Source organism: Mytilus edulis, chromosome 2 (genome assembly GCF_963676685.1).
Source record: "Mytilus edulis chromosome 2, xbMytEdul2.2, whole genome shotgun sequence".
Taxonomy (NCBI): domain Eukaryota; kingdom Metazoa; phylum Mollusca; class Bivalvia; order Mytilida; family Mytilidae; genus Mytilus; species Mytilus edulis.
In genome coordinates this window covers 862,191-983,010 of record NC_092345.1, presented here as the reverse complement: position 1 = coordinate 983,010, position 120,820 = coordinate 862,191, and the positions used below count along the sequence as shown (strand labels likewise).

The 120,820-nt window shown below is 32.0% G+C and overlaps 5 protein-coding genes and 1 long non-coding RNA gene across 6 annotated transcripts; 5 read left to right on the top strand and 1 right to left on the bottom strand.

Annotated features, from left to right (window-relative positions):
• Positions 1-1,456: 1,456 nt before the first annotated feature.
• On the top strand, positions 1,457-3,766 carry LOC139510392 (uncharacterized). The gene is made up of 5 exons (XM_071296974.1): positions 1,457-1,489; positions 1,995-2,111; positions 2,489-2,618; positions 3,067-3,152; positions 3,542-3,766. The coding sequence occupies exons 1-5, from the start codon at positions 1,457-1,459 to the stop codon at positions 3,686-3,688; spliced, it is 513 nt and encodes a 170-aa protein (XP_071153075.1). The 3' UTR covers positions 3,689-3,766.
• A 10,537-nt stretch (positions 3,767-14,303) lies between these two features.
• Positions 14,304-33,992, bottom strand: LOC139511194 (kinesin-associated protein 3-like). Its single transcript, XM_071297771.1, has 17 exons — positions 33,847-33,992; positions 31,524-31,655; positions 29,282-29,439; positions 27,997-28,197; positions 27,486-27,710; positions 26,771-26,869; positions 25,865-26,043; positions 24,946-25,108; positions 23,924-24,024; positions 23,321-23,539; positions 22,623-22,788; positions 21,815-21,940; positions 21,168-21,266; positions 20,170-20,255; positions 19,199-19,385; positions 16,108-16,255; positions 14,304-14,653 (listed from the first exon to the last, which is right to left on the bottom strand). Exons 1-17 carry the CDS (start codon positions 33,876-33,878, stop codon positions 14,452-14,454), a joined length of 2,523 nt encoding a protein of 840 aa, XP_071153872.1. The 5' UTR covers positions 33,879-33,992; the 3' UTR covers positions 14,304-14,451.
• Positions 33,993-34,207: 215 nt separating this feature from the next.
• On the top strand, positions 34,208-38,413 carry LOC139511203 (N-terminal Xaa-Pro-Lys N-methyltransferase 1-A-like). The gene is made up of 2 exons (XM_071297781.1): positions 34,208-34,399; positions 37,875-38,413. The coding sequence occupies exons 1-2, from the start codon at positions 34,250-34,252 to the stop codon at positions 38,382-38,384; spliced, it is 660 nt and encodes a 219-aa protein (XP_071153882.1). The 5' UTR covers positions 34,208-34,249; the 3' UTR covers positions 38,385-38,413.
• A 7,397-nt stretch (positions 38,414-45,810) lies between these two features.
• On the top strand, positions 45,811-61,555 carry LOC139511202 (serine protease inhibitor dipetalogastin-like). The gene is made up of 15 exons (XM_071297780.1): positions 45,811-45,951; positions 47,140-47,211; positions 49,500-49,605; positions 50,389-50,496; positions 51,202-51,315; positions 51,702-51,815; positions 52,739-52,852; positions 53,680-53,793; positions 55,074-55,187; positions 55,805-55,918; positions 57,751-57,864; positions 58,646-58,756; positions 59,747-59,848; positions 60,125-60,194; positions 61,372-61,555. The coding sequence occupies exons 2-14, from the start codon at positions 47,145-47,147 to the stop codon at positions 60,165-60,167; spliced, it is 1,335 nt and encodes a 444-aa protein (XP_071153881.1). The 5' UTR covers positions 45,811-45,951; positions 47,140-47,144; the 3' UTR covers positions 60,168-60,194; positions 61,372-61,555.
• Positions 61,556-67,709: 6,154 nt separating this feature from the next.
• LOC139510391 (serine protease inhibitor dipetalogastin-like) lies at positions 67,710-95,331 on the top strand. The gene is made up of 11 exons (XM_071296973.1): positions 67,710-68,014; positions 74,611-74,716; positions 77,781-77,888; positions 87,724-87,837; positions 89,031-89,144; positions 90,051-90,164; positions 91,229-91,342; positions 92,303-92,416; positions 92,852-92,965; positions 93,638-93,751; positions 95,172-95,331. The coding sequence occupies exons 1-11, from the start codon at positions 67,948-67,950 to the stop codon at positions 95,329-95,331; spliced, it is 1,239 nt and encodes a 412-aa protein (XP_071153074.1). The 5' UTR covers positions 67,710-67,947.
• An 883-nt stretch (positions 95,332-96,214) lies between these two features.
• LOC139511201 (uncharacterized) lies at positions 96,215-99,742 on the top strand. The gene is made up of 4 exons (XR_011661983.1): positions 96,215-96,320; positions 97,333-97,434; positions 97,770-97,839; positions 99,568-99,742. It is a non-coding gene; the product is annotated as an uncharacterized lncRNA (long non-coding RNA).
• Positions 99,743-120,820: the final 21,078 nt, after the last annotated feature.

Genomic DNA, 120,820 nt, shown 5'->3' with positions numbered 1-120,820 from the left:
CTTAGACATGGCATCATTATCATACAGTAAGAAAGCAAAAGGACCGTGTTGGACTTTTATTTCAGACGAAGATAACAATGTTTTTGTTTTTAGATTTGGCAAAAAAATGGAAGTGAACGGATATACTTTTCCGCGAGTGATTAGTCTTGAACTGGTAACGGAGGAGCAACTGCAGGAAACTTCACTGGAAATACCCATTAGTGACGCGATTTATGTAAGTTTTTACTCACATCTATTGCAAAAAAAAATTATAATTGCATGTAACAACTGTTAAAGGAAATTGATAAGAAATAATCATTTCAATTCAATATTTCAAGCCAGTCGACGGTGTTTCAGTTGTACGGTTTTTATCAAATATGCGTTTACTTTTTTGGATTAATTTTGACAGTGAAAAGGTTTTGAAACAGGCATTCTTTGTATTCCTTATCAAACAACATTTCTTCATAATAACATTAACTAGTTTAGTACGTAGAAATACTGTTCCAAGTTTGAAGTAATCAGTAATCATGAAATACTCTGAACATTGTTCAAATTTAGTAAGAGTTACTTCCCTTTTTTCATTTTATTAAACCATGTTCATGAATACACGGCTTAAAAAAAAGTGTAATGATCAAAGAAATTATTTTTCTAAAATAAAACAACAATGTTATCAATTGATAAGTTACTGTTTCTGCACTTACTTGGTCAAAATTTTGTAAAATGAAAGTGCATTCATACCAATGAAAGTAATGATACATGAAAATTGGCTATATATATAGATGATATCACAATTGGGCTATTATATATAATATATAACTGGAACCAAGTGTGGTTTTTTTTTTTTAATTTTATTAAATCTCCCAAACAAAGTTTGGAGACTTATTGTTTTTGCTCAGTTCTTCTTATTTTTATTATTATTATTTCAAATGACTATTACTTGTAAGTATAAGTGAAAGACACACTGCGTCTTCAGATGTGATCACAGGACAATAAAAAAAATATCACAAGAAATATGGTGCTCACTGAATACATTGTAACTCGTTTAGCAGGTTATTTAAAAAAGTGCACAAAAAATATGTTACTGTTATTTCTTGAATTCCATTCACATCAATACAATATGTCTATGAGCTGATTATTAAAGCACTGTCAGCCAATCAGAATACAAGCAACACCCATAAACATGATTAAATCCTTAAATTAGAAGAATTAGTTGTATACACAGTCAAGGTCTTCAAACACTTTCAGTTACTGAATGAAAATGCTATTTGTTTCTTGTTTTTTAGATAATGTTTGCAGACCAAAAACAAGTAATACTGAAAGTAAGCAACTTCAGGTCTACAAAAGGGGAATTTACAGAAGAATTCAAGAATGCAAAGACGAGCATTACATTCCTTAAAGTATTTTTAGATTTAACAACTACAAATTCACGTAAGATTTATCTCAGTATACTACAAATGTATTGTCATTCTAGGAAATTATGATTAAAGTCATTGCAAGTGTTATTATATATGTATATTGCAAAATTCATCTTTCATTTTTATGCCCCACCTACGATAGTAGAGGGGCATTATGTTTTCTGGTCTGTGCGTCCGTTCTTTCGTTCGTCCGTCTGTTCGTTTGTCCGTCTGTTACACTTCAGGTTAAAGTTTTTGGTCAAGGTAGTTTTTGATGAAGTTGAAGTCCAATCAACTTGAAACTTAGTGTACATGTTCCCTTTGATAAGATCATTCTAATTTTAATGCCAAATTAGAGAATTTATTCCAATTTCACGGTCCAGTAAACATAGAAAATGATAGTGCGAGTGGGGCATCCGTGTACTGTGGACACATTCTTGTTTAAGCATATATTTTGAATGTTTTTAAACAGGTATGATAATTCCAATACATCTTTTTATAAGGTCCAAGGAAATATTTTAATTAAATATTATAAGTAAAAAGCTACTCTCCTAATAGAATGCCACCATTTTAAATTATGATTTTAAAGACATTTTTTTATTTTATTGTCTTACTGAATAGAATTTATCTGTCTTTGTAGAGCTTATTCCAGATGCAAATGACTTAGATGATACTGGTATAAGTACATGTATGATGACAGAAGATTCTGAAGTGATTCCAGACACTCAGCATTGTGCAGTAAGTTTAAACTACCTCTTATGCACTATTCTTGGCTTTCTGTTGTTTTTTAAATATCCCTTGAATTTCTGAATTATTGTATATTCCTTGTATGTGCCTAAATGAAGACAAGAAACAAACAAACTAAAGCTAGTTGATTCAAAATATTTGAGTTATCTCCCATTTTATAACAATATAATAATGACAATGTGACCAATGGATAAACTCTTTACATGAATCCGAATGAAGTAGAAACTAATACATCGATGTATGTGCTTCAGCAATGAGCAAATCCCATAACACATACAGGCTAAGTCTGCTTAATTATTTTTCATACTCATTTTATTAACATGAAAAAACTATTATCATGAAATATCTCTTTCTATTATTTTTTTTAGAAGACACCACAGTCGACTAGGAAAATACATATACCACCAATTATGTCATTACCTGTTAGTGCCAACACTTCTGTAGATGTTCATGAAAACGAACAATCAATGAATGAAATTTGTAACAAGGTTTTTGAAGGTAATTTCAGAAATTAATATATTTTGCCTTTTACATTTTTTTTAATTATGTTTGTCAGTTTAAGATGATAAATTTTGGGAAATTGAAACTGCTTTCAAAAATCGCAAATAGACCTGTAAATACGTGCCAAACCAATGACAAATATAACATATCTTTTCTGAGATTATTTTTGTTTTATGTTAAAATGTGTAAAAAATATCAAGTTATCTGGTCATCAATAACAGAACAAAAAATTAAGAATAGGAACTATCATTTCAGACTTCATGAACTGCAATTAAACATTATATATTGAAAATGGTTAGATATTAACCTTTGTAGTATTGTAAATAATTGTCAAATCAATTAATGATATGGGCTGATATTGGTGTCTCGGGATGATACGACATATGATACAGATTTTGCCATGTATTATTCTCTATATATATTTCTATCTTATATTCACATGTAGGAACATACAGAGTGAAGTTATCCCAAATAAGTGACGCCCCTGATGAAATAAGGTTTCAGGATGTGGATGAAATGTTTGTTAAGGAGGTAATTCATTTTGTTAAGTATTATTCAATTATAACTAATTTATTAACAAAAGTGTGTTCAGCAACATGTCAGAGCAAATCATTGAGTTATCTCTCATTAAATGTGAAAGCATATTGTATTAACTGGTTGGTATCTAAATAACTCATGACTTTTTATTTGATAATATGAAGGTGATATGATCGAGAATTTACATTATTATATTTTAGGTTAAAATGCCATATTTGTGCTTTTGATTTAAAATTTAACAATGAGTAATCATGATTGAACATTCAGTAATAAATTTTACTCATTTGACAATGTACTCTTTGGTTAACAATTATACTCTAAAATCCTCTCAGCTACAATGTATGTGTTATTTATACATAAATCTATACGAATTAATATTTCAGATGAAAAATGATATAAAAGAATTTTCATCACCTCAACCATTGGCCTTGCTATTGGTCAACCAGTCAAATTTAGATGTTCATTCAGGAAATTTAACCAATGTCAATGATGAGAAATATGTGTGCATTGGTGGCAATCATTTACGGTAACAATGGAATGCATCTACTTGCATTCTTTAGTTTTCTTATATAAAATTATTTTATGATTGTGAACATATAAATCTTCTGTTACTTGTGCAACTCTTGTCATTTTGAATGCTCAACATTTTAAAACAATATATATAGAATAAACAAAGTGGATGATGTCTACATTTCATTTAAAAAACATAAAGTAAATCTGCAATTTTTATCATTAATTTTGCCATGTAAACAGCATGGTTTTAATTAAAAATTCAAAATTGATAAATATTATTCAATCATTTCAGGTTATCAAATGTGTTATATATGTACATTTTATAAACTCTGTTGATAAAAAAAATTTAAAAAGAAAATTCCATGCAATTGAAGAAGAGTAAAAATTGTATTGATTAAGGGTGTACGATACAGTTACAGGGGTGGTAATGAAATTGCTATTGTAAACTCTTATTTTTGCTCTGTCCAACTGTGACATATGGTGGAAAAATGTCGAAATCTTTGTCTGATTTTCGGAATACTATGATTTATCCATTTGAATGCCTTACAAAATTTTGTCCATTGAACCCCATTTTTCTTTTTATAAATCTTTTACATGTATAATAATACGCCATCTGTTAAAGTCTTATAAAATCCTTTTTATTTTTTTAAGAGGTTTTGAGCACTTATTCTTGTCAATGGTAAAGCTATGAAACATTTTATGGCCAAAATTTCAATGGGTAATATCTCAATTACAAGCACATTGGCCTGTGTTGATTTTTTGCTATTTTGGCTCCTTTAATGATTCGATCCCTATCAATAAATATTGTGAAAAGCTTGTTATCTTGAAACTGACCTGCGAACCTCCTTAATCAGATAAAATACAACCTATATGTAAATTATCATCTTAATTTAAATATGGGATAAAAACTGTATCGTATGCCCTTAATAGACCATTTCACAATAAGTTAAGGTAGATTGATGGTATACCGCCATCTTGGATTGTACAATTACAGTACAAAATCAGTCTAGTTATTTGCCTAACTCTGCAAATTTAGACACAGATTTGCAATTCAATAGTTTGACTGTTTTTTCTATTTGAAGAAAACTTGTTAATTAATCGTATTATACAAAATATTTTAACAAATATCATTTTTTTGGTTTTAAAATAAAAAAAAATCAAATAAGCCATTTAAGGGGAGATAACTCTTTTAGTACAAAATTTATACTGGGCTAATAGGGAAATTTTTTATTTTTACTTGTAGCAAGAAAATAAGTTCGGTGACACCATGTTTTCTTTTTATTTTCTTAAAACATCTTATAAAACCTTTCTTCTCACAATTTATTTCAAAATTCTATCTCATAGAATTTTTTTTATGCACACTAATGTGTTTTTATATGAACAAACTAACCAAATTTTGGCAATTTTCAACGACTCATAGCTTGAAAAATAGCACGGTGACCTATTCTTTTTACTTAATTTTTGAAAAGAGCATAGTAAAATATTTATTTTGGCAAATTATAAAAAAATTCTGTCTCAAAAAATATATACTTGTGATCTACCTTAACTTCTGATATTTTAACCAATAATACTCATTTTAATATAATGTTGAGGATGTTCTTATGTGATGTTTTTAAGTATGTGTCCAATGTTCAGAATCCATTTTTTTTCTTCATATTATATATTGTATAATAATTGTAATCATCAGAGGTCATTTTGCTGTGTCAACTATTTAATCACAATCCAAATTTAGAGCTGAATCCAGCTTGAATGTGGTGTCCATACTTGCCCCAAATGTTCAGGGTTCAACCTCTGCGGTCGTATGAAGCTGTGTCCTGCAGAGCATCTGGTTACATTTTAACTAAGTACCTCCTTAACCACATTGTGATGTTTTTTGAAAATCAGCTGAACTTTTTATTTATGTTGTACAGTTATGGAAATATTAATATAAAAAAGAGGATGTGGGATAATCCTTGATGTTGAACATTTAGTTAGTGTTTTTCAAACTGCTTTAATCCAATGAAAGATTTTTGCTGAAGATTGTGTTTCAAAAATTTTAAGAAAAATTTATTTATCTGCGAGAAGGTATAAGTTGGTTTTTATTTTTTTATGATGTTGTTGTCTGCGTTTTCGTCGGAAGACACATTTAGTTTCCGGACAATGACTTTAGTTTTAGTGAATGGATCTCTATAAATTTTAAACCGAAGGTTCAATACATTGTACCACTAAAGGAAGGTTGGGTCCCAATAGTTTAGGAATTAGGGGTCAAGAAAGGGCCCAACTAAGCATTTTTCTTGGTTTTCACACAACTTAAGTATAATTAAATAGAAATCTATGAAATTTAAACACAAGGTTAATGACCACAATAGGAAGGTTAGGATTGATTTTTGTAGTTTTTGTCCTAACAGTTAAAGAACAAGGGCCCAACTAAGCATTTTTCTTGGTATTTGCACAATAACTTCAGTATAAGTTAATAGAAATCTATAAAATTTGAACAAATGGTTTATGACCATAAAAGAGCGGTTTTGGGTGGGTTTTGGGGAGGTTTTTTTCAAACAGTTTAGGAATAAGGGGTTAAAAAGGGCCCAAATAAGCATTTTTATTGGTTTTCGCACCATAACTTTAGTATAAGTAAATAGAAATATATGACATTTAAACACAATGTTTATAATAACCACAAAAGAAAGGTTGGGATTGATTTTAGGAGTTTTGATTACAACAGTTTTGGACTTAGTGGCCAAGAGGGTCCTAATTAAACTATGTTTTTAGATTTCATCAAGAATTGAATTATTGGGGTTCCTTGATATGCGGAATCTATCCGTGTATTTAAAAACTTAATATTTGGTACCGTTTTCAAATTGGTCTACATTAAGGTCTCAAATTTAATTTGATTTTAACCAAAATTGAATTCTTGGGGTTCTTTGGTATGCTGAATATCATCATGTATACTTAGATTTTTTATTATGAGTGAGGTTTTCAAGTTAGTCCAAATCGAGGTAATTATCAGATTTCTTCAAAAATTGAATTCTTGAAGTTCTATGATATGCTGAATCTGACCATGTATTTTGATTTTGGATATTGGACCATAATAGGTAAATGTCCAATTTACAAGTTTTTAAGTTTAAGATCTTAGAACACATTCATTCTCTGTCAGAAACCTATATTGTTTCAATTATTTGATCACAATCCAAATTCAGAGCTGTATCAAGCTTGAATTTTGTGTCCATACTTGCCCCAACTGTTTAGGGTTCAACGTCTGCGGTCGTATAAAGCTGCGCCCTGGGGAGCACCTCGTTTTATAAAAATTCAACAAACCATATTAATTAAAGTCTTGTGGTATGGTAAAACCTTAACATGTTATCTGTTGAAGCTTTGAATCCATTAATTTGTAAAGACCATTTTACTGATATCAATTTATTTCCTAAAAATGTAAAATAAGACAGACCTGTATAAGGGAAAATAAGGGAATTTTTTTTTTAAATATACTGTTATCATCAATTGGTTTTAAGTAATATAAGGATGACAACTATACGAATATTTTAATGAAATACATTATGTTGTAAGGTTCCAATTGAGGCTGTTATCAGTGGTATTTAGCATATTGTTTTTGCTGAAGCTTTTTCTGTTCTTCAATTGCATTATATATGTGTTAACAAACTGTTTCCTTTGTAATATGTATATGGTTCTTTTTTATTGATACTAAACACTTTTTTTAAACATTTAAAAAAATGTTTTAATAACTTTCCTAACTAAGCTTAAAATGTGAATAAAACTGTAGTACAATTTTATGTATACAAGATTTATTTTTTACAAATAATATATTTTGTGGGACCACTAAGCTTAACTGCCTGCTTTCCACCAGCCTGTATAAGTGAATGCCTAGGATGGGAATCGAACCCACTAACACCAACTCTGCTGTCTATTTTATAAATGAACAAATATATGCATCCTGAAATCCTGCATTTTCTCAGATTAAAATATATATACATATATGTCATACTTGAAAAGTTGATTTTTGGTTATTAAAATGTATACTGGGATTGTAGTCTTGTGTGCTCATGTGTGCTCAGTTACAAGTGTAGGTTTAAATTTGCATAGGGAATTTTTTAGATTGTAAAGGAATGCACACTTTTAACAGCTTAACATATGGTAGATGCATATACATTTTTTTATAGTATTGTTCAAAGTATTGGTTGCACCATATGATAAAATATATATCAAATCCGCAACAAATTAAATGGTTACGTAAGTTTTAACAATAATGTTAAAAAGTACTAATTCTAAATGAAGCTGAACTTTTTGTATTATCTTGAAGTCAAATTAAGTTTTTATTGTAAACATGATATTTTTTTTTTAATTGATGTACTTTTAAAATTCTGATACAAATCATTATTTGGAATGATTCAACCATAATTTCAGACAAATTTTCAATAAATTATTTCTCATGGAATTTTAAAAAAACTCTAAACATTTAGAACATTTGAATAAATTTTTTTGGTGTGAAATTTTAACTTTTGCAGTTGAATTTGTAATATAAGATCCCAATCCCAAAATATCAGAAATGTTCTTGCTAGTGAGGTTGTTTTTGTGGTTTCAACAAAAATAGTCTTCGGCTGTTGTCTGCTCTATGGTCGGGTTGTTGTCGCTTTGACACATTCACCATTTCCTTTCTCAATTTTGATTAATGAAACACTGCAAAACTATACCAAAGATATGAATCTGTAAACTAGTTATCTTAGCAATATATGAATTTAGTTTTTTTATTTAGTCATATGTTTGAATGTACAGTAGCATTAATTTAAAGTATTTGTAGATATGAAAAAGATTGGAAATATAACCAGTTTATGAATGAAGCAAAAGGCACAATTTTATTTTATTTTATTTATAATTACACAAGAATGTAAGTGGTTACTTAATTATTTTTTTTTAAATGGTTACTATAAAATATTAACTGTTACTTTATGTTATTAATAGTGTATTTTTTATTTATGTATCATCTCTAGTGCTGTAGATAGCATTTCTTTTATAAAAAAAATGTATATCAAATAAGAAATTATAAACTGTAAAACAAAAAATGTCAGTGTAGTTATTGTACCAATAATGAAGTTTCACAATATTTTCTTTCAGTTATTTATGGATAATATAGATTAAAAAAAAGCTGTACTGTTTTCTGAGCATGTAAAACATTATATTATCTATGTGAAATAAAACACAGGATTAAAAAATACCATGCTAGTAAAAATTACTACAGTTTGTAACCCAATAAAATTTGGTATGTAGACAAACATATTTGTTTTATTCTGTCTAGCCTATATTCCTATTACACTTTAAATAACAAATCTACAGATTTCATTGAAGTGCTTAAGGCTTGATCAATTTCTTCGACCCTGATAGGCAAACAAAGTAAAATTATCATTGTTATTTATGACTTCGATTAATCAATTATCTCTGATTCTATAAAAATATGCATGTTAGACTGGAAAATTGTAATTTGTCACCATACATAAATGTGTAGTCTACAGACCACAATTCCCTGTATACATGTCTCACTTAATGGTAATCAAAGTAAGAAAAATAGCATTAGAATATGCCATTTATTGTAAAAGTTAGAACATTGACATAGTTTTATAATATCAAATTGTTGGCATTAGCTTTCAAATCAGAATCGGTATGTTGGTTAAGTATACAATTCACTCTGTGACCAATGATTTCTGATTCTCTAGAGGCATTCATCAGTAGTTTCTTACATTTCTTGGTTTACTGGTTTGTTTTCGTGTGCATTCAATATCTTAGGAAATGTAGTTGGTGCTATCTTGGTGGACTAATACTAAAAGACAGTTGATTATAAAACAGCATTTAAATGTGTAAGCCATCATGAAGAAAAGCTATGTTTGAATAGTTGTGAAATCAGAATCACAATATTTTGGAATGCTAGAATCTGGATATTTTTTAATGTTAGCATCTAGACATTTTGGGATGCCAGCATCCAGACATTTTTGGATTCCAGCATCCGGATATTTTGGGATGCCAGCATCCAGACATTTTGGGATGCCAGCATCCAGACATTCCGGGATGCCAGCATCCAGACATTTTGGGATGCCAGGATCCAGATATTTGGGGATGCCAGCATCCGGATATTTTGGGATGCCAGCATCCAGACATTTTGGGATGCCAGCATCCAGACATTCCGGGATGCCAGCATCCAGACATTTTGGGATGCCAGCATCCAGATATTTGGGGATGCCAGCATCCGGATATTTTGGGATGCCAGCATCCAGATATTTGGGGATGCCAGCATCAGGATATTTGGGGATGCCAGCATCCAGACATTTTGGGATGCCAGCATCTAGATATTTTGCGATGCAAGCATCCGGATATTTTGGGATGCCAGCATCCGGATATTTTGGGATGCCAGCATCCAGACTATATTGGGATGCCAGCATCCGGATATTTTGGGATGCCAGCATCCAGATATGTTGGGATGTCAGTTTCCGTATATATTGGGATGCCAGAATCTATAAATAATTGGAAGCCAGCATGCAGACGTTGAGGTATTCAATATGAAATTAAAAGAATTACATCAGCATCTATCAAAGGTGGAGATGCAATTTTAATCATTTTCTTTATTATCCGCATACACTTTTTTGAATTATGCTATGTACAGAAATAAGAAGTGCTTTTTATGCAAAAAAATTCACAACTACAAAAGTTATTAAATATAATCGAGAGAGCATCCATAATCTTTAAGACCCAATAAAATCCATTATGTAGCATCTACTATTCATAGAAATAAATGAATCAGTATGATTTTTGGTAAAATGAACATTTGTTGATACTTAAACAAATGCAATATAGTAGAAATATTCCGAATATGGAACATGACCGTAACATTTTCTCTGGACATTGAAAAATTTAGTAGAATACAACATAATTTTACCTTAAAAATTCAAAAATTGTCAAAAAGTTCTCTTTTAGCATATGAGAATTACAAATTTTAGTTGAGAACTCATTTACTGCAATAATCTAAAAATAATAACTGTTTCCAAGAAAAAATGGGTTGCTATGGTGATTAAATGAAAGAGAGGCCCATGCATTTTACTATTTGAATTGGTAAAGTATTATTCAACCTCAATAATCATAATGCTAACTATGCTGTACACATTTATAAACACAAGAAAATTTGATAATTTCACAAAAATCAACAATTCGAAAAAGTTGACAAATTTGGTTGACATACAATCTTAACAAAAATGAAGCTTTAACCAAAACATATCAATGATATATATGACAAGAGGCTGTCTGAGCAACAGCAAACCAGATTTATAAATATTTATTCGTGTCCTGGCATTTTTCAATATCACAAGAACCATAACTGATGAACGGTGAAAGTGAAAATATTCAATATGAGACTTGACCTCCATTTTGTCATTAGTAACAGTATATTAAAATTAGAAAAGGTTTGGTTGAATGGTTCATGAGTAAATTGTATATAAACCAACTTTGTAAACAAATTTATCAAAAAAATATCAAAGATGATCAAATAATTGTTAAAAACAAAATGTCAAGGTGGCTTGGCACTTAAATGGCTTCATGGTGCCAAGAAATCTTTCTTTTGCATGATTAAAATTAAATAAATCTTCATTTTTCAAGTTTAATGACACATTTCCTAAACTTTACTATGAATATATGTGTTGAAAAATATATATTTCAAGATATTTCTCTTATATATTCAAACAATTGTCAACAGATTATTTGACTTTTTGTCCACCAAATTTGTGACTTTATGTCCTGTGACTTTCTGTCCGTTTACCTATTGAACTTTCCTCCATTTTTTCATCCGTAACAACAAATTAAAATTTTAAAAGCTTTGGTTGAACAGTTTATGAGTAAACGCACAGACAGGACTGGAAACGTCATTTTATAATCCTACAAGAACAATAACTCCAGAAACATAAAAGTCGAAATCGTCATTATTCAACCTCTGTTTTGTTGTCAGTAACAACATATCAAAGTTTTAAAAGCTTGGGTTACATGGTTCATGATTTAATGCACAGACAAGACTGGAAACACCATTTTTCAATCTTTCAAGAACTATAACTACAGAACTGTAAAAGTCAAAATCGTCATTATTGAACTTGACCTCCATTTTGTTGTCAGTAACAACATATCAAAATTTTAAAAGCTTTGGTTGAACGCTCCATGATTAAATGTACAGACAACATTTGGCTGTCGCCCGCCCGGCCACCCAACCAACCACACGCCGTACATCCCAAAATAACCCATATTTTTGTCACAAAATCCGGTTAAAAATTAGTGAAAATGGTTTGATTGTATTCATAATCAGACTCTGAATTGTAGTGATTTAGCTGATTTTGAAAGATTTTACCAGGTTTAACTACCAAAAAAATAGTGTTCATTACCATGACAACCACTCATATTTTCCCACTTGAGCAGTATTCATTTATTGCTTCTTCCTGGCGATTTATAGAAAATATCTGGCACTCTGTCTGGTTATTACAAAGAGCTGTACTTAAGAACATCCTTAAGCCATCTTAATTAATAATTCAAAAAAAGAGGGACGAAAGATACCAAAGGGACAGTCAAACTCATAAATCCAAAACAAACTGACAACGCCATGGCCAAAAATGAAAAAGACAAACAGAAAAACAATAGTACACATGACACAACATAGAAAACTAAAGAATAAACAACATGAACCCCTCCAAAAACTAGGGGTGATCTCAGGTGCTCCGGAAGGGTAAGCAGATCCTGCTCCACATGTGGCACCCGTCGTGTTGCTTATGTGATTACAAATCCGGTAAATAGTCTAATTTGTCAAAGTGTCTTGCTGTGATGTTACACTTTTTTTTCAGAAAGGATGAAGGTTGAAACTTGTATACCCTCTGCATTTGTTTACACCTGTTCTAAGTCAGGGACCAGATGCGCAGTGGTTGTCATTTGTTGATGTGGTTCATAAGTGTTTTTCCTGGTTTTTTTTATAGATTAGACTGTTGGTTTTCCTGTTTCAATGGTTTTACACTTGTCATTTTGGAGACCTTTATAATTTGCTGTTTGGTGTGAGCCAAGGCTGTGTGTTTAAGGTTATACTTTGACATATATTGGTTAACTTTTACAAATCGTGACTTCGATTGAGAGTTGTCTCATTCGCACTCACACCACATCTTCTTATATCTATCAACCATCACTCTGGACAAAATCATCAAACAAGAACAAAATTTGAACTTGATTTGTAACTTGTCATGATGAAAGTATAAAATCAAATCAATATCAACAAAGATTTTTTTTTTTTAAAAACTGATTTGCCAGACTGATGGATGGACAGACAATAGACAGACAGACAAACTAACAGACAGATGAATGGACGGATTACAAATCTAAAGCCCACTTCTCCTTCATCTGTAGGGAACTAATAACAAACAATATACTAACTATGCTATTAACTGTACAAGATGCTGTTTGGGCCTTTTTAATGTTAATAATAAAAAAATGTTTTCTAGCTTTTATTAATTATTGATGTAAATTCAGTAAATAGATAAACAAATAAGTTAAAAAATAAAGAAAAATTACAGCAACTAAAAAGTGTTGGACGGAAACTATATAAATCACAGATTCTTTAACAAATATGACAAAAGACACAATGTATACCTAAACTGCTTTGAATCTAAAGAAGCCATGCACAATAGGCATGAGTAAAGAGCAAGATTTCTGTAACTATTCAATTATAGTTCCCTGGTTTTTAATACAACAGATCAGATTGTGAAAGGTTTTAACCTTCAGAAAGAGATAATCGTCATTGAAGTTTTTGACTGAATAAACCAGCAAATGTTTTAAAAAAATGTTTTTTCTATGATTGCTTGCTGTCAATTGTAATAAAAAATAACTGGTTTTACAAGACAAAATTACATAAAACAGTATGTAGTTTACAACATTTTACAGTAAAATCTACACTTTACAAGTAAAAATATGCAGATCAAAGTTCATAACATTGAGGAATGTCAAAAATGTGTACAGATACTACAAATATGATCAGTAAGAGAAATGTGATATTATCAATGAAACAACAACCTAACAATGCAATAAAACAATTATCATTTATACAATCAATGTTTAACTGTGAATTTCTAATGCATCATCTGAGGCAATGATTGGTTGAAAATAAATTACCTAGGTCTCAGAAAGAATCTGTACATGAAAATATATCATGTGCACAAGGTGTTGCTAAAACACTGATATCAGTTCCAAAAAAAATCATGTGTTCAATTAAAATTACATTATTATATGTGTGTGACTTAATGACAAAACTAGTACTTTCCAAATTGTCATTTTAAACTGGTTATAAATATAATGAGACACAACTTAAACATAGAGAATTTCTGAAAAATGAACATATGGGCAAAAAATTTGACAACTTAGCCAGGAAAATAACATTTACTAAATATTTGTACAAAGAAAGACCAGCCTAGTCAAAAAGACTAAACATTTACTAGGACTAAGATTTTATGATACTTTTCTAAAATTAGAAAGAAAAAAAGATAGAAACTAGGAATACTTTTATTCATCCTACCCAATACGGTTACAAATGATTATCAAATGGCTTACATTGGAAACTGGAAATTCTATCAAATGTTTTGTAACATCCAACATATTATTAGGTACTTGTTTATCTAATTCAAATCCCTGGTTTAATCCACATTTATAACAAATGCTCTGTCATGTGCACTTCTATGATCTTCATTTTGATCTTGGTTAAACTATAAATAAATTAAAACTTTTCCAAAGTTTATCGTGGATCATAACCGCCATAACCAAAGTCATATTCATCTTCTTCATCACCATGGCCATTTTGGTACATTCCATACTCCTGTTGTATTGGTCTTCCATATTGGTCTACGGTCCCACCATATCGCTCATCTATAAAACCCATATTGGACTCTGGTCTGGCATAAGGTTCATATCCATCCTGAATATCTATACCATCATATCTGTAACAAGATAATTGTTCATAAACTTTAGAACAAAATTAAAGGTACTGAGAGCAAACCCACAAAATAATAACCCTTCCCCAATATATGAATATACACAATGGCAAAAAATTGAAATTGCTTAAGCTGGGGTCACACATACACGATTTTTACTGCCGTCCTTGACAGGACTATTCCCGATTAAAATTTGTCAAAAGTCTGATCAAGATCCTGTGAATCGTGGATGGAAATTCAAACTTCAATTAAAATTTGTAAAACAAATAATTTAATCACGACAACAATCAGATATTGTTCAGGAAGCGTCGATATTCAACAGGTTTCCAAGCGAATTTATGCCAATAATCCCGTTCTCAATCCGCTTCTAATCCAATTTGTATATTTCGCATGGTAAAATTCGACTGAGTCTGTCATGACTGCGCTACCGACAGATATAAGACAGTGACCAGACAGTTAACCAACGCTGACGGAAGTTATCTGTTCCAAAACTGTAGGCAAACTTGGGATGATCAGGTACTGTCGGAATGTAATCCTATCACGGTCCGCTCTAACGCATTGCAAGCGGCTTTGTCTGGTCTCAGTTGTATTGTATTCTGTTATTGTCAGAACTCAGACGTGACTGTCATTGACGAATTTCATAATAATAACGGGACTGTTCCGGAACGGTTCGCAATCGACAAGATCTGGATGCAATCTGGACTCAATCGGCAGAAAAACGGCAATGAAAAATTTCTCCAGATCATTCCTGTTCCACAGGACACCGTCCAGAATACACAGAACATTGTTAGGATTTTGATCCGATACAGCAGAATCTGTCATGACATAGGCACGATTGTAATCTGACTAGACAAAATCGGCTGAGTTTCTGCGAATGTTACCGGACACACCTAACTGTCAGGGTGCTTCGCCGAACTATCTGGACCCTTCCCGACCCTTAGGAATCTGTTAAGAACTTAACCGAATGCGTTCAGACAATGATAGGACATTCCAGATAATTGAGGATAGTAATCCGACATTTTCACTTTTTGTGTCGTATCGCTGTCTGATCTCAAGCGGGAGTAATAATCGGCAATGTGTGAACCCCGCATTGCAGAAACCGCCTAAAAAAATGAATAAAAAAAAATGAAGTGCACATGCATTTTATGATTCAGATTAAGAGAAAGTTTCTTAACATTTTGTCAGGAGCAGTTGATGATACAAAAGTATGAGGTAGGGACAAACAGTTGAATGAGCCCACATAGACAGACCTATATCACTGCAGTGTTCTGGTTAGGGGACAATACAATAGTATGAGGTAGGGACAAACAGTTGAATGAGCCCACATAGACAGACCTATATGACTGCAGTGTTCTGGTTAGGGGACAATACAATAGTATGAGGTAGGGACAAACAGTTGAATGAGCCCACATAGACAGACCTATATCACTGCAGTGTTCTGGTTAGGGGACAATACTCACCCATATGGCATATATGGCTGTCCATGTGCATCATAAGGTTGGCCTTCATAGGGTTGACCGTCATACGGTTGACCATCATACATTCCATTCTCATCTATATATTCTGGTGTTAAATGACCATCCATAATGTATCCATTCTCATAGGCATCTAAAATATATCATTTATAACTCATTTTAGACAGAAATCTTAAAGATTAAAACAAGGATCTGAAATGTAAGTCTATGGACATCAATTTTGTTAGAATTTCAGAAGTACAAGACATTTTACTTTCAGTCAATATTCAATCATTCAAATTTTAAGCAATTCTGCTTTTAATGTTCATTATAATTTATAGGATATTATAACTAAATCAAGGTGAAGCCTATCTTATTGGGGTATAAAACAACAACAAAATATTAATAACAAACTTCTCTGAAGCAATGCAAGAAGGGACAAAAAATATTTAATTTTCACGACTTTTCCCAAATCCAGTTTATGTTGTGGTTTTCTCAATATTATAATTAGGATCAATTCTCAAAATTCTTGTTTCTAGCTCTCAATTGACATATTTTGTAAAGATACTTGATGGTAATATCTTCTCATTTTTATAAAAGCAATTTAATGTGAGAAACAAAACCAAATAATAGAATTTTCATTTAATATGCATGATAATTCTGATAATACTCTGTCAGAAAATAAAAATGGAAATTGCATTGACTTTAGTTTATATATATATGCTACATAACAAAATACATGAATTTCTTCACAGAACTATATTTGTCTCAGTTATCTCCCCTTTTAAAGTAGAATGTAATAAAAAACTTGAATTGGGTACTTAATTAGAAGGTGTTTCAATAGTTTCTTCCATTATTTTCATGGCTTCTTTAATTACGACAGGATTTTTGTAACACATCCTACACAACTTGGCTCTCACTAAACTTCATTTATTACTTGGAGACACAAAATTTTATCAAAAAACGAAATCAAATAATAGGGTTTGTTAAAGGGGCACTAGCTGTCAAATTCATTGTAACCGATTTGACTCAAATTCTCATATTTGGTTTATAACAATGTAAAACATTTATCCAAACTATCAAAAGTCTAAAATAAACAGTTTACAGAGCATGGGGTAGATAATATATAGGTTCGTTTCGTGTGTATTTTAGTCCAGACGCCATCTAATTAACTATCGATTTGACCTCAGATGACCATATAAGCGATGTAAACAAAAATAAAGATACGAATAGATTAAACCAACACGTGCAATTGCATTTTTATAGGTCTGTTTGATTTTATTTTATAGATTAAAAATAGATGTTTCTCATTGTTTTTAACCATATAAGAATTATTTTATGTGCATCGAATTAGTAATCAAATGATTTACCGTAGTTTCACTTTCATTGTTGACATTCTTTTTCTTTAAATAACCAGTACACGTACAATGCATGCGTTGTCAATCTCTAGCTAGGGGTTAACTTGAAGTTCACATGAATACCGGTTAGAATGATGATGACGTTTTCACTTGCAAGTGAATCAGTCAAAAATTATGTTTAATCGCTTATTTCAACAAAATTAAAGGAAATTGATTGCTAAAAGCAAATTATTATTTCATTATTCCAATTTGATTAATGATTGATCTAAAAAAAAATCATACTTTATTTTTTTATATATATCGTAGCTAGTGCCCCTTTAAGTCGGATTCTAAGTATGATAATTGGTCTCGAGAGTTATACGACCGTGACGCCATATATCTTCTTTTAATCATGTAAGATGGTACTTCAGTAGTATGTATGCTACATTTTGTAATAATTACCAGTACAACTACATGCTTTTAGTTTTAATAACCTCAAACATTCATCATGCTGAAAGGTATCTTATAATTACAATAAAAACACAAAATATCTAACCAACATCAAAAGCTGATTTCTGTTCAAAGCAAAAACAATACCAAATAATCTATATAATCCCTTTAAAAAAAAATTCTACATTTCTATAAAATTATATCTTTTTCAGTCATGCTACAATCCTTAGTTTTTCTTGTACTTTTCATTAACACTGGAATTAAGAACATGCTTGTTTTATTTGCATGTGGATCTTTTCTTCTAATGATTTTTTTACTCTGCATTTATTTTTATTTCTGAGTATCTGATACAAGGAGAAGTTCTGCCGAAAAACATATTAATATGAAAATTGAATTGGATGGACATTTTGGATTTTGTTACTAAACTCCAACCAATTCATTTATTTCCAAACCTTGTCCAAAAACTTAAGAAAACAAAATAAAATAAAATAACATAAAGATGGAAAAGCATCCAGTCAAGTATTCAACATTCCCAAAGAACTTGTTTATAAAATGCTGACCAAGCTTACCTTTGTTACCTGTGGTAAAAATTATACAGATCAGTACTCGTTACCTAAACAGTGTACACACAAAAATATATTTCATAGCTGGGCTTCTTATTATATATATGTTAATGTAAAAGTTCTGGTGTAAAATAGTGTTAATATTCATTTTTCCCCTAAAACAGAGATGAAACCTGACGGAAATGTAATTACTTTATATGTAAAAAAATTAAAAATACATTTGCTAACTTTCTGAGTTTTGGGACTTTTTAATTTTTTATTCAAATCAACTTATCATCTTTGGTAGAATCAAAATAATCATTAATTATCCTTATCTATTGTGGACTTTCATGTATAGTATCCTAAATAAATGGACATACTTTTTCTCATTCGCTATATACACAGTTGATATAAGACATTGAATAAGGTTAGCTTCATCTTGAAAATATTGACCTTAGATTTGGGAAGGGAGATAGCCAATGCAAAGGAATCATAATACAATGGTTGATATTAATATTGGTTCATCCATAACTTTGGATTGAAAGAGTAAAAACTTTGACCTTATATTAGGATTATAGTCAAAACTGTTACCTTGTATTGGAATAGAGTGAAAACTGTTACCTTGTACTGGAATAGAGTTAAAACTGTGACCTTGTAATTGAATAAAGAGATTACTATGACCTTGTATTGGAATAGAGTGAAAACTGTGACCTTGTATTGGAATAGCAAACCCCCCCCCCCCCCCCCCCCAAGGATTAATGTGATTACCTCCATAAAACAGGTCCGGTCTGTCCAGAATGTCTGTATCCTGTAGATAAGGATCATAGCCTTCGTCTCCATAATACTGGTCAGCCATTTCATCCATTTGTCTTGTCTCAATCATATCTAACCATTGAGAGTTATGCCAACGGAATTTCTCTAACTGTATACGTTTTGCCCATTCTGGATCAAATTCCTATAATTGATATATATATATATATATTTTTAATTTTTATTATTTATAACTTCCAATTTACAACATAATATACACAAATATAATAGCGATATATAATATATAAATCTATAGATATTATCTAATTAATACATCTTTTATTAGGAAGCAATTTTTTTTTTATATACAAATATAAGATAAAGAGTAAAGCAGTTTGAGCACCGGAGAGAGAGAGATAGAAAGAGATAGATAGTGAGAGAGAATAGTGTGGTGAGTTTTCAATATAATTCATCTAGAAATTGAATTCTATTTTAGTATAGTAAATACAGCATTTTCATTTATAACATGTATAATATCAAATGTAAAGTAAATTGAGAGTTATGCCAACGGAATTTCTCTAACTGTATACGTTTCGTCCATTCTGAATCAAATTCCTATAATTGATATATATTAGTACATCTTAGTTAATAAGTTTTAGTAAATGTAAACTATTTTATGCCTCGAGGGAAACTATTAGTATGGAAGGATATCACTTTATGAAGGGAGACAACTGAGTACTTTCAGATGTAAAGGGAGACTACTGCTGACTTACCGTTAGTACACCCTACAGCAGACTACGGCTGTCAGGGAAAATTTCTGAGTACTAACAGCTGTCAATGTAGACATATGAGTACTTTAAGCTATCAAGGGAGACTATATATAGCTACTGACTTCTTATAGTTGTCAAGGGAGATTATTGAGTACTCACCTCTATCAAGAGACTCATAGTCCCATTAAAAGCTATAAAGGGAGATTACTTAGTACTTACAGCTATGATGTCCAATGTGTTATCACAGACTTTGCGTATTTCAGCATTTTTATCATGCATCAGATCTATAAGGTAAGCAGGCGCCTCTGATTAAAAGTTAAGAAATATATAAAACATATAAAACAATCATTTGAAACATTCTTTTCTGTTATTCCAGCTTATTTTTGCATTAGATGAACAAAGTAGACTTATTACTACATTAACAAAATAGTTCCTGTTCACCTGTGATGTATGGAAAATTAGTGGGTTCTTTTTGTGTTGCTGGGTCGCTTTCTCATGGACATATAAACAATATCTCTACATCTTTTTTGCAATAAATCTTAAGTGTAAATAATATGACAACAATTAATATTTTAACCTCAAAGTCTCAAGTAATTTCCTGATTAGTGATGAATGAAAATATCTTAATGTTATGTTGGTTTTCATTTTATAAGATTTTCTGTAACAAGAATATATGTCCAAAAATCAACTTCTAACACTATCACATTAATTTAAATATGTTTCAAAAAGAAGACTTAATAATGAACAAGCCTTCTATTTTTTTGTAAAAACTTTATTGTGAACATCCTTAAGCCATAATCAAAACAAGAATGTGTCCCCAGTACACGAATGCCCCACTCGCACTATCATTTTCTATGTTCAGTGGACCGTGAAATTGGGGTAAACCCTCTAATTTGGCATTAAAATTAAAAAGATCATATCATAGGGAACATGTATACTAAGTTTGAAGTCAATTGGACTTCAACTTCATCAAAAACTACCTTGACCAAAAACTTTAACCTGAAGCGGGACAGACGGACGAACGGACTGACGGACGAACGGACGCATAGACCAGAAAACATAATGCCCCTCTACTATCGTACGTGGGGCATAAAAATATAGTACTATATCTTACTATCCTTTTTGTGCTAATGCGGCGTAAAGCAACCAACAATCAATCAATACTATCCTAGGAAAGGCATGGAAATAGAAATTTACAAATATAATAGAAAGGATACGAGTATCTTTGATGATAACTTCACGTGTAGATTCATGGAAAATCATCTGATAGAACACATAAACAATCTGACAAACCATCTCGTCATCTTCTTGCTTGGCTGAAAAACACATCATACAAATACTAAAATTAAACATTGTCTGCATTTGTTTTGAATATCATAACACTACAACAATCTGTGCAGCAAATATAGTATGAAACAATAATTCATTGTTCATAAGTAAAATCATTCTCTTAAAATACACATTTTGTAGCCAATAAACTGATGAATTTAAGAAATCAGAGTCCTTTTATTCTTCACTAATTTACAGGACTAAGTTCTTTTCTTAAGATTTAAGCTCTTTATATACTGTGGATTCATTTATTTTCGTTGGTATCAATTTTCGTGGATTGCTGTAAACTTTCATATTCGTGGCTATTTGATTTCGTGGTTTTGCCAATCTCTTTATACAAAGCCTATTGGAAATATGTTATTTGTTGAACATTTGATTCAATTCCATGAAACCCACGAAAATTGGTATCCAACGAATAATAATGAATCCAGAGTAAAAGAAATAACCATGTCATGAGATAAATTAAATATTTGTTTACTTTAATATATATTTGTATATTTGTATTGAAATGTGTCTATTCTATATAATGGCTTACCATTAAGTAATTCAATGAGACAGTGTATGATGTTAGACTCTGCTAACAGTTTGGCACAAGCATCATCATTGCACACAGTTCCCACTAATATAATAACATCTAAAACAATATCATCTTCAGCGCTTCCTAAAAAAATAAAATGCTATCAAATACAAGATAGTCTTTTGTGCATACCTACATTTCCTTTACCTGGGATATAACATTAAATCCAATTGTTCAATAAATAGGGAATGTGTCCATGGAAAAAGATAATGGCCTAGCTTGCATATAACATTATAAAGGGACATAACTCAAGAATGGTAAAGGTGATGCTACCCAAATTTATACTTGATCTGAGTTTTGTGGTAGTAAGCATTGTGTATAAGTTTCATTACATTTAGTTGAGGTATATATATATATATACAGTCAAACCTGCCTAATCAACAACATGAATTAAATTTAATCCTGATTATCATTCTCTCCAAATAAGCTAAAGTTTTTTTGGTTTTTTTATTCTTGATATAAAATGTGCATGATATTGTTGATAGTTTAATAGCTATAGATTACAAACTATAAAGATAAAATTAAAAAGGAACAGTCAACACTCCTAGCGCTATTTCAAAAATAATTATATGGGAGTAGGAAGCCACTCCTATTAAATTTGATAGGTGGTGGTTATTTGTTGAAACGGGAAATAATCAATTAAAATGTTATGCATCAAGTTAATAAACATGTTAGTTCAATAAAAAGGGCCTTCCAACCCCCAAACTCCCTCTCCCTCCACATAATATTTATTTCTGGAAGAGCCATTAAGTATTATATGACAAACCTGGTTCAAGTCTTCTCTTTATCCAGGGTATCAATTCATATTCCCTGATTATAAGTTCATAATCCAAGTCTGGTATGGTTAAGTTACCCAAAATCCCTAGTGCCTCTACACCAAAATCATCATTGTCTGCTTGTAACATGGCCTCTGCTAGATCACTAATGTAGTCCTGTAATAACAGACTTATGTTAAGAGGCAACATTTATGGGTGTCTTCCATAGCCACATACAGTAATGTACTGTAGATTCAGTTAACGTCCCACATATCAAGTTCATGGGTTGCCTAAAAATGTATTTTCCTGTTTATTTGATATATTCTTCATACAAAATCTATTGAATATTTGAATTGATAAAGAAAAAATAGAAAAGATAATTTTACACCTAGAACTAAAAAATCCTGGAAATTATAAATTATATGTTTGACTATAACAGAAAGGTTTTAGATTAAATGAAAAGGTAGACTTGATCCATAGGTGTAGTAGAGTTGATCATTTGGTTATCTGATAGTGGTCTGTTTAAATGAAGAAAAAAGTTACTTCTAGCTGTATATTATGTATATAGTGAGTCAACTTGTTGAGCCACCATATATCATTATGCAGGTCTTTGTATTTAATGCACTAAATGGATTTTTTCAATGTTTTTTGTGTTTGATGTGGTATTCACTAAATCTTCTTTTCTTAATAAATAAACGCATAAACTTACAACAAATAAATTTTTAGTTGGTCCGTCATGCTGTGAAATATTTCTGACCATTTTCATCAACAATGGGTCTCTAAATTTAAACGCTCTCTTCATTAACATTTTTAGTCCTTGACCTTCACAAATAATTTGAGCATTCCTTTTATTAGAGGCTAAGTTTATACACAACGATAACAGTTCAATGTCTGTCTTTTCTGGACTTTCTAATAACAATTTCATTGCCTGAAACAAACAAAAATCAATATAATAATTATGTATTTATTACACTAGGGTATCATGGGGTATGAGTGTATGTTCATTAGTAAATAATATTGTAAATGCTAGAAGAAAACTTATATACATGTACAAAAAGCTTTTACTGTTTTGTTCATGCTCTTTTTTTTCTGTTAAAAGTTACCGTTTTATGTAAAAGCATTTATTATAGTTGTTATATATAGTGAAAGTAACACAGGTCATCACATTCTTATTTTAAGGATATCTTACGAAGGCAAACATTTAGGAATAATGAAATTATGATATCTTACAATGGCAAACATTTAGGAATAATGATATTATGATATCTTACAATGGCAAACATTTAGGAATAATGACATTATGATATCTTACAATGGGTATACAATCTGTAAATGTAAACATTGACTTGGCCTTGTCATCCATACTGACATGGTACAGGATACACAACACAATCATCTTATGGTTCTCATTATCTAAAAACAAAAATAAAACCCTAGTAATAAGCTACTGTTATACATTGTTATATAAAAGAAATAAGTCAACTTTTAAAACAGACAAAATCTCTCTAGATATCAAATATTCTATTTGCCTATTATAATGTATTATAAATGTCTGTTTTTGTTCACATTTCTTGCTCTTCACATGATTTATTATGCTGTCCTAATCTAAAATGTTGCCATGCTAACATTCGCCAATAAACTCTACCTTGTCAATGTATAAAGAGAAAATGACATCAATTTTTATCATATATTTCAAATAACAAAGAAAAGTTTGACTGTTTCATCCATGTAGAATATGTAATTTTTAAGTTAGATTTCTAGGGGATGAGACACAAATCTTTTATCAGTCATGAGCAGGGTTGTTGAAATGCCAACTGACTGATTTTCCTGGGGAAATAATTATGATGGTCAATTATGAGGTTTATTAAAAATTAACGGATTAGTGACCCATCTGATGGCGATAAGCAGATTAGTTGTAATCCCAACTAGTAACATCTGCTGAAAATGTTAATTACCTGGGGGTCATAAACTTGTCAAAACATAAAGACAAGTAGATTTATAGTATTTTAATGCGAAAATATTTTTACATTTTAAAAATTTAAGTGACGAAATTGATTTGAAATACTTTCTTCAATGGGAAAACCCTTTCGTAAATTACGAAAGTGAAAGCGCTAGCAAAATCACTGTTCATGAGGATGTAAAAATCTGAAATCTGAAACTGAAAAATTGGATTATTAAAATCTATATTAAATCAAAATGAATAATGAACCTGTATCAACTAGAGAGACGAAGATGTTTATGTATTATAAGGGATAACTGGGAGAAATTCTTTTTAACCCTCAAGTATCCATAGAAATGAATAGCCTTGACTATAACGATGATGTAACAACTTACTTAGTAATCCTACAAGTTTGGGTAACAATCCAAATTTAACTATTTTACTCCTAAGTTCAGAATCAAACGACAAATTCAATAACAGTCTTAATGTAATGTTGAGTAAATCTTCATGGTCACAGGGAATCAGTTTTGTCAACTTGCTGATAACATTTTCTTTTGACTGAAAAAACAAATCATTGTAATAATAGAGAAAAAAATTATGCATGATAAGTGATAAAACAGACCTCTCTTGAAGTTTGAATTTGTGAGTATTCTTAAATGGATTTTGTTTTTTGCTGTTTGGTGTGGAATTTTGTTGGGCTCAATAATGATGTGATGAGTCATGCCCTATCCGATTGATTTTTACAGTTTGGTCTTATATTGTGTTTTTACACCACAATCCCAGGTTAGGGGAGGGTTGAGTGTCAACTAACATTTTACCCAGGGACATTCTTTATGTGCCTGTCACATGACAAGAGCCTGTAACTTTTAAAGTGGTTGTTGTTGGATATTGTCACAGTATCTGCCATATTTGTTATTTGTTGCTTTTTTAAGTCAAAAATGGTCTTTTATATTTTTAACTGTTTCACAATTTGTCATCCAGGCCATTTTATGGCTCATATGAAATTGGTTTGGTTCATTGTTGAAGGGTCTAAAGTTGGCCATAATTGTCATAGGTAGAAACACACTGACCTATGTTCTTCTCAAGTAATAATAATGTGCCTTTTAATGCTGATGCATATCTCAACTTATTCTTTACCTGTGCTTTTTTCTATATAAAAATGATAAACAAAGCAATGTCTTTTTAATCATTATAGACAAAAGTTCAGCAGAGAGACATTTGTCAGTGGCAATTTAGAAGATGTAATTTGCAATAAATCGAATTCCTTCCAGGAGTTTCAAATACACAGGATCATGATATATGTGGTAGTCTTACCATTTCTTTTTTATTTTCAATAAAGATGCTTAATTTCTTCAAGAAAGATACCACTAAGATCAACAATTCAAAGTTATCTCTCTCTAAACATTTCACCAACATTTTGACCACATTCTTGTTTTTCATCTTCATTTCTACAGCTAAATCTTCTGATAGGTTGAGTAAAAGGTAGAATGCAACTAAAAATAGAGAGGTAATACATTAATTAACAAATTAAAGAGTATAATTAAATGGAATCCAATTCTAAAATATCAGTATATAGTGAGGAACTGCTAAAAAATAATATACCTGCTAAAAATTTGTGACAAAATATTCATGATATTTTTTAAAATAAATGTTTAAGCAGGCAGGAAATTTAATGCAAAGGAAATGAATAAGCTTTACACAGCATGACAACACCAGATGAGACTTGATGTATATTAAGCATTGTTAAGAGATCAAATTTCATCATGCACATTACTTTTGCAAAAATATATTACTCATTGAACATGTTAAAAGACATACCTGTATATTCTCAAGCAAATCGTTTAACCAACAAATGTTATTCCATGAATTAGGCAGTTCGCAGTCTTGTTGGAATTTGTTATTTATTTATGTTGATACCTTTCCTAGTCCATTATACTGTATGTGTTTATCTTATTACTGAAGATTGTATGGTGGCCTATAATTGCTTACATTTGAACCCTGATAGACAGGGACTAAACTTAACTGTTTTTGTCTAGGGGCCAGCTGGCCCTGATAGGTGGTGTTTTATTTGCTCTCATAAAACATCTTTTTGTTGGTAAATCTAGTTAAAACCAGGAAAACAAAAATAAAGTTTGGTACTCATATAAATAATTGATTCCACAGTAGGCTGTATGTTTATTAAAACTATAGGTGTTATTTATTTTCTCATGTTGTACTAACCTCTAAGTAGCTGTTCTTGTTTCTTTACCAGTTCTGAGAATTTCTTTACGCTCTTTTCATAGTCTTCCTTGACCTTGCCATTGTCCTTCTCTGATTCTGGTGAACTAAGTTAAGGTGTATATTGATAAGTTACTAGATTTATTATATCACTTAGACAACAAGAAGCCTGTTTTGCTAAACTGGTACCATGCCATATAATAATTCAACCTAAAGACCAGCACTGTTAAAATATGTTAATTTGGAAAGATAGTGACTTTAGTTTCCCTTTGGTGGTACATAACATTACAGGGAGATTACTCTGTACAAATTAGCTAAACTTTTTAATTATGTTCCATTTTTAAGGATATATCATGTATATTAGGCTTCTAAATGATCAGAATTAGTGTTCTTTCCTATAGTGATATACATGATATAAATATGACATGTTAATTTGATAAAATTTAAAAATTTAAAACCTTTACATAAGGTGGGCAAAATCTATGTCTAATGGGTATTACTCCACTAAAATTTCAAATAGGGTGAATCCATTATTTGATCTGATATATTGAACAGTGGTTGAGTTTTATAGTAAACACCATGTTGAGTAAACATGGTAAAGAGATATGAAGGGTTTATATTTGGTTTTTGATAGGCTGATATATATTCTTTAGACAAAAAATGTACAATTTAGTGAAATAACTCAAAACTTTAAAAATACATAACAGTAAAAGGATATAAAGTTTCTTCTTTTTCTGGAGTTCATCATTCCATAAATCATATTTTTTTAATTCATGTTCTAAAATGTTCATACATAAAGCTCCTATTTTAAAATGCATGATAACACCATGGAATTGTGTAAAGCTTGAGAAACAGAAAAATATGTAAATAATGTTAGTCGCTAATTCTGTGCTTTTCTTCCAATCTTCTCGTAATACTCTAGCCAATGCACCAATCACGGTCTCTACAAAACATAAAATACAAACTTAAATTATTGAATGCTATAAAAGTTATATTGAATGAACTCTAAATAACAAAGAATTTGTAATTTGGTACCGATACTTGTCTCATGAGAGTTGAAATCTTTTTGTTGACCTTTAGAAATATTTTTTTTATTCTATTCTTTTATAATGTTTCTATCTCTTTGAAATTTATCCCATATCTTTTTTTTTCTTTCCTTTTTTTTATTAAGTTGAAGTGGTGCCAAACCCAATCATTCAAACCAATATACAAAAGTAAAATGATTTTACCATTAGCAAAGAGTTCCTCTAGATTGTCTGGATTTCTAGATAGCTGTAGCAGTAATGCTGATCCACGGATCTTCTCAGGAACATCCTCGTACAGTAATTCCATGTAATCATCAACTTCATTGATATTAGCCACTTCGTCTATCTCTGTGGCATCATAGGTTGGTACTTCAGGATTCTCTTGTAACTGGGTTTTTCCAGATGCTGTGAAAATTAAGACATTTCTTTATCTAATGCAAAAATAGTACATTTATTATATGTGTTTTTATGTCTCTTGCCACACTATAGAAAGTCTGGTTGGTAATTTTTGTATTTTTGTATTAAAAAAATATATATTAATTCTTATAGACAAATGATAGACAAACTTAGAAAAGCCACATTTTCCCTCCCAGTCCAATTCAGATTTACACTAAACATGTTAATTTGTGCATGTTAGATGTATTTTGTCCCTCAATTTTCAATGAAATGACAACTTACTAACTGATTTTTTGTTTTGTTTAAACCCTTATTTGATTAAATATGTCATGTATGTCCAGAGATTTTAACTATTCGTAAACTTTTGGACCTTCTCAACATGCATAATTTTTTGTTAAAATATTGTTGGCAAGGAAATAATTTTTTTTTACAATGGGTCAGAGTGAAAAGTGGAAATTTTTTTTAATAATTCACTGTCAAAATACATACATGTTCATTTATTAAACTGAAATATTTTCATTTATTACAAAGCTCCCCAATAGTTTCAAATATCATTCTAATGCAACAACATTTGTAACGTTCATTTTGATTGGATAACGTCCCTTTCTTACATGGCATAAATTCACACTTGATGCTATGGGACGTACGTGCAAGCGCAGATGGCATATGACAGATTTTAAATACATGTTTTAACGTTGTTTTCTGTCAGTTTCATTAGAATCGAGATAACAATATTGTATTTTAAGCTCCGACGGCATCAATTTGGGATTTGAACGTCGAAAATACCTGTTTACTGTCTCCGCTAATGCGTCGCCAGTAAAGTTAATTTGCGACCATCAAATCTCCAATTGATGCCGTTGGAGCTTAAAATACAATACAGTTATCTCCTAAATCACATTTTTTTGATTTACAAATTCTAATGTTGTTAAACTTCACCTTGAAATATGAGCAACTTATTTGTCGGCCATTGCTGTTCGGAAAGCCCAAGATGTCGTTGAGAACAGGCATTTCTGTCATGCCTGTGGTTATCAAATATGTATACAAAAGAAACGGCGTTTATGTACACAAGAATGTGATAAAGTATAATACTAACCTTTACTAGGGGGTCCTGAATCTTTCCGACTCTGTAGGTAATACAGTAACTGCTCTACTTCCAGTAACTTAGAGGGATGTATTAATTTACATTTATCAATGATTTCTTTTGCTAAGGTTGTCAAATCACTGCCTGGATTCAAACTTTTTACTCTGATTCTAAAATCAAAAATATCTTAATTAGACTCTGTTTCATGCATTTTGTAAAATCCCTGAAATTGTTAGGGATTTTACAAAATCACTGAAAATAGAGCTAGGGATTTTGTAAAATCCCTGATTACAATTAAGTATAGCATGCTATAAGAAATGTGTTTTTCTTAATATAAAGAGACCAAATGAATGATCACTTATGATTTAGAAATATATTTGTTTAACATGTTTAATAAACACTATGAGCTAGAACTTGTGTATAATGATAATGGCTAAAAGGCATTTAAACGGGTATTTAGACTGCTCTGAATTTGCTTATTTTTACAAGACAAGTTTGGGTGACATCCCTACCACTATAAGCTATTGATATGTGCCTTTTTTTTAACTATGCTGTACATGTCTTCAAGACATACATAATATTTTTAAAACATCTTCATCTGATGAATATCGTTTTTAACAAATTTTTTTCAAATCTTCACATTGAAGAACTTCATACCTTCATTATCAACAAAATATTTACTTTATTTGGATTAAAAGAGTTGAGAAATTTTAGAAACTTTTTCAAAGTTATACCACTTTGTGATAGAATACATGTGTCTGATAAATGACCAAAGTAGGTAAAACTTTGTTTATTTTTGCTTGGTTAGATTAACCTATTCACAAACATGCAAGTACAAAACAAAGAATTATTAATAAAATTGAGAATGGAAATGGGGAATGTGCCAAAGAGACAACAACCCGACCATAGAAAAAAAAAACAACAGCAGAAGGTCACCAACAAGGTTACCAATATTTTCTGTTGTCTTTTTTATTATTATTATTTTGTGAATATAAATGTTATTTTGTAGGCAGCAAATTAATAATACAACACTTATTTGCTTTTATATAACAATTTTCATGCAGCAATAAGATGCTCTTGATCTGATATTCATGTAATATTTGCCACTGGATCACATACCCGAACCCACTCAATTTCTTATACCTTACATATATATGTGTTTTTCTTCTTTAATGACAGCAATCAACCTAATGTTCAGTTTTTATATTTGATTTAAAAAAATTGATATAATTGGTTTTATTTTCTACAGAAATTATACAGAAAAACTATAGTAAACAGTAACTTCCTTTCAAACACGGTAGTGATAAGAGCTTGTTTTGTCTTCTTTCTGTGGCTCATTGACAAAATATTCCAAAATGTTTATCATATTTTCCCTGGTTCCATATGTTGCACTTTAATTTTACCTCAGTTATTTGAAGTAACTTTTGTGGGTATACATGTTTGCTCTTGATTTCAAGACATTTGTGCCTGAGCCATTGTTCTAAAGTATGTCACATTGTCAGTTGGTTTGTGCATGAAAACCGCTCACTTAATATTAAAATAAAGACTAGATTAACCTCATACATATTGAGTGTTACTGTTGTAGTCTTTTTTCACAGAAATTCTTAATAAAAAAAAACGAATGTATTTTACAAATTCCCTGAATTTAATCAGTGAATCTGTAAAAAAGATTTTAATTATTTCAGGGATTTTGTAAAATCACTAGTCAAAATCAGGGATTTTATAAAATCACTAATCAGTTCAGTGATTTTACAAATTCCCTGAAATTTCAGTGATTTTGTAAAAATCACTGATTTCACAAATTCCCTGTAACATATACATACCCATTAATGATATGGGTCTTTAAAACAGATGGTACTTATATATGATGGTTGAGTTTAACAAATTTTTATATGATTCAAAAATTCTCCTAACCGTACTACTAACATGTACATGACTAACTTATTTAAACAATTCTTAAAATTATGGTTACAATTATATTATTATACATGTCATTGCATGTGAAACTTTGAAATATTGTTTTGTATATCATGTATATATAGTATACATGTTATATGATTTTTAATGGACAACACTAACATGACTAATGTAATATTACTTATAAATCTAATTAAGAATCTGAAATCTGAATTAAAGTAAGTTACAATCAGACAATGAAGAGAAGGATTTTTAAGATTATAACTAAATTTATTTGTTTTTCTCATTGCAGTGACCATACAGCATTTAGAAAGTACACAAGAAAGTATAAACGTACATTTTCTGACATTCCTTCCTCTCCCCTAACATTGGATCTCCCAATTCTCCAAGTATTGTTGCCTCCAGTTCATAATTAACTACCAAAGCTTTTTCTGTGGGATGAACATCAATACTACTGAATTTTACTTTTCTGAAATAACAAAAAATGTTAAAATTTCCATTCTCAAATTTATTAAATTTCTTAGATTCTAATATACATGAAATATATTACACTTGACTGTTTGAAAGCATCATTTATGCATTTTCTCAAAATCTACGTCTTCAATCACAACTTTGTATTGAGTAATTCCCTGACCAACATGACAGGTGGTTCTTGTGGAGCTGAATCTGATTACCCTTCCAGAGCACCAGCAGGACCAGAGATCATCCCCCAATGTAAAATAGTAATAAACGTAGTTACATTTATATGTTTCTACCATGTTTACAGAATAGAGATGTTTTAAATGTAGACATGATAAATAGTTATAAATCATGTAAATAGTCTAATTTGGTAGGTCACAGTCGTGAAAAGGGAAGGGTATTGTAGTTACGACATAAGGAACATATCTGATATCATCTATGAAATGGTTATTTCATAACGGTCAACCAACTCGTGATGGCATCCGTAAAATTTATAAATTGATGATTTCAACTTCACCAGTCAGGTGACTTACTTAAACAAGTGATTTTCTAAATCACTGATTCAAGTAACATTATTTCCATTTAAAGGTTGGAAGTTAGAGTTGTCTTTCTTTAATAATCACCTATTTAAGTAGTACAAATTAATCACTGGAAGAAGTGATTTAATATTAGTGTAGCTTTAAATATAGAATACTAATGATCCAGGTACTAATTATGTTTCTAAACTTATCAGAACCAACATCTGTGTTGTCTAGGATGACCAGGTCATTTCAGGTGATGACCTTGTACTGAATCTTGGATAATGACATAAAAATCACTTGTTTAAGTATCAGACCTCAATTTCCTTCCCAAAAATCACTTCTTTAAGTATCATTCTTTTAATAACCCCCACTAATTTCAACACCCCTGAACAGAGAAATTGTTATCGCGAACAGTAGAATTTTATTACATAATCTGAAAGATGAAACCTTAAACTTCACAGGAAAAATACTGCCACTGCTGTGAAAAATCTTTGAAGAAAGTATCAGTTCATTATGTAAAGCCAATAAAAATTAAATATATTGTCTCTAACTATAAAAAAAGAAGATGTGGTACGATTGTCAATGAGACAACTCTCCACAAGAGACCAAAATGACACAGAAATTACCAACCATAGGTCACAATGACAATGAAAAACAATTCATACGAGAAAAATAACTGCCTTATTTATAAACAAAAACATGAAAAACATGCATGAAACAGAGTCTAATTAAGATATTTTTGATTTTAGAATCAGAGTAAAAAGTTTGAATCCAGGCAGTGATTTGACGACCTTAGCAAAAGAAATCCTATGCGTTTAAAATTTAAACAAAAACTACAAAATCCCAATTTGTGACAAAACCTCGAATTTGCTACTCTAATAAGTGATTTAAAAATCACTTATTTCAGTAAGTCCTCTTGGTTTAATAGCTATAGCTTCATTTGTGAGCAGTAATCCTCTATCAAGAAAATCATGATAGGAAATACAAGCCAGGGAATAACCTATCAATTGGGATATATATTCTCTGTATGCAGGTGCTGCTTGAATCATCAGAAATTTGCTGCATAGAAATGGAAAGTTCACAATTAGGAAGCTGAAATCATCTCTTTTGTCATAAAGTTTGTTTTCAACCGACCCTCATTGTCAATTTCTAGATGTAAGTTAAGATATGAGGCAGAATTAACTGTATCTGTAGTATCATGTATCTCTTGTTTGTCTTTGATGGGATAGATTTGTTCAACATACATTGTAAGTATTTAGATAAAATGCATTCCTTTTACACATGTTTTATATGATAAAAAAGTGACTGGTTTTGACGAAAACACATTTACTTTTTCTTAAAATAACAGTTACAATAATTATTTGAGACCTCGGACGAATCACAATTATGACGCTTACCATAGCTGAAAATGACTGTTTGAAGCATGACACTGACAGGAAAGGGCATTCTTACCCTCTTGACAGGACATTTTGATATCTTTCTTTGGCACCTATATATGTAGCACAAATAGTAATGTCATCTTGACATACTTCTGGCAGTACTGAGTACTGAATGAACGATGCTTAACCGTTAGACAAAAAAAAATATCCATAAAAATTAAATAATATTAAATAAATATGACAATATTTAAGTATGTGTACATGTAGATCAAATAACAAAAATCGTCTAAAAATCTCTAACCTTTTTAAGTATCTGGCCTCTTCGACTTGCATTTTGGACTATTCTCATTTGATTTTAAACACAAAACTACTGAAATTTTATTCTATTCGGACATCCATGGCAAAATATTTATGAATCTGGTTCCTTAATCTCTTGAAATCAGAAAATAGTATAACAAGTTCGAAAACCAGTTTAATATAGTCTTCAACCAAACATAATAATATGAATTACCTAAAATTACGAGTAAATAGAATAAATTTCATTATTATAAAACTATTTTGTTAAAAATAAATACACTTCAAGTTATTAATAGGTATTTTGAGAATAATCAGTATAGAGATTAAAATGTTATACTGGTTTCCACAATTTTTAAAAGAAAGCAAAATATCTATTCAATACACAGGAAACCAGTCTCCAGAACAACATGGATCAGGGAACAGAGAAATTTTACGGTGATGCAAAGAAACATTGGGAATCAATTCCTCCAACAGTTGATGGAATGTTGGGTGGATTTGCAAAAATTTCACCTACAGATATTAACGGTTCAAGAGAGTTTATAAGACCATTTATAACGGTAAATAATAAATATAGTACATATACATGTATAATTTTTATAAAACTTTACAAATTACATGTATTTCCATTATACATGTTACATATACATGTAGGACTCTAAAGTGCGATGGGGACGCTAAAGTGCGATGGTCACGTTAAAGTGCGATGGTCACGTTAAAGTGCGATGGTATTCGCTAAAGTGCGATGGTCCGCGAAAGTATAGACGTAAGAAACGTAGTTTGATTATGACGTTATCAGTCGTTTATACAAACCAAAAATGAACACGTCGGAAGATAGATTCAGAATATTTTATTAACAATTTTTACAATAAATGTCCATGACTTTAATACTAGTAATTTATTTAAACTTAACCGTTCTTTGTCGGCTGTAGCGCAATGTTTATGTTTTTTTCGAGTGCTGGAAGGACTTGTACTCTGTGTGAACAAATTTACTAAATACATACAAAACAGTCTAGGCATACTTATCCTGCTTCTATTAGAAGCAAATGGATACATTTGAAGCATTGTTTATGTGGCAGTTTACTTTTGATCCTCGTTAAAATGCTGTTGATTTTAATGTAAGATACGTCCGACGGTAAAATAGACATACATGTTTTTATGTGTGAATTATAAATTTTCTGCTTAAACATTTGTTTGTACTGTACATTGTAGGAAAATAAAACATGTATTTGTACTCGCTAAGAAAAAGGAGAAAGCTAGGCGAACATTGCCTTTTTCTCGCATTTGACATGATTAAAAGCTTATAAATAGAAAAATTATTGTTGCATATTCCGACAGTCAGGGGACTTACTGAAATAAGTGATTTTTAAATCACTTATTTGAGTAGCAAATTCGAGGTTTTGTCACAAAATGGGATTTTTTAGTTTTTTCAAAATTTTAAACACATATAGGTTTAAATAATATCTTTTAATTAGTAAAATTAAAAAATATGAACTTTTGGCTTCTTTTAAGTAGCAAGGTTTATGCCTTTGATGCTATCATTTAGCTGAAAATTCCATTTTAGTTGAAAAAATGCTATAATAATGGCTTTATTTAATGAACTGATACTTTCTTAAAAGATTTTTCACAGCAGTGGGAGTATTTTTCCTGTGAAGTTCAAGGTTTCATCTTTCAGATTATGCAATAAAATTTTACTGTTCGCGATAAAAATTTCACTGTTCAGGGGTGTTGAAATTAGTAGGGGTTATTAAAAGAATGATACTTAAAGAAGTGATTTTTGGGAAGGAAATTGAGGTCTGATACTTAAACAAGTGATTTTTATGTCATTATCCTAGATTCAGTACAAGGTCATCACCTGAAATGACCTGGTTATCCTAGACAACACAGATGTTGGTTCTGATAAGTTTAGAAACATAATTAGTCCCTGGATCATTAGTATTTTATATTTAAGGCTACAATAAAATTAAATCACTTCTTCTAGTGATTAATTTGTACTACTTAAATAGGTGATTGTTAAAGAAAGACAACTCTAACTTCCAACCTTTATGGAAATAATGTTACTTGAATCAGTGATTTAGAAAATCACTTGTTTAAGTAAGTCCCCTGACTGTCCGACAATGAACGAATTTTGTATTTATAATTTTTCAATGACGACTCTAAGGAAGGTTGTAACATTGGTGTGAACGACAATATATACCAATTATCCAAATATTCAATACCATGAATACGCTCCAAATTGTTAAAAATTCATTTTACATGAAATTTAATATTTTGCGACACATAAATTAGTACCTTTATAGCATTTATTACTTGGTTGAACTTGTTTATTTAGAAACAATCACTTAAGCCTACCGGAAAATTATGAAGCCTATCACATATGTTATACCTTAGCATACTAGCTTTTGCAAAACTTTTTTAACCTCGATGTTTTAACCCCTTGAATCTTACCCTTTGGACCATCACACTTTAGCGTGATACACCATCATACTTTAGCGAACTAACAACCAACGCACTTTAGCGTGAGACACCATCGTACTTTAGCGTAGACCATCGCACTTTAGCGTGACCATCGCACTTTAGAGTCCTACATATATACATGTAACTTAATAGTCAATCATGATAGAGGGGGGATAGGACCTTTATCAGGACTCCAAGATTTGGTGTTTTTAAGCTCAGGATGTCAGGATTCACCCTTTCGGTGTCCAGGAATTCTTATTTCGTGTATTTTGAATTTCGGGATATGTGGATTTAAATTCGGGATCTGGGGATTTCATGTTTTAAAACCCGGGATTTCAGGATCAGGACCCCTCCTACCAACACTCCGTCTATAGTACATGTATAACACCTTCATCATGTTCATATTTGTTTAAAGTTAGCAGTCCGAGAAGTACAAATGGACTCCTATTCAAAGTCATTTGACCCTTGTCAATCAATTCAGAATTTAATATTTATTTGCATTTTGAATGATAGAGGGGGGATAGGACCTTTATCGGGACTCCAGGATCAGGTGTTTTTAAGCTCAGGATTTCGGGATTGACCCTTTCAGGATCCAGAAATTCTTTTTTTCAAATTTCGGGATATCAGGATTTAATAATTTATTTTAATTCTGAACCTCAGGATTTTGTGTTCTATGCCTGGGATTTCAGGATCATCCTGATCAGGACCCCTCCTACCCCTCCTCATGAATTGTCTGTCCTGTTAAACTTTTGACATCATAATAGAAAACATCTGACATGTCTAACTCCACTATGGAAAAGTGATTGTTGTACTGAAGTCAATTGTTTGAGACAGATTTTTCTTTCGTTAGGCCAAATAAAAATATATGTGTACATGTGGTTCCAGTTATCCTACCGTCCCTACTTTTTCGGCTTAAAAATAGCCTACCCTAAAGATTTTATTGTCATTTTTCATTAAGCAGTGTTAAAGTCGGAATGTTGCTCCCATAGACTCAATGTAAAAAAAAAAACATAAAATAAAAAAAAATCCCTACCTACATGTACCTACCCTAACTTTTTTTCAGATGTAACTGGAACCACACATACTTTTTTATTTGGCCTTATGTTATAGTCTTTTTTTTTGTTTTTGGCTCACACTGAACAGTAACCATGGTAACCTATAAAGGCCCTAAAAATGACTAGTGTAAACCATTGAAACGGTAAAACCAATATAGCTTCATTAATAATTAAAGCCATTTTTAAAAACATTTTTTAATGGACTGTTTAAAGGTAAAGATTGCATGAAATGCAAGCAAAACCTTATGTGACTGACTTGATATCTAAATGTTTTAAGGCTGATCACTACCTTTTTGATACACAAAATATATACATAACATAACATGTATAAGGTAACTATTTGAAGCCTAACAAACAGAAATAAGTATTTTGAAAACTTAGATTTTTTGCTCTAAAATCTCCCAAAATTAGAAGTTGTGTAAATATGTTGAATGTACTTTATTGGATCTTGATTTGTTAAGATATGTTAAAAAGGATCAATAGTTTTAGGCCAGAAATCAAATGAATTTTAACTATTTTGTAGATGGGTGGAGGAGAAACAGAAACAACCAGGGCCTTAGACTGTGGGGCAGGAATAGGCAGAATTACAAAAAGACTTTTATTACCAATCTTCAAAGAAGTTGACATGGTGGAGCTCAGCCAGAATTTTTTAGACCAGGCACCAGCTTTCATTGGAGAAGAATTTTCAAAAGTCAAGAATCGATTTTGTTCTGGATTACAAGACTTTTGCCCAGCAGAAGGACATTATAATGTGATTTGGTGTCAATGGGTTTTAGGACATTTGAAAGATGACGATTTAATAAAGTTCTTTCAAAGATGTCAAAAAGGACTTTCAGAAAATGGTTTGATTTTTGTTAAAGAAAATGTAACCACTGATGAGCGAGAGTTTGACTCAGAAGACAGTAGTTATACTAGAAGTTTAGACAATCTCAGATCTCTCATAGAAAAAGCAGGTCTCAAAATAATATTAGATAGAAAACAGAAAGGTTTCCCAAAAGCACTTTATAATGTGTATATGTTTGCTTTGCGGTAATGGCTTAATAAACTAGAAATTTTTATTAATGACTGCGTTATATATCTACAATCATAATGAAATCTGATCAGTAAACATGAATAACAAATTTACCTTATAAATAGTTATTTTTAAAATACATGTAGTTGAAAGCTTACAAAATGAAGGTCAGTTATAGTTCATTTAAAGACATATTTACACTTACATGTACATGACACTTACATGTATACATGTACATGTTATAATTAAACAACATTGAGGTTTTAGACCTACCTGTGCAGATAAGATATTCACTTTCTTGCAGAGTTGGCTAAAATATTGTTAATAGTATGACCCAAGAGAGTTTGAAATACATGTACTATAAAACCCAGGTTTTATTGGATAAATAATGAGCAATAGGGATTCTAATACTCATCTTTAAAAAAAAAAAGAGGGGAAAATAAGGTATTGTAAAAGTTCAATAAAGCTTCTATTGTCAAAAGGGGGGTCCAGTGATCTCATTCTTAGCTGAGTTATTCATCTATAGATCCACATTGATACATTGTAAAAGAAGGACGAAAGTTCCAGAGGGAGAGTCAAACTCATAGATAAAAAATAAACTGACACCATGGCTGAAAAAAAATAACAAACAGACAAATAACAGCACAGAAGACAACATAGAAAAATGAAGACTAAGCAACACGAACCCCATCAAAAACTGAGGTGATATCAGGTGCTCCGGAAGGGTAAGCAGATCCTGCTCCACATGTGGCACCCATCGTGTTGCTTATGTTATTACAAATCTGGTAAATAGTCAAATTGATAGGTCACATTCGTGAAAAGGGAAGGGTATTGTAGTTACAACATAAGGAACATATCAGAAATCATCTGTTATTCCGTAATGGTCAAGCAACTCATAATCATCACTCATGATGGCATCCATAAAATTTAGGAAGGGATGACTTCAACTTCACCATTTGGAACCAATTGAACCAAAACTGACAGATACATGTATGTTTTAGTGAAGGTACTTAGCCAGTAATGTTACTTTGATGCAGTTTTGAATTCCCAATTTATATTTGAGGTCAAAATGCATTGAAACCATAATGGAATTTGCAGTTTGTTTAAAAAAAGAACAAATGAAAAGCATGAAACAATCCTATAAAAGTTGAATGTCCCTTAGACAGTATTCATTGGTCAAACACAGGGTCCAATTGGTAAAAAAAAAGTTCTAAGGGCCCAATAGGGATTTCTTTGCTCCAAGTTCCAAAAATCTTTTAACATGTTTAAGAACCAATGAATTAGTTGAAAAACACATTAGGAATGAGGTTCCCTTAAAAGTCTTTAGCAAGTGTTCAGGTTTAAAAACAAATGTCTTCTTGTATCTATTCAGAAGGAGATTCCCTTGAAGGTCATGCATGATAAACATCTGTTTAAAGAAATATGGAGAAGAAGTCTTTAACGAGTGTTAAAGTATAAAACATACATTGGGAAGAGGTTCCAGTGATGGTCTTTTAACAAGTGTGTAAGTCTTAAACAAACGTTGTGGAGGTCTTTGACAAGTGTTCAAATCTAAAGCAAACCTTGAGAAGGAGGTTCCAGTGATGGTCTTTAACAAGTGTTCAAGTCTAACAAACCTTGAGACAGATGTTCCCTTGAAGGTCTTTAACAAGTGTTCAAGTTAAAAACAAACATTCAGAAGGGTTTTATTGTAGGTCGTTAACAAGTGTTCAAGGCTAAAACAAACATTAGGAGTAAGGTTCCTGTGAAGGTCTTTAATAGGTGTTCAAGTCTAAACAAATATTGAGGAGGTCTTTAATAAGTGTTCAAGTCTAAAACTAACCTTGATAAGGAACTTTATGTGAAGGTCTTTAACAATTGTTGAAGTCTAAACAATCATTAGGAGTAAGGTTCCTGCAATTGCCTTTAGTTGAAGTTTAAAAAAGACATTGTGCAGGTTTTTTTTAAAACAAGTGTTCAAGTCGCAAATGAACACCCAGAAGGAGGTTCCTGAGAAGGTATTTAACAAGTGTTCAAGTCTAAAACAAACATTCAGTAAGAAGTTAATGTGAAGGTCTTTAACAAGTGCTCAGTCTAAAACAAACAATGAGGAGTTCCTATAAGGTCTTTAACAAGTGCACAATTCTTAAACAAAGATTAGGATTGTGGTTTTTGTGATGGTCCTAAACAAGTGTTCAAGTCTTAAACAAAAATTGTGAAGGTCTTTTAACAAGTGTTAAGTCTCTAACAAACATTAAGAGTGATGTTCATTAAAGGTCTTTAGCAGGTGTTCATGTCTAAAACATACATTAGGAGGAGTGAGGTTTTTGTGAATGTCTTTAGCAAATGTTCAAGTCTTAAACAAACAATGAGGAGTTCCTGTAAAGGTCCTTAACAAGTGTTAAAGTCTAAAAACAAAGAATAGGAATGAGGTTCACCTAACAAACATTGAGAAGTAGGTTCCTGTGAAGATTTTTAACAAGTGTTCAAGTCTAAAATAAACATTCAGTAAGAGGTTCGTGTGAAGGTCTTTAACAAGTGTTCAAGTCTAAAACAAATATTAGGATTGAGGCTCCTGTGAATGTCTAAACAAGTGTTCAAGTCCAAAACAAACATTCAGTAACAGGTTCCTGTTTTAGTCTTTAACAAGTGTTCAAGTCTAAAACAGACATTCAGTAAGAGGTTCCTGTTTTAGTCTTTAACAAATGTACAAAGTTAAAAACAAACATTGTGAATGTCTTAGCCAAGTGGTAAGGTCTAAAACAAACATTGTAAAGGTCTTTAACAAGTGATCAGGTCTGAAAAAAACGTTATGAAGGATGTTCCGGAAAAGGTGTTTTACAAGTGTATAGGGTTAAAACAAACCAAGAAGCTTCATTAGAGTCAGTAGATATATCAAACCATAGAACACAAGGTCATCATTAAAACTGAAATTGCTGCAACAAATTCTTTAGACTAAAAAGGTCTCAATGCTTCGTTGTTATTTGCAGAATTTTGATGTGATTTCCGATTTTGGATATACATCAATGAGTGTTATAGCATATGATAGTTTGTTTGGTGTATTATACTTCATTAGTACATGTATGCTGTAGCATATATAAGTGTATTTGGTGTAGTATACGTTAGTATGATCCGTGCAGCATACATAGGTGTGTTGGAGTGGCATAGATGTTTACATGTGCAGTAGCTTATATAAATGCTTTGATGTAGCATACTATAATTTCTTTTGAAAACCGGTATGCATATATACAAGTGTTTTTCCTGTAGCATATATAAATGTATTTGTGCCTTTGATGAAGCACATAAATAAGCGTTTAATGTGGCATACATAGGTATGTTGATGTAGCATATGTTGGTGTGTTACGTGTAGCTTATAAAAGAGCATATTCTCGAAACATAAAAACAAACATTCAGAAGGAGGTTCCATTGTAGGTCTTTAACAAGGGATCAAGGCTAAAAAAATATTGAGGAGGTTTTTAAATAGTGTTCAAGTCTAAAACAAATCATGATATGGAGGTTTATGTGAAGATCTTTAACAATTGTCAAATCTAAAGCAATCATTAGGGGCTTTTAATGTAGCATATATTAGTGAAGCCTACATCAGTGCTTTTGTTGAATATAAAAAAGAAGACGTGGTATGATTGACAGTGAGACAACTCTCTTCAATAGGATAAATGACACAGAAATTAACATTTATAGGTCACATTACGGCCTACAGCCAACACCGCATAGTATAAATGTTATTAGTATTTCATGCATACATGCTTTTAGTGTATCATATATAAATGCTTTTTATGCCCCACCTACGATAGTAGAGGGGCATTATGTTTTCTGGTCTGTGCGTCCGTTCGTCGTACCGTTCGTTCGTCCATTCGTTCGTCCGTCTGTCCCGCTTCAGGTTAAAGTTTTTGGTCAAGGTAGTTTTTGATGAAGTTGAAGTCCAATCAACTTGAAACTCAGTATACATGTGCCCTATGATATGATCTTTCTAATTTAAATGCCAAATTATAGTTTTGACCCCAATTTTACGGTTCACTGAACGTAGAAAATGATAGTGCAAATTTCAGGTTAAAGTTTTTGGTCAAGGTAGTTTTTGATAAAGTAGAAGTCCAATAAACTGAAACTTAGTATACATGTTCCCTTTGATAAGATCATTCTAATTTTAATGCCAAATTAGAGAATTTATTCCAATTTCACGGTCCACTAAACATAGAAAATGATAGTGCGAGTGGGGCATCCGTGTACTGTGGACACATTCTTGTTATTTAGCAAACTTACATGCGTTGGGTGTAGTATATTTTAGTGCTTTTAATGAAGGGGGGGGGGCAAGGGGGTCCCCATAACAGCAAAACAGTGAATTGATTTGGTGAAAAACAGATAACAAGGAATTGAAAAGGGATAATAACCGATAACAGTAATGAAATATGAAAATAAATCTGTCAAAGACCAATCCAGTAGATGACTCGTAGATCTTAGTATATGACTTGTGGTATGGACCTAGAAAATTTGTGCAAACAAGACGTTTCGGCCGTTGAGGCAGTTCTGCCTTGGTTGATTTTTTTTCCGTAACTTGGATGTTGAATTTTTCTGAACGAAATTACTAGTTTCTGTTTTTGATATAGGGATATTTTTAATCTAGGGCATTTGAGGGATCAATTTTTAATGATTTAGATTTTTTTATTTAATTTTTGAAAATAGTGCAGCCAGTGACACTTTATTATCAATTTGATTTTTAGATTATTTTTTTTCTGAAAAGCAATATATATACTTTACAAGTAATAAAAAAAAAACATTGATGTACAATATAATTTTTTTATCTAATGACCTCATGATAAAACTTACTTATAAAATACAAAAATACCCAGATCAGTGGAGACAGGACATGTAACTGAAACACGCATGCCAGTTGTGGTTATTCTGATAATAGAAATTGACTCAAGTGACAATTCTGATAGTATGATAGAAATTGGACCTAGTAAAAATTTGGATGACACCAAGTGAAAAACCAATCATGTATCTTATGTGAAATTATAATATATGGAAAATTTGGGTACAACAATGGAGAAGCTGAAGGATTTTAAAAAGGGTATTTGTCGAAAAATTAAACTGAAGACACATCTGTATTTGCATCAATGGTTTCTGAACTTCAATTTTCGCCATGTGAAGCAGCTAAAAAGCTTTTAAAAATATGGTGATCAGGACTCTCTTTCATGTAAATGAAAAGAGAGGGAGTAGCACTTATAATATAAATGCTAAAAGAAAAAGATGTTGTATAATTCCCAAAGCCATAATTCAAACCCACACCACTTAGTAATGTAAAACAATTCAAAGGAGAAAACTAACTGCCTAATTTATCCACAAAATAGTGAACGAGAAACTTAGTAACACAGTAACAAACTACAACCACTGAATCCAGGCTTCTGACTTGGAAATAGGCACATACAGAATGTGACTGCGTCAACTTTAGCATGCTTGTTGGTGTCCAATCCTCCCCAAATCAGGGACAATAGTACAACATAAAGATTATTATGTGGTCATTGAATAAAAAAATCTATAGGGAGTACCAATGCCTTTTATATAACAAAATCCATACTATAAGTTATTGTACAAGTAATAAGTGAATTATAATTTGTACAAACTGCTACATGTTCACAGACAATGGAATTTATTACAAAGAATAATAATAATATATACTGGAATGGTCCTGGGTCCAATTGATTTTATATGTTTATGTGATGTATGTTACTGAAATTCTGCAAATACAGGTCCACCCGATATTACCAGTAGAAAGACCCCAATAGATATACATTGTTAAAAGATGCGGTAAGCGTGCCAATGAGACTATTATCCATTCAAATCACAATTTTCAATTATCTTCAATTTCGACGGAAGATTGGCTGTCAAAATGCTAACATTCCAATTTTCAATAACAGTTAACAGCAAATAGATTCTCATAATAACAGACAACAAAATAGATAATAGTCCTATAACAGATAACAAAGAATAAGACAATAACAGCTAACAGTAAATATATTTTCAGAATAACAGATAACAAAGAATTAAAATGCCCCATAACAGCATAACAGTTAAACCCCTTGCCCCCCCCCCCCCCCTTCAATGAAGTGTCTTGGATACATCAAACATAAGTGTTTTTGATTTAGGAAAAACATGTGCTTTAAGTGAGGTATATAAAAGTATTCTAGTGAAGACTACATATTGCTTTTTGTGTAGCATATATATAAGGGCATATTACCACAACGTACAAACGTGGGTTTTTTTTTATGTGCGTTAGGCGTAGCATATATAAGTGAGTTTGGTGTAGCATATATGAGTGTTTCTGGTAAGATGCTTTGTGAGTAGCATATGAACGTGTGTTGGGTGTATATAATAAGTGCTTCCGCTGTAGCATACATGAGTGCTTTTAGCATACATGAGTGCTTTTAGCATACATGGTCACGTTTGATGTAGCTTACATGTATACGTTCTTTAAACAAAAAACATTAGACCGTTGATTTTCCCGTTTGAATGATTTTACACTAGCAATTGTTAGGACCCTTTATAGCTTGCTGGTCGGTGTGAGCCAAGGCTACGTGTTGAAGGCCGTACCTTGACCCATAATGGTTAACTTTTATAAATTGTTATTTGGATGGAGAGTTGTCTCATTGGCACTCATACCACATCTTCCTATATCTATTTAAAACCTTAGCACATGGTATTGTAGTTTCTCTGTTATTGTGTTGTTCTGTAACTCTCAAGTTTATACTTTATACTTCATTTCAATCATACAAAAAGTAGGACCTATACCCACTGTATTTCATTTAATACTCGTATTCTTAAAATCTGAATATTGTTTAAATCTTAAAATATTCGAAAATTGAAAACAAATGCAGATTTTTTAATGTTTTGAACAATTTATCATCGAAAGACTTCTTTAACCAAAATAAAGTTATTTCATATTCAAAAGACAATTTATAGCTTTACTTTCAACGGAACTTTGGTTTTTGTTGAGGTTACCCTTCTTTACAATTAGACCACATTTCAATAGTCCGCCAGAATGTTCTTAAAATTTGAATCTAAGATACTAAGAAATTTTAAATAGATTTGAGGCCATTTAGAAATTGCATGGTCCTGATGTGAAAATAATTTAGAGGAAATCTTCCCTGTATACATGATATACCTCTTTTAACTTTATTGAGGACTACAGTTCAAAATTTAGATAAACATAATAGACAAATTACAATATATAACATCCAACATCTTGCACCTTAAATATTTCACATCTCTTTTTCCTGAACACAATGCCTTCCAGGCAATGTAATTACACTATCTACCGCGAAATCGTGTCTTCGTTTTGTTAAACGCATTTACCATAGAAATTTTCTGTTGTATTGTATCAAACGTTTTACAACATAGTTTAACCTTAGAGCAACTTTAAAATATTTGATAAAACAAAAATGGCCTAACAGTTTTCTTTGGGAATTGAAGTGTAACGTAGATGCAAACTTTCATGGACGTTAGTTTTTCCCTTTGGCTATTTGATAACAAAATTCTGGACATTTTTACTATAAGATATTCATTGTTTAAAAGAAAGCAGAAAATAAGTGAAACGGTAAGCACATTTAAAATTCTAAGAAATACTATACAATTACTGTCTTTTGATGAGGTAAATATGCGGTTTTATTGACTTTTGAAAAAGTGATATTCACTGAGGCTGACGGCCGAAGTGAATATCAGTTTTTCAAAAGTCAATTAAACCCCATATTTACCGAAACAAAAGACAGTAATTGTTTTATTTCATATTCCGAGAGAAAAAAAATGTATCTAATGACAAACATATACCAAAACAGATTTTACATGAAACATTTTACTATAACGTTGCATGTAAAAGCGCGTGACGTTTAGCGCGGTGAATAACACTTTCTCAGGTGAATATGCTTTTTTATTCAAATTTCAATTCATATAGAGATACCTACTAAAATAATACCAATATGGAATAATGTAAGTTATTCATTTATCTATCTCATGACATGTATACAGGAAGAATCAAAATTAGTGAAAAGTCATTTTAGAAACATTTGAGTTATACCATTTGCTTTTTTGTTGAGCTGCGTATTTATCCGCATTCGAATCATACTCGTTGTCATGTCACGGAATAGAAGTTCCTTTATAATATAAGTTCCAAAAGGAACATATATTCTGGAATATTATTTCCATAGGAATAAATATTACAGTATTTGTTCCTAACGGAATAAATGGTATAGAATATTTGTTCCAATAGGAATAGATATTATGACAATGTTTATAACAAAGTTTCCATTGGAACTTCTGTTAGGCAGAACAAATATACGTTGACAGTCATACGTGTGTATTGAGCGAACGAATCACCAGAAATATATCTAAAGTGCATTAAATACCTTTTAAATCATGATCGATAATATTTGATATCCTGTTTTTCAAATTCATCATATGATTTTTGCGTAATCTTGTACAGGATGGTAATGATAACCACAATCCTTCCTATTTCCGAGAAATCTTTTGGGAAAGACATGATTTAGGAATGTGAACTTTAAAAAGTGAAAGTTTGTAAGTATAAGCTTCTTTAGATCCGAAACATGACAAGTTACATATAAATATATGTTTAAGGCATTGTAGTAAAACAAGAAACTTAGGAAAGGTATTACACGTATAACAGGTGTTTTGTGCCGCTTTTAAAATGTATTATGAATAGAAACAGTTCTGTTAAGAAATATTGTTCATCATTCCAAAAAGATTATTTAGTTTGTATATTCTTTTACAGACAAAATGGATTTCGTTATATTGGTACCAGCGATGATAACAATGATATTAATTCAATCGTCAACGTCAACCCGTAAGTTTTAGGTGTCAATTAGACATTTGTGTGTTGGTTTTTTTTATGAATCTTGAAATATTTCTTTAAAGACAACTGCATATATGATATTTTATAATTTTAACAATCTGCTGAATATGTTTGACTCTATTATGTGATCACGAGTTGGTTGACCGATACGGCACAACTATTTCACAGATGACGAATGATATGTTCCAATTGACACGACCACACTCCTGCCAGTTTTTCTCTCGAAAGTAACCTAACGATTAGAATCATCACAAGGTATTGCGTCCTCGCCTGCAACGGAGGTTCCGAAAATTAGGCAATGGTAATGCCCTTTCGGGTCGTCGTCTTATTGTTGGCGTCGACGATTCTTAATAGTTTTCTGCTTTTAAAAGTATAGGAACTAGCTTGTGACCGATCATTGATATTTGATACAAAGTTGCATTAATCAGTACATCAGATTGACGACTATTTCGAAGTCCTGCCCCTAGGTCATAGTTAACGACTTTGAATTTATCAACAATTGTCAATGTAAAGTTTTCTTCTTAAGTTAGTTTGGTAAGAACTATTTATGATAGATCAATGATATTTTCTATAAAGTTGCATTATTATCGGTACATATCCGATTGACGACTATATAAAAATAAGGAGTATGATTGCCAATAAGACAACTATCCACCAAAGTTCAAATTAAGTCTATGTTTTCAATTAAAGGTAACCATACGGTCTTCAAAAATGAGAAAAACTCATCCTGTATGGTCGGCTATAAAAGTTCCAACATGAAATATATGATACAATTCAACGGAGAAAACTGACGGCCAAATTTATAACAAGATAATTTACGAAAAAAACAGATATGACAGACCTGAACTAACGACAACACTGAACTACAGACTCCTGACTCGGAACTGACACATAAAGAATGTGACGGTGTTAAACATGCCTGTGAACGCTCAACCGACCCTAACATAGAACAGTATTGTAACAGTACAGCATAAGAACAAACTATACAAATCAGTCGAAAAAGGGGACCTTTTCCAATAGTTCATGGTTCAGCGACATTGAATTAATTACCAATGTTGCTGTCCATCAGATTGTCTCTTTTTCTGGATTATTTGCCGATAGGTGAGACATATCTCTGTGTCAACAGTTTATATACTACATTAAGGTAGCACAATACAAAGAATTTTTCACTCCCAATCAGACAACTTTAAACTGATGTAATTCATTTCATCCTTCTTTATATTTTATAAATGAGGTACCAAAAGAAAGAAGAAAGATTAATCTTTCAAATTGTGATAATTTCATTATGACATAATTATTACATAATTAATTATTATGTAATTAGTCGTTATATTGTGATGTCCACACTTGAATGAATTTAGCGTCTTTGTTCTTCATAGCATCCCAAAATATTTTATAGATTTTTGTACAACACAGCTCGACCTCCAAAACTGTGTCTCAGATTTCCAAACACATCAATAGAACAAATTTTATACCCAATTGAATTTAGTGGTCTCTAATGAATTGATGTTGCAAACTTCATTGAAGATTTTTGAGGGGATAAAATACAAAATGAAAAATCTGAGAAACAGTTTTGGAGTTCAAACTGTGTTGTGCAAGAATCTATAAAAAAAAAAATTAGGATGCTATGAAGAACAAAGAAGCTAAATTCATTCAAGTATGGACATCACAGAATGGCAACTAATTACATAACAGATCATAACAATTAATTATGTAATAATTATGTCATAACGAAATTATCACAATTTGAAAGATTAATCCTTCTTCTTTCTTTTGGTACCTCATTTATAAAATTTAAAGAAAGATGAGTGGAATTACATCAGTTTAAAGATGTCTGATTTGGGATGAAAAATCTTTGGATTGAGCTACCTTAACACCACCACGTTCGTCACATGTGGAGCAGGATCTTACCTGTCAGGATCACATGATATCATCCAAGGACTTATAAGTTTGGATGTCCCTTTGACATCTTTCACCCCTCTTTTAACGTATTGCTCTATTCTATTAGATTATATTAGGATGTTAACTCCCTTGTACTTACGTGGATAGTTTTACCATATCTTATCAACATCTAATTGATTGACTTGAACGGGAAAATATCGGCTAACCAGCAGTTTATTTACAAACTCGTTGCTTGAAAAAGCCCCTTTTTAGTTTCCTTCTTATCAAAATATTTCAACCCTCCACGCAATCATATGTTAATTAAAAAAAAAGATGTTGTCTTGATTTTGTAAGTTTTACTTGAGATTGAATTGAAAAGAACACTATCTTCCTTACAGCTATTATGAAGAAGACTTTTGATTCGATCTGTGAAAGTGTATGGGACCCATTATGTGGATCTGACGGAAGAACGTACCATAATAGATGTTATCTTGCTTTAAATCCGTAAGTTTTATATCAATATGCAAAAAAGTAAAATCACAAAAATACTCAACTCCGAGGAAAATTCAAAACGGAAAGTCCCTAATCAAATGGCAAAATCAAAAGCATAAACACATCAAACGAATGGATAATAACTGCTATATTCCTGACTTGGTACAGGCGTTTTCTTATGTAGTAAGTGGCGGATTGAACCTGATTTTATAGCTATCTAAACCTTTCACTTGTATCACAGTCGCATAAAATCTATTATATTGACAACGATACTGGGGTACAGCAGTCATCATTGTTATAACATAATCAATAAAAAACAAAAACAAATATGTAACAAAGAAGCACAAAATGGCATATAGACCAAGCATACATTGTATTAGCAAAAATTGAAGACAAGAAAACATAAATTTACACAATGACGGGATGTATAAGTACAGGGCCACGTCATATATGTATTAAAGAAACATAAAACGGCACATAGACAAAGCACATAGCAAAAATGAAAGACAAACATACAAACATGTTTCACATTAGCACAATAAAGAAATGGATATGTACAGAGCCATGCTATATGTATCGAAGTAACACCAAAATCTATTGTAAAGAAGACGTTTGTTTCTTTAATAAAAATGGCTTGTTATTTCAAGTCTTTCAATGCTGTTGTGCTTATGTAACAACCATTTGTATAAACTTTCATTCCAACTTTAGTAATTATGGTTGTGGTTAATGGCCTTAACAATTGAATATTCAGAACTTTCAAAGAAATCAATAATGATTATTGTTTGTTGTTTACAGTTACGTCAGCTATGTACACCGAGGAAAATGTCGGTGTACTCATCTGTATCAACCTGTATGTGGTGTTAATGGAATAACTTATAGAAACGACTGTGTTCGAGATTTAAAGTAAGTCTTAACATTCTATACAAGTAGTCCTGTATATAGTTTCTGAACTTTTTTACAAGAATGAGTATAGCTGTATCATATGCATTTGTATACTGCAGTCTGTTTTTACAGCAACCTCGATCTCTATCAATACAATATGGAGATGACTTACATAGGCTTTTCTGTTGCCCAATCTTATTTTATTTATTTGAATAAATACTGTTAAAACTTATCATTTAATTTTTTCTTCAGTTTCTCATGAACTTTAAAGGCTAGTATCTTTGATGAGTACTTAGCAAATTATAGAGATACGTCTGAAATATACATTTTCAACTGATTTTTATAGTTCATTCTTATGGTGTACTGTAATACCACTGTCCCAGGTTAGGGTGAGGGTTGGGATCCCGCTAACATGATTAACCCCGTAACATTATGTATGTATGTGTCTGTCCCAAGTCAGGAGCCTGTAATTCAGTGGTTGCCGTTTGTTTATGTGTTACATATTTGTTTTTCGTTCATTTTATATAAATAAGGCCGTTAGTTTTCTCGTTTGAATTGTTTTACATTGTCATATTGGGGCCTTTTATAGCTGACTATGCGGTATGGGCTTTGCTCATTGTGACCTATAGTTGTTAATGTCTATGTCATTTTGGTCTCTTTTGGACAGTTGTCTCATTGGCAATCATACTACATCTTCTTTTTTATATCTATATTTGAAATTTGTAGTGGAGTAAACATAGCCTATGCAGGAACGTGTATTACAAGCTGTCCCACGGAGTACGTACCTGTGTGTGGTGTCGATGGACAAACATACTACAATAAGTGTTATCTAAAGGCTGTGTAAGTATACAAGTATTATAAAATTGAGAATGGAAATTGGGAATGTTTCGAAGAGACAACAACCCGACCATAGAACAAACAACAGCATATAAGAATATAAGAATAAGAAAACGATCAAGAATAGCAGGGATGGAGTTCTAGGGTAATACTTAATGTTTTACAGTAGTTAGATATACGTCTGATATAGATTTGAAGTCTCTAATATTTGAAAGAATGTTAAAAACGGAAGTTATCATACATCTATATGTGTCGGTGGAAATTTAATTCATATGTAGAGTATGTATTTGCTTTCATTAAACTATTCTTTCGGGTTTCAGAAGGAGTTTAAAGTGCTTTTGGGGAAAATGTTAGACACCGTGGTTATAATTAATTAATTAATCTTTCAGGGGCGTTGCCTGTGCTTATGATGGAAAGTGTGTCCAGCAATGTCCAAGTGAATACGACATTGTCTGTGGTACTGATGGACTTCTCTACGTTAATGACTGCCATAGGAAAATGAAGTATGTAAAAAAGATGGTATCATTATTCACATGTGGCCTCTTATTAGAGAATGTTTTCTTTTTAATTCCTTCTTCTGAATATACCCCATAACAGTAAACATGTGTATGGAAGGCAATTTCATCAGAAATAAAACATAATATGATTGATGCAAACATATAACACACATGGAAACAATAACTGCAAACAAAATGTTATCAAAGATATATCCGTACCTTTCAATAAAAAAAAAATCACCCCTGAAGTCACTGCATTCAACGAGAAAAAAGAAACATACAATACATAAGAAGTGTAAATGATAAGGTCTACAAAAGTAAAATCACAAAAATACCGAACGCCGAGTAAAATTCAAAACGGAAAATCCCTCATCAAATGGCAAACCAAAAGCTCATTGACAAACACATCAAACGCATGTATAACAACACTCAATATCCCTGACTTGGTATATACATTTTCGTATGTAGAACATAGGGGATTCAATTAAACCTGGTGTTATAGCTAGCTGAACCCCTCACTTGTATGAGAGTAGCATACAATTCCATTATATTGACAACAGTGTATAACAAAACAAACAGACATAATAGGTATAAATGTCAAAAATTGGGGTACATCAGTCAACATTGTGTTATAATCTTAATCACTATGAAAACAAACAAATAGCAAATAAAAAACACAAAATGGCATATAGAAAAAGCACATTAATAAAAATGAACGACAAAAATACAAGAGTTTACCATAGCACAATATGAAAATAACGGGATGAAACACAAAAAGGCATATAGACAAAGCACATTAGCAAAACTGAAAAACAAAAATATTTTGTTTTACCATAGCATAATGATTTGATTTATAAGAAAAGTCTTGCTTGTATTGGTACGCAAGACTCGCGTACAATCTATACTTTTATATATTGTGTATGTTTAAGTGGAGTTGGTTTAGCAGACATGTCACTGTGTAAAGAGAAATGTTCATTAGAGCTGGTCCCTGTATGTGGAGTGGATGGACGAACCTATGACAACGACTGTATAAGACAAGCAGCGTACGTATAACTCAATTCAAAGTAGTAAAATATGTCCATGTGCTGCGAATACCTAGAGTTCAATGGCGTTAGGTTGATTTATAAATATAGTTTGAAGTCTTTTTTTTTACAAAAGAAAACAAATTCCATTCGGCATTCAGATAGATAAATAATGAGATAAGATGATGTACGATGAAGTATTGCTTTAATAGGTTATTTATGGTTGAATACTGTATAAAAAAGAAGATATGGTATGATTGCCAATGAGACAACTATCCACAAAAGACCAAAACGACACAGACATTAACAACTATAGGTCACCGTGTGACAATATTTTGAGTGTCAAATTAAACAATATAAAAGAAAAAAAACAACATAAACTAGAATGACTAGTTAAAAAAGTGGAAGATACTTAAGGAACATTTAAACTTATAAGTCGATACTGGTTGGGTAATGCACGAATATCATGAAACTCTTATCCTGTTGATGTACCTGGTCGCGCACTTTTCTTATGTTCATGCAATTCCCTCGGTTTTTGAGGTTTTGACCTTGTTTCACGTCAAATTGACCGTCACCAGCCGCTGGTTGGCGGATTTTCTGTCTAACCAAAAACAGATCATTTTGGCATTTGGTAAAGTACTTACAGTTTTGAAAACTCCTTGGTATTTTTCCAATTTTACTTTTTTAAGAAAAATAAATACGACTTAACGCTAAATAAAAATTTAACGACTCGAACAATAATTATTAATACTAGATTGACATGAAAAAAATGTTTTCTTCTTTTTTGCAGTGAATAAGGCCTTGTTTCCCTAATTTTATTAACTTTTTTCATTCCTCTTTTTAAATAGTGGAGTTCAGTTAGCATCAACAGGGGAATGTCCAGTTATCTGTACAGAGGAGTATAACCCAGTTTGTGGGGTAGATGGCCTCACATATGGCAATGAATGTAAAAGACAGAAGGCGTGAGTGTTATATTTTTGTTTTTGTTTGTTTTGTTTTCATTTGTTTCAGTCTAATTTGAAATTAATGAATTAACTACAGAAACCTAAAATACCATGACATAATTATGCATTGAATTCGTATTGAGTTGTATCAATTCCCCGAATGTTTCCTTTTTTTACTGTATTTACTTGAACTTAAGAAATTAGAAGCAACTTCTGTATTCCGACTTCTTGTTGATTGACAGTACATCCATCAGTTGATTCTCTTCTCAATGATTGGCGATGGGCTAGCGTATTTTATCGATCCTAAAACATATTTAAGAATTGAATGCTTCTTTTTGTAACTTCATTGGGTGTAAAAGCGTTGACCGAAGTACATTTTGTATGAAGCGCGGAAGCGACTCATTTTAAAAATGTGTGCACGGTCAGCGCTTTTACCACCCTATGAAGTTACAAAAAGACGCATTCAATACTTATAATTACAGTATTTAGCTAGGATCATGAAAACACGATTTTTATCAAGTTTTTATTTGATTTATCTGTGCACTTTATTGTGGGACCCCGTGTCATCATGAATGATAAATTTTATTGTGTAATGAAATTGGTTAAGGAATAACGCGAGATTGCAGTGTAGCCAATCAGAATAACGTATTATGATGAAACACACATCTAATGTAATTATATGACAGTAGAAAATAATCAAAACTAATGTAACTGCTCCGATAGAAAAATCATAATGACTAGAGGTCCACATACTATCTTCAGTATATAAACACACTACATGTGAAAACCCAGTTTGTGGTATAGATGGCATAACATATGTCAATGATTGTAAGAGACAGCAAGTGTGAGTGTTTTTTCATATGCATCTATCGGATTTTGAAAATCGGTTGGCATAAGAAAATCTTTGTATTCTAGCAATAGGCAGTTTACTATCCACGTCTAACTTCAGATATTTTTCTGTATGAATGATCAAATTGTACGTTTGCTCTGTACCAAATAAACTCATCATACATACCAGGACTAATTTTTTTATATACGCCAGACGCGCGTTTCGTCTACAAAAGACTCATCAGTGACGTTCGAATACCAAAATTACTAAATGTTTTGCCAAATCCAGCTAAAGTAATCTATGCTTGATGTAGAAAAGCCTTAGTATTTCAAAAATTCTAAATTTTGTAAATAGTCAACAGCAAGTTATTTTGTGAACAATGAATGATGCAGTGGCTTGATGTCTCCTTTACATATGTTAAAACATGTCTTTATTACAAGTACTGTTATTGATTTTTCTATTTTCATAGTGGAGTTCAGTTAGCATCAACAGGGGAATGTCCAGTTATCTGTACAGAGGAGTATAACCCAGTTTGTGGGGTAGATGGCATCACATATGGCAATGAATGTAAAAGACAGAAAGCGTGAGTATTTCATATATATTACCAATGTTGGTTTAACTGATCGGGCGGAGCCTACGTTTTAATTTGCATAAGGATAGTCTATTTGAAAATATGTGTTTTAAGGATGATTGCCGTTATAATGATTGTTGATTTCTAATCACCTATCAGTGTCACCACACAGATATACAAAAGAACTGAGTGTATGATATGAGACGATATTGATGAGTTTATCCCATAACTCCTGTCTATAGATGGACTGGTCTTTAATAAGCGAACCGGTTAAACTCCGGCAAGTCAAGTTAAATAAATCAAGTAATACATGTTATTATATATCAATCAGATTTAAATTTACTTCTGTAACTGAAATGCTATATACTAACAAGGTAAAATACAATTATTTATCATAACTTGAATAAACAGAGACAGAACATCCAAACTTTAATAGAAAAAGTCAACAGAACAACATACAACACCACGACATGTTACACAACGCTTACTGTTACAATAGATACACAGCAAACAATCAATTTAAACATTCATGAAGATACATTGGGAATTAAGTTGCTGATGAACGATGCAGTGGCTTAATGTATCACACGACATCTAATAAGTTTAATTAATGATTTCTATTTTCATAGTGGAGTTCAGTTAGCTTCAACAGGGAAATGTCCAGTTATCTGTACAGAAGAATATAACCCAGTTTGTGGGGTAGATGGCGTTACATATGGCAATGAATGTAAAAGACAGAAAGCGTGAGTGTTTATTTCATATGCGGCTATAGGATTTAAAAATCGGCTGGTTTCAAAGCTTTCTAGCAATAGGCAGTTTACTATCCATATCTTAATTCAAAATGTGTTCTTCATGAATGTTTAAATTGTACATTGGCTCTGTTTCTTTTGTCAACTGTAAGTTTTATTGAGAAATGTCAATGAACTTGTGACTTGACAAGTTCAAGACAAAAAAACGTGAGTGTTTCGCACATATACACATGTTTATATATATCAATCTGATTTGTATTCACTTCTGTAACAAACATTATAAATACTTACAAGATAAAATACATATTTTTATTATTGCTTGACTAAACAAGAAACAAAACACCCAAACTTAAACAAAGAAAGTCCCGAGAACAACGTAAAACATGATGAAATGTATCAAAATAATTTACTGTTAACAAAGGTACAGAACACTCGTACAATTTAAATGTTAATGATGTTGTCAGTTTATTTCCGTTCTATGAGTTTAAATGTCCCTCTGATATCTTTCGCCCCTCTTTTAAACATTCATGAAGATTCCTTTCATTGAATTAAGATGTCGATGAACTATACAGTGGCTTGAGGTTTCTGTTATATGCATTAGAGAAATGTCCGTACCACATTACAGAAATAGTTTAATTACTAGTAATGATTTTTCTATTTTCATAGTGGAGTTCATTAGTTTATTCTTTAGTTTTCTATGTTGTGTTTTGTGTACTATTGTTTGTGTGTTTGTCCTTTTCATTTTTAACCATGGCGTTGTCAGTTTATTGTCGATCTATGAGTTTGACTGTCCCTCTGGTATCTTTCGTCCCTCTTTTAAAGCAAATCTGATTTATTTCTTGTGCACTTTATATAATGCATAATTATGAGATAAACATTCTGAAACTCCTAGTAGAAAACCAAAGCCGAAAAAACACGAATCCCCTTGAACAGTCAAATTTGTTACACTTATGTTTGTACTACCACTTGGTCGATGGCCGATATCTCTGCTGCTTACGTGTTTGTTTCCGGGGGAACCTGTAGCTTAGTAACTTATATTCGGCACAGGCATGAAAACACGGATTTTGTTTTTTTTACATTTGCAGTTTATGATATCTTTTTAAATTATGGAATTGTCCCCCGACTGCAAATCACTTATTCCTTGTACGTTTCTGACATTACTTTTGGTGCTTTTTTTGGTTTCATGATCTCTTCAAAGTTTATAATAAGGTTTTGGAACTTTAAATATTTTGGACCGAGCATTATTGAAAAAAGATAAATTGACGCATCCGGGGGCGGGAGTTTCTCGCTTCATTAAAGACCCATTGGTGGCTTCGGCTGTTGTCTGCTCTATGGTCGGGTTGTTGTCGCTTTGAAACCTTCCCCATTTCCATTCTCAATTTTTATCGAAGTATTAAATTGGTACCATTAATGTGATTATAACTAATCAGTATACATACAAGTATCAACTCTTTCAAAAAACTGTCTGGAGTAACGAATAGGGTTAGGGTTAAGGTTAGGGTTAGGATTAGGGTTAGGGTTAGTCATACAAATCAAAGTTTTGATGAGCTATAGAGACTTTATTGTTCTTATCTTTACAATGACTGTGACAAAGAGAAGATTTTGAATTTCAATCAGTGAGAAAGTTAAGAAAAAATTGTTAAAGATATACATTTTTCACTATCGTGATCTATGTACTTTGACATTTACAAAGTATCACTTGGATGGAGAGTTGTCTTATTGGCACTCATACGACATTTTTTTGTATCTATATACATATTGAGATTGGGTGATAATTTTTCATTTGTTCTTTTTATAATAAGAAATGTTTTAAATCCATTTTTTAGTGGAGTTGAATTAGCATCACCTGGAGAATGTAAAAAGTCATGTACAAACGATTATAATCCTGTATGTGGTAGTGATGGATTAACATATATGAATCAATGTTGGCTGATAGAAGGGTATGTATTTGATATTCTCATTTTAGATCGACGGTATCATATATAGTAGTGTTGAATTATTCTTTGAAATAGTTATCAAAAGTACCAGGATTATAATTGAGTACGACAAACGCGCGTTTCGTCTACATAAGACTCATCAGTGACGCTATTGTCAAAATATTTATAAAGTCAAACAAGTACAAAGTTGAAGAGCATTGAGGACCCAAAATTCCTAAAAGTAGTCCCAAATACGGCTAAGGTAATCAATACCTGGGATAAGAAAATCCTTAATTTTTCGAAAAATTCAAAGTTTTGTGAACAGGAAATTGATAAAAAAAATGACCACATTATTGATATTCATGTCAACACCGGAGTGTTGACTACTGGGCTGGTCATACCCTCGGGAACGAAACGTCCACCAGCAGTGGCATCGACCCAGTGGTGTTAATAGTTATCAAAATTACCAGGATTATGATTTAGAACGCCAGACGCGCCAAACAAGTACTTTTTTTTCTATTTTAATTTTATAATGGAGTTGCTTAATAAAGGCACCAGTAGTATACCACTGTTTGTTAGTCATAAATCGATTAGACGAAAATAAAATCCGGGTCACAAACTTAAACCGGAAAAACACATAAGCTATAAGAGGAAAATAACACAAGCTAGGCGACTAGGACTTTGGCATATTTCTTAAGGTTTGTCTGTAAATACTAGTACAATAAATTGCTCTCTGTTAAAATAAATGTAAACTAATGCACTTACCAAGCAGAATGACACCTTGTTTGCACTTATGTAATTTCAGTGGGGTAGATTTAATATCACAAGGCGAATGTCCGAAATGTCCTAGCACTATGAATCCAGTCTGCGGGGCTGATGGGAAAACATATGATAATGACTGCTGGCTGAAAGAAGCGTGAGTTTATGTGGATGAAATTAATTTATTCTAAATATTTCCAATTATGTGCTTAGTTTGATTGTGTACAAAATATGTAGTAGATAATAATGCAACTTCGTTTGTAACGATCATTTTGATTGGATAACGTCACTAATTTTTTATGACATCAATCGACAATTGATGCTATGCGACGTACGCACAAGCGCAGACGACATATGACAGATTTTTCTGTCAGTTTTTCTGTCAGTTTCATTTGTTATTCTCGTGGTGTTTTGTCTGATGATTGGTCTGTTTCTGTGTGTGTTGCGTTTCGGTGTTGTGTCGTTGTTCTCCTCTTATATTTAATGCGTTTCGCTCGGTTTTGGTTTGTTACCCCGATTTTGTTTTTTGTCCATGGATTTATGAGTTTTGAACAGCGGTATACTACTGTTGCCTTTATTCATTCGAATGGAGATAACAATATTGTATTTTAAGCTCCGACGGAATCAATTGTTGATGCCGACGGAGCTTAAAATATAATACAGTAATCTCCTAAGTATATCCTTCCACAGAACGGTATTCGAAATTTATTAAAGCAATCTCGAGCTCCAACACAAACTTTCCACATTTCTGTATTTAAGAAAATCTCTTCAACTCATTATATGCGAATAAGACTAATAGCCATTTGTTACTGCATGAATAACTACATTACTGTTTACTTTTCCATTTACTGAACCATAGACAAGTTGACTGTCTTTTCAAAAACAACCAAAGTAACAGGCTATACACCAGATGCACAACTCCAATCAAAGTTCAAATACAATCAAATATGGTTTCTAACCGATGTTGAATACATTCCCTATGACATTATTACCTCCACGTGTTTTATATATTCACATCGACTTCAGGTTTGCAAATTACAGCACATAACGTACAATTTGCATTAAAGTGGGGCGTATTTAAAAACGGTTAAATGATTGATAAAAATCCATAGCTAGCAGTAATGACTTATGTATCTACTTATTACAGTGGTATATCCTTTCATCACCAAGGGGAATGTTGCAAAGGTTACAAACCAGTATGTGGTGTTAATAACAGAACCTTCAACAATGAATGTGAGCTAAATCTCCAGTACGTATATCTATATAAAATTTTGGCTTGTTGGTAGGTTATTTGTAAAACTTGTCCATGCAATTTTAAAAGCAATTAATTATTTACTCATATCGAAAATTACATTAGTAACGTTAAACTTGGTCCGGCCATGGGCAGCTTTAGTAAAAGTTTAGATTCAACTATTGTTTTCCTGTTATCATGATGGCAGTTACATTTTAATTGTTTAAATAGAGTTTTTGCCACGGAAAGAACATTAAGTTATGATTTGATTTAATTTGTGTTTTACTATTGTAGAGGTATAGCGAAACAGTATGATGGAGTATGTTTGGCTAAATGATAGCACTTATCTGAGAAGAATTGCATGGTAAATTTTCTTTTCTGTCCTCAAACATGGAAAATAAAACTGCTGACTGTATAAAGCACTCGCCAAGTGATAATTTAAATACTGTTGTGATACTATTAAAATTGTCTACCTGGATAGATATTTGACAGTTTCATGCAGTAAACCCTGTAAAGCTTGAATAAACATGTATATATGAATACAGATGCAATAGCTCCTAAAAAGCAATCTTGTAAAGATTGACATTGGTTATTTTTACATTGAGATTTGAAAGCTCCACACATTTAACCCTGTAAAGCTTGAAATTGTTTGTCTGCCTGGACATATATCTGATAGCTCAACACAATTAACACTGAAAAGCTTGAAACTGTTTTTTTACATGAATACAGTGGCGTAGATGTAATATCTGATAGCTCTAAGCAGCCAACACAGATACAGTTAACAGACACCTTACTTACATAACGCTAAGGATTAAAACAAATACCTTTTCTGAAATTCTCCAGTCATTAAATCTTTTACAAAGTTCATTGATTACAAAAAAAAAGAAGATGTGGTATGATTGCCATGTTGACAACTCTCCAAAAGAGACCAAAATGACACAGAAATTAACAACTATAGGTCATCGTACGGCCTTCAACAACGAGCAAAGACCATACCGCATACTCAGCTTTAAAAGGCACCGAAATAAAAATATAAAACAATTCAAACGAGAAAACTAGCGGCCTTATTTATCATGTTTATGTACAAAAAATGAACGAAAAACAAATATGTAACGCATAAACAAACGACAACCACTGAAGTACAGGCTCCTTACTTAAAATGTTCAAAACAAACTAAATGTATATTCATATTGAAATTGATAGAAAACCACACATTGGGAATTTTGGAAATAAAGGAGGAGGGATTAAAAAAAACATTTTCCTGTCCCCAATAATTTATGATTTATGATAATTTTGCTGAAATTCTCCAGTCATTCAATATTTCACAAAATTCTTCCAACAAAACTTTACATACTTTAAACTACGCTCTGAATGCCCTCGATTTCGCGGGTGTGTTCTAGTATATATTTGGATCTAAGCGTCACTGATGAGTCTTATTTAGACGAAACGCTCGTCTTGTGTATTGAATTATAATCCTGGCACCTTTGATACTAATTCAAACAAAGGAGAACAAAGTCAAATGTGTATGCTTTTTATTTCAGAAATAGAATATTATATTGTGTCCGTTGGAAGAAGAAGAAGAGCCATCTTTGCGGCAGTGAACTATGGAGTATATCATATGTCAGTTAGAAATCCAGATTCGTCATTAGTTTTGTATTGAACTAATTCTATTTTCTATCAAATTTGTATTATGTTTTTTTTTAATAAAGACTTTTCAAAAGTGAACCTTATTCTTCTGAATTGCCACATTCATTCAGTTTTAACATGTTAGACAATCGAGGTACAAGATGAAATGAAAAGGTAGCAGAACAAATACCATCAAACAAATTATCAAGAATACTAAGATATCGTACTCCCGTATCGTATCTATGTACCTGCCCATAAATTAAGCCTACATTTGTAAACCGCTGTTCGAAAGTCATAAATCGACTGAAAGACAACAAATCTGGGTTACAAACTAAAACCGAGGGAAACACAGCAACTATACGAGGAAAACAACAAAAGAACAGAAGCACTAATAATACAAAATTTGATGACTATTTTGAACGAATCTATCCCATCGAACTAGAGATAATGGTTACTACAGATACAGTTAAGTCTTCTTCATATCTTGACTTACATCTAGAAATTGTCAATGAGGGTCGGTTGAAAACAAAACTTTACGACAAAAGAGATGATTTCAGCTTCCCAATTGTGATCTTTCCATTTCTATGTAGCAACATTCCAGCAGCGCCTGCATACGGAGTATATATCTCTTAATTGATACAATTGATACGATATTCCCGGGCTTGTATTTCCTATCATGATTTCCTTGATCGAGGATTGCTTCTCACAAGGACGCTTTTAAACCAAGAGTTCTAAATAGTGAAGTTGAAATCATCCCTTCGAAAATCGTACGGACGCAATTACGAGTTGATTGACCGTTATGGAATAACCGCTTCACAGATGATATCGGATACCGGTATGTTCCTTATGTCGTAACTACAATACCTTTCCCTTTTCACGAGTGTTACCTACCGAATTAGAATATTTACTTGATTTGTGATAAAATAAGCAACAATACGGGTGCCATATATGTATTATTATTTGTCTGTTTGTCTAATTATTTTTAGCCATGGCGTTGTCTGTTTATTTCTATCTATGAGTTTGACTCTCCCTGTGGTATCTTTCGTCCCTCTTTCATATCCCCGTCTCAAGTCTTTGTCAAAAGCACTTACTGTTTGAGTTTTATCTGAATGGTTTTGTACTCTATGGAAAATTAACATTGATAATATATATTTAAATTTAGTTAATGGTCTGTGTTAAGGAGGTTATACTTTATGGGATTTTGTGTTGATAAGTGATATTTATGTTCTCTGTGAAAGGATTTTTACTTGATCGAATTTTTGTGTTGACATCACATATTTCTGATATCCTGGTTTTATGGTCTTTGTGCAGGGTTGATCTATGATGAGTTTATTTACAACCACTGAGTCGAGGTTATACTTTATGGGATTTTGTGTTGATAAGTGATATTTATGTTCTCTGTTAAAGGATTTTTACTTGATGGGATTTTTGTGTTGACAACACATATTTTTGATAACCTGGTTTTATGGTCTTTGTGCAGGGTTGATCTATATGATGAGTTTATTTACAACCACTGAGTCGATACCACTGCTAGTTGAGTTTTTATTCCCTGAGGATATCACCAGCCCAGTAGTCAGCACTTCTGTGTTGACAAGAGTTATCATTGATATGGTCATATTCACACATTTACTGTTTACAAAACTTTGAATTTTTGAAATACAAAGGATTTTCTTCCTCGGGTATAGATTACCTTAAGTTAGCTGTATTTGGAAAAAACTTTAAGGTCTCTGTTAAATGTTTGTACTTAATGGGGTTTTGTGTTGGTACCATATACCTTAAGGTGTCTGTAAATGGATTTATACATTTTGGGATGTTGTGTTTATTACAGATATTTTATGTACTCTGTTCAAGGTTTGGTATATTATGGATGTTATGTTCATATCATATATATTACGGACCCCTTTATGGGTTTTGTACTTTGTTGGATTTTGTGTTGATAGGAGATATGTATTGTATATGAAAGGTTTTTTTTAAATAGTTTATGGGATTTTGTGTTAAAAAAATAGATTTAATGGTCGCTATTAAGGGTTTTGTACGTTTTAGAATTTTGTGTTGATCAGAGATAATGTATGACCTCTGTTACATGTGTTAGGAACATCTATAGTTCATGTTATTTAAATGTTCTTAACAGATATTTAATGGTCTCTACTAACAGTTTTGTACTTTTGGGTATTTTGTGTGATAACATATATTTTATAGCATTTGTTAAGTACATTATGGAGGTGTGTGTTGACAACAGATATGTTATGGTCTTTGTTAAGTGTTTTTAATTTCAGGTAATTTTGTGTTGATAACAGATTTTTTATAGCCTCCTGCTTAAGGTTTTGTATTGTAAATTATTGAATTTTGTTTTAATAAAAGATATTTTATGGTCTTTGACAATGGTCCTGCATGTACTTAATCAGATTGTTTGTTGATATCTTATGGTCTTTATCAAGGGTTTTTGACTTTAGGAAATTTGGGTTTAAAACAGATATTTTATGGTCTCTGTTAAAGGTTTAAGCAAAAAGGTAATTTGTTTTCCGGTTGATGTGTCATTCACAAAAATGTATAATTTTGAAAATTGCAAAGTTGAATAAAAGTTTCTACTCTTATTAAACAACTCTCTTCAATTGCAAATTAAAACAAGCAAGACTAAGTTTTAGAGAACAACATATAAAAGATGCATTGATATAGTTATACAAGAATGGTTTCCGAAACTACAATATATTTTATTCAGTGTTATGGCAGAATACATTTGTACTTTTCAATTTTTCATGTTGTAAAGTGATTGAAAATGTCCCAATAAAACATGGTTCCATATGTTTTCAAAATAACCACAAGCACCGTAAAGCTATACTGAAAATGTTCAAAATTAGACATTATAAATAACCCATAAATTAATGTCGACTGCGATTGCTTTGTGATAATGTTGATGATTCCAACCGTCAACCATTGAACTGACAGACATCATCTAATCAAAATTGGTGTTACATTCAAAATCGCATTATAATGAGTGTGTATGTGAATTTAGTGTTTAGGTCGAACTCCCTTTTGCTCCGTTTAACAGTATGTCAGGATGAAGGATCGTAAGATCTCATAAGCATTCTTATATAGCAACATTAGCAATATATATATTTAATTATGTTTTAATTTCTCAAAACAAAATCAAGGTTATTACGACCGATGAAAAAGATTTTGCTATTGTGTTGAATTGATAAATTGAACTGAATGCATTTATTATCTTATGTCTGTATTTTCTAGGCACAGCAATAAGGCATTTTACATGCATTTTGATATGTTTCACCTTTTTAATGTTTTGTGAATATCCACCCTCTCACTAGTAGGTACCAGTCTTTTTTTCATAAATAAGGCCGTTAGTTTTCTCGTTTGAATTGTTTTACATTGTCTTATCGGGGCATTTTATAGCTGTCTATGCGGTATGACTTTGCTCATTATTGAAGGCCGTACGGTGACCTATAGTTGTTAATGTCTGTGTCATTTTGGTCTGTTGTGGATAGTTGTCTCATTGGCAATAATACCACATCTTCTTTTTTATATTGTATTACAACTCCAGTTCAAAACATGGAGGGAAACAAAATAGTGCATTTTTTTCTGATTCTTTTCTGTTTGATTATAGGTTTATGCTGATTTGAAACATATATATAGACTTTAAAAAATCTTGCATCTTTTGGGGGATATCAATCCAGGAAAGTGGAAGGATATCAAGTTTACTGGAAGTGGTGCGGCCTAATAAAAATAGCAAACAGAGAGTAGAAAAAAATGTTTTGACTTCAGGATTACGTAACTTTTTATTTTTCGTGGCATGACCCACATTTTTTTCTCGATTAAATCACAATTTCACATTAGTACATACATGATATGAACATGAATTTTTTTTTCTATGTAGCATTTTTTTTTTTAACTTTAAGCTATTCATTTATCAATCTCATGACATATATACAGGAAGAAGCGGTTGTAATTTATAAATGAAAACCCGAAAATAGTGAAACTAATTTTAGAAACATTTTAGTTTTCTATACAATTTGGTGTTTTGTTGAATAGCATATTTATCCGTATTCTTATCATACTATTTATCATACATTTGTATTGAGCGAATGAATCACCAGAAATATATCTAAAAGTGCACTGTATACCTTTTAGATTACGATCGATAATGTTTTTCAAATTCATCATATGATTTTTACGTAATCTTGGACAGGATATGGTACTTACGGGGCCCCGAATGGGACTCCTGTGGTTTGGTACAAAAATCAATTCTGTCATAACAAAATCATTTTTGTCTTACAAAACTATGTGATACAGACTTGTTTTGTGAGAACTTCAATTTTGTGATGACAAAATTCATTTTTGTAGACAAAATTCATTTTTATGCCCCACCTACGATAGAAGAGGGGCATTATGTTTTCTGGTCTGTGCGTCCGTTCGTCCGTCTGTCCCGCTTCAGGTTAATGTTTTTGGTCAAGGTAGTTTTTGATGAAGTTGAAGTCCAATCGACTTCAAACTTAGTACACATGTTCCATATGATATGATCTTTTTAATTTTACTGCCAAAATTAGAGGGGTTTCTCCAATTTTACGGTTCACTGAACATAGAAAATGATAGTGCGAGTGGGGCATTCGTGTACTGGGGACACATTCTTGTTGTAGACAAAATTCATTTTTGTCATGACAAAAGTCAATTTTGTCAAAAAAGTATGCAAATATAAACTTATTTGCATACAAAATTGACTTAAATTACCCGATATGGAAATTAAAACACAAAAGTCAATTGTGTGAGACAAAATTGACTTTTGTGAGACAAAATTGTCTTTTGCGAGACAAAAATTCAATTTTGTCAAATTTGTCTCACAAAAACCAATTTTGTCTCACAAATGTCAATTTTGTCTCACAAAAGTAAATTTTGTCTCACAAAAGTCAACTTTGTATCACAAAAGTCAATTTTGTGTCACAAAAGTCGATTTTGTATGCAAATTAGTTCACAGAATCCAAACTAACCTAATTTGCCTACAAAATTCACTTTTGTCGCCCAATTTTCAAATTATGTAACAAAAGTAAAGTCTGGGTTACAAAAATTATTTTGTCATGACAAAAGTAACTTTTGTCCACTGAAAGATAATTTTGTATGACAAAATTTTTAATTTGTAGTATGCTACAAATTTTGTTACAGTGACTTGACTGTTAGTGTTGCTCTCCACCAATTGCAACTTATTCAAAATTCTGACCAAATTGTTCAACTGGTCAGAATATTGAACAAATTGTTCAGTCAAAATGTGAATGTGCAAGGTGATAACATAAAACATACTTACAATCCTATAAGTCTTTAACTCCACTTTAATGTTAAAATTGTTGTGACAGAATCAGTCTATCTGTTTGTATAGGTATATTATAGTCATTTCCATGCTGAAGGAACTGTTATTATTTTGAATTGCTATAAAAATGTCCAAACTAAGCATTCATATAGTTTTTCTTTCTAAAAGTATTCTATATTCATAAGAATCAGATATCATTTTAAATAAAACTTCATATATTCAGTAAAATATGTGTGAAATAACAATATACCATTGATAAGTTTCCATGGGGAGATAACCTAAAATATTATTCTTTTGAATAAAGACTTTTTGAAAGAAAAAAATTATTATCTCCCCATGGAAACTTCCTACAAACATATTGCAATTTTACACATACTTTACTCAATATGAAATGTTTTAATTCACATAATGTCTGATTCTTATGAATATAGAATACTTTTAGAAAGAAAAACTATATGAAAGCTTAGTTCGGACATTTTTATAGCAATTCTATATAATAACAGGTCCTTCAGCATGGAAATGACTATAATATACCTATACAAACTGATAGACTGGTTTTGTCCCAAAATCATTAAAGTGGAGTTAAAGTCTTATAGGATTGTTAGTATGTTTTATTTTATCACCTTGCACTTTCATGACTTGGCTGTAGTTTTCTATGGCTGTAGTTTTCTACAGCAGTTAATTCAAAATTCTGACCAGTTGAACAATTTGATTTTATAAAACAAATTGCAATTTGGTCAGAATTTTGAATAAGTTGCAATTGGTGGAGAGCAACACTAACAGTCAAGTCACTGTAACCGGAACTCATTTTTGTTGAACAAAACTCACTTTTGTCCGTACAAAATTGAATTTCGAGTACAAAACCACAAGAGTCCCAATAGGCGCCCCATAGTACTTGCCAATTCCAAGAAATCTTTTGGCAAAGATATGATTTACGGATGTGTACCTAAAGTAATCAGTTTATGTATACACTTCTCAGAAATTAACATGACAAATCACATATAAATAAAAAAGGTGTTTAAAGCATTGTAACAAAGGAAGAAACTTAAGAAAGGTAATACACGGATAACAGGTGCTTTGTGTCGCTTTTAAAATGTACTATGAATTGAAACAGTTCGGTTAAAAGAAATATTGTTCATCTATTCAAAAAGACCTTTTTGTAGATTCTTTTACAAACAAAATGGATTTCGTTATATTGGTACCAGCGATGATAGCAATGCTAGTAATCCAATCGTCAACATCAACCCGTAAGTTTTTGTTGTCAATTCTACAACTGCGTGTATTGTTTTATGACTCTTAATTCAGACCTGGGGTAATTAAATATGTATTATTATTAGCTACAAATTTGGAAGTAATTCAATGTAATGTGTAATTGAGCATATTTTCATTAAAAAAATTAATTACATTACATTTTTGCCATGTAATTATGCATTGCATTTCTATTACTTTCAATTGCATTTAGATATTTATCCGGACATTTTAAACATTTTGTTTTTTTCTGATGTTTTCACACACCATGCATTTGTAAATTGACTATTTTCCTACATTTAGTATGCCTTTGGTACTTTTTTCTTTGTTAAAATTTTAATGTGTTGAAAAAAATATATAACATTGATTAACATGATTAATACTTTATTTATCATTATAGCATGTAAAGTAATCTTTATTTGTAATTAGTTTATTAATCAATTTTTTCACATGTACACATAAAAAAATATAAAAATCAAAAACAATAACAATTTATTGACATACGATTTGTAAATATGTTGTTTTAGTAATTAACAATAATTCTAGTCTCATCATATATCCCTTCACTTAACTTATTTTCAAGTACAAGAATGTCCCTTAATTAAAATGTCAAAGGCAATTACATTTTTAACCATTATATTTACATGTTAAAATTTGTTCAGATAGATATTATTTAAACACTGTCACATAAATTTTAATACAGCAGTCAAAACATACAAGAATGAGTCCAATATACTTGACAATTTTGAATTGCCAAAAGACCAGTTTGGAAATTAAATAAGAGTAAAAATCTATCATTGCTCTTCTGTAAAAAATGGAAAGTTACTTTAAATTTTGGGATTCACATGAGATAAACAAGAAAACCTTTTTAGATTAATAGTTTTAGTAGAAACTAATTTTTTTAAGAATGAAAAATATATTCTTTTATATATCTATGTATGTATCTTTACAACAAATGTTTTCCCCCCAAAAAATAAAAAAAACCAATCAAATAATCAGCATTGAAAATCTAATTATTATGAAATGTAACAATGACATTGAAATTTGGAAACTTAAATCAAAGCTTGTACAACTGTTTTCACTGATAAATAGTGCAAGTATGTTTTATTCTACCATGTTGTCATTTTTATGATTTTATCCTATATGATATAGCTCTTGCATGTCTTGGGACAAAAGTAATTAAAATGTAATTAATTACATTGATAATGTAATTGTTATGTTATTAATTACATGTGAAAATCAATGTAAATAGTTATCAAAGGTACCAGGATTATAATTTAGTACGCTAGACGCGCGTTTCGTCTACATAAGACTCATCAGTGACGCTCAAATCAAAAATATTTATAAACCCAAACTAGTACAAAGTTGAAGAGCATTGAGGATCCAAATTCCAAAAAGTTGTGCCAAATACGGCTAAGGTAATCTATGCCTGGGATAAGAAAATCCTTAGTTTTTCAAAAAGTTCAAAGTTTTTTATACGGGAAATATATAAAAATGACCACATTATTGATATTCATGTCAACACCGAAGTGTTGACTACTGGGCTGGTGATACCCTCGGGGACGAAACGTCCACCAGCAGTGGCATCGACCCAGTGGTGTAAATAGTTATCAAAGGTACCAGGATTATAATTTAGTACGCCAGACGCGCGTGTCGTCTACATAAGACTCATCAGTGACGCTCAAATCAAACATATTTATAAACCCAAACTAGTACAAAGTTGAAGAGCATTGAGGATCCAAAATTCCCAAAAGTTGTGCCAAATACGGCTAAGGTAATCTATGTAAATGTGATGTAATTAATTACTTTGGTATATAATTGACCCCAGGTCTGAGTCTCTTATATATATTTCTTTTAAGATATATAACTGCATATATATGATATTTAATAAATTTTATTATATTCTGCTGAATATAATTTTAACTGTGTTGTGTGATCACGAGTTGGTTGACCGACATGGAATATCTGTTTCACAGACGCGACAAAGGATATGTTCCAATTACCGTAACCACAATCTCGTCATCTTTTCCTCGAATGTGACCTACCGAATTAAAGTTATCACCAGGATTTATACAAATTACATGATCAACACGGGGGATGCCACACGCGAAGCCGAAACTGCTTAACCTTCCGAAGCACCTGAGACCACTCCAGTTTTTGATGGGATTCATAGCTCAGTCCTAGTTTTCTATATTCACGGGTGAAATTCGGTATATCGAGAAAAATAATCGTGAAAGAATAAGTAACGGTGGTCAAGCATTGCGAACGGATCATGAATGCAATTTAGTGTAATTCGTCTTCTAAATCTGTGAAAAATCTGCTGTATTTTCAAAAGGTGGAACAAATCAGAAAAAAAAATATGTCTATAAAAATGCACTACGTTAAATAAAAAAATGCAGTACTTTTTAAGAAAACTCAAAAGGCGACAAACAATCCTATGAGAATCATCAAGAAAAAAAAATCACGTTTTGTATCTATAATGTTCACATTCCAATACATCATGACATATATGAAACTTAATCTTTAGTGTGTCATGTGTCAGATAGTCCAGTAAATAAAAGTATGTTATTACTTCAAAAAATTCATAATATTTAAAAAAAAAATCATATTTTCGTGAAAGATCAGGCAGATTCAGATTCAAGATTCAATACTTTATTACAGTCTCACCACTTACAATTACATATATTTACACAATAAAATATTCATACAGGTATTACTCGATTTATTTCACTTGACTGGGCGGAGTTTAACCGGTTCGCTCATAATAAACCAGTCCATCCATAGTTAGGTGTTTTAGGATAAACTCAACAATGAAGTGTCCAGTCTATGTTTTGTAAATTTCTTTGATGACACTGATTGGTGATTAGAAATCAGTAATAATTATAACGGCAATCATCCTTATCACACATCTTCAAATAGACTGTCCTTATGCAAATTAAAACGTAAGCTTTGCCCGATCAGTTGAAATAACATTGGTAATACATAAAACATACATGTATAACAACAAATTTTAAATTCACATTGTATGTGTCAATCTTAAAAGATTTATGAGAGACTGTACAAGCAATACTATTAAAAATCAATTAGATATTGTGCATATTATATGCTTATGAATATCATTAGAATACAGCATAATCAATTATATGAAAATCCATTTCTTCTGATTTAAATGCTAAAGCAGGTCTTGGCGACACTTTCAAAAACTTTATCATTATTGAATAAAAAAAATAACCTTTCATTATCTGATAAAATGTAAAAGATACACATTAAGATTTGCAACTTCATAAAACAATATATGTCTAAGATCTTCATATAGTGGACATTTCAATAAAATATGTAGTTCATCTTCAATACTATTATTACAATAAAAACATGTTCTTTCGTGTATTTCTTTTCTTTCATATCTACCTGTTTCTATTCTAAGGGGAGCAACTCCACATCTAAATTTAGCAAAATAACTTCTAAATTTAAGTGGCATTTTACATTTTAAGTAAGGTTCAGTACAATAATCATATTTAGATAACTTATAAGTTCTTATCTTATGGCTCTATTTTGGACAGCATTTATACATGAGTAATCGCGTGTTCCCTAAATACATGACCCATAATCAATAACTGACCAGACCATAGTGTTGTATAATTTAGAAAATATATCGTGTTAAAAACAACCATATGTTTTACTTATTACAATTAATAAACACAAAGCTCTACTTGCTGATTTGGAGCTGTCTCGTTGGCAATCAAACCACATTCTCTTATTTTTGTACATCAGATGGATCCATACTAAAAAACAGACCCTTTAAAATTGTTACGATCAATTGATAGTCCAAAAATTCTATTAATAACAATCCCAGATATTGATAGTTACTAACACATTCCATTGCATTCATTTTTATAAATTTTCTGTTTACAAAACTTTGAATTTTTCGAAAATCTAAGGATTTTCTTACGCCCAGGAGTAGATTACCTTAGCCATATTTGGCACAACTTTTTGAAATTTTGGGTCCTCAATGCTCTTCAACTTTGTATCTGTTTGGATTTTTAACTGTTTTGATCTGAGCGTCACTGATGAGTCTTATGTAGACGAAACGCGCGTCTGGCGTATTAAATAATAATCCTGGCACCTTTGATAACTATTGGTACCTATTGTAAGATTACATTCAGTTCTAGGTACAGATGGATTTCTACAATGCATAATTTTGGACTTATTAATATTGACATTAAGTCCATTAGTAATACACCAATTGTTAACAATAAAAACATTTTCTGTAAGTATTTTTTTTTTTCCACCATTAATATCATATCATCAGCATACAATAAAATTGGCAACGCATTATTTTTATCGTAAAGACAAGATCAAATAAATAAAAATAAATAATTATTTTATTATAGTGTCACATATTTGATCAGACAATATATATATACAACAATTCATAATAAAAACAGAGATCAAATATCCAGCTTAGAACAGACTTATGAGACACTTTAAAGTCATAAGAAACCTCAAATAAAAAAAAATAATGCATATGTTTTTTATAACTCAATGGATAGTTTTCATTATAAAACTTATGTACATATACTTTTTTCTGAAGAAAATTCTTTAATTTATTAATATTTAGAAGAAGTTTACTTTATTTTAATTGCTTCCTTCCAGGAAGCAATTCCCCCGACATGTTTTCCGTATGCAAAGTGACCTCAGTGTGACCCATCTTGTAAAAATCCGGTGATCACAATACGCATGAATGTCCTTAAAATAAACTATTATCTGAATTTACATGTTAAACACGTGCTCAATTTCCATGCTTTTTTGTTTATTTTTTGTCGATTGTTGACAAACAGGTGACAATCGTTAAACTTCGGCTTCACAACACGAACTTTAATTACCTGCCATATTTTCACAACAATACTGACCGATTGAAAAAAATATTGACGATTGTACGAAATTTACATGAAAAAAATGATTAATTCGTGCACAGAAGTCTAAGTTTATGATGTTTGTATGCATTGGTTCAAGAATTGGAAGAACATTATTTTTCACAGGTCACTCGTTTCTATGTCTTTAAAACACATCAGACGACTGTACATTTATATAAAAAAATAAAGTGAGGATTTATTTATATATATCCTTATAAAATTCAAAAATAATTACTGGTTTATCACATTAAGTAAACTGCTTTTTCCTTCACGATCCTATACCAGATAATAATAATAATAATAATAATAACAATAATAAATTCTTTATTTAAAGAGGGTAACTCAATTAGAACTAGTCTAATTTTCATTGAGGCCCTTAAACAAAATACATGTATACAGTTAACATTCATACATTAAAATACAATATATTACAAGCATATACACAAACATACAAATGACAATAATTGATAAAGTTTTGATTAAGTTTTCATATTCTAACCATAAAAGAAAGAAAAAATAAATATTCGACGTGTATAAAATTTTCAAAAAAATGATCATAACAATGTTTCTTGAATAATTCCACATTAAGACAATTTTTTATTGTGAGTGGTAAATTATTCTATACCTTGGTTGCAGAATAATGAAAGAATTTTTTTATAAAAAAATGTATTTGGTCTTCGTATTAGAGCTACACAGATCGTAAGTTGTAGTGTTGAACACCTTTAATATTTAGCATTGCTAAGTAATCAGGTGTTAGTTCATTTACAATTTTATACATTAGAATGGATTGATGGTATTTTATTCTTTTTGTAAAAGATAGCCATTTTAAAGAAGAAACCATAAAATTAGATCGAACAGAAATATCACATTCAAGTATAATTCTTGCTACTCTTTTTTGAAGTTTTATGATTCTATCTGAATCTTTTTGTAACAAATTCCTCCAAACTGAAATACAATAGTCTATATATGGTAGAATATATGCATTATAAAATAGTTGTCTTGTGTGTATAGGCAAATATTTTTGAATTTTATACAAAAGTGATATTTTAAATGAGATAATCTTACATATACGATCACAATGATCTTCCCAGCTTAAATTTTCAACAATTTCAATTCCAAGTAATTTGTTAGTCATGTATTTTTTTTAAAAATTTTGGTTCATTTGTATGTGTTGGAGTTTGGTGTTTCTTCTGGCTGGGCTTGTATACATTGTTGTCAAGGGGCCAGCATAAGCCCGCCTCCTGGTGCAAGGGATTTTCGCGCTGCGTGAAGACCCGTTGGTAGCCTTGGTCTGTTTTATGTTCTTTGGTCATTTTCTTTCTCTATTCTATTATAAAAATCGCTTTCTTGTTCTTAATTAATAGTTTTAACATTGCTAATCAACATTTTTATTAGCTAATACAGGAACAATATCGGCCATTTAGCAGTTAATATACAAACACGTTGAATGAAAAATAGCCCCTTCTCAGTTTCCTTTTGAACAGTATATTTGAACCCTGCACGTAATCACGAAAACTCTAAAAATGAAAGAATCTGTATTTGACACACTGTCTTAATCGAGGGCTTGACCAGCAACAAATTAAAATCTCAGTCTATCGGTTTATATTTTGAAAAAAAATGTTGTCTTAATTTTGTGAGTTTTACTTGAGATGGAATGCAAGAGTATACTATTCTCCTTACAGCTATAGTAAAGAAGACGTTTGATTCGATCTGTGAAAGTGTGTGGGACCCAATATGTGGATCTGACGGTAGAACATACCATAATAGATGCTACTTAGCTTTAAATCCGTAAGTTCATATAAGTTTTTTGAAACCTTCATTAACCAAAATAATTTGTTTCAGCTGTCTTCCAAGATTAATTGAATGTTTTTGTGTTGATATAACAGCAATTTGTATATCTGCGCATCCTTGTTGTTTGGACCCTGTTTATCATTGGAATATTCGATACCCCACCCCACACACACTAATTTTTTAAAAGCTATAACCGTATGTTTTAGTGATTTGTATTCAATAGTCTAAACTATTACTGCTCATAAAAAAAAACCCAGAGAAGATACCAAAGTGGTATTCGAAAATCGTAAGTCAATGAAAACGATCAATACTATGGCCCATTGAAAACAGTCAATACTGTATGTAGTCCAATGAAAACGATCACTACTATGGCCCATTGAAAACAGTCAATACTGTATGTAGTCCAATGAAAACGATCACTACTATGGCCCATTGAAAACAGTCAATACTGTATGTAGTCCAATGAAAACGATCACTACTATAGCCCATTGAAAACAGTCAATACTGTATGTAGTCCAATGAAAACGATCACTCATATGGCCCAATGAAAACAGTCAATACTGTATGTAGTCCAATGAAAACGATCACTACTATGGCACATTGAAAACAGTCAATACTGTAGTCCAATGAAAACGATCACTACTATGGCCCATTGAAAACAGTCAATACTGTATGTAGTCCAATGAAAACGATCAATACTATGGCCCAATGAAAACAGTCAATACTGTATGTAGTCCAATGAAAACGATCACTACTATGGCCCATTGAAAACAGTCAATACTGTATGTAGTCCAATGAAAACGATCAATACTATGGCCCAATGAAAACAGTCAATACTGTATGTAGTCCAATGAATACGATCACTACTATGGCCCATTGAAAACAGTCAATACTGTATGTAGTCCAATGAAAACGATCATTTCTATCGCCGAAAAACCGACCACAGGACAAATAACAATTAACTAGAGGCTCTAAATAGCCTGTGTCGATCACCTTGGTCTATGTGCAAGTAGCATTTTAAACACAAAAAGGACACAAATAATAGACGAGAATAGAATTCATGATAAAATTGTTTTTTGGTGATGATGATGTGTTTGTCAATCTCACTTTACTGACAATTCTTGGTGTTTACAATTTTCTCTATTTATAATGAACTTGGCTCAGAAGTTTCAAGGGAAAATGTTTTGTAAAAGTACATAAAGTTTTACAAAACGTTTTCCTTTGAAACTTCTGAGCCAAGTTCAATAAAAAGTTTACAAAAATTTACATAATTTACGAAAATTGTTTAAAATTTACTATAAAAAGCAATAACTCTTTAAGGGGCCGATTTGGTAAAGTTGACTTATTTGTAGATCTTACTTTGCTATACCCAATGGCTGTTAACAGTTTATCTCTATCTAAGATAATATTGAAGATTAGAACCAAAAACTGCAAAATTTTCTTAAAATTACCAATTCAGGGGCAGCAACCCAACAACGCGTTGCCTGATTTGTCTAAAAAAATCAGGGCAGTTACATCTTGACTTAATGAACAATTTAACTACTCTGAGATTTGCTCTAAATGCTTTGGTTTCAGATATATTAGCCAAAAACTGCATTTTACCCTATGTACTATCTCTAGCCATGTTGGGCACTTTGGTTGGTGGGCGGGGTTATCGGACACATTTTAAACTAAATACCCCAATAATGAATGTGGCCAAGTTTTGTTAAATATGTCTTAGTAGTTTCTGAGGAAAAGATTTTTTAAAAAGATTACTAAAATTTTAGAAAAACGGTTAAAAATTGACTATAAAGGGCACCAACTCCTTAAGGGGTTAACTGACAATATTGGTCATGTTGACTTATTTGAAGATCTTACTTTGCTGAACATAATTGCTGTAAACAGTTTATCTCTATCTATAATATTATTCAAAATAATAACAAAAAAACTGCAAAATTTCCTTAAAATTTCTAATTCAGGGGCAGCAACCCAACAACAGGTTGTCTGATTTGTCTGAAAATGTCAGGGCAGATAGATCTTAACCTGATAAACAATTCAACTCATGTCAGATTTGCTCTAAATGCTTTGGTTTCAGAGATATAAGCCAAAATCTACATTTACCCCTATGTTCTATTTTTAGCCATGGTGGCCATCTTGGTTGGTTGGGCGGGTCATCCGACACATTTTCTTAACAAGATACCCCAATGCTGATTGTGGCCAAGTTTTATTAGATTTGGTCCAGTAGTTTCAGAGGAGAAGATTTCTGTAAAAGAATACTAAAACTTTAGAAAAATGGTTAAAAATTGACTATAAAGGGCAATAACTCCTTAAGGGGTCTATTGACAATTTTGGTCATGTTGACTTATTTGTAGATCTAACTTTGCTGAACATTATTGCTGTTTACAGTTTATCTCTTTCTATAATATTCTTCAAAATAATAACCAAAAACTGCAAAATGTCCTTAAAATTTCTAATTCAGGGGCAGCAACCCAACAACAGGTGGTCCGATTTGTCTGAAAATTTAAGAAAAGATAGATCTTGACCTAATAAACGATTTTACCCCATATCAGATTTGCTCTAAATGCTTTGGTTTCAGAGATATAAGCCTAAATCTACATTTCACCCCTATGTTCTATTTTTAGCCATTGCGGCCATCTTGGTTGGTTGGCTGGGTCAGGTGAGCTAAAAACATTATAAATAAAACTATAGGCTGAGCAGCACAAGCCCCACCAAAAATTAGGTTGAACTCAGGTGCTTCACTTGTGGCAAATGCGTTTTCCCCATGAAATATCCTCCTTAAAGTTCGTTCCAGATGAAGAACAACAATGCACGCGTATTCGTTTACTAATATGTATAAATATACAATAGGAATATAAATATCATTATGTATAATATAGGTGTATTCTTTCGCGTAGACGCATTCAATTAAAGTACCCCCAAAACAGGTACAACTTCGCATCTTCAGAAATGAATACCTTTTAATTTAAACTTTTGTAATTACTATTGTGAATTATGGTATCATCAGTTAAATATCACGAGCTTTCACAGGAATCAATTATAATACTATGTTTGTTGTTTACAGTTACGCCAGCCTCGTGCACGGAGGTAGATGTCGATGTACTCATCTGTATCAGCCTGTATGTGGTGTTAATGGAGTCACTTATAGAAACGACTGTGTTCGCGATTTAAAGTAAGTTTTTATATTATATACAAGTAGGTCTGTAAGTAATATCTGAACATTAATGTAGAAATAAGGAAATGTGGTATGCTTGCCCTGTGACAACTATCTACCAGAGTCCAAATGACGTGAATGTAATAAGCAATTATAGTTCATTGTATGGCCCTCAACTATGAGTAAAACCTATACCGTATTTTCAGCTATGAAAACATTTTAATCGATTAAAACGAGAATTTCCCTTTTTTTTAGTTCTCGTCAAATAATCAACATGTTACTCTGTATTTATCGTCTACCGTTATCATTAATGTATGTCACTCCTACTAATACAGAAACAATAGATACAACCAAAAAAAGAAATATTTCTGAGTCATTCTTCAACAGAAAATATTTCCGTACAGAATTCATGTAATCGTTATGATTCATTTCTGTTGTCTGTTGTTGTGTTTTCTGTATGATCCACTGTTATTGTCTTGTTGTTGTGTTGACTGTATGATTCACTCCTATTGTCTTGTTGTTGTGTTGTTGTGTTGTCTGTATGATCCATTAACATTATTGTCTTCTTGTTATGTCGGCTGTATGATCCACTGTTATTGTCTTGCTGTTGTGGTGTATGTATGATCCACTGTTATTGTCTTGCTGTTGTGGTGTTTGTATGATCTACTGTTATTGTCTTCTTGTTATGTCGTTTGTATGATCCACTGCTATTGTCTTCTTGTTGTTGTGTTGAATGTATGATCCACTGCTATCGTCTTGTTGTTGTGTTGAATGTATGATCCACTGCTATTGCGTGTCTTTTTGTTGAGTTTCTATATGAACCATTGTTATTGTCTTGTTGTTGTGTTGACTGTATGATCCACTGCTCTTTTCTTGTTGTTGTATTGTCTGTATGATCCTTGTTGTTGTGTTGACTGTATGATTCACTTCTATTGTCTTGCTGTTGTGGTGTCTGTATGATTACTGTTAATGTGTTGTTGTTGTGTTGTCTGTATGATCTACTGTTATTGTCTTGCTGTTGTGTCGTCTGTGTGAACCATTGTTATTGTCTTGTTGTTGTGTTGACTGTATGATCCACTGCTATTGTCTTTTTGATGTGTTTTTTGTATGATCCACTGTAATGGTCTTTTTGTTGTGTTGACTGTATGATCCACTGTTATTGTCTTGTTGTTGTGTTGACTGTATAATTCACTGTTATTGTCTTGTTGTTGTGTTGACTGTATGATCCACTGCTATTGTCTTGTTGTTGTGTCGTCTGTATGATTCACTTTTATTGTCTTTTTTGTGTCGTCTGTATTTTTCTTGTTGTTGTGTTGACTGTATAATTCACTGTTATTGTCTTGTTGTTGTGTTGACTGTATGATCCACTGCTATTGTCTTGTTGTTGTGTTGACTGTATGATCCACTGCTATTGTCTTTTTGATGTGTTTTTTGTATGATCCACTGTAATGGTCTTGTTGTTGTGTTGACTGTATGATCCACTGCTATTGTCTTGTTGTTGTGTTGACTGTATGAACCATTGTTATTGTCTTGTTGTGTTGTCTGTATGATCCACTGCTATTGTCTTGTTGTTGTGTTGACTGTATAATTCACTGTTATTGTCTTGTTGTTGTGTTGAATGTATGAACCATTGTTATTGTCTTGTTGTGTTGACTGTATGATCCACTGCTATTGTCTTGTTGTTGTGTCGTCTGTATGATTCACTTTTATTGTCTTTTTTGTGTTGTCTGTATTTTTCTTGTTGTAGTGTCGTCTGTATGACCCATTGTTATTGTCTTCTTGTTGTGTTGTCTGTATGATCCACTGCTTTTCTCTTTTTGTTGTGTTGACTGTATGATCCGCTGCTATTGTCTTGTTGTTGTGTTGACTGTATGAACCATTGTTATTGTCTTGTTGTGTTGTCTGTATGATCCACTGCTATTGTCTTGTTGTTGTGTTGACTGTATAATTCACTGTTATTGTCTTGTTGTTGTGTTGACTGTATGATCTACTGCTATTGTCTTGTTGTGTTGTCTGTATGATCCACTGCTATTGTCTTGTTGTTGTGTTGACTGTATAATTCACTGTTATTGTCTTGTTGTTGTGTTGACTGTATGATCCACTGCTATTGTCTTGTTGTTGTGTCGTCTGTATGATTCACTTTTATTGTCTTTTTTGTGTCGTCTGTATTTTTCTTGTTGTAGTGTCGTCTGTATGATCCACTGTTATTGTCTTGTTGTTGTGTTTTCTGTATGACCCATTGTTATTGTCTTGTTATTGTGTCGTATGTATGATCCACTGCTTTTGTCTTTTTGTTGTGTTGACTGTATGATCCAATTCTATTGTCTTGTTGTTGTGTTGACTGTATGAACCATTGTTATTGTCTTGTTGTGTTGTGTGTATGATCCACTGCTATTGTCTTGTTGTTGTGTTGACTGTATAATTCACTGTTATTGTCTTGTTGTTGTGTTGACTGTATGATCCCCTGCTATTGTCTTGTTGTGTTGTCTGTATGATCCACTGCTATTGTGTTGTTGTTGCGTTGACTGAATGATCCACTGCTATTGTCTTTTTGTTGTGTTGACTGTATAATTCACTGTTATTGTCTTGTTGTTGTGTTGACTGTATGATCCACTGCTATTGTTTTGTTGTGTTTTCTGTATGATCCACTGCTATTGTCTTGTTGTTGTGTTGACTGTATGATCCACTGTTATTGTCTTGTTGTTGTGTTGACTGTATAATTCACTGTTATTGTCTTGTTGTTGTGTTGACTGTATGATCCACTGCTATTGTCTTGTTGTGTTGTCTGTATGATCCACTGCTATTGTCTTGTTGTTGTGTTGACTGTATGATCCACTGCTATTGTCTTTTTGATGTGTTTTTTGTATGATCCACTGTAATGGTCTTGTTGTTGTGTTGACTGTATGATCCACTGCTATTGTCTTGTTGTTGTGTTGACTGTATGAACCATTGTTATTGTCTTGTTGTGTTGTCTGTATGATCCACTGCTATTGTCTTGTTGTTGTGTTGACTGTATAATTCACTGTTATTGTCTTGTTGTTGTGTTGACTGTATGAACCATTGTTATTGTCTTGTTGTGTTGACTGTATGATCCACTGCTATTGTCTTGTTGTTGTGTCGTCTGTATGATTCACTTTTATTGTCTTTTTTGTGTCGTCTGTATTTTTCTTGTTGTAGTGTCGTCTGTATGATCCACTGTTATTGTCTTGTTGTTGTGTTGTCTGTATGACCCATTGTTATTGTCTTGTTATTGTGTCGTATGTATGATCCACTGCTTTTGTCTTTTTGTTGTGTTGTCTGTATGATCCACTGTTATTGTCTTGTTTTGTATTGTCTGTATGACCCATTGTTATTGTCTTGTTATTGTGTCGTATGTATGATCCACTGCTTTTGTCTTTTTGTTGTGTTGTCTGTATGATCTACTGTTATTGTCTTCTTGTTGTTGTGTTGAATGTATGATCCACTGGAACTGTGTGTTTTTTTGTTGAGTTTCTGTATGAACCATTGTTATTGTCTTGTTGTGTTGAGTATATGATCCACTGCTATAGTCTTGTTGTTGTGTTGTCTGTCTGTTCACTGTTCTTGTCTTTTTAATGTGTTTTCTGTATGATCCACTGCTATTGTCTTGTTGTTGTGTTGTCTGTCTGTTCACTGTTCTTGTCTTTTTAATGTGTTTTCTGTATGATCCACTGCTATTGTCTTGTTGTTGTGTTGTCTGTCTGTTCACTGTTCTTGTCTTTTTAATGTGTTTTCTGTATGATCCACTGCTATTGTCTTGTTGTTGTGTTGTCTGTCTGTTCACTGTTCTTGTCTTTTTAATGTGTTTTCTGTATGATCCACTGCTATTGTCTTGTTGTTGTGTTGTCTGTCTGTTCACTGTTCTTGTCTTTTTAATGTGTTTTCTGTATGATCCACTGCTATTGTCTTGTTATTGTTATGTTGAATGTATGATCCACTGCTATTGTAACGGTTTATTCCTTCCTATGTGATATTTTATCCTGAGGATAATTTGTCCCGGTAATGTTTTTCCAGGCATGGTATTTCACAGGTTGATTTTTCCAGAGGAGTGAAAATCTATCTGTTTATGCGGATAGTACGTACCGGTATTTATTTGCCGTACTTTATTTCACAGAACCGTGTGAAGTAGAGTCCCATTAACTACTATGTAAGTTACTCACAATCAATATATACCTGACTATAATTATAAAATGTTTTACAAAAGTACACCAAATTTGCATAATTTATCAAAGGGAGGTAATTATGAGCAATTTATATTTTAAAGCTTTTAATATATAATATATTTCTGAATCTATTTTAGAGTGAAATTTTTCCTTGAATCTATTTTTTATATATTCATTTATGTAAAAAGATGACTTACAACTTGATTTAATAAGACAGATGACATTTCCTAGATAAAAACTATCCAGCTGTTAAACATGCTTTTGTTCCAATATATTGTTATGCTATGATTTATCTGATTTCCATATAATCAACAACTACATCTCTGTCCCCAGACAAAACTATTGGTATAGTTAAAAATATCATCATAATCAAATTCTTCTATTACTGTTAACAGTAGTAATGCAACTATATATGATACCTTACTTTTAAATTGATATTTGTACTGAGATCTGAAAACAACTCACTTTTACATGTATTTCACTAACCTTATTTAATCATGATATTATTTTCACAATTACGATCTTTATAATTACTTCTGGTTTTCTTCCCTATGTTTCATGATGATTATTGATTTGAATATTTCAGGAAATTTTTTCAAGGATAATTTGTGAAATCATTTCCCATTATAATACATTTTTTTTTTAACAATTTCGCTTTATTTAAAATACACTATTATTATTTCATAGTATTTTTAAAAGATACGTTTTTTCTAATAACTATTCAATAAGTTAACTACCAAGATAGAATTTCACGGCAAGGGAAAAAATATCCCAGGGAAATATTTTCCTCCGGATAAAAAATAACAACAACTACTGTGACATTTTTTCCTACGGATCAAATTTCACCCGGATATAGTTTGGTTTACACTAATGTCTTGTTGTTGTGTCGTCTGTACGATCAACTGTTGTTGTCTTGTTGTTGTAGTCGTCGTGATCCACTGTTGTTGTCTTGTTGTTGAGTTGTCTGTATGATCAACTGCTATTGTCTTTTTGATGTGTTTTCTGTATGACCCCCTGTTATTATCTTGCTGTTGTGGTGTCTGTATGATCCACTGTTATTGTCTTGTTGTTATGTTGTCTGTATGATCCACTGCTGTTGTCTTTTTGATGTGTTTTCTGTATGACCCACTGTTATTGTCTTGCTGTTGTGGTGTCTGTATGATCCACTGCTATTGTCTTTTTGATGTGTTTTCTGTATGACCCACTGTTATTGTCTTGCTGTTGTGGTGTCTGTATGACCCACTGTTATTGTCTTGCTGTTGTGGTGTCTGTATGACCCACTGTTATTGTCTTGCTGTTGTGGTGTCTGTATGATCCACTGTTATTGTCTTGTTGTTGTGGTGTCTGTATGATCCACTGTTATTGTCTTGCTGTTGTGGTGTCTGTATGACCCACTGTTATTGTTTTGTTGTTGTGTTTTCTGTATGATCCACTTTTATTGTCTTGTTATTGTGTTGACTGTATGAATCCTCTGCTATTGTCTTGTTGTTGGTGTGTCGTCTGTATGATCCACTGCTATTGCATGTCTTTTATGTTGTGTTTTCTGTATAACCCACTGCTATTGTGTTGTTGATGTGTTGTCTGTATGATCCATTGTTATTGTCTTGTTATTGTGTTGACTGTATGATCCTTGTTGTTTGTGTGTCGTCTGTATGATCCACTGCTATTGTCTTGTTGTTGTTGTGTTGAATGTATGATCCACTGTTATTGTCTGGTTGTTGTGTTGTTGTTGTTATGACCCACTTTTATTGTCTTGTTGTTTTGTTTTCTGTATGAACCACTGCTAATGCCTTATTGCTGGGTTGTCTGTATGATCCATTGTTATTGTCTTGTTTTGTTGACTGTATGATCCACTGCTATTGTTTTGTTGTTGTTATGTTGAATGTATGATCCACTGCTATTGTAATGTTGTTGTTGTGTTGAATGTATGAACCACTGCTTTGTCCTGTTGTGTAGACCGTATGAACCACTGCTATTGTCTTGTTGTTGTGTTGTCGTCGTGATCCACTGTTATTGTCTTGTTGTTGTGTTTTCTGTATGATCCACTGTTATTGTCTTGTTGTTGTAGTCGTCGTGATCCACTGTTATTGTCTTGTTGTTGTGTTGACTGTATGATCCACTGCTTATGCATGTCTTGTTGTTGTGTTTTCTGTATTATCCACTGTAATTGTCTTGTTGTGGTGTCTGTATGACCCACTGTTATTGTCTTGCTATTGTGGTGTCTGTATGATCCACTGTTATTGTCTTGCTGTTGTGGTGTCTGTATGACCCACTGTTATTGTTTTGTTGTTGTGTTTTCTGTATGATCCACTTTTATTGTCTTGTTTTTGTGTTGACTGTATGAATCCTCTGCTATTGTCTTGTTGTTGATGTGTCGTCTGTATGATCCACTGCTATTGCATGTCTTTTTTGTTGTGTTTTCTGTATGACCCACTGCTATTGTGTTGATGATGTGTTGTCTGTATGATCCATTGTTATTGTCTTGTTATTGTGTTGACTGTATGATCCTTGTTGTTTGTGTGTCGTCTGTATGATCCACTGCTATTGCATGTCTTTTTTGTTGTGTTTTCTGTATGATCCACTGTTATTGTCTTGTTGTTGTTGTGTTGAATGTATGATCCACTGTTATTGTCTGGTTGTTGTGTTGTTGTTATGACCCACTATTATTGTCTTGTTGTTGTGTTTTCTGTATGAACCACTGCTAATGCCTTATTGCTGGGTTGTCTGTATGATTCATTGTTATTGTCTTGTTGTGTTGACTGTATGATCCACTGCTATTGTTTTGTTGTTGTTATGTTGAATGTATGATCCACTGCTACTGTTTTGTTGTTGTTGTGTTGAATGTATGAACCACTGCTTTGTCTTGTTGTGTAGACTGTATGAACCACTGCTATTGTCTTGTTGTTGTGTTGTCGTCGTGATCCACCGTTATTGTTCTTGTTGTTGTGTTGACTGTATGATCCACTGCTTATGCATGTCTTGTTGTTGTGTTTTCTGTATTATCCACTGTAATTGTCTTGTTGTGGTGTCTGTATGACCCATTGTTATTGTCTTGCTGTTGTGGTGTCTGTATGATCCACTGTTATTGTCTTGTTGTTGTGTCGTCTGTATGATCCACTGCTATTTTCTTGTTGTTGTGTTTTCTGTATTATCCACTGTTATTGTCTTGCTGTTGTGTTGCCGTTATGACCCACTGTTATTGTCTTGTTGTTGTGTTTTCTGTATTATCCATTGTAATTGTCTTGTTGTGGTGTCTGTATGACCCACTGTTATTGTCTTGCTGTTGTGGTGTCTGTATGATCCACTGTTATTGTCTTGTTGTTGTGTCGTCTGTATGATCCACTGTTATTGTCTTGTTGTTGTTTTCTGTATGATCCACTGTTATTGTCTTGCTGTTGTGTTGTCGTTATGACCCACTGTTATTGTCTTGTTGTTGTGTTTTCTGTATTATCCACTGTAATTGTCTTGTTGTGGTGTCTGTATGATCCACTGTTATTGTCTTGCTGTTGTGTCGTCTGTATGATCCACTGCTATTGTCTTGTTGTTGTGTTTTCTGTATGATCCACTGTTATTGTCTTGTTGTTGTGTTTTCTGTATGATCCACTGCTATTGTCTTGTTGTTGTGTTGTCGTTATGACCCACTGTTATTGTCTTGTGGTTGTGTTTTCTGTATGATCCGCTGTTATTGTCTTGTTGTTGTATTGACTGTATGATCCGCTGCTATTGTCTTGTAATTCTTTGTTAATTTGTTACCTTTTGAACATTTATTCATCACATAAAAATGTAAAATTCCCCAAAGGCATGACAAATTGATCAAACAGAAACGGGAGAGTGATATTTTGTTTGCATAAATTTGTTGACTAAGAATTCTGCAAGATTAAAGTTTGAGCTGAAAAGACAACATCAGAAATACATTACCAAGTCGTTGGTAGTTAAGATATTTATTATTGGTGAAAACAGAACCCTCTTTCTTTTAAATAATCACATGAAGTAATTGAGTTTAGCCTTACTTAGTTTCAATTTGTTTTAGGATATTTGTTATATATACACGTCTTCCTCAATTAAAGTTGATTGAAGCCCTGAAGATAGTGTTTCTTCAATAAAGAATTGTACAGTTTTCTTGTGAATTGTGGTTAAAGATAAAAAAAAAAAACGGATTATAAACTGAGTAGTGATAGAGTACATAAATTTACATGAATGATCAATCAAGTATGCTTTACTATACAAAAAAAATCCTAATCTCGGCTTAAGATTTTTTTTAAATCTTATGTTCGGAAGTGAAGATGTTGCTTCTGATCTTTATTCAAATGACTGAAAATAATCAGATGCAGCATTAGCACCATTTCTCTTTGAACTTCTGGAAGCTTTAAGCGGTCCTGGGTACCCCTGTCGTAAAACCTTCTCTGAGATGTTGGCATTGGTGCAATGCGACCCTGTTCCAGTATTTTCGAATTTGTGTATACACGTTATTTTTTACTAGTGACGTCTTTTAAGTGATTGGGTATTAGTTTCCAATTAGGATATAATGGTCTTTTCTGAAAATTTTCATCGTGGTAGCTGTCATAAAACAAGGAAAACACAAGAATAGTATTTCATATGATGCCTCTTCATCAAATTCGTAATGTTGAGTATGGATTAAAAGTACATTTGGACGCCTTCACTGAACACAATTCTTAATAAATGGAATTAAAATAAATGTGTGAGATAATATGTATATAGGAAACACATGTGCATAGTACACAAATGACACATCAAATTTCCCCGTGTAATAAAAAGCTAACTACATGAGGATAGTGTTATTTACTTAATTAGTTTACCTCATGGTCTGAAATACGATTTCTAACAGTCACTGCTGTATTCATCTTACAAAAATATCTTGTGAACTAGCGTTTAGTTGCTTGAAAAAATATCAAAATAAAAAGATTGCATTATCCGACAGAATATTTATGGATAAGATGACGTGTGTAAATACATTGACATAATGCATGTCTTATGGTTTGACAAAACCACTGTTATCATAGTTTTGAGACATAAAGCATTCATACAACTTCAAACATTCACATCTATCAAATAAGTATAATCAACTTCTCTCAGAAGCAATAAAAACTAACAAAAAGCAATTCAATACAAGCAAGGAAATTGTTGGCCAAATATTTCGAATTACTTGTGAAGAACATTAGGCATAATATGTTGCCAATACATGCTGTACATTTGTAGTGTATTTAATTTTTTTTTCTTCATGTTTTGGAGTACAATACCATAGACATTTTAAAACTGACGTTGAGTTTCACAGATGCATATAAACAGACGTTTTACGCATGAATAACGTACCTTTTTATAAACATTATGACGGACGTGAAACATGTGAATTACACACATTTAAACAAACGTTTTAATAGAAAAGACAAACAATTATATATTTTTTTTAAGCCTTTGGTAGTTTTGATGAGTGTTTATAAAGGACGGTTTAAGTGTAAGTATATATTTGTATACTGCATTCTGTTTTCATTTCTAGTACAATAACCATGGTAACACAAATCTCTATCAAATACAATATTATTTATTTTCTCCTAAATTTCTCACCAACTTAAAAGCCTGGTATCTTTGATGAGTCTTTAAGAAATTAAAGAAATGCGTCTGAAATATACATCTACATTAAAAATGATTTGTAGTGGAGTAAACTTGGCCTATGTAGGAACGTGTATAATAAGCTGTTCCAAGGAGTACTTACCTGTCTGTGGTATCGATGGACAAACATACTACAACAAGTGTTATTTAAAAGCTGTGTAAGTATTCAAGTAATATAGAAATAAGAAAATGTGGCATTAATTGCCAAAGAGACACCCATTAAAGACAAAATGAGATGATTGTATGCAACCATATGTCACCATACAGCTTTAACAATGAACAAAATCCATACTCTACATATACAATCCCCTGACATGACAAAATGTAAAACAATTCAAACGAGAAAACGAAAGATATGATTCATGCACACACAATAAGCATGATCAACGAAAACCAATTATGTAAAACAGCAGCCAACGACAACCACTGAGTTACAGCCTTCTAACTTTTAGCAAATACAAGAACAACCCATCAGAATCAGTTGAAAAGAATTGATTCACAAGATCGACACAAAGTACAGAAACAATTTACAAAGAGACTGAATTGTTTTACATTATCATTTCGGGGCCTTTTATAGCTGACTATGCGGTATGGTCTTTGCTCACTGTTGAAGACCGTATGGTGACCTATAATGGTCAATTTCTGTTTCATATGGTCTCTTGTGGAGAGTTGTCTCATTGGCAATCATACCACATCTTCTTTTTTATAAACTAAGGTACTTTAATGTACTCTTAGCTCCAATAAGTTAGTTAATAGCTTTCAAGGTCATTGCAATAAAGTGATATATTCTCATACTTCATTTGATGTAGCACCATAAGCAAAACACATGAAGGTCACTTTACATCTTAATTATTTAATCTACATGCATGCTAATATAAACCAATTTGGAAGAAGTAACATACGGAATGGTCCTTATCATTATTACCATTGCTGATGTCATTAAATTAATAACGCTCAAGAATATCTGGATGGAGCGAGGGATGGAGTTCTGAGATAGTATTATATGTTTTAGAGTAGTTAAATATACTTCTAACATAGATGTGTAGTGTCTTGACTTATATTTGAATGACGAAGTAAGATGTGCTTACTTGTACTTATGCTGAATCAAAATAAAGTTTTCTTATCTTATAATATTTAACGTAATAAGACTCTCATGTTTGAGAGAAGTAATATTTTTTTAAGCGTAGATAAAATTTCAAAAAGAAGTTATCATACATTCATATGTCGGTGGATTTGATGAACACAATGTAATTAATATGTAAAGTTTGTATTCTCTTGGGTCTCAGAAGGAGTTTTACGTGCTTATGGGGGAAATGTTTGACACCCTGATTATGATTAATTAATCTTTCAGGGGCGTGGCATGTGCTTATGATGGAAAGTGTGGTCAGCAATGTCCAAGTGAATACAAAATTGTCTGTGGTACTGATGGCCTTCTCTACGTTAATGACTGCCATAGGAAAATGAAGTAAGTAACACGCTGGTCTGATTATTCACATGTGGCCTCCTTTTAGGGATTATTTTCTTTTTTATTTCAAATTTGCTTTTGAATATACCCCATAAAAGTGAACATGTGTATGGAAGGCAATTTCATCAGAAATAAAGCATAATATAGTTGATGTAAACATATAACACAAATGGAAATAAAAACTGCAAACAAAATGTTATCAAAGATATACATATATATATATATACCTTTGAAAGAAAATAAAACTACTGCATTCAACGAGAAAAATACAAACATAAAATACATAGGAAGTGTAAATGATAAGGTATACAAAAGTAAAATCACAAAAATACCGAACGTCAAGGGAAATTCAAAACGGAAAGTCCCTCATCAAATGGCAAACCAAAAACTCAAACACATCAAATGCAAGTATAACAACACTCAAATCCCTGACTTGGTACATGTATTTTCTCATGTAGAAAATAATGGAATTAAATCTGGTTTTATAGCTAGCTGAACCTCTCACTTGTATGACAGTTGCATAAAATTCCATTATATTGACAACGATGTATAACAAAACAAACAGACATGATAGATAAAAATGTCAAAAATTGGGGTACATCAGGCAACATTTTGTTATAATCTTAATCACTATAAAAACAAACAAATAGCAACTAAGAAACACAAAAAGGCATATAGAAAAAGCACATTAGTACAAATGAAAGACAAAAATACAAGAATTTATCGTAACACAATAACACAATAACGGGATGAAACAAAAAAAAAAGCACATTATCAAAAACGAAAAACAAAAATAAAAAATTTACCATAGCACAATGACGGGATTTATAAGAAATCTCTTGCTTGTAATTGGTACGCAAGACTCTCGTGTTAAATCTATATTTATACATATTGTGTATCTTTTAGTGGGGTTGGTTTAGCGGACATGTCACTATGTAAAGAGAAATGTTCATTGGAGCTGGTCCCTGTATGTGGAGTGGATGGACGAACCTATGACAACGACTGTATTAGACAAGCAGCGTAAGTATAACTCAATTAAAAGTAGTAAAATATGTCCATGTTTTGAGAATACCTCGTGTTTAATGGCGTTTGGTTGTTAAAGAAATATAGTTTGAAGTCTTTCTTTACAAAAGAAAACAAATTCCACACGGCATTCATATAGATAAATAATGAAATGAGATGATGTAAGATGACGGCTTGCTCAACTAGGTTATTTATGGGTGAATACTGTGACAATATTTTGAGTGTCTATTAAACCATATACAAGAACCAAAACAACAAAAACTAGAATGACTTGTAAAACAAACAACAAAAACTAGAATGACTTGTAAAACAAACAACAAAAACTAGAATGACTTGTAAAACAAACAACAACAACTAGAATGACTTGTAAAACAAACAACAACAACTAGAATGACTTGTAAAACAAACAACAAAAACTAGAATGACTTGTAAAACAAACAACAACAACTAGAATGACTTGTAAAACAAACAACAACAACTAGAATGACTTGTACAACAAACAACAAAAACTAGAAGGACTTGTACAACAAACAACAAAATCTAGAATGACTTGTACAACAAAGGTGGAAGATACTAAAGGAAAATTTAAACTTATAAGTCGATACTGGTTGGGTAATGCACGAATATCATGAAACTCTTATCCTGTTGATGAACCTGGCCCGCACCTTTTTATGTTCATGCAATTCCCTCGGTTTTAGAGATCAAATTGACCGTCGAAAGCCGGTGGTTGGCGGATTTTCCGTCTAACCAAAAGCAAAACAGATCATTTTGGCATTTGGTAAAGTACTAACAGTTTTGGTAAATTACTAACAGTTTTGGTAAAGTACTAACAGTTTTGAAAACTCTTTGGAGTTCGGTATTTTTCTAATTTTACTTTTTTAAGAAAAATAAGTACGACTAAAAATAAGTACGACTTAACGCTAAATAACAATTTCAACGACTCGAACAATAATTATTTATACGAGATTGACATGAAAAAAAAATGTATTCTTCTTTTTTGCAGTGAATAAGGCCTTGTTTCCCTAATTTCATTAACTTTTTTCATTCCTCTTTTTAAATAGTGGAGTTCAGTTAGCATCAGCAGGGGAATGTCCAGTTATCTGTACAGAGGAGTATAACCCAGTTTGTGGAGTAGATGGCATCACATATGGCAATGAATGTAAAAGACAGAAGGCGTGAGTGTAATATTTTTGTTTTTGTTTGTTTTGTTTTCATTTGTTTCAGTCTAATTTGAAATTAATTATTTAACTACAGAAACCTAGAATACAATGACATAATTATTTATTCGTATTGAGTTGTATCAATTCTCCGAATGTTTCCCTTTTTACTGTCTTTACTTGGAATTAGTAAACTAGAAGCAACTTCTGTAATCCGACTTCTTGTTGATTGACAGTACATCCATCAGTTGATTCTCTTTTCAATGATTTGCGATGGGATAGCATATTTTACCGATCCTTAAACATATATAACAGTAGAAAATAAGCACAAATAATGTAACTGCTCCGATAGAAAAATATAATTACTAGAGGTCCACATACTATCCTCAGTATATAAACACACTACATGAGAAAACCCAGTTTGTGGTATAGATGACATAACATATGGCAATGATTGTAAGAGACAGCAAACGTGAATGTTTTTTCATATGCATCTATCGGATTTTGAAAATCGGTTGGCATAAGAAAATCTTTGTATTCTAGCAATAGGCAGTTTACTATACACGTCTTACTTCAGATATTTTTCTGTATGAATTATCAAATTGTACGTTTGTTCTGTACCAAATAAACTCATCATACATACTAGGACTAATTTTTTTATATACGCCAGACGCGCGTTTCGTCTACAAAAGACTCATCAGTGACGCTCGAATCCCAAAAAGTTAAAAAGACCAAATAAAGTACGAAGTTGAAGAGCATTGAGGACCAAAATTACTAAAAGTTTTGCCAAAACCAGCTAAAGTAATCTATGCCTGATGTAGAAAGGCCTTAGTTTTTCAAAAATTCTAAATTTTGTAAGTAGTCAACAGCAAGTTATTTTATGAACAATGAATGATGCAGTGGTTTGATGTCTCCTTTACATATGTTAAAAACATGTCTTTATTACAAGTACTGTTATTGATTTTTCTATTTTCATAGTGGAGTTCAGTTAGCATCAACAGGGGAATGTCCAGTTATCTGTACACAGGAGTATAACCCAGTTTGTGGGGTAGATGGCGTTACATATGGCAATGAATGTAAAAGACAGAAAGCGTAAGTATTTGTCATGTATCCCATGTATACATTTTCGATTTGAAATGATTTTACTACCGTAACTAAAATTGATTCTAAATACTTACAAAAAAAATGCTATTTTCTACTATTACTCGGCTAAACAAGAGACAGAACACACGAAAGGTAATATTGAAAGTCCCGGGAACAACATACAACTCCAGAAAATGAAACAAAACACTTAGTGTTAACAATAGGTACATAGCAAACGTGCAATTTCAACAGTCATTAGGATGATATTAAACGTCACTCAACGAGTCGGTGGCTTGATGTTTCCTTGATGAGTCTTTTGTAGACGAAACGCGCGTCTGGCGTATATATGAAATTTCTATCCTGGTTTCCCTGATGAGTTTATTTATATATGATTAAGAAATGTCTGTATTACAAGTAGCGTTATTGACTTTTCTATTTCCATAGTGGAGTTCAGTTAGCATCAGCAGGGGAATGTCCAGTTATCTGTACAGAGGAGTATAACCCAGTTTGTGGGGTAGATGGCATCACATATGGCAATGAATGTAAAAGACAGAAAGCGTGAGTGTTTATTTCATATGCGGCTATGGGATTTAAAAATCGGCTGGCTTCAAAGCTTTCTAGCAATAGGCAGTTTACTATCCATATCTTAATTCAAATGTGTTCTTCATGAATGTTTAAATTGTACATTGGCTCTGTTCCTTTTGTCAACTGTAAGTTGTATTGAGAAATGTCAATGAACTTGTGACTTGACAAGTACAAGACAAAAAACGTGAGTGTTTCGCACATATACACTTGTTTATATATATCAATCTGATTTGTATTTACTTCTGTAACTAACATTCTAAATACTTACAAGATAAAATGCATTTTTTTTTATTATTGCTTGACTAAACAAGAAACAAAACACACAAACTTAAACAAAGAAAGTCCCGAGAACAACGTAAAACACGATGAAATGTATCAAAACAATTTACTGTTAACAAAGGTACAGAACACACGTACAATTTAAATGTTAATGATGTTGTCAGTTTATTTCCGTTCTATGAGTTTAAATGTCCCACTGATATCTTTCGCCCCTCTTTTAAACATTCATGAAGATTCCTTTCATTGAATTAAGATGTCGATGAACTATACAGTGGCTTGATTTTTCTGTTATATGCATTAGAGAAATGTCCGTACCACATTACAGAAATAGTTTAATTACTAGTAATGATTATTCTATTTTCATAGTGGAGTTCATTTAGCATTATCAGGGGAATGTCCAGTTATCTGTACAGAGGAGTATAACCCAGTTTGTGGGGTAGATGGTCTCACATATGGCAATGATTGTAAAAGCCAAGAAGCGTGAGTGGTTTTTTATATGCATCAATTTGATTTGAAATTACTAAATATGACTATCATTCGAAATGCTTTTCCTATCAAATACACAGTTTATATATTAAATGACATCATTGGCTGCGCAAAAAAAATTCATATACCTATAAAAGCAACATAAGTTTAACGCCGTTCAAAGGTCATTAATCTATTGAGAAAAAAAATCTGGGTTAAGAACTAAAATCGAGGGAAACACATCAACTATAAGATGAAAACAACGAAATATACAATATACTAGTAGTATAACAAAAATTAATAGGTACACGACGTGTGCCACGTGTGGAGCAGGATCTGCTTACCCTTCCGGAGCACCTGAAATCACCCCTAGTTTTTGGTGGGTTTCCTGTTGTTTATTCTTTAGTTTTCTATGTTGTGTTATGTGTACTATAGTGTTTGTGTATTGTCGATTTATGAGTTTGACTGTCCCTCTGGTATCTTTCGTCCCTCTTTTAAAGCAAATCTGATTTATTTCTTGTGAACTTTATATAATGCATAATTATGAGATAAACATTCTGAAACTCCTAGTAGAAAACCAAAGACGAAAAAACACGAATCCCCTTGAACAGTCAAATTTGTTATACTAATGTTTGTACTACCACTTGGTCGATGGCACAGGCATGAAAACACGGATTTTGTTTTATTTACATTTGCAGTTTATGATATCTTTTTAAATAAGGGAATTGTCCCCCGACTGCAAATCACTTATTCCTTGTACGTTTCTGATATTATTTTTGGTGCTTTTTTTGGTTTCATGATCTCTTCAAAGTTTATAATAAGGTTTTGGAACTTTAAATATTTTGACCCGGGCATTATTAAAAATAGATAAATTGACTCATCCGGGTGCGAGAGTTTCTCGCTACATTAAAGACCCATTGGTGGCTTTGGCGGTTGTCTGCTCTATGGTCTGGTTGTTGTCGCTTTGAAACATTCCCCATTTCCATTCTCAATTTTATCGAAGTGTTAAATTGGTACCATTAATGTGATCATAATTAATCAGTATACATACAAGTATCAACTCTTTAAAAAAAACTGTCTGGAGTAACGAATAGGGTTAGGGTTAGGGTTAGGGTTAGGATTAGGATTATGGTTAGGGTTAGTCATAAATATCAAAGTTTTGATGAGATATAAAGACTTTATTATTCTTATCTTTACAATGACTGTGACAAAGAGGAGATTTTGAATTTCAATTAGTGAAAAAATTGTTAAAGATATACATTTTTCACTGACGTGATCTATGTATTTTCACATTAACAAAGTATGACTTGGATGGAGAGTTGTCTTATTGGCACTCTTGCGACATCTTCTTGTATCTATATAAACATTGGGATAGGGTGATAAGTTTTCATTTGTTCTTTTTATAATAAGAAATAATCTAAACCCATATTTTTAGTGGAGTTGAATTAGCATTACCTGGAGAATGTAAGAAGTCATGTACAAACGATTATAATCCTGTATGTGGTAGTGGTGGATTAACATATATGAATCAATGTTGGCTGATAGAAGAATATGTATTTGATATTCTCATTTTAGATCGACGGTATCATATATAGAAGTGTTGAATTATTCTTTGATATAGTTATCAAAGGTACCAGTGTTATAATTTAGTACGCCAGACGCGCGTTTCGTCTACATAAGACTCATCAGTGACGCTCATATCAAAATATTTATAAAGCCAAACAAGTACAAAGCTGAAGAGCATTGAGGACCTTAAATTCCAAAACGTTTTGCCAAATACGGCTTAGGTAATCTATGCCTGGGATAAGAAAATCCTAAGGTTTTCGAAAAATTAAAAGTTTTGTTAACAGGAAATTTATAAAAATGACCACATTATTGATATGCATGTCAACACCGGAGTGTCGACTACTGGGCTGGATGAAAAATAGAATTGCGTTATATAATAAAAAAAAAACATATGCATGATTAGATTTTTAAAGAATTTGGGAATTTCCACTGTGTGAGGCATCTGGTAATTAGAACAACAAAATAGTATACACAACATGCACAAGTGATAAAGTCGTGATTCTGAATTAAAATTATATAAAGCAATATACAGGAACAACTTTAAATAGTTTTGAACAATTGTTTTTTTAATATTTATTTTATTTTTTATTCTATTTGAATTTTATAATGGAGTTGATTAATAAATGCACCAGTAGTAAACCACTGTTTGTTAGTCATAAATCGATAAGGCGAAAACAAAATCCTGGTCACAAACTTAAATCGGGAAACACATCAGCTATAAGAGGAAAATAACTTAATGGAACAAAAGAAACATTGAACTGCACAACACAAACTAAGTGACTAGGACTTTGGCATATCTCTTCAGGTTTGTCTGTAAATAATAGTACAATATGCTCTGTTGAAACAAATTAAAACTAATGCACTTGCCAAGCAGAATGGCACATTGTTTGCACTAATGTAATTTCAGTGGGGTAGATTTAATATCACAAGGCGAATGTCCTAAATGTCCTAGCACAATGAATCCAGTCTGTGGGGCTGATGGGAAAACATATGATAATGACTGCTGGCTGAAAGAAGCGTGAGTTTATGTGGATGAAATTAATTTATTTTAAATATTTCCAATTACGTGCTTAGTTTGATTGTGTACAAAATATATAGTAGATTATAATGCAATAACGTTTGTAACGATCATTTTTATTGGATAACGTCACTAATTTTCATGGCATCAATTAACAATTGATGCTATGAGACGTACGCACAAGCGCAGACGACATATGACAGATTTTTCTGTCAGTTTCATTAGAATTGAGATAACAATATTGTATTTTAAGCTCCGACGGAATCAATTGTTGATGCCGTCGGAACTTCAAATATAATACAGTAATCTCCTAAGTATATCCTTCCACAGAACGGTATTCGAAATTTATTAAAGCAATCTCGTGCTCCAATACAGACTTTCCACATTTCTGTATTTAAGAAAATCTCTTCAACTCATTATTAATTTGCGAATAAGACTAATAGCCATTTGTTACTGCATGAATAACTACATTACTCTTTACTCTTCCATTTACTGAACCATAGACAAGTTGACTCTTTTCAAAAACCACCAAAGTAAAAGGCTAAACACCAGATGCACGACTCCAATCAAAGTTCAAATACAAACAAATATTGTTACTAAACAAAGTTGAATACATTTCCCTATGACATTATGACGGATGCCACATGTTGAGCAGGATCTGCTTACCCTTCCGGAGCACCTAAAATCACCCCTAGTTTTTGGTGGGGTTCGTGTTATTCATTAGTTTGTTATGTTGTGGCATGTGTACTATTGTTTGTCTGTTTGTCTTTTTCATTTTTAGCCATGGTGTTGTCAGTTTATTTTCGATTTATGAGTTTGACTCTCCTTCTAGTATCTTTCGTCCCTCTTTTACAGCATATTACGTACAATTTGCATTAAAATGTGACGTATTTAATAAAGGTCGAATGATTGATAAACATCCAGCTTGCAGTAATGACTTTTGTATTAAATCATTACAGTGGTGTATCCATAGCTGGCAGTTATGACTTATAAATGATATTACTTATTTCAGAGGTATATCCTTTCATCACCAAGGGGAATGTTGCAAAGGTTACAAACCAGTATGTGGTGTTAATAACAGAACCTTCAACAATGAATGTGAGCTGAATCTCCAGTACGTATATCTTTATATATAAGCTTGTCTTGTTGGTAGGTAATTGGTAAAACTTGTCATTACAATTCCAAAAATAGTAAATCTTTTACTCATATTGAAAATGACATTGGTAATTTTAAACATGGGAAGATCAAAGTTAAAGACAAACAGACAAAATTATAAAAACACAATTATTTAGTTCGACCATGGATATTTTTCAGTAAAAGTTTACATTCAACAAAAATCTTTTTTTTTTGCTATCATGATGGCAGTTACATTTTAATTGTTCAAATAAAGTTTATTCCAAGGAAAGAAAACTTAGATATTATTTGATTTAATTTGTATTTTTATTGTAGAGGTATAGTAAAACAGTATGACGGAGTATGTTTGGCTAAATGACAGCACATATCTATGAAAATTTGCATGGTAAATTCTATTTTATAAATATAGATTTGATAGCTCAAAAAAATTAACAATGAGAAGCATGACATTCTTTATTACACGAATGCAGAACTGATAGCTCTAACTGTTAACCCAGATGCATTTCACAAGCACCCAATATTATATTTTGCTAAGGATAAAAACTAGAGGTTCTAAAGAGCCTGTGTCGCTCATCTTGGTCTATGTGCATATTAAACAAAAAATACAGATGGATTCATGACCAAATTGTGTTTGGTGATGGTGATGTGTTTGTAGATCTTACTTTTACTGAACATTCATACAATTTTGCCTATCTATATAGACTTGGTCCTTTAAATACAGAGGAAAATATTTTGGAAAAATTTACCAAAATTTACCAAATTAATGGAAATTGTTAAAAATTTACTATAAAGGGCAATAACTCCTAAAGGGGTCAACTGACCATTGTGGTCATTTTGACTTACTACTAGATCTTACTTTGCTGAACATTTTTTTAGCCATGGACGCCATCTTGGTTAGATGGGCAGGTCATCGGACACATTCTTTAAACTAGATACCCCAATGATGATTATGCCAAGTTTGGTTAAAGGATTAGGTCCAGTAAGACCCCTTTTTGGCCCCAAAATATAGCAGTTTTACAAAACTGTTAAACTGTAAACGTTTTGTTATTTATTGAACAGTAGAATGCTCCTGCTACATAAATATGGGATGTTTTTGACAATACAATCCACATATATCGGGTAATAGCACCATTAAGTCATGCTAAATTACTGAAATCTTCACAATTCTAGCATTTTAGTTAAATTTTAGACGGTTTTCGTGTAAAACGAAAGTGGCCGCATTCCTGTTCATCCTTAATATTGAAATGTAAGTTGTATTTTATGATAATACATAACATATATAAAGGGTGAGGATGAACACTGATGCGGCCAGTTTCATTTTTGACAAAAAACATATGAAAAGTGACATTTCGGCGTATTTGATAGATTTTTTATATTTGAGCTTGAATTGGATCGTTTTTAATGACTAAATCAGTTCAAATCTTCCACATGAACTAATTGATTCAAATGAAATAGACACTTAAGTGTTGAAAAAATGGTCAAAATCTTTCGTCAGATAAACCTGAAATTTGAGGCCAAAATCGGTCCTTACCGGACCTACTCCTTTGGCCCAGTAGTTTCAGCGGAGAAGATTTTTGTAAAAGTTAACGATGACGGACGACGACGATGATAAAAGTTCTCTCTTTCGGCCAGGTGAGCTAAAAATCAATCCCAATACAAGTGTTAACTTTAACTCAATTGCCCCAAAATGATTTGAAAGAAATACGATTTGAATTAGTTCTTTTAAAAGATACAAAAACGTCCCCATGTGCTTTTCTATAATGAAATTGCAATAATCGAAAATGACTTTTTACAAATTAGCAAAATATTATTTTACAAATCAATAATCAAAAATACAACAAACGACAACAACTCAATGACAGATTCATATAAACATGGATTGACACATAGAAAATTGTCTGTATAGAAACAGAAAGTAGATGATTCGATATTCATTCTTATCTGATTTGTATGATAAGAACTACATGACTATGATTAGTTATAAGTTCTTATGGAAAATGAAGTAGTTTTCTCAGACCTAGGCACGTTTCTTTCAAAAACAAGTAGAAATAAAGGTTTTGTGTAACCATGTTAACATAGAACAAATGTCGACTTTCTATAAATTTTATTTCAGAAATAGAATATTATATTATGTCCTTTGAAAGTTGAAGAGACATCTAAGCAGCAGTGAACTATGAAGTATATCATGTCGGTCAGAAATCCAGATTCATCATTATATTTGTCTTCAATTAATTCTATTTTATATCAAATTTGTATTATGTTTTTTTAATAAAAACTTTTCAATAGTGCATCTTATTCTGCTTAATTTCCACAACTATTTACGGAATTACTGTAATATTTTTTTCTGTCTGCGTAGCGTGTTATTTCACTGTGTCTAAACCACACCGGCAAAATTTGCTCGGACTCGATGGTATCTAACATCCGTTACAATGACGGAACATCAATCGAGAAAAGAAAGGTAGGTTTTTCCTTTTTTTCCCCTTTTTTTATGATATCGAAGAATATATATACATATACAACTATTTTCTTTTGTGAGATGCAATATTTTCTACAACCGTTCTATATTAACGGAGAAAAAAGTGAAAATGCATGTCAGAATGACGAATTGAGTGAACCTTGCCTCGAAATTGTTTAATTTCTCATTAAATTGTTCACATTGTACGGAAAAAAAGGTACGGGAAGATAGATACTGACACGGAGATTGCACATTTAGTTATTACGAGCATCTCGATACTTGCATTTCTGTGTATGGAACGAAAGAAACGGGTCATGTCAAATTAAAATAAACCGGTTTCGTCAATGTTGTTTACTACACAATCACCCGGTTTCGTCTATATATGTCACCCGTTTTTTGTTGTTGTTTTTTTAAACAAACAATTTATGAAAAGCAACGTTGACACGGATCTGAACATTGTCTTTCGAGAATTTAAATATATATTTACTGTAAAGTAAACTTAGCGTGTTAAAATCTATTTTAAACGGGCACTTTTGGACATAAGTAATTATGGTAATACACATTTTTCTAATGAAAGGCGTATCCCTTATTTCACTTAACTTCAAACTAATTTTAAATGGAATATAAATCCTCAATAGCAAACACTGGTATCTAACTATTTTATAACATGATTATATTTACTTTGTTTATTATAGTAGTATGTTATTAAAAAATGTAAAAATAAAAGGATGTGCTTTGATTTTGTCATAATTTTAATTTACTATACTATACACTAAGTTTACAGTATTTACTATCAATTATTAATACATTTATTGATTCAATCATTGACGAACAGTCAAAAACCGACTATAGTCTATACTATTCTGCACAAATTAATCATGCATGCAGCCCTGCCAGATTTTCTGGTACTATATATACTATGTTACTCGCGCACTAACCATGCTAACGCGAGTTTTCACACTTAAGCAACCCCGTTTCTGGTAGGCACATTTATTTTCGTAGGCAGGTTTTCACATTATTTTTACAGTTCAAATTCAGATGAAACTTCAATTTTGTTTTTTCAATGTGAATAAAAGTTGGTTTGCAAAACATGACCGCCATTTATATCTAGGTCTTATCTAGAAGAAGTGACGGTCACCACTTATGAAATAAACATTGCCAATGAGACAACTTTAGAGACAAAAATCATGTTGAATTAATCAGGTTTAGGTCAGCGTATGCCTTAAACAATGATAAAAAACACGCAAACGGCATGAAAGCAAGCTATAACAGGGCCCTAAATTACAAATGTAAAACAATTTAAACAAGAAAACTACCTGCTGATTTTATGTTTAAAACGCATATGGTATAAAGCAACCAAAGACAACCACGGAATTACAAGCTAGTTGATTCGGGAATGGACACATGGGCGCTGACACACACAACACAACAAAAGTACAAACAATAAAAAATGATGAAAAAACCTTAACTCGTCCGATAACAGAGCCGAATGGACACATGGGCGCTGACACACACAACACAACAAAAGTACAAACAATAAAAAATGATGAAAAAACCTTAACTCGTCCGATAACAGAGCCTGTATAGTAAATGAGCGATTTGTGCCAAAACTTGTATCACAGTTAAAATTATCCCTTAAATATAATAAATATACATGTATTCGGAGTTTACTATGACGTCCACTATCACTGAACTAGTATACATATTTATTAAAGGGCCAGCTGAAGAACGCCACCGGGTGAGGGAGTTTCTCGCTTTATTGAAGACCCATTGGTGGCCTTCGGCTGTTGTCTGCTCTATTGTCGGGTTGTTGTCGCTTGGATGAAAAAGGGGGCTAGGGTGAATAAAATTGTCTTGCATTTGTCTTTAGTTTCAATCTCTGTCCTTTTTTTATTTTTCACTTTATTCGGTCCTTTTTTAAGTAGTAGCTTATTCCCTTTTTACATAAATTGTTATCCTGCCGTTTTCAATCAAAACTTTTGGCTTGCCTTTCAATCAAATTGTACCGCCTAAAACCAAATGGTAGCTCCCTTATACTGTTAACCATGTACTTTATTTGTTTCTACAAACGTTAGTACGAGAAACACTTTTTTCTACAATTGTTATTTTTACCAATTTTTTTTATTATTGGTTATAACTGTTTGTTAAATCTATTGGAAGATTGTAATAAAATTGATTTGAAATTTGAACTCATGATTTCGTCAAGCAGATATAAAAGATGAATGTTGTACCCATATGACATCAAGTGTGTTGTATTGGTTTACAGATCGTTTGACCATTATAAGAAATAACTATGTTAAATTTTAAGAAAAGTGATAAGTTGTCCCCAAGTTACGCTGCGACATGTTTATGCTGGACAGACGGATAGATAGACGGACGGACGGACCGAATGACTGATAAATGGAGGAACGGACGGATTGAAGGACGGACGGACGGACAGGTGGGCGGACAGACTGACAGACGGATGTATACAATAATACGTCCTGTCGAAATTGTGACGGGCGTGTAAAAACTCAAAGAAATAGAAAAAACCCTCGTAATTAAAGGTCAATAAGTTATATTAGGATATCGGCCAAGTCGACTTATCTGTATATTTTGTCTTCCTTATCATTTTTGCTATATGGCTTTTATAAATATTTGAAAAAAAATGTATAGAAATCGATAAAAAGAACATGAAATTCGTTACTTATCCCATAAAGTGTATACCGAATTAAAATATTGTAAGAAATAAGAAAACAGGGACATCCGCGAAATCGGATTTTGTGAGTTGGATTATATTCATTATAAACAAGAAAGAAATCGTTATATTTGTGTACCATACTTTTATATGTTCCAGTCAAACCTTTTCACTTTTGACATATGCAGCTTTATACAAATAGTTCAAAACGCTGTGAATTCGAATCACTATGTCTCGGTTGTTTAAAAATATCAAGGAAAATGTTTTCTCATTTCTTAAAATATTTTAATTCGGTATACACTTTATAAGATAAGAGGCGAATCTAGAAGACGTATAGGTTGCACGCCCCGACCCCACCTTTGGTTGCCAAAATTATATTGATTCGTGTATTTAACGATTTTGTAAAGCAAAAAATAATCAAAATATTGTTCGACTCGCTACGCTCGGTTGTATGTAAAGTTGTTCGAATTACGTCCACTTTGAAATAAACTGAATCCGTCTGTCCGTATATTGTCAAAATATATCGACCAACGTCAGTGTACGATCATCATAACATAATGGCGATCGTAAAGATCCGGTTTATTTTTTTTAGTAATGTTAACAAAAAGATTATTATTGAATTTTGTCGATGAACTATTATACTTATTTGTACATAGCAGTAAAGTTACAATTAGTGATAAATAAATTTTATGAACACCCTCCTTTTTGACCTGGATTGGGAACCCCCCTTTTTAAAATGACTGGATCCGCCCCTGCATACATTTTCTATGTCGATTATGCATGCATATACATTTGTCTTATTATCAACGTTTATCCTTAAGAAGATTTATTTTTAACGATGATAGAAAATATTACATACATAGAATGATTAGATTACTTATAAAGGTGCCTATCCTTTTGTGCGAGAAAATTACATATCAATTGTGTGTTCCGATTTTTAAGACCGTAAACGTTAATTTCAAGTTTGAACATGTTCAACATATTTTCCCATAACTCATATAGAAAACGCATATTTATAGAGCTTTAACCTCAATCTGCTGTTAAAAAATTTCGGAATGCAAATTAAAATTAAAATATTTGTGTTCTATAAGAGTAGGAATTCAAGTGTTTGCTTATTATTTATTTGAATCTGAGACTCATATAAATAATAAGCCGTTGTCCGGTGAAATAACTTGTTTTCAAACGACCCACAATACTCCTTTTCAACGCTGAAATAAAATAATCAATTATAATGTAATGCGATTATGATATTTTGTATTTGACCAAACCGGGTTATGCATTGAAAAATCTATGACGAAACCGGGTGGTAAACATTGACGAAACCGGCCAGTTCCATTTTGACATGACCCATTTCTTTCGTTCCATACACAGAGATACAAGTATTGAGATGCTCATAATGACTAGTTTTGCAATCTCCGTGTCAGTATATATCTTCCCGTACCTTTCTTTCCGTACAATGGGAACAATTTAACGAGAAATTAAACAATTTCGAGGCAAGGTTCACTCAATTCGTCATTTTGACATGCATTTTTACTTATTTCTCCGTTACTATAGAGCGGTTGTAGAAAATATTGTATCTCACAATAGAAAATAGTTGTATATGTATATATATTCTTCGATATCATAAAAAGAATTAAAAAATAAGAAAAAATCTACCTTTCTTTTCTCGATTGATGTTCCGTCATTGTGCCGGATGTTAGATACCATCGAGTCCGAGCAAATTTTGCCGGTGTGGTTTAGACACAGTATATTTTAAAAACATTAAAGGCACCAGATGCGCATTTCAACAATACATGTCTCGTCAGTGGCCAAACTATTTGAAATCCAAAATTTATATAAAAGGTGATGAGCTATAATCCAAAAGGTCCAAAAAGAATAGCCACATTCGTGAAAAGAATCAGAGTTTTGCATGAGAGAGATACATTCCTTCATTTATAATAATTTCTAAACATTTTTAACACAAAAAAATCCGTATTTACTGGGCTGGTGATACCCTTGGATACTAACAGTGTGCACCACTTTTTTTTTTTTATCATATTTTGTTATTTCGAATAGACAGGAAAAAACATTCAGTCATTCCTTATATGTAATTCTAAATTCAATTTTAAGCCGGAGTAAATCACGAAAAATGGTTGATGACGTCACGGTCACATGACAAAATTATGTCTATGGGCTAATAAACAAAACAACGTCAGACCATCAAAAGACACGTTACATGCACAATTAATTATTTAGTACTAACTTGTTAAACATTTAAAGAAGGGTACAGTAATATACCGCTTTTCGAAATTCATAAATCGATTTAGAGAAAACAAATCCGGGTCACAAACTAAAACTGAGGTAAACAACGAAACAGCAACACACACAGAAACGAACAATAAACAACAACCATATTTGGTACAGGACATTTATAAGAAAAACATGTGGGTTTAACCTGGTTTTGCGGCTAGCCAAACATACCTCTTTTATGGCAATGATCAATATAATACCAAAACGAAAACACTACATTACAGGACTGCAGTACAAATTAATACAAGAAGATTACGGACAGAGAAATACACAAAGTTGAAGAGCACTGATGACCCAAAATTAAAAAAAAAATGTGCTAAACACGGCTTAGGTTACATATGCCTAGGGTAAGAAAATCCTTAGTATTTAGAATAATTCGTACTTTTGCAAACAGTGAATCTATGATAATGACTATATAACTGATGTTAATGTCAGCACCGAAGTGGTGAGTAACACAGAATAAAAACGAACACGTAAAACAAGATACAAAACAAAAAGAAATGCAAAGATATCACAACAAATTACAACACACAAATTATCAAAAATATTAAGAAACTACTTTTGCCCCGTTTTAGGTCTATATACCTGTCCATAACCTGTCGAATGACTATATACCAGTCAATAACCCGTATCGTGTCTATGTAAAGGTAATCGTTGTATACCGATGTTCAAAGAACATAAACACTTCCATAATCCCGTCTGAAGTCTATTTACCTGTCCACAATATTTATCATTTGAGTCTTAACTGAATGGTTTTGTTCTTTATACATGTCGTCAATTTATTGTTTGTATTATCTTTCATTTTTGCTGGTGTGCTTTGTACGTGTGACTTTTTGTGATACTTTGGTATATATGATGTGGCTCTGTACTTTTAAAAATCCCGCCATTTATATGTTATTGTCTATTATAATACCATTATGTTATTATTCTGTTATAATGTCATTATGTTATTGTTCAATTATAATTGTGAAAATACTTTGAACGACAAAATTATTTTATATATCTACCTGTGTGACGTTTACATTCTGACGTCAAACACGCGATTCTACACCAGATTTTATTTGATCCTTGTCATCCAGTCACAGGACTTCAAATATTTCAATCTTTTATTAGTTGATTTAAAATACAAAAATAAATAAGCAACGAACGTGGTTGTTAAATATGTGTATGTTTTTTGTGCTTCTTTGTTAGATATGTGTTTGTTTTTGTACTGATTGAGATTGTGACAAATTGATGACTGCTGTACCCCCTTTTTAAACGAATTTACCTATTATGTCTATTATGTTCACGCATCGTTGTAAATATAATGGAATTAGATGTTACTGTCATACAAGTGAGAGATTTAGCGCTATAAACCAGATTCAATTCACCATTTTCAACATTTGAAAACTCCCGTACTAAGTCAGAAATTTGACAGTTGTTGTCCATTCGTTTGATGTGTTTGGCCTTTTGATTTTGCCATTTGATTAGGGACTTTCCGTTTTGAATTTCCCTCAGAGTTCAGTATTTTACTTTTTATGAAAATTTGCTTTGATAACATATAGCTTATGACCTCTGTTAATGAGTTTATACTTTTTGGAGTTTTGTGTTAATAATAAATATTTTATGATCTGTTAAAGGGTTTAATACTTTATGGACATTTTGTGTTGATAATATAATTCAATGGTCTTTTGAAGGATTTATATGATGTTGTGTTGATAATATATAGTTTATGGTCTTTGTTTAATGTTTTTATGCTTTATGGAATCTTGTGCTGATAACTTTTATTTTATGGTCTTTGAGAAGGAATTATACTATTTGGAATCTTGCGTTGAGAACAGATATGTTAAGGTCTCTGTTAAATGTTTTGTACTTAATGGGATGCTACGTTAATAACAGATATTTTAAGGTCTCTGTAAATGGCTTTATACTTAATGGAATGGTTTTCGTATTACAGATGTTGAATAGTGTTGTAGATAAGGGAAGTTTGTGTTCTTAACATACTCGTTAGAGTGTTATGACCTCTTTAATGGGTTTTGTAATTTATGGGATTTTGTATTGATCGGAGATATTCATGGCACATGTTGTAGGGATTTATATAGTTTAAGAGATTTAGGCTTTGTAAGTTTCGGGAATTTGTAATGATAACAAATATATTTTATAGCATCTCTCAATGTTTTTTACATTATGAAAATGTGGGTTGAAAAAAATATTATATGATCTCTATTACCGGGTTTGTGCTCGTCTAGTTTAGGTGTTGATAACAGATATTTAGAGCATCTGTTAATGGCTTTGTTCATTATGGGATTGACAAAACATATTTAATTGTCTTTATTAAGAGGTTAAAGTTGTTTTTTTTTATTGTAAATAAGGGAATTTTGTGTTGATAGCTGATATGTTATCGTCTCTGTATATGGTTTATTATTTGAACAAATTATGTGTTCATATCATATATCTTATGGTCTTTGTAAACGGCGTTTGACTTCAGTGAATTTATGCTGATGACAGATATTTTGTGGTTTATGTTAAAGGTTTTGCACTTGTAGCGGTTTTGTGTCGATATCATATATTTTATGGTGTCTGTTAATGGTCCTGTTCTTTATCTGATTGTGTGTTAATAACAGATATCTTATGGTCTTTGTTAAGGACTTCAGTGAACTTTGTGTTTATCAAAGGTATTTTACAGTCCTGTTAAAGGTCTTTCACTTTTTGGAATTTTGTGTTGATATCTGATATGTTACGCTTAGTTCGTTTCTGTTTGTGTTACATTTTTTTTGTGGTTGGTGTAAAAAAAAGTATAACACAAATAGTGTGCTCCATGGAAATAGTGTGCTCCATGGAAATAGTGTGCTCCATGGACATTTTGTAAAGAGGAGGTCTATAAAAACTGACAAAACAAAACACTTCCAACAAACGTATCAAGTGAAAAACAGCTGCCATATTCCTGACATAGGCATTATGAAAATCACAAAAATAGTGAGTAAAAGATGGTTAAATAGCTGACTAAATCTCCCATTTGTATCACAGATGTTTATAGGTCTGTTGTATTGACAAATTGGGAAAGCAACCCTATCAGACATAATAAGTTAATTTGACAAAAATTAGGTCCAGCAGCCAAAACTGGGTAAACATACATCACAGATATACAACAGACTAAAAAAAGGCAACAGTAGTAAACCGCTGTTCGAAATTCATCAATCGATTGAGAAAAAAAACCAAATCCGGGTAACAAACTAAGACTGAGGAAAACGCATCAAATGTAAGAAGAGAACAACGACACAACAGAAGCACACCATTAAAATGTAACACACACAGAAGTGAACTATAACATAACAATGGTCATTTTCCGGACTTAGTACAGGACAAGAAATGGTGAAAAAATGGTGAGTTGAACCTGTTTTTTGGCATGCCAAACCTCCCGCTTTAATGGCAATGTTAAATATAACATAAAAATGACAACATTACCTGATACGACTACACTACAAATAAATGGGAGAACATACAGGACAGCGAAACACACGAATAATAGCTAACAAAAAAAGAACGAAAGATACCAGAGGGAGAGTCAAACTCATAGATAGAAACCAAACTGACAACGGCATGGCCAAAAGTAAAAAGCCAAACAGACAAACAATAGCAAAGAAGACACAAATAGTTCGTTTCTGTGTGTGTTGTGTTTCTGTTGTGTCGTAGTTCTCTTATATTTAATGCGTTTCCCTCAGTTTTAGTTAGTAACCCGGATCTATTTTTTTCTATCGATTTATGAGTTTTTAACAGCGGTATACTACTGTTACCTTTATTTATGGACTTTATTAAGGGTTTTGTACTTTTTCGGATTTTGTGTTGATAACATATATCTTATTATCTTGTTACTTTATTAATATGAGGCTGGCATCTAACAACAGTTTCATAGGAAGAAACAAAACATACATGAATATTTTCGGTTCAGGGGTGGGGATCTCGACCTTTCCCAAGTTCTCAAACAGGAGTAAGTTGGACGACACCGTGGACTCCCCCAAATTATTTTCATTTGATTTGTTTTATTGTTCCATACAAGTATATACATATATAGTTTAGGGGTAGGATTTGCGACGGTTAACAGGATAAAAGTACATTTTCAAATTGAAGGGGGTTGGCATGCAAAGAAATCCTCGCTAAAAATTCCGGTCGACCTCCTACGGCACCCATTAGTAGTTAAATATTTGATTTCATTCAAAAATTAACGTATGACCTTCATGTACGTGTCGTTTAGAATACGGCAATATACCAAATGGTCATTATTAATCATCCATGTAATTTGCTCCATGGGTAATTGCAGAATTTCAACGGAGGCAATTTCTTGGCATGGGAGAAAGGAAGAACGACCATTCACAATTTGTCTTACAGTTGTTTTTCTCTCTTTTAATTAATTTTAAAAAAATCTTTCAAATACTAAGAGTTCATAAGAATATACCCTTTGAACCACTTCCATGCTTTTTTTTGTATCGTGCTGTCTATTTTCAACCCTAAAATTAACGTTTCCGATCTATTCATGTACCGGACAGGCAACTTTCTGTATCAATAAGAAAAATCTACAATGCCGTTATACACATGCATGTTGTTTGCTGGGAGTCCCCGCCCGACAATTCGTTATAAGAATTTTAATTCGTTATCACAAATTGGAAAAAGAATGTGATAACGAATTTAATTCGTAATAACTAATTGCATAATCTGGTATAAAGATTTCCAACCATTCGTTATCACACATTTAATCTGTTAATATTGTATTTTTGGATGATACTAAATAGGCTTCCGTAAAAGATCGATCCCGTTGAAGGCATTATCTAATAAAACATAACAAAACAAGAAATCTATTAAAATTACTCGATGAGGAGAAAAAGGGTTGTCATTTTAATGTAACGTTTTGGTGATTAGTTTACTTAAACATCTTTTGAAGTATTCAGATCTGATTGAAATGATTCCATGCACTTACTATCTCACCAAATACTACTTTTCTTCAAGAGCTCGATGATTACCGAAAAGAACTACAACATTACTGTTACGTCATTTATTGTCATTAAATGTTTAGTTATGATATCTATGAAAGTGGTTTTTTTTGCATATATAAACCTAACATTGTATATATACACTACAAACCATCAAAAGTCTGAAATGGCCTATATTTGTACTCGACTGTACTGATTTTTACTCGACCAGTCTGAATTCGTCTGAGATTTACTTGATAATACTCGACTGTAGTCTGAACCATACTTAACAGTGTGAATGTGTACTTGACCAGTACTTAACCGTTTTATACGAGTCTGAACTGTAATCAACCTAGTCTGAACCGTACTCGACCTAGTCTGAACCGTACTCGACCTAGTCTGAACCATACTCGACCTAGTCTTAACCAAACTAGACCTATTCTTTGTATCTATCAACTAAATTTTATCAATTTAGGATTTTTTTTTAATAAAAATGAAATTTTAAAAACAACTTGAAATTAAAAATGTATTCAATATAGTATTGAAATTAAAATTTCACAATAATCAGTCATAATATAACTTCAACTCAATATTAATCAACACTTACATAATAATATATATCAACTTTTAAAAAATAAATAAAACAAGCTGATCAAATAATCTAAAAAAAAAAATGAATTGTGACTAATATTTTCAATATTATCAAAAATTTTATGCATATTTGGGAAGTATTTTATGGTAACTGGACTATTTTCATCATTAATAAAATTAACGGTACCAATTTTCTTGCACCAGATGCGCATTTCGACAATACATGTCTCTTCAGTGATGCTCATGGCCAAAATATTTGAAATCCAAAGCTTATATAAAAGATGAAGAGCTATAATCCAAAAGGTCCAAAAAGTATAGCCAAATCCGTGAAAGGAATCAGAGCTTTGCATGAGGAAGATACATTCCTTAATTTATAATAATTTCTAATATTTTGTAACAGCAAATTTTAATAACACAAAAAATCCGTATTTTCATGCCAGTACCGAAGTACTGGTTACTGGGCTGGTGATACCCTCGGAGACTAATAGTCCACCAGCAGAGGCATCGACCCAGTGGTAGTAATAAAATTAACGGTACCAATGTTCTTGCACCAGATGCGCATTTCGACAATACATGTCTCTTCAGTGATGCTCGTGCCAAAATATTTGAAATCCAAAACTTATATAAAAGATGAAGAGCTATAATCCAAAAGGTTCAAAAAGTATAGCCAAATCCGTGAAAGGAATCAGAGCTTTGCATGAGGAAGATACATTCCTTTATTTATAATAATTTCTAATATTTTGTAACAGCAAATTTTAATAACACAAAAAATCCGTATTTTCATGCCAGTACCGAAGTACTGGTTACTGGGCTGGTGATACCCTCGGAGACTAATAGTCCACCAGCAGAGGCATCGACCCAGTGGTAGTAATAAAATTAACGGTACCAATGTTCTTGCACCAGATGCGCATTTCGACAATACATGTCTCTTCAGTGATGCTCGTGCCAAAATATTTGAAATCCAAAACTTATATAAAAGATGAAGAGCTATAATCCAAAAGGTCCAAAAAGTATAGCCAAATCCGTGAAAGGAATCAGAGCTTTGCATGAGGGAGATACATTCCTTAATTTATAATAATTTCTAATATTTTGTAACAGCAAATTTTAATAACACAAAAAAATCCTTATTTTCATGCCAGTACCGAAGTACTGGCTACTGGGCTGGTGATACCCTCGGGGACTAATAGTCCACCAGCAGAGGAATCGACCCAGTGGTAGTAATAAAATAAACGGTACCAATTTTCTTGCACCAGATGCGCATTTCGACAATACATGTCTCTTCAGTGATGCTCGTGGCCAAAATATTTGAAATCCAAAGCTTATATAAAAGATGAAGAGCTATAATCCAAAAGGTCCAAAAAGTATAGCCAAATCCGTGAAAGGAATCAGAGCTTTGCATAAGGGATATACATTCCTTTATTTATAATAATTTCTAATATTTTGTAACAGCAAATTTTAATAACACAAAAAATCCGTATTTTCATGCCAGTACCGAAGTACTGGCTACTGGGCTGGTGATACCCTCGGGGACTAATAGTCCACCAGCATAGGCATCGACCCAGTGGTAGTAATAAAATTAACGGTACCAATTTCCTTGCACCAGATGCGCATTTCGACAATACATGTCTCTTCAGTGATGCTCGTGGCCAAAATATTTGAAATCCAAAGCTTATATAAAAGATGAACAGCTATAATCAAAAAGGTCCAAAAAGTATAGCCAAATCCGTGAAAGGAATCAGAGCTTTGCATGAGGGAGATATCTTTGCATGATTAACTTAAGCCTAGTATAGATTTATGGTGTCAGTTAAGTTCAGGTAATAATGCAGTGAATGTTTTTTTATTAAGATATATATAAAATAGTATGTAAAACAACTTAATAAATTTTTAAAAAATGAGAGCTTAATTGTTTTGTTTTATTTAAACAAGAATTTAATATAATCATTATAATAGAATTTCCATAGCAATCCTTGATAACCTTTTTAAAAAAGGAAATGTATTCCAAAGTAACAGTGAAAATTTTTTAAAATTAATTCAAGTATTTTTTTGTCAAATTAACATGGCATATATAAAGCACTTTAATATGTTCTAATTAACTCAGTACATGTGTGTTTTACAGGTAAAAAGAAAGCCCTATTTTCTTAAATTCGCGTATTAGTATCTAGTACATACATGTATATTCGAAAAAGCCTTGTTATTTAATTTAAACAGGATGTTGCAATTTTGAATCAATGTTAATTAGAATTTAATACCTCTGACCAGGTGTGATCTTATTTATGAGTTTGCCCCAAGCAGAGGTTATACTTTATATTTCACCACTAATCAGAAAAAAAATATTTAATTTTATCCGTTTTTTATATAAGTTATATATAATATTTTTTTTTTTATCCTAAATATAATCAGAGATATATTTCTTTTATAAGGTTAAAATCTTGTATAAATTTTGTTGGCTGTTGTTATATATGTCAATTAAAAAGAAATTTATTTTAACAGTTAAAACAGTAGACTGAGGCTTTTTTGGTCTAGTTTGGTTCAGACTGGTCGAGTATTGTTCTGACCTTTGGTTAAGTATGGTTTAGACTTGAAAAATAGGTCAAGTACATGTCGAGAATGGGTTAAGATTGTTTCAGACTGGTCGAGTAATAGTTCAGAATATATTCAACGGCAAAGATAAGGGTCAAGTACGATTCAGTACAGTCAAGTATGGTTCAGACTGGGGCCGAGTAATGTCAAGTAAAAGTCGGACCAATTCAGACTGGTCGATTAAAAATCAGTACAGTCGAGTACAGATATAGGCCATTTCAGACTTTAATGGTTTGTAGTGATAAGAATCACTATTTATATTAATCGTATATATCATACATTATATCGAGTCTCATAGCTGGAAATCTGAAAACAAACAGGGCCACATACCAATCCCCTTGAAGGCGTTATTTGATAAAGCATAACAAAACAAGAAAGCTATCATAAAATAACTCGATGGAAAAAAGGGTTGTCATTTTAATGTAACGTTTTGGAACTTAAAAATCTTTTGAAGTATTCAGATGTGATTGAAATGATTCCATGCCATTACTTTCTCGCAAAATACAACGTTTATTTAGTCTCGACGATTACCGAAAAGAACTTCAACAGTTACTGCTATGTTATTTGTTGTCATTAAATGTTTAGTTTTGATATCTATGAAAGTGCTTTCGCATATAACAACCCAACATTGTATATAAGAATCACTATTTTTATAAATCATCTGTCACACAGCTATTTTTGTTCTCAAGTTCATAGCTGTAGCCATCAGAAACGTAGTTTTTAAAGACGTTTCCTCTCAGAAACATGTATGATTTCATTTTGTACCTTTTTTAAATTTGAAAATGAACAAAACAACTACGGTCGTAATCAAAATTGATAATCAAATACAAATGCTTCACAAAAATTGAGTATCAGATAAATTCCGTTGAAGAACATTATGTAAGCAAGCAAAAAAAAAACAAGATAACTACTGTAAAATTACACGATGAGGAGTAAGACGGTTGTCATTTTAACGTAACGTTTTGGTGATTTGTTTTACTTAAAAATCTTTTGAGGTATTCCGATATAATATAAATGATTCCACGCCATTCCGTTCTGTACAGGTATTTTCCTCCGTTATATATATCGAAGCACGCCCACTTGGGATATAAATAAAAGGGTTTAATGCTTCATCAAATATATACACAGCTATTTACACAGTGTGGTGGGGTGATTTATATACAGGTAATTACTTTTCTTCAAGAGCTCGCCGATTACCCAAAATAACTTTCGAAAGCATGAAAATACATGCATCATAAAACATTTTATTAGGCTAAGGATATGGCATTGTAAAGCGAAATATTGTCCTATGAAATATTGTACAACAAGACAATATTTCATAACTATGTATCATGAAATATTGTCCTCGTCTATGGATAAATGTCCAGAGAAGGAGACATTTTCATAGTGAAATGTTGTCTGTATAAAAACAATATTTCACAGATGAATAGAATACAATGGAATTTTGTCTTGTTAAAGGGAGGTTATATTTTGTGTGAATTGAGACAATATTTCACAGAGGAATACTATGAATACTCTCAATAATGACGACTTCAGTATTTATATTAAAGAAATTTATCCTGTTGAACTTACTTTAAATAAAGCTAATACTAACAATGACAACTGCCCTTTCCTCGATCTTGATATCTATATCACTAACGGAAAGCTGAATACTAAAATTTATGATAAAAGAGATGATTTTTCATTTCCTATCGTTAATTATCCATTTTTAGATGGTGACGTTCCCTTGTCACCATCTTACGGTGTTTATGTATCTCAACTTGTACGATTCGCTCGTGTATGTAACAATGTTTTAAATTTTAACGAGAGAAATTTATGTATTACTGAAAAATTATTACACCAGGGTTTTCGATATCACAAACTAGTCAAAACATTTACTAAATTTTATCATCGGTATAAGGACATCATTCGTAAATATAGCTCAACATGCAGACTTCTTATACGTTCAGGTATTTCACATCCAATTGTTTATGGAAATATTCTTTATAAAGCACAAAGGTGTCAGTATTCACCTCAAAAACTAACAAAACCTTTGAATAGACTTATTAAGAAGGGATATAGTTACGAGACTGTTGTCAGGTCATTAAAGATTGCATATTTTGGCGTTAATATTGAATCACTTATAGGGTCTTTGCATCGGAACTAAACACATTTATTCAAAAACCAGTTGTTGGCATGACACGGGTTATGTTCTTCTCATATATGTTATGATGGTATGATACTAAACCCCTAACGGGAAGGATTGTGCCTGATGTTCATATGATGAAATCATAATCTTTTAGTCAGTTTAATTGAAGTCTGGAGCTGGCATGTCAGTTAACTGCTAGTAGTCTGTTGTTATTTATGTATTATTGTCATTTTGTTTATTTTCTTTGGTTACATCTTCTGACATCAGACTCGGACTTCTCTTGAACTGAATTTTAATGTGCGTATTGTTATGCGTTTACTTTTCTCCATTGGCTAGAGGTATAGGGGGAGGGTTGAGATCTCACAAACATGTTTAACCCCGCCGCATTTTTGCGCCTGTCCCAAGTCAGGAGCCTCTGGCCTTTGTTAGTCTTGTATTATTTTAATTTTAGTTTCTTGTGTACAATTTGGAAATTAGTATGGCGTTCATTATCACTGAACTAGTATATATTTGTTTAGGGACCAGTTGAAGGACGCCTCCGGGTGCGGGAATTTCTCGCTACATTGAAGACCTGTTGGTGACCTTCTGCTGTTGGTTTTTTTTCTATGGTCGAGTTGTTGTCTCTTTGGCACATTCCCCATTTCCATTCTCAATTTTATGAAATTTTGTTCTGTTAAAGAAAGTTTATATTTTGGTTATGTTTTGTGAGTGTTGAGATAATATTTCATTGACAGATTGTCATGGAATTTTGTCTCATGAAGGGGAAGTTATCAACATATATTCATGTTAGAGAAGGTATATAGGAATTTTTGTGTATATATTTACAAAATAAGCGATTGTCAGTACATTACTTATATTTCTACAGTGTAATTAATGTAAAATAATGAAACATACAATGGAGAGCTGTCTCATTGGCACTCATACCACATCTTCCTATATCTATTTGACAATTCTTAAATCTATTATTAACCATTTGTAAAGTATCTATGCAAATCTTAAACTCACTATTAGTATTAATATAAATTCCTTACTATAAAAAAACATTTTAGTTCTTAATATAAAAATGTGCATGAAACATGCTTGTGTGCTTCTATTTCTAATTATGTAAAAATTCGATTAAAAAAGATTTTCAAAGCCAGTATTGATCAGTATTTCATAGTGAAGTATTGTCATGAACAGAATTTCATAGTGAAGTATTGTCCAGAAGGAGATGACAAAATTTCATGGACAAGGACACTATTTCATAATAAAATATTGTCAATGACAATATTTCGTTATGAAATACTGTCAGTGGACAATATCTTATATGTTATTTTGTCCGACAGACAATACTTCATGGGGGACAATATTTTATGTTACAGTATCACACAAAACAATTAACGTCACGGTACTTAAATTGCACCGAGTACCCACATTGCACCTATTTAGCAAAAATAGCAGTGGAAATTTTACAAGATACAATGCACGTTTCAACATTGGTTAAATAGGTATAATCAGGGTCAGCTAACAAACAAGCCTTCCTAGTGTCCATAATGGATATAATTTGGGATCTGCTGAAGTCAATCCTCTGGAAATCCAAAAATGTAATCTGCTACAAAAACTCTCTCCCTGCTATTAAAAGAGGTAAGAGTTAAACAAAGCCTTTCTCATAAACAGTTACCTTTCGTCCTAGATCTCATGAGATTTAAATAAATCGAGGGGGGAATGAATTAGTCAACAAAAACTGTGAAATAAGGCTAAGCACTAATCGTTCATAATTTAAAAAAAATATTGTTCTAGGTAAAATAAATGATAGTTTAAAACTATTCTATTATAGGAACAGTTACAAACATAATTTCTAAACTTAAAACTGTCACAAAAAATTCGCAATAATTAAGAGTGCACATAAACCTTGCTCAGGTCTCTAACTTCTTGTTCTGTCTCTGTTTATCCAGTAACTGCTCCCCAAAATAGACCCCGACAGCACCTGTACTTCCTCTAGCTGTCTTATGCGCTCTCTGAGTTTTTTTTTTTTTAAACGCATCTCTCTTTTTCTCTACGAACTTCACCTCTAACTCCCCCTCGAGCTCAATATCAAAAGACTGAGTAGGACCAACGGCACCAGGATGCAATTCTTTACCAAAATCTTCTTGTTCTTCTGATGTGGATGATAAATACAACCATGAGATCGTTGTCTTGTCCATACTTCTGAAATGATAATTGAACAACAGAATCCGTTGTATCTAAACTGTTGATATTTTAAAAGCACTTTACGGAAAAGAAAAATAGAAGTTATCTAATCGAAAGATTCAACTGAAAATTACAAATCTATATTAAAAACTATTGAAATCATTGATCGACACATCAACTCTAACTCCAAGTCTAATATTTTTCTCTCAAATCTATCGAAATCGTTGCTTGACGCTTTATAACTCGAAAACAGATACATTTTATATGTAAATGACCTAGTGTTTACAGTGTGAAAACCAATATTGAAGTGAAAATTGCAGGTAAGTTATTTCAGAGGTAACTGAAAGTGAGTAGATTTCAACTGATGTTTCAATCATAAAATGTATTACAGAACTTTGGTAAACAATTTTGAAAGCACTGAAGTAGAATAAATCTGGTAAGGAAAGTAAAATGCTTTCTCAGTAATTAATCATTTTTATTAGAATAAAAATTTCCAAAGTAACTGCACTTGCTACGACATTTGTTGACATTAAATTGTGGTTTTGATTATCTATGCAATTGCTGAGGCATATGCATTTTAACCATAAACAAGAATCATTATTTTTACAAATCATCTGTCATATATACAGTATACTCGTTGCCGGACATATTTAGTAAATCAAAACAAAACCAGAAAACTACCGTAAAATTACACGACGAGGAGTAAAAAGGTTGTCATTTTAATGTAACGTTTTGCTGATTTGCTTATTGATTTTTTTTTGAAGTATTCAGATATAAGTTTTCTTTAAGAGCTCGACGATTACCAATGTAACGTGTCCACAGGGTAAATGTGTCTATTTCTATTTTAGAATTAGTTCGTTACCAGTTTGATACTGGATCCAAAATGTTCAACTACAAAATATTAAACAAGTAAACTTTATTTATAAATTGACATCAATGACCCAAATTATATACAACTGTCTCTGATAAACTATCTATAAACTATTCTACTTAAAATATATACAACTGGTACAAATTTTTACTATTACACTATTACAAATTTGTCCTGGGTCAGGAACAAACTTGAACTAGTTTTCAGTTAACTGCGAATACTCACAGATCTGTTCCTATGGTCTTATTGTTGTCTGGTTGTACAAGTACCCGGCTACATCCACTTGTATTTTTGTCCATCTGAGGAGTTAAGACTTTTCAACTGATTTTTATAATTTGTTCTTATGTTGTACTGTTATACCACTGTCCAAGACTGGGGAAGGGTTGGGATCCCGCTAACATGTTTAACCCCGTCACATTATTTATGTATGTGCCTGTCCCAAGTCAGGAGCCCCGTAATTCAGTGGTTGTCGTTTGTTTATGTGTTACATATCTGTTTTTCGTTCATTTTTTTTTTAAAGAAATAAGGCCGTTACTGTTCTCGTTTGAATTATTTTACAATGCCTTTTGGGGGCTTTTTTTAGCTGACTATGCGGTATGGGCTTTGCTCATTGTTGAAGGCCGTATGGTGACCTATAGTTGTTAATTTCTGTGTCATTTTGGTCTCTTGTGGAGAGTTTTCTCATTGGCAATCATACCATATCTTTTTTATATTGTCCTCCTAATACAATGATGGACCCTACAAGTTGGTCTCACAGACCAACACTTGTCTTTGTTCTTCTCTTGGTACAATTATGTACTTAACAAGTTGGTCACACAGAAATCCGTATTTCTAACAGGCACCAACCTGTTCTTCATTGCACTTTATTAATATAACAAATAATATATAAGAGACAGCGATCTCGAATATTAACGTACAGTACCTTGGTCATGCGTCTCCGTAGACTTATGACAATCGACTCTGAGCAAGGAATCTTTCCTGCTTGTATAAACACCGATGGTAGCTGTACCATTCTTTAAGGAGGGGTTTTCTACCAAAGTACCTCGAAACGTATTGAAATGTTATGTATAGCATAGTCCGAATTATATACTTAAACAGTTAAAAGAATTATAATTCACAAAATAGTTATTTAGCACTAGAAATTGATGTGCCATGCCTTTTAAAAATAAGATTGAAAATCGTATATATTCAGTAAAATTCTATTAAGAATAACATCGCTGACCAACATAAATAAAAAAAAATATCCAAAAATGCAGTGAATAGTTTACTTCTGACAGATATTTGGTTCTCCTTCAAAAATACTGGGTCATGATATATCTAAATTGCAGTCCCGAGTAATCTGAAGATATTTATTTAGAGTTAAATGATCAGAAATGCATAATTGTATATGTGTAGAAATATATATGTTTACAAATACTTAAAGTTTATACATATTAAGTTGTGAATATGATGAAACTGATCATCAAAATAAGTCAAAAATGCCCTGGTGTGGAATAAATTCCTGGTAAATTGATCACACTTTTTATATATCCCAACTTGTTCGGTATGCCCGTGTGTGTAGTGCACGCTGTTCCTACAACTCCTAGGATTTAAAACAGAATCTTCGAAATTTCCTCCGCAAAACAAAATAAAAAATGTAAGCAAACACGAACCACTATTAAAACAAATTCAATATATGTTTTGAAATATGTTTTTATAGCTCTTGATCATATACTAAGTAATATCCAGTATATTTGAGGATTAAAGTAACAAAGATATGTGAAAAAAACGGATGTCCAACGTTACATTTATGAAAACCTGGTTTAACTCTTATGTATAGTGATCCTATTTCTTATCATCTGATCTCCCGGAAACTTGGCAGGAACAACGACATGTGTCGGTTCTTTGTGTCGTTAAAGCCGTTATTTTGCCAAATTTCATTTGAGTCGGTGGCTGCATATTAAAAACGAATAAGAAAAATGTCCAACTACGTTTTTCGGTAACGTAACGACTGAAAGTAAATTTTATAAGTGGATATAGCGGAAAATGAATAAAAAGAGTAAGACAATAAAAACATCTACCGAAAGTACAAATATTTGCCTCATTGTTCGTGAGTTCAAATATTGCAGATTTTATAAAATCTTCTCTACACAGTCGTTTTTCAAGCGGTAGCCATTTTGTCCAAGTTGATATTTCATTTTTCAAAGCAGTTAACGCGTATTTTTAAACTAATTTTTCAATAAGTTATGTATAATTGATCAAAACAAAAGTTAGATACACGAAGAGTACAAAATGCTAAAATTCTTTTCTTATTAACTACATACTTGGGTCTTAAAGGAATAATTTTTTTCAACACATTAAAAAACGGTAGCCATTTTGTCCAAACGTCTAAAAACGTCGAAAAATCTAATTTCCGACGTTACATGTGCTAGTAAAGTTTCAATTAAATGTTTATGATAATTAAAACATATCGTTTGGTGAAATTTGGAAAAAGATGTTGATGACTGCCGAAAAAAAAGAATAGTGCATGTTGATACATGTATAGACTCCAACCGGGACATAGATTCGACACAGGTTATTAATTAAATTTTGCCATTTGTATTGATCGTTTATAGCTTTTATCGATTTATTTAAAAGAATCGTGAAAAGGGAAATTAAATCTCATTACATGAACTTCGTTCAAC

Excerpts from the sequence above, each read along its gene's own strand:
- LOC139510392 (XM_071296974.1), top strand. The coding sequence starts at position 1,457 with ATGATTAAAGTCATTGCAAGTGTTATTATATAT. Across the intron at positions 1,490-1,994 it reads TTGCAAGTGTTATTATATAT|AATTTATCTGTCTTTGTAGA; the intron begins GTATATTGCAAA and ends CTTACTGAATAG. Across the intron at positions 2,112-2,488 it reads CAGACACTCAGCATTGTGCA|AAGACACCACAGTCGACTAG; the intron begins GTAAGTTTAAAC and ends TATTTTTTTTAG.
- LOC139511194 (XM_071297771.1), bottom strand. The coding sequence starts at position 33,878 with ATGCAAGTCGAAGAGGCCAGATACTTAAAAAG. Across the intron at positions 31,656-33,846 it reads GAGGCCAGATACTTAAAAAG|AAAAGTAAAATTCAGTAGTA; the intron begins GTTAGAGATTTT and ends TTGTTATTTCAG. Across the intron at positions 14,654-16,107 it reads CAGCCATATATGCCATATGG|ATATGATGGTATAGATATTC; the intron begins GTGAGTATTGTC and ends ATCTTGTTACAG.
- LOC139511203 (XM_071297781.1), top strand. The coding sequence starts at position 34,250 with ATGGATCAGGGAACAGAGAAATTTTACGGTGATGCAAAGAAACATTGG. Across the intron at positions 34,400-37,874 it reads TTATAAGACCATTTATAACG|ATGGGTGGAGGAGAAACAGA; the intron begins GTAAATAATAAA and ends ACTATTTTGTAG.
- LOC139511202 (XM_071297780.1), top strand. The coding sequence starts at position 47,145 with ATGGATTTCGTTATATTGGTACCAGCGATGATAACAATGATATTAATT. Across the intron at positions 55,919-57,750 it reads GAATGTAAAAGACAGAAAGC|TGGAGTTGAATTAGCATCAC; the intron begins GTGAGTGTTTAT and ends TCCATTTTTTAG. Across the intron at positions 57,865-58,645 it reads CAATGTTGGCTGATAGAAGG|TGGGGTAGATTTAATATCAC; the intron begins GTATGTATTTGA and ends ATGTAATTTCAG.
- LOC139510391 (XM_071296973.1), top strand. The coding sequence starts at position 67,948 with ATGGATTTCGTTATATTGGTACCAGCGATGATAGCAATGCTAGTAATC. Across the intron at positions 74,717-77,780 it reads TGCTACTTAGCTTTAAATCC|TTACGCCAGCCTCGTGCACG; the intron begins GTAAGTTCATAT and ends TGTTGTTTACAG. Across the intron at positions 93,752-95,171 it reads GATTGTAAAAGCCAAGAAGC|TGGAGTTGAATTAGCATTAC; the intron begins GTGAGTGGTTTT and ends CCATATTTTTAG.